Below are 139,542 nucleotides of genomic sequence, written 5' to 3'. Positions count from 1 at the left end.
GAGGGGAATGCCACCAAAATCATAGGGAATAAAGATGAGTCACACATCTGGTACAAAGTTAACCAACACAAACGGTTTCCATTATTCTCATGACTCCCTCTTGTTTAGAGCCTGCTAACAGGGTGATGCTTGAAATAATAGTGAACAAAAACAGTTCAGGGAGAGGTGCGATGTTGAACTTGGCCAGAACCTCCCAGAGGTTCTAAATCACCTGAAAATTCTTGTAAGAAAAACAGATTATAAGGGCAATTATTAACAGTTATTGTCCTAGGTTACAATGTGAAGATATGCCCAAAAATATGTATTCTATCACCATCTGCTGAAACCTGTGGGGCAGTGTTCCTTGTCTCTGTGGGAGATATCCTCTGCTAATGGGCCATCTGTTAAAAAAGAGGTGGGGTTGTGCTCTTTAGCTTTTCCATGACCCATCCTTCCTCCAGGAGATATCTTCTGTTAATGGGCCATCGAGTCCCACTGCATGACTGATAAAATTACATCATCCCATTGGGTGATGCTCCACCCAGGGGGAGGAGCCAAGCTTTTCCTATCTGGATAAAAACTGATATTTGGAACACCAAGGCAGCCCTGACCCACTGGATTCCAGAGGACAAGAGCTACCAGACCTTTCTACAGGTTCACTACTTCAATAAGACCACTTCATCTGGACTGATACCACCACCCTAACTAGTGGGGCATCAGGTTGTATTCTGGCTCTGTCAGTGGTTTTTCTTTTGTACTACTGCATGTATTTTATTTTATTTTTTTTAATTTTTCCTATTAAATTGTATTTCTGTTTTGGAATCTCTCACTGGTTTTGCTTTAAAACTAGTATCCTTATTAATTATCATTATTATCACTTTAAATTCTGCTTTCCAGGCACATGAAATAGCAAGATCCCAAGGTCAGAGCAAAAGAGAGCTGCACACCACATGCAGCAGTGGAACTTTATCCTTTCTGCAGGGTGAGCTGTAATTTGGACTTTGTACCACCTCAGACAATATTTCTGGTTGCAAGTTGCTTATAAGACTGACAGTTGAGTTTTAAAGCAAGCAGACAATTTATCAGCCCAGTACAAAACCCCTGAGATTTAATTCTGAGACGTTCTCAAAAGCAATGCAAAATAACAGTGTTCTTAGCAAATTAATATCTTGCTGTGGGAGCTGACCTGGACTTAGCTCCTTGAATATAGGACAATTTTATTCTCACCTTTCAGGCATTACTAGCAGAATAATGTATTTTGTATGGTGTTTCCTTTGTTTGTTGTTTTGCTTTATTTTCCTTCCACATCAGAAATCCATAGAATTGAAACCAAAAGTAAAACTGTTTGGCAAATGAGGAGCTACATGTACCTATTTTTGACTCATGATCATGGGCTCAGTGTGGGCTGCATTCTGGAACTCAGTGCCTGGACCTGAGGATTACTGGAGACCCTGTCTGAGAAGTGCTCCAATCCCACATTGCAATTGCCTCTGGCTGCAAAATAAAATAACAAAATCTTTTAAAAATGCTTTTTTTGACTCATTGACCAGAAATACTTTATCTTCTGTAGGAATGCTGATGTCAAACTGAATGGCTTTTTTCTCTGGCTCTTCCTCTTGAGCACTGCACAAGATCTTACAGGTGAAAATCAGATTATTTGGTCCCAGGCACCACGGTGGCGAGTGCACTGACAACATGAGAAGTGAAAGTTTGCAAAGCCCAGAGCTCCTTTCTCCTCTGTGTTGTCTCCTGTCAGAGAACAGGATCTGGATCAGCTCCCCAGGTTCTGTGAGATCTCGTGGGCCTAAAGTTCAGGATGGTGGGAAGAGTCAGCTCCTCCCCTGGAGATAACCAACACGTGGATGGATGATGCCTCTACTTGGACGTTGTGCCTGTCAAAAGTCTTCTGAGAACTCCTGAAATAAAAGCCAGGTATGACTGCACAGCAGCAGCAGGGTGATCTTCCCATGAACCTGCCATTCCCTTGGGCCTAGCAGAGCTCAGGAGGGAGGCTTTTCCTTCCCAAAAGCTGCCATTATCTTGGTAAGAACAGCACTGGAGGGCAGCTGGTTGTTCTCTGGTGAAACCTCTCAATCCCTCTCCCCAAGACCTCCATAGGAACCCCTCCAGGTGAACATGTGGCTGGATGTAGCCCATATCCCTTCTGAGGAGGAGCAAACCTGTCACTTAGAGAAATTCAGTGGAAAGTCTCTTCAAGGATCAACTGCAGTGGGCAGCTAGGACTTACAGCTCTGCAGAACAAAGGCAGGCTGGAGAAAGCAAGGGAGATGTGGATCCTGCAGCTTGGTGGGTATTAAGATATTGCTACACAGCTGCTTTACTTCATGCAGGGGCTGCAGATCATTTTGCAGAAGAAAATGAGACAACATAAATGAGAATTAGTCCCCAAGTTTTGTTTCTGAGTTAGTGTCACCCAAAAAACTAGGCTGGATTCTTCTTGGCTGACCCTTAAAGCTGAAGAGGGACATTTTGCAAAGGCACGCAGTGATGGGACAAGGAAGGATGGCTTTAAACTGATAAATATGTTTGAATTGGATATTAGGAATAAATTCTTCACTCTGAGGGCATGGGTTGCCCAGAGAAGCTGTGGCTGCCCCAACCCTGGAAGTGTCCAAGGCCAGGTTGGACAGTGCTTGGAGCAACCTGGTTCAGTGGAAGGTGTCCCTGGCAGAGGTTTGGAACAAGATCATCTTTAAAGGTTCCTTTCCAACAAAACCATTCTGTGGTTCCATAATGACATTTCTGTCACATGAATTCTTTGGGGACCAGGTTGCCACTAAAGCAGCTGACAAGGATAACGTGGTGCAAGACAAGCGACAAGACTAATTTTCTCACGTTCTTGTGAGCTGTTTCTGCCCAAAAGGAGAAGGACGCACTACCATCTCCAGCTGCAGCCCCAGCCTTTGGGAGGCCTGGGAGGAGGTGTCCATAATTAGGCTGGTGACTCATGCCTTGCTCTAACTCCGCTAATTAGCGCACACTTCCTGATCAATGGCGGGGTAATTACGAGATTAGGGTTAATGGGTCAGACTCATTGAAGGCTCCCTCCTCTATGTCAGATTACTCCTGCTGTCATTAGCTTTACCTTTCCAGGCTGCTGGATACAGACAGAAGAAACACTCACAGGGACAGCGATGAGGCTCCAGGGACCAAAACACGGTCAAGGGAGTTTTGCTTCCATGATTGTGCCAAAACCCAAACTCTAAACGTACTGAGGTCTTCCAAGTGATGCTTTTCATACATTCACAGCATCCTTTGCTTCTCTACTAGAAGGCAGGCAAAAATGTTTCCTCTGCAGGATTATTCCATTAAAGTGATGTGAGAGGAAGTCTTTTGCTTCAACAGGCTCAAGTAGCAGCTTGTCTGAGAAAGAGATTATTCACCACATAAGCTGGTAGTGTTCACATTTCCCTTGCAACCGGGTCTGAACCAAATCTTGACATTGCACTGACAGTTTCAGTCATTTGAAGTAATTTTCCCTGTAGTTAAGGTTTAGAGTTATTTGATGCTGTGATATCATGTGATATCATAGTATCATTAAGGTTGGAAAAGTTCTCCAAGCTTATAAAGTCCAACCTTCCACCAAATTCCACCATGCTCACTAAACCATATTGAGAAGTGCCACATCTACAAAGTTTTTGAATACTGACAGTGATGGTGACTCCAGTTCCCTAGGTAGCCTGTTCCAGATTCCTTTTCACACTTCCCCAAGATTTTTTTCCCCCCGCACCATTTAAATTCCAAGATGATTCAGTTGCCTTTAATATCTCAGATTTTTTTTTTCATGTTTCCAGGAATCACAGCCGTGTTGTAGCCTCTCCTCTGGGATATTTGCAGCCAAACACTAAAGCAATCAATATACCTGGCAGCAAAATCTGAGGTCTGCCCATGAGGATGTACAACATAAATATGACAGCTTTTAGGGACACAGAGTTTCTTATCCAGCACATCAAACATCTCAATTAACTCTTTGCTTCCCATGCAACAGGAGTATCCTTCACAGAGTTATTCCAGTAGCACACAGCTTAGTCAAAATCCTATTTATTTGATAGTAGAGGTCCCATTAGACATCCCCAAATAACCCAAATCTGACAATGGAAGAGGAACAGTGGTAGGATCTGAGGCTTTTCTGTGCTGTCTGCTCCCCTTGTTTCCCTGGGACCTTCACCCCTATCCTGGTGCTGCTCTCAGAGCTGCAGCACCTTCACCTAAGTCTTTTTAAAGCACAGGAAATGAAAAAGCAAACCTTTGTGTATCCACAGATGTTCTTCATTGCCAGGGACATGTTTTCCATCACCAAATATGCCATGGACAGAGTCCTGCTGCTTTCAGGGTTTTGAAAGTTATTTGCACCAATTCACTGGGACAGCATTCAGGAAAAATGTGACTATGTGTTTATCTTGTCATGTTTTCCCTTAAATTACTGCTGTGAACCAAAATACTGGGCTAGATGGCCCTTGACTAATCATTTTTATGTTGTTTTCTATAAATAAGTACAAGACTTATGTTTGTGCTCTCTGGTTCCAGCCCACAGTGTACAGGATGAGCACAAGAGTGGGATGAGAGAGGATCAGGCTCATGTCATCCTTGAAATGAAAGGAAACAAACATGTAAGAACAGGATGAGCATGAGAGCAGCTGTGCAGGATCACACTGATGGTCCCCATGAAACACTGCCAGCTGTGACTGAGCAGAATATGGGAGCTTTCTCCTAGGACAGCCTTCCAGTGACCTGTGGCTGTGAGTCACAATACACATGGGAGGGGCTGAGGATGGAGGGAAAGTTTTGGTCTAAGCAGCTTGGAAAGTGAGGTTCATCAAATCTGGACATAGCTGCTGGCTGTTCTGAATCCTGTTTTTCCACACTGGGTCTCAGTGGTTCAGTGTAAAGTATTGACCTTAAACATTAAGGAAAATGTGCAGAAATTCATGGGGTCCTGTGGGATTGTGAGCAACAGGTGTGGAGGTGGTTGTGTCCACAACAGACACTGGAGAGAATAAATTGGGAGAGCTGAGAGGGCTTAAGGCAGAGGACTTAAGAGGAGGTAGAGGATCACTTCTGCAAGCGCTGAAGAGGTGTTTTGTCATCTTCAAGTTGAGACCCAGAAATATGGGAAGCATCTGAGGGAGGTACTTCAATCTGCATCCATGACAGATGGGCAGAGGTGCTGCTGACTCATTTTTGTCATACCTGGCCAATAAACCACCAGCCCTGGAGGAAAAACCAGCCCAAAATCCCTGCCCTGAAGCTTTGGTATTTGCCAAAATCTCCCCTTCAAACACTAGGCAGGATTTCCCTACCTGGACACGTCTGCTCTGATCCTTCAATTCCAAATCCCCCAAATAGTTTAGCCATTAAAAAAATGCCTGTTTGCATTTGCTTAGAACATTATTTCTACCTTTTATGAGCAGGGTGGTAGTTTTCATGGAGAAATAATTCCAGACAGAGTTATTAAAAGATTAAAAAACACACCCAAAAAGGAAAAAGAAAAAAAAAAAAAGAAGAAGAAATCCAGGCTGAAAAAACAAATATCTCTACCAGAATGTCAGGGCGTCTCTCATAACATCTTGCTTATGTTATGAAGTCTGATTTTTTTTTTTTTTTTTACGGGGTGAGTTAGATCTAATTACTTGTCTGAAATTCATACAACCAGCTGATAAACCAGATTAAAAGTCACCTGTTGCAGCCTGGAAGTGCTGCAAGAACCTCCCCAGCTCCGTAATCTGGTTGGCTCCTGTGCTGACAGGAGATGCCCGGCTCACATTTCCATCAGGTTCACGCCTTGCTCTTGTGACAGCTCAGAACTCACCCTTGTGTGGGCACGTGTTACCTGTGGCCTGGCAGGTCCCTGGGGCTCGTGACTCCTGGCAGAACTGTCACACCCCCAGGTAGTGCTTGCAGGTGTGTCACCTTGTCCTGGAAAGAAAAGGTGATGTGGTTGCAAGTGGCTCTGTTTAAACTCTGGCCGAAGATTTGAGATATCAGGGAAGTGAACCTGAAAACCATGCAAAGAAAAAAGATACACAAAAACAACATTTAAAAAAAATACAGAAAAGTTGTGGTTTCAAGTAAATCTCGGTACAAACTCAGAATATACAAAATGATGAAGGATTTTAGGGGACTTGTGTTTAAACTGGTGCAAAATTTACTGTGCTGAAAATCGCTATAAACAGTATCAATACCACAATTTTCCATGGAATTCTTCAAGGCCAGGAGGGATGGGGTCCTGGGAAAGCTTATCTAGCAGGTAGCATCCATGGCGAGGGGTTGCAACTGGGTGATCTTCAGGGTCCTTCCCAACCCAAACATTTCTATGATTCTCTGACATTCACTGCTGCCCCAGCACTGCTTCACCTTGCCCATGTAAGACACGATATTTGCTTCTTTTTAAAATAAAAAGTGAATGTACAACATCAAGCAGGGAAAGCAGAGGTAGAGTTACTGATGTTAGCTTGAGCCAGCAGATACTGGGCATGTCTGAAATGTCTTCACTGTTTTGTTTTGTTTGTTTCATTTTTCTTTTTTAAGTCACCAAGTCTCCTGGAGATGAAGTCACTCTCAGAGGTGACTTCAGGACACGGAGATCACCTCAAAGCTCTGCTGGACTTTTGCCTTATGTCTCTAGCAGGTGTTCTGCAACAGTTTACTTTACACATACTTCTGTCTCTTGAGACACCCAGGACTCAAACAAAGCCCTGTGATCCCCTTTCTGTCCTTTGGTCATTAAAATCACAGTGATTTCTTACAGCAGGTGTGCTGCAGCATAGGTCTAAATATGGCTTTAGAGGAAACTCAACATCCTCACTCAAAAAAAAGCCAAACAAACCTCTCCCCCTGCCTCCCCCATAATTACAGTTAGACATAACGAGTGGTGTTTATGAACTTCAGCTCTCAGAGCTGATGTCACTGCTGAGTCGGGGTCCGGGAAGTCTCTGAGTCATGTGGAAGGTGCAGGGCCAGGAAATGTCAGCAGAAAGAAAACGAGTAAATATTAAGGTGGGAGATGTGAGAAGCTGGTGGCAGCTTCCTGTAGGAAGCTGTGGGAAGCTGGACAGTGCTCGGAGCAAATTGTGGCTTTGGGTTAGATGTCAATATTCAGCTTGGTTGACAAATTAAGGCAGAATGTTTCCCTGTGATGGCTCCCTAAGAATTTAAAGGAAAAGGGAGGCAACATTCTCATATATGACCCAAGGTCCTGTATTGTAAACTGTCTTTTTTCTTCACCACTTCAGATAATTGAGAAAGCAGTCAGTGCCTCTGTGGGGGGATGGGGAACCCATTTCCACCTCTGTTCATTTTCCTAGCAGACCCAGCCTTGCAATATGTGGATTAGGACTGGGCTTTGGTGTCCCAGTGACTTTAAAGGCTCAGTACTTGGGCTGAGAGAGTGGTCTTGGTGTCAATCTGAGCTTCAAATGGGCAGAAGCTAGCTGTGGATTCTGCATGAATTCATCAAATGATCACAGGTGAAGAAAGATTTTGGAAACATAATTTATTTTTAAATCTGGGGTGCAGACATCTTTTAATAGTCACTGCCTGATAATACCCATGCAGCTTTAATTTTTCTTCCTCATTTTTACCCTCTGTATTGGTAGGAGTGTTTTGTCACTAGATGAGTAGGAGAAAGGGCACAATCTTAGGGTGAGAAAAGAAACCAAGGACCCATGAGACCCTGATGGTCTGCACTGAATATAAATTCAGACTGAGCTGCCCCTGTTGCAGGTGGCTTGGTGCAGTGTCTGAAAACACACAGGACTGAGGCAGACTGTGGCTTCTGAAAAAGGCTGAAAACCCACAGAACCACATAATGAACAAAACCCCAAGGCTATTTTTAAAAAACTTATCTCTTATTTGAAATTCCAGTTTTCCCTCATGAGATCATCTTAGTTACAGGGGTGCAGGACTTTGTATAGACAAGCAGAGGACCAGAGATCTGTCCTCTCCTGCATCAGTAAAGAGAAAATGTCTGCCTGATGATTTCAGGTGAAGCTGGTGTGTTTCTGCTTGATCTGGTGAAGAAATTCAAGTTTCACTTCACTGTGGGAACTTTGCCTGTGGTCTGAGTTTGCCGTCACTTGCAGCATCATGTATTTTTTGAAATAAAGCTTTCGTTCACCTGTGTTGAAGCACGGCACAATTTAATCTGATTTCACTTCTGCAACTGCAGCCCTGACTGGGGAAGTGGAGTGTGAGCACAGGGAGAGCCCAGGACTTTGGTTCCAACACTGGATGTGCCTGGCCATGGAGCAGAAAGACCACATGCACACTTCTCTCTAAACCCCTTGTGTGTGGCAGCACATTGCAGCCTGCAACGAGGAGGAGGCTGCTGGTTTAAATTTCCTTTCAGATGTGTCCTTTCACAGCATGACTCATTTTGTGCCCATCTTTGCCATGTAATTTTAACAGCTATTTATCTAAAATAAAAACCCCTTTAGCCAGGAAGAACAGGGATGTGTGTGTGCAGTATGGAGGTGAGGGATGTCCCAATGAGATTGGCCTGCACCACAAATCATGAACCTTTTCTCTAATTTCTCAAAGTTACTGAGAGAAGCTTTTTATAATCTCCAGCCTCTCAGAAATCCCAAAGATGTTGCCGTATCTTGGATGCATCTCTTCCAAACTGAACCCTCCGGATGTAAATGGGTTGAGGCAGATGGGAATTGCAGGGGCTGTTATCAGCTTCCCCTGCTCTCCTGCTGCCCTCCCTCCATCACATGTGGCTCCATCCCTCACTGAGTGCTGCAGCTGCACAGTCTAGACAACCTGCCCTTCCACAAGGTTCAGAGCGAGTGGATACAGCTGCACTTCATGTGCCTTTCTGCTCAGCCTCATGCATTTGCATTTTTTTATCGTGGATACTTCTTGCCTTTTGTCCTCATTCTGCTCTTTTGAACTCTTTCTGACCTCCTGCAAGGCTTATCTCTGCCTCACACCAACTTGTGATATACTCTGGGAAGCTGGAACAGCTGACTCTGGATAAGGCGCTGAAGGCTGGCATAATCTCTTGTAAGTATGTCTGGAAATAAAAACTTTGAATAAAATCAGGAGAATTTAGGTGTTTGCAATTTCCCATTTTTTGGCTAACTGAAGAAATCTTCGTCCTGTTTTAAAGCACAGTGAAAATGATGGGAGGTGCTGGTTCTCTTCAATTCATCATATTTGATAAAATGAAAGTGATTTTTAAATTACTCCCAAAGGGTTTTATACCCCAAAAAGGCTGGGATCAAAGCCTTTTGCAGAGTAATTCCTTCGAAACTCAGATTAATGCTATTTCCAAGATGATTAATGATTAAAAGAGAAGTTTAGCATTAAGTTCTGTGGTGCATTAATGCCACGTGTCTTCATGTTGCTCCAATACTTTGGCCACCGTGCAATCCCAGTTTTATCTCTCATTGCTATAACCCAGTGGAAAACAAAGAGCCACGAGTGACATCAGCAGCATTTCTGGTTGTTCTCTGTCTAGTAAAGAGCCTAAAAATGTGGCACACCCTGTATTGATACATGGTGGAAAGGTGAAATCAGGACCTGACTGATCACAGCTGCTCATCTGCCCTACTGAAAGGATCAGCCACACACAAGGGGCTTCTCAGTGCTTTTATTTCACCTGCAGGACACACATATTTCTTAGCATGTGATTTTTGAAGTAAAATAAGCACGCATAAAATCATGATCTCTGCAAAAACAGAGAGAAAGAAAACAACCCACTGGACTCTCTTCCAGCCCCACCAGGTCTTCAGGTCTTTAAGTGGTGACACATTGTGCACCAATCCAAATTTAGTTTCTGTTGAACTTTTTCCCCTTGTTTGTTTCCATTATGGGATATGTAATCCTAAAACTGACACTCCAGTGTCTGTTTTAAGGAGGTGTTTGAGTGAAGACCTGCCAGGCAGGGAACAGGGTGTCCTGGAGGAGGAACTGGGATGTGGATGGAGGCATGGAGTAGCTTTATTCCTGCAGAAAAGCCTGTGTGGTTGAGGAAGGGTAAGAAATGAGAGCAGCTGTGTAACCCTGTCCTGATTGGAAGGGATATGTGAATGTGATTCAAAAGGTGAATGAAAGCTTAGAAGTGGATACCAGCTGATGTGTTTTGGGTGGAGAAGTCTGGGAAACAGGCAGGAAGAGCAATAGGGATTCTCACTATTTCAATTCTAATATCTAGGACTTACGTGTCTACTATAGAAACATTTGTGTATTTTAGGGTAGTATTCTGAACTTTTACAGATCTTGGCTCCCAAGTGGGACTTTCCACTTTCTTGATCTGCTCCTGACCTCCCACAGATGATGTATCACATCTGCAAGTCTTGCAGATGTTTCTGTGTCTCAAATGGCCCTGGGTGCCTTGTACTATTGGAACAACCAACTGCATCAAGCTCCTGGATTTGGTCCCAGCCAACTCCACAAAGCAGAAGGGACCATAAGTGGGATTTTTGTGTCTGCTTGGAGGAGCTGATTAGTTGGATCTGGATGTGTCAAGACAGGGAGCCTTAAGGCAGTGAGGCCACACAGCTATGGATGAGAGCAAAAATAAAGTGCAGGAGGGAGGTGCTCTGGCAGTTAAAACAGTTCTCTACATTTGTTCTGTGATTCCTTCCTCATTTCTCCTGTTTCAAGCACTAGTGCTGATACCAACATGGGCCATGGAGAAAACTGTGTGTATTTGGGCATAATGTTTGTGTTGGAATGACTGACTTCCTTCCTGCCAATCTATGAAGAAGTCAAAGGAGGACATAGTGCAGAAAACACCATGAATGGACACCTTCCCCACTTTAAAGTCATTCCTGCTATTTAGTGGTTCTATAATACCCTGGAGGCTTGCACTAAAGTGCAAATTATAGCTGTGACACTTAGAGATAGACATGTTGCACTGTGGCTGTTGTTTGAAGGCTGAGAAATGGAGCCTGCGGGGCAGAAAAGTTGAAATCTCACATTTGGAGGGCACAGCAAGATGAAGATGAGTCACTCAGACATGAGCCTGAGTCAGTTTGTAGCTTATTCCTGTTCTGGCTGGGAATTGGGCTTTTCCATCACTGAGATGCATGATGAAGAATTAAAACTAAATTAATATCACATCTTTTTGAGGACCTGCAGGTGAAGATGCCAGCATGGCTTGTGGGGATTGCTGCTGGCAAGGCTTTTACCTTACTTTTGCACTCACCAACTCCAGGTGAATTGCCCAGTTGTTTAGGGATGGAGTTGGCAATAATCTCACCCCACTTGAGGACCTTGATTCATGAGCTCAAACTCACCCCAGATCTGAGACATCCATGTGGAGCTGGCAGATATGACCCAGGATCTACAGGACCACAGGGCTGCCTTTGGAGTTGGCAGCTGGAAGCCAGCCAGGTCATGTTGGTTGACACTGAGTGTCCACTTCAAGGGACTTCCTCACAAAAAGGGTGGTAAGAGTGGAATTCGAAGGGCTGGATCCACAGGGATAATGAGGTGTGGTACTTCCTTTAGCACTCAGCCACCCACAGGTTTTATGGAGGCTTTATTTGCGCTCATCTGCACTCAGGGAAAGTGGCTGCTCCAGCTAAAGCTGAGAGAATCTGTCAGAAAATTCTTAGGAAGCCGTCCTGGAAGCTCCAGGGATGTCTGGCACATTAGGAGCACAATGTGAAAAGGCAACCTCTGCTCTGAACTGCTGTGTGTGGGGCTTGAACATTGTTTTTGAAGAACAAGGCTCTTGACCTTTGTCTCAACCATCCTACGAATTAAAAAAAAAAAAAAAAAGGAAAGCTACAGTTGTAATTTAATAAAATAAAGTTCCTTTATTTCCTCTTCCCCCCCCCAGCTAAATTGCTTTCCTTATCAATCTCAATTTTCTCAGACTTTTCAAAAGAGTAGTTTTCATACTGAACCATTTCTACTGACACGACATTTCTTCCAGTAAAGTCACAGCACATTCTCTTTGTTTTCAGACTCATAGACAATCACATTTATCTGCTCACTGCCCTTCAATAGCAAGCAGCTTCTAATGGATTTCTGCATGAGGACTGTACCCCCTCCCCACTAATTGAAATTCAGTGCACAGAGTCACATCAGTGCACTGGGGTGGTGGGGAATATCAATGCACTCAGCCAGGAGGAGGAATGGGCAGAGGGAATTTTCAAATTTTCAGTGCCCACCAGCAAATGGGAGTGGGAATTCTGGGTGCATCAAAGCAGTGGGATATAGTAATGTGCTGCAAACCTTCCTCTGAGCATCCCAAAATATAAATGGGATGGAAATCTGTCCAGTCACTTCAGGAGTGAGGCTTAGAGGTTTAGATAAAATGAATGCTGGAAACTTCACTACTTTTCAGCCTCTGGTTACAGGGAAAAAAGAAGCCTTCAGCCAGCAGCTGGAGTGCACTGACTCCTGTGCTGGATCTGAGGATCAGAGGCAGGGATGTGGAGCTACAGCTCGTGGTTCGAGGCCCTGGATTGATGGTCAAGAGAACTGGGCTTTGTTCCCAGCTCTGCCTTCTGGATGACCACAGGCATCTCAGCTTCCCTCTCTGTGCCACACTTCCCTCACCCATGAAACAGATCCTTTTCCTGTGGAAAGTCATTTGGGATGCTGCTGGAAAACAGGCACAAGAACAGATGAGCTCATAAGAAAGATGAGAGATTTTTAAGACCCAACAGGGAGGGATGCACTGGATGGAAGGGATTTCTCTCAGAGGATGTGGTCACATTTCAGCTTCCCAACAGAAGAGTCCTGTGCCATATATGAGGACCTCCCACCTTCCAGCTGTCACTCCAAAAGGGAAAACTTTTCTTGGAGGTCTTAAGTCTTTTGTGTTTGTGCTGCTTAGATGTTTCAGGAAAGCCAGTACATCTCACCTGACTCTTGGCAGCTCCAAGGGCTTGGTGAAGCCCTCTCTGTTGGCTGCAACAGGAGCTTGGGAGACGCCTGCACACAGAGAAGGATCTGCTGCTTAAACAGAGATTTCTGTTGTCACTTAAGATGTCCTCACATGGGGCAGGCAGATATGACAGAGGTCTGTGAGGTATCCATGTCTTGAGGAGGAATAGTTGGAGAGCTGCTGGGAAAATGTGGTGTGGAAAGGATGACACACAGTGCTTATATTTACTCAGTTGTGTCCTGTCCCTGTGTCACCTTAGGCGCTGTAGGTCTCCTGTACACCCCAATACTCTGGTGGCCCTAGAAAACAGATGCCTATTTTAAAGTAGTCCCTGAAAACACCAGCTGGGCTATGATTAGCATGGAATCCCCGAGGAGACCAGCACAACCAGATTCCCTTAGTGAGACTCTTTGGAAGCTTGACTTTAAGAGTTGGGTTCTCCTGGGTCAGGTGGTCCAGGCAGTGACACCTGTAATCAAAACCACCTGTGACCAAACTCCAGTTTAGAAGAAACCAGGTTTCTGCTCCTCTGAACTAGAAAGGCTGAGCTTAGGGAGATCTTCTGGTAGCTTTTGGGGTGACTTGTTTCATCTCCCTGTGCCTCAGAAGGAGATGGTGGATGGTGGTACTTCACTCTTTCTTGTCTACTAGGAGATAAAACTCCTTGATAAGAGGAGCTATCTCTCAGAGAGATGATTTGGGCTGCACTTATCAGAAATCTCTTGCATATCCTGAAGTCCCCTCTCCTTGTGCACACAGGGCAACTTTGCTGTTACCGAAAAGGAATATTTTTCAACATCTTTGTTTATTTTTGCCCTGGGAGAAGGGACGGTTTCTCACAATATTTTCAGACAGGCCTTGCTAAAAGGAGATCTGATCTCAAGCACGGTCTCCAACCAGAACTATAATTCGAGTGGTGATAACAATAATAATAACAAACACAGCAATAATCATGCCCAAATATAGCACTTGGCACCACTTTTCCTGTTCAAACCCCAGTTCCTGTGACTCTCATTCTTTGCACGCTTCTAAATGCTGGCATTTGGAAATGGCAGCCGCTTCCAACAACGCCTTTTTGTCCCAGAAAGATTATTTCCAGTTGAGTGCACTGCAAAGTGCAATGCTGCACTTCATCCCTCCAAGGTAGGGATGGGGACAGCGTGTGACTCATGCCTCTCATATGATCCTGGAAAGGGAATTGTGGATGCAGGTTTCAGCTGGGCACTTTAATTTCAACTTGTGCCTTCTCCATTTAGACAAAGACAAGTCCACTCTCACGATTTCCTCTTTTGGCTCTACAAGCTCTCCACAGATCCTCTTTCCCTGTTTTTCTTGTGCTTTCCTCAAACTTGCTCCACTTTTTCTTGCATCCACCAGGACAGGAGCCAACCTCCAGAGGGCCTGGGCAAACTGTATTTCTCATGAAAGATGTGGGTTGCCCAGTTGCCAGAAGGTCTGGAGATGCTGGATGTGAGGCTGCATTATAGGCAGTTGAAACAAGAGCTGTGGGCCCAGAAAAATGCCATTATTTTCTTCCCAAGTTAGTTAAAACCTGTCTGAAATATTTCCAGAACAGCTGTCCCCCCCTTTAAACATGTATCTGTGAAAACCTTATTTTGGTATCTCTAGTCCAAAGGAAACATTTTCAAATTCCTGGATTTAATAATGTTTCTGTTTGCTTGGGTTGGGTTCGTTTTTTGATTTCTTTTTTTAATCTTTATTTTTTGTTGTGGGTTGTTGTTATTTTTTTGTGGAATATTTTTCCATAACAGTTAACCTGAATCTTTCTGAGCTGTCAGACGCCATCTGTGTTTGGGTTAAATGATATCAGGCTCCCCAGCCAAGCACTGCATTCCCCTCTTTTACTGGATGAACATGGACACTGTGCAAAATCAAGATCTAGGGCATACCAAGGAAAATGCTCTACATCTTGGAATGTTGCCTCCCAGCTGAAGAAAAAAGTCTAAGACACTGGAAAACACTTTTATGAAAGTCCCTGTATAATGAAAATAGACAGAACATGAGGTCAGCATGACCCAAGCAAAATGCTTCCTTTCTGCTTAGCAAAACAAAACAAATGGATTCAAGTGATTTTAAGCAGAAATGAAGTGGTTTGTTTTCATTTTGCCCAAGGGAAAAGAGTAAAACTGAGTACATGTGGGAATTCAAATTTGCAGGCAAATCATATGAACCTCCAGCTATACAGAGATTGCATTTTCCATTAACCTAATGAATAGAAATGGATAGAAAATCCTCAGGCTGATGGAGTGATGGGATTTCTCAGACATGCATTAATTTCATGAGCATTCAGAGAAATTAATGAAGATTAAAAAAATTAAAAAGCCTGTTTAACCAGGAAGAAGAGTAAATTTCCAGCCTCCCTCACAACCTGGAGAAATAAATCAGGAGAAATAAAATTATATCAACAACAACCTCCTAGATAGGTGGGAATGTGGAGGTCCAAGCAGTGAAGAGAGAGAGGAGAGTCTAAGAGGTTGAAGGAAGAAATGGGAGGGAATGGACCCAAAGCCAAACCAACTTCTCTCCCTACACTGTTTTGGGTAGAATTTACTGGACAGATGAGGTGGGGTGGACAATGCTAATGGAATTTTCATCACTTCTGCCCCACTGTGACTGGTGTAGCTAACACTGACAGCATAGCATGATCACACAGACCCTGGTCTGGGCTGGATGGAGGGGACAGATGCCTTCCCAGGACACACAGACATGGACTCCCTGTGGTGTTGTGGCACTGGAGTGCCTCAGCCTTGCTATGAGGCAAACAGAATTACGGAATCACAGAATGGTTTGGGTTGAAAGTGACCTCAAAAATCATTTAGCTCCAACTCCCTGCCATGGGCAGGGACACTTTCCACTATCCCAAGTTGCTCCAAGTCCCATCCAGCCTGGTCCTGGACACTTCCAGGGTTGAAGTAACCACAGGTTCTTTGGAAAACCCATGCCAGGGGCTCACACCCTCACATTGTAGAATTTCTTCCTAATACCTAATCCAAACCTGCCCTCTATCAGATTATTGGCCACATCCAACACACTTGTGACTGCCAGGATTTATTGCCTGCCTTCTCAATCCAAGCATTTTCAGTGTCTAAAACCATTGTGCAGGGTCTGGCATGATGCTGTGATTGCAGTCACCTCCCTTAGATCAAGTGAAAGCAATAGTTTAGTTTTTGTTGCTATAACTGATATTCTGGATGTCAGGTGAAATAGCACAGGCTCAGACACGTCTTTGCACTTCAGCACAGAAAGACCAGCCTGTCAGTGTGGGCTCTCTGACCTCTTTTGGAATGCTTTTTAATGGTTTTTAAATAATCATAACTTTGTTAGCCAGAAAGGAGCATCATGATAATCTAATCTGGCCTTCATACCTGTCAAGACAAGTCTTGTGTTCCTGGAATCCACAGGATTCCATCTTGTGTTTTCAGTCCTGCAGCATGGTCTTAGATCAGCATTCCTTGGCATTGCAGTCGAACCTGGCCAAGAAGAGGAAAGTTCTCTCTCACCAGGCGTGGAAAGACCAGAGAAGAAACTTGAAGGCTTCTCTTGACCTCTATCCTGGTATATTCCCCTTCCCAGCAGGTGAGAAGGAATTTGGGACCACATAAGCTGAAGTAAAGAGGCAGAGGTTTTATTTTCATTCTCTCCCAGTCCCACTGCATCTGCATGGTTCCTGCATCTGCATCCCAAGAAGAGGGATACCAGTGAGAAGCCAATGCTAACCACACTTGTTGATTTTACTCACATTGGGAAAGCTGTGTCCTTACATGCTGTCTTGAGTGAGGAAAGCCAAGAAATGTGGGGACCTGGCTGGAGGCAAGGACAGGTTGGACCTGCTTTCCAAAATCTGTGGATCTGTGGGAATCCAACAGGACAGTGCTTGAAATGAATCCCTGAACGACATCAGGCACTTGGAAGTGTGATTCATTTGGCCTATTGAGGTTAAATAATCCTCAATCCAGACAGTTTCTCTTTATTGACATTGGAAACAACTGGCTCAGATGTTGATAGATCTGATGGTGTTTGAGCTGTTGAGTCCCATCCCTACACCATAAAACAAGCAGGATATTTTCCTATGGAGCGTCCAGCTCTATCAGGACAGCAAAGCTGAGTCACTCTTGGGCTGATGAGATGGTCACAATGACCCCCTTCAGGCACCAACCTTTGTGTCTGTGAATAATCACTGCTGAGTGGCAAACTCAGGGTTTTAATGAGATCCAGGGTTGCTTTCTTTGGCTTTCAAAGGTCAGTTGTCGTCCTGCATCTCATCCACCCTGAGTCCAAGTTACATTCAATAATTGCAGCACAGAGTGATCAGACCAGCAGTGGCAAGATCCCTCCCCTGCTCTGTTAGATTTATTGTACGTATTTATAAAGGGTGGGGGGAGAACCCCAAATTCTAAGACTTTTACCTTTTTGTGTGTGTGCGCACTTTTATGTGGTTATTTTATTCTTGTTGTAAGTTTTTCTGCATTAGGAAATTCCTTTTAAAAAACCTCTTTTTCTTGTCTTATCTGCACTGTGGGGTGTTTGATGGTACTGACTGTCTATAACCACCATCAGTGCAGGCCCCATCAAAGGCTGCTGGCTTTATCTTCCTCTTGCATCATGTCCTGGATCTGACAGTGCCTGATTTTATATACTCTAGCATAAGGTCAAACCAAAACCTGTCATCTCCTTTCCTCACTCATCCCTCACTCCCCCCTTTTCCTGGCCACTCCAGCTGGATTTAGCTCCACGCTTTGGCACAGGTATGACTCAGTGCAAGCAGACTTCTCGCCTTGCCTTTCATTCTCCCAGTCAAACACAAAATTTTAAATCATCACAGCTCAAAATTGTTTATCACTGCTGCTGACAAGTTTCCAGTTACCACAAACTGTGATTCTCATATATTTGTTTTTTCCACAACAACCCAATAAGATGAGGATGGTTATTGCTCTGCATAAGAAGGCAGTGTCAGGAGTAACAGGGAAACTCAAGGGGTACTCAGGTGGATTGTTTTCCTGGGTTTAGTGAGGAAATCTGGAAGTTCTTCATGGGAGCTAGAAGAAATTCTGGATGACTTGTTTGTTGAGGCTTAAAAAAAATCTTAGGGCAAGGAGTGGAGTGCTTACAGTGACAGAAGATAAGACAATGATAGAGGAAATGACATTAAGAGTGGCAGGAAAGATAAACAAGTTTTTTTCTTGCTACTTTTATTTTCCAGGTTGCTAAAGCTCCACTTTAAATTAAGCTTAACCTTTACTTTCAGAGACAGCTGAGGAAATGTATTTTCAGCTGAAAAACAGGCGGCTGCTCTCTGAGACAGGCTTCCCCTTTGGGGCTGCCAAATCTCAATGCAGCTCTCAGCACTGTCCTCACTTAACCTCTCCCAGGGCCAGAAAATATCCAAATAACTGTCTGCCTCCTGCCTTGGCCATTAACGCAGCTCACACCTATCAGACAAATTAATTCCAGTGCTTTAAACAAAACCCTCCTGTGGCTTTCAGACAGCCAGTGGAATCTCCCAGTTTTACTGGAAAGAAAGTGGGAAAGGTAAATAATTCCAATCAAAAGTCCTCTCCAAGTGTGTGAGTGTGGCTGTCCTGGGAGTCCTCTGGAGGTGGAGATCCCACAGGCAGGGATGACTTTGCTGTCCCTTGAGGGACACATCCATGCTGACCTTTCCCGTGCCAAAAAGAAAAGGACACACCTGGATTTCTGTGATATAGCCAGGGGTTCTCTCTTGGGGTCACAGAATCACTAAGGGTGGAAAAGACCTCCAGGAGCATCAAGTCTTCTTATTATTGCAGTTATCAATATTAATACACAGAGACCACAGTGTGAGCTTTTCAGAAAATTGCTTTCCAGCATATGACATCTCCTAAGTAGAGATACAAGTCCTAAAACCCACTTGTTTTGTATCTACGTGTTGTGCAGGAATGGGAAGATGAAAGTTGAAATCCCATAAAAGCTTCTAGGCAAAGTGTTAGGATAAACCCCAGTTAGAATCTCCTTGATATAAATAAGTCAAATCTCCTGAGAAACAGTGAGATGTCCATGAGCATACACATATATACAGACAGACATAGATATATAAATAGCTAGACAGATATTTACATATACACACTCTGAATGGGTGTATAAATATAAATACATCTGATTGTGGTTAAATATCTGGTAATATATTTCATTTCTGATCAATCTATAAAGTCAGAATAATATATTAAGCCCTCGAAGCAGTAGATTTAATTTAAAGCTCTGGACTCCTAATGAAACTTGTGTTTTATACAAGTGGTTCCTGCAGACTGATGTCTGGTGTGATGCAGAAAGAAGCATCCGTCTATCTCATCTCATCTCATCTCATCTCATCTCATCTCATCTCATCTCATCTCATCTCATCCTTTTTAAGGAAGAGGAAGCACTGCACTGAAACTTAAAATGAGGACCTGCCCCAGAGGAACATCAGTTCTACAGCTTTCAGCAGATGCAGCAATATGGACGATATGGACAACCTTTCCTCAGCAATGTGGACAAAGTACAGAAGGGCTTGTGTGCACTCTCAGTGGCCCTAATGGCAAGGAGCTACTACGGACATAATAAAATGGGAGAGATAAACTATAACCAACAGAGATAAGGTGGGAGAACATTCCCATGCCCTTGGCACTGCTCAGGCCAATAGCCATGTGCAAACTTGGGTTTGGGATACCTCATAATGACGGAGGGAAACAGGCACTGTGTTCCCCAAGGATCTGTTGTCCTCCAACATCTCACTGTGATTGCATTGGCCAACCCCACCACATTTCTGTGGTTTTGCTTGCTTTGCTGTGTGCTCAGAGGTCACCACCTGCCCGTGGGACAGAAATCCTGGCAGGACTGAGCAAGCTGCTGCCCCAGTCCAGCATCCCTTGGCAAAAGGAAGCTGTGGAGTGGCACGGTGCTATCTGCAGCAGATGGGCACAAATACGTTGTCACCCCTGATGCAGACCCATGTCCCTCCCAGGAGAGCTCTGTGGGACTGTCTGGCTTTGTCTGGGTTGTTACCTTCTGTCCACCCATGTGCTGGTTCTGCACTCACATAGTTATCCCAGCTCAGAACAAACTGTGCTGTGTTTTGTCTTCCTGAGAGCCAATTTTTACTTCCCCAGTCAAATTTTACTTCAGATTTTTACTTCCATTTACTTCCTCTGTAGAGGAAGTTAAATGTTCAAGCAGATCTTCCCTCAGCTCTGCTCCGATTTAATTTCCTACTCTCCTCCAACCCTTCTGACTCACTGATGTCACCTGCAGCTGGGCCTACCCTGGATCACAGTTTCTGTAGCAATCATGGCTTGGAGAAAAGAAGCAACATGGAACTTTAGTCCCAGTGTTATCCCAGGTGCTCTTTTATCCATAAGAACTTAGGGCCAAGGACATGTCCTATTCACCAGGACAGGGGGTTCTGTGACATCTTCTCAGCTAGCCTGGGGACTGGAAGAATTGATCCTGGCACACACTGACTTTTAAAAAGGTGCTGTAGAAACTTAAGGTGGGGTTGGATAATGGGATGACTATGAGATGGACCCTGGAACTCTTTTGTGGCTTCATGTTTCTAGAGACATTGAACTGGGTGTTTAATTGAGCCAAGGCAAGAACCGAGCGGGTGCCAATCAGGAAAACTGGTTGTTTGGGAATGCTGAATAGGTTAAATTTGTCCAGCAGGAACTGGTGGTTACTGGAAGTCTTTGATTCTCTTTTCCAGCTGCTTTCATAAAGGGTTTGTTGGTGTCTGAATCTGCCCCAGCCTGACTGTCTGCAGCAAAGTCAACAATCCCAAGTGTGCTCCAGCAGGAGCGTCTCCGCTCGTGCTGGGTGGTGGCTCAGCAATGTCAGCCATGGGCTACACGGGATGAAATCCTCTCCTGCCTTTGTCCTGCAGCTCTGCACTCTGGCACTGATCTGGAGTGGCTATCACACAGCTGTGCTGAAGTTCCTTGGCCGGGTCAGGCTGTAGTGATACATTTTTTTAAGTGAATGAGGGTGCTATGAATGATCTCACACTGTTTTGTTAATTTATTCCCTTTCTTGCAGGCTCATAATACACAAACACACACAGACAAAAAGGGATGAATTGTGTATTGTTGCCTAATTCTGAATAAAACCACTGCAAATTTCATGAAATGTGCATAGCATAGACTCAAGGGGTCCTTCCTAGCAGATGCCTGAAGCCAAAAGCAGATAAAAAAATTTAGCAAGGTCTAATTCATGGTTTGGTTTGACAAATATTCATATGGGTGTGAAAAAGCTTCTGAAGAAGTGCCATGGAGAATTGCATCCCCTGTCATATTCCTTGCTGCCTGCTCCCCCTCAAATTAGATTTTGTAATTCAAGTGGTTTAAGCTTCAGGCTGATTTTTCTTGCTTCGGTTAAATCTCAGGTTTCAAGCTGATGATATTTCACACATGGCAGATTGACACCTGTTATCTAAAGGTCCAGCAATGCTGACCGTGATTGAGTTTGGCCCAGACAACACACTGGAATAAATCAACACGATGGGTTGGAAGGGTTGTTGCTGGGCTTTTTTTACACCAGACTGGTTTTACTCTCAGCACGATTAATAACGGGCAATTCTCTAATGAGCCCACAAAGTTCTGCCTTGGTGTAACACAAGGTCTTTGCCCTTTGCTTTCTCAAAATCCTGCAGCACGGTTCTGTGGCTCCAAATGCCACGGGTGACAGAAGACAATCTCAGTTTAATTGCCCAGTTGTGCAGGCAGAAGCTGCATGCCCAGCACAGGCAGCCAAGGACGTGGCAAGAGGAGAAGGCAAAGGAAATGTGTGGTTATAAAGCAATAGAAAGAAAGTAATGCAAAGATAAACATTTCATGCACACACAAGGCACCTTTGCTGCCTTGAGTAATATCCAAAAAGATGTTAGTTATTTCTGAGTATTTTCTGGAGTGTTTTCCTTTTTTTCTTTCTGGCCTGAAACAACTGGAAAATCTATTTCATTATGTTTTGAAACAAAAACAAGGCAGCTCTCACAGTCTCTCACGCACTGCATAGAGTTCTTTTCCAACCTTAAGGATTCCATGATTCTCTAACAGCAGCAATAGTGGCTGATGTTTCCCCAAGAGAAACACCTGAAATTTGTGTAGCAGGTGGAAATTAGAAAAAGCAAAACTTGCCCAACAGCTTGTTTTCCTTGTGTGACTAATTCTGTGTCTGTTTACAGACTGTTTTCCTGAAGAGCTGGGGAATGACTTAAAATTATGTCTTTGCAGAACCAAAGACATTGGTTTCCCTTGTTTGATTAGGTAAATAATAATGTCAAGGTTTTATGCAGAATTTTCAGCCCCTGAGCTCAAAGTTCTTTATAAAGCAAAGGGGAATAACCAGATCCTCATTTGACAGAGGGTAAAACAGAAGCATAGAGAAGTAAAGTCTTCTCAACTTTACCCTGAAGGTTTGCTTCAGCTGATGCTCTGGCTGTGCTGCTTCTAGCAAAGACCTATTTCTTCAAACCCTGAAGAGAAGAGGCTATCCAAATCTCCCTGACCTAACTGAACTCCTTGAATCTGTCTTCCAGCCTAAATATCTGAGTTTATTTATGTGAGAAAAAGAAATTTATTCCTACTTTAGGAGCAAAAACCCAATGAAAGACATAGACTAATTTGAAAGTCTCATCTTAAAGCCATTTAGTGACACACATATTTTATCAGAAATGTTTAATGAAGTCTTTCAGATGGACAATTGCCCTGAGCATGTGACAGCTCACACTGAGTTGCTTTTGGAAATGAATAAAACCAACAAGCCAAGACAGGCAGTCTGCAAGAGGCAGGGCCAAGAGTGGGTCACTGGGACACCCGGAGCTGGAGCACAAAATGGGTCTATAAAAATCAGCTCAGGACTTGCAGGACGATGTGTGGATATAGTCTCTCTCTTTAACCATACTGTCCGTGTCCTACCTAAGAGGATCGAGAGAAACTCACTCCCAAAGAGCCTCAGACTACAAAAACGTTCACAGGAGCCACTGTCACTGATTTTTGTCTCTGTTTGGCTGTATTACAACTTTGCTCAAATTTCTGAGAAATACTGTCTCTGTTTGAGTTTGACTCCAGGCACAGTTACCAACACCCTTTGTGGTTTGGGGTAGGAAATCTTTAAAATTGTTGAACATCAACAGTGGCTTCCTGTGGAAGCATCCCTGTTTTTGAAAACCTGACTTTGTCAAATGTATCTGTTGGATACAGGAAACAAGGAAATCAGGATTAAAAAAAAAGGAGAAATAACTGGCAGATGTGCAGCCAGGATACCCCTCATGCATTTTCCCCCACTGATATTTTGTCCCATGCCTGCTGAATCAGCATTTTGCTTCTGCTAGCCTGTAAACAAGAAAATAAAGAGGCTAGTGACCTTGGCCAAACAACCCCATTCCATTCTCCTGGAAGTCTTGGATCAAGGAGAAAATCTTTGTCCATCTCAGGGCAAAAAGCCCAGCCAGCCCTCTTGGAGAGCCCAGCTATTGGTGAAATGCTTTCCAAGCATGCAGAGCTAAGACCTTTGAATCCCTCAAGAAGGGGACTAAAGCCAAAATTTCAACAGAAGCTCCCATCCTCAGCTGTCATTGATACAATAAAGATTTTGTCTCAATACAAAAGAGAAAAAAAAAAAAAAAACCAGGAGAAAAAAAAAGGGTGTTTCAAGGCAAGAGAAGGTCTTGGAGGAGAAGTTGCTTCTAAGTTCACCCCAAAGTAAAATGTAACCTTGCAGAACTGAGACTCCTTGGTGCTTTGCCATGTAGGGATGAAAAAAGCTTTTTCTTTGATTTCAGATGCTAAGTAGACCGAGAGCTGCTCAGTGCTTGCACATGAAGACACTACAAGCATAACTGAAGCAGTCAGGGTCAGGTGCCCTGCTCTGGAAAATGCTGAGATAAAAAACCCCCAAATCCACCCAAGAACAGCAGCAACAGCAGCAGCAGCAACAACAACATCGTCTTCCCATCAGCTTTGGGCTGGCAGAGAGAGAATGAGAACTTTGCCATGCTGACTCACAGGGCACAGCCTGCGTGTCGTTGACTTTGCTCTCTGGCTCCAGGGATTTCCCTTCTACCAGCAAAGGAGCAACTGGTCCTTAGCAAAAAGGAGAAACTGATATTTTGGTCACATGTTGGTGGCAAAGACAGGCTTGACAATGAGCTATTTTCTTCTTGCATTGAACAAGGAGCCTCAGTTGCAGGGAGAAAACAGTATCATCTGAAAAACTCTCTGTTTTCTCAGCTGGCAGAGGCTATCAAGGGTCAGGCTGGCTGGGAAGTGTCTGGACAGAATTATTTGCAACTTCCAGATCTCAGATCAAGTGCTTCTAAACTGTGGTGATCATGAGGTACTGGAGGATGAAAAGGGATGTGGATGTATTGTAACCTCTGTGTGACATATAATCTTCCCATATACCACTAAATTCCCATAGGTTTTCAAAGTGAATGGCAGGGATTCTCTACCTCAGAGCAGAAGGAAAACCTGCTGGACCAGTGTCAGTCAGCAGGGACACAAGAAATGATGGGGACCTTTCTATTTTGGGGGTGAGAAGAGCCCTATCAGGAGATAGGCTGGATGTGCAGTCTCCCATCCAAGGGCTCCTGGAAAAACTGCTATGAGCATCCTTGAGAACACAAGGATGGAAGCTGCTCTCCACTGTTTTGCCTCATCCTTGGGTCAAGAAGCCAAGTGGTTCTCAGTTTCACTGGCTTATTCATCATCTGAAGGATGGGTACGAAGTGGCGCCTGCTCAAGGAGCCTTTCCATGGATTTATCATCAGGATTGTTCATTAGCCAAATCTCCTTCCCTCATAGAACTTCTTAATTGATGACACATCATTAGTAGGAACTGTTTAGGCCTCTTTATGCTTCTGCAAAGCTGGGCAGACAAACAGGGCTTAACATTCCCAGAAGGGTAAAAAATCCCCCCTCCCTCCACGGCTCCTTTTGGAGGAGGGAATATATCTGTGAGTGTATGAACTGCAGTTCACCAAAGATTTGCTCAGGCTCCAGGGCTGATGTGTTTGGCAGCCTCTTGAACTTGGTCCTTCACCAGGAGAACACATCAGATGTGTTGGCATCGGGAGTTTTCACAAGCTCAGATCCCTCCAGGCTCCATGAAAGCAGCTCTGCACAGTCAGAGCCAATTTGTGGGACACCTTGTCAAAAGCAGGCAGCAGAGAGCACCCACAGGCTTTCCAGTGATGGTCTGCAAGAGCTGAGGTCTGCAGAGAAGAGGGCAGGCACCTTTTTTGTAGAGTGAGGGAGAATAGGCTGGCTGGAAGTGTTGAACAAAGAAATCTTTTTGAGTAGGTTCTGAGACCAATGTCCTGTGGCTCCATAAAGATCTCGAGTGGAGGCCACATGGGATGTCCAGCTGCTGTCCATGGCCCAAAAAGCTCCCCAAAGCCACAACACAGTCAGGTATTATTACTCCAGAGGAGGTTCTGTGAGTGGATGCATGCAGGGCTCACTCGGGTGAATTTGGTGGAGAGCAGATCCACTTCCCTGGAGAATCCTGGTCCTTGCCAAGGGGCAGGGAAGGTCAGTGATGTGTCACCTCTGATGTGTTCATGCTCTGGGGTCCAGCTGGGGCCCTATGGACGTGTGTGTTCGTGCCCCCATCTAGTGGCTATCCCCAAGGCTGCACTGTCCTCTCCTCTTCCTCAGGTGACATGGAGCTCTGAGGGGAGCACTCTGACTTTGCTAGTGATGTTTTTGGGGTTCTGACTGGGCCCTTCTGCACCCAGGCTCTATGGCACATTCCCTCGTGGTAAATTACTCGTGCACAAAATTCCTCGGGGATTAAAAAAATTCAATTTCTGATAAGATGAAATGCTTGTAAGTGAAACAGGGTTGTGTTTCTTGCTCCCTTCCATGTTCCCAACACATGATCTGGCATTGACAAATGTATCCTTGAATGAAGCCCATCATCTCAGCTAGAGCTTGGAGGGGAAGAAAGTATTTTGGTGTTGGTAAATCAGATTTTCCCTCACCCTCATGCACATGACTTGCTTTTGTGTAAGCAAAATTCACTTTGCAATGTGGTTACCTAAAAGAAAAAATAACAAAATAGTTGAATAGTTTGGGCTGTAAGAGACCTTAAAGACCATCTAGTTCCAAGCCTCCTGCTATGGCCAGATTGCTCCAGACCCCATTCATCCAGCCTTGGACACTTCCAGGGATGAGGCAGCCACAGCTTCTCTGGGCAACCTGTGTCAGGGCCCCACCACCCTCCCAGGGAACAATTTCTTTGTAATTTCTAACCTAAATCTCTTCTCTTTTAGTTTAGAATTTTTCCCCTCTATCATATCACTGCCTGTATAAGAAAACTCTTTCTCTCTTTTTAATAAACTGTCAAAAACCACCACCAGCAACAAAACAAAGGATTGTGTGTTCAGATGTGAGCTGCTTCCCCAGGCACCGGGTGAACTTTCAGACAACGTCTGAAGTGAAAGTGGAAGTTGTGTGTAAACACTTGGCTTCTCTGCCAGAAGCTGGGAACCAACACAATCTGATTTTAGTGCTGAGTGTAACTGGAATCCCCCAGTGAGCCCAGACACTCCAGCAGCCATGTGCATTTTCACATATCTTCTCTAGTGGTGATATAAAGGGATCTCTGTTTTCTGTAGGTCTTTTTACAGCTCCTGTTACAGCATTACCTCAGCTCTTTACAGCCTTTAATGTATCTCCCCCAACTCTTCAGGCAGGTAGGGAGAGTTTTTGCTGAGAATGTTGAAGTGCACAGAGAGATGTAATGAAGATCCCAGAGGAAATAACCACCAAAGAATATAGGGAATTGAACTCAGATCTCCGCCTACCACTGCGCTGCCTTATCTTAAACAAACCCTAAACAAAAGCCACAGAACCTCTGAAGCATGAGCAGGTTCATGTAGATTTTTAATTTGTGAATAGATGTCCTTTAGGTGAATCCTTAGGGCTCTCTTGTTTTTTCATAGCGTGCCTTGGCTGCTCTTGCAGGCATAAAATAATTTTCAACAGGAGAAAACCATTATCTTTCACCTATGCCTGCTTGAATTAGCAAGTGCAATCCCTTGTGAAGAAAATCCACTTGTCAGGACACATGAATTGGGGACTGCCAGCTCTGTCAGAGTGGCACAGCCAAGGCTCAGGAGCTGGAGGTAGGGTTGGTGTTCCCTCTGAGTTTTAATCTTTCAGGGCACTCATGACCTTCCAGGCATTTTGTTCCACTCACAACACCTCATTTCTAGCTGAAATGCTTTATTTCTTGAAATGCAAAGTCAGATCTGTATCCCAAGCCTCCTACAGCTCCTCTCTGTATCTCTTCCAGTTTTGCTTGTCTTTTTTGGAGAGGAAGAACTGTGCCTCATATTCCATATATGGAGAAGGGTCTGGATATCTGGGATGCCCTGATCTTTCCAGTTACATGCTGGATTTCATTCCCATTCTTCCAATGTACTTCTTCAACACCCACACCTTGAGCTGTCCCCAAACTTCTTCCTTATCCCTCTGGGTTCTCACATGACAAAGGGGAGAGGGGAGTAGTTTCTGATGTAGAACCTTCTCAGGCCTTTTTCTGCCCAAAAGGACAGCAGCACTGAGTAAAGTCTTCCAGAATTAAATTATTCAGTCAACACCTTCCTGGAGACATGGAGGGGAGCAGGATGATCTCATGAATCTGTTTTTCTTGCTCCCAACCAAAAGTTACTGACTGGGGAGCTGTCTTGGTGAAAACTGTCCAATCTAAGGGCTAATAAACAAGCCCTCTTGGATGCAGTAGGGTTTACAGTTGGGCTGGAAGAAAGAGGAAGAAAGTTTTCTTTTCAGGCCCTGCAATGATCCCAGATTTGATAAACCCACTCTTTTCCTTCCCTCTTATTCCCTCACCTCCCAGGGGTACAGCTCCAGCATTTATGAATGCAAATGCTTCTTGGGTCAAAAGAAGGTCAGAAAGATGCTGTACAAGCAGGGTAACACATCCTCTGTTCCACCAGGGCACATGCTGCAACACAGAAAATGCTGCCTATGCCTCTTAAGTGCTCTGTTCTCACTCTCCTGCCTTGTCCTACCCTGTGGAGACTTTGGCTTTCTGAATTCATGAAGGCTGAAAAAATCAATATTAGCCTGATCTGCTGAGCCCTGGGTTGTTTCTAAAAATCGATGAGGTTATATAATTTTTTGGTGGGGAGGGGAGTACAGGATGGAAAATCACCATCAAAAGCTAAGGCTGTTCTCATCGGCTGCAGGTCACTGCAAAGGCAGAGAGGTTTCTCAGCAGATACACCAACTCAAGACCTCTGTGGCAACAAGCACTAAGTGCCCATGGATTTTGGAAGAGAAAGCATGATCCTTGGCCTCCCAAGGCATAGTGTCTGTGCAGACTGTGGGCCAGGTTGGGCTCTTTGGCACGTTGTTCACCTGCCTAAAATCCTCCTGAAGCCACTAGGGAGAGTTTTGACTTTTATTCCCTGCCTTTGCCAACTGAATGTAGAGAACAAGGTCTGCTCCTTGGCAGGGAGCAGGGGTGGCCTGAGTCTCCCCTTTCATCCTTCTTGATCTCCTCAGCTGTGTCAGTCATTCAAGCAGGTTCCTGTGCTGTGCAAATGGTGCTGTGAACTCTAGAAGACACTTTAGTTTGGCTTTCACCGAAGCATGAACCTAGAGAAAACCTTCCAGATCCGTGCCAGTATTCCAGCCTCCACAGACAGTGCATCCCTGTGTCATTCATGTTTCTGCTTGCCTGGGGACATTGGCATCTTATTAAGTAATGGGTCCTCATGACAGTCCTGTGCTGCATCTGTCCCAGGTCAAGGGAAGGGGAAAGCTGATTTCTTGTTCCCATCATTGCCTGGGGAACTGATGGGGAGCACAGATCCACCCTGCCCAGCCAGCAAATGCCCAGCCCTCTCCTGTCTGCCCGTGGTACCTTCAGAGATCCCCTGATGCTCTTAACAAGGTCTTTTATGAATGCTTGTTGTGCTCAGCCCCCTGCACAAGAAATACAGGCAGAATCTGAGCATGACCACAGTATATTTATACACTAGTTATTCTCTTAACCTTGGTCACCATCTGTAAGTTCTGATCCTATTTATACACTGGCTGCCATGCTAAGCAGCGTTGTTCTGACCCAGCTGACCTCCTTCCTGCAGATAACGATGAGATAATCTAACTTACCATCCTGATTCCTGCTTGGAGGACTAAGAAACATATTAAACACTGGCAGCTGGGAGGGTAGGATTAATTGTCACACTCACTGGTGCTTTAAGAACCAGCTTGTAGATAACCCAAGAAATCTAAACCATCCCTTCCCTATTTGTTTTCTGCTGAGCAATAGCTGACACAGGTCATGCTGTTCAGTGAACAATGGAGGGATGAACACTGCAGTTCAGTGGAGCAGAGGGATGACTCCCAAGATTGTAAAGTCACCTCTGGACTGAATTCAACTCTTGATGTCAGCAGAAAAGCATTTCCAGCCTGGGCTGCACATGACACTACCCTGCTTGAAAGTGATCTGTGTGTAAATGAGCCTGGAACTGCTTAGAAAAAGGTGATATGGAAATAATACATAAGACTTTGTAGAACTGGTTAGATCATCCTCCTCAAAGGTAAGGCTAGCAGGGGAAGGCCACCCTTCAAAGAAAGCAGTTGTTCCTATCACTTTTACCTCATTCCAGTTCTTCCCTCTCTAGCAGAACACTGACCCATCTTTGGAGAGTTCTCATCCTGTGCATGGAGGAGAAAGACTTTTTGGGGGAGAAGAAGTTGGAGACATAATCCTAGTGTGTGAGGAGGCCAAATTACAGTTTCCCAAGCATCAATCATCTGTCAGCTTCCAACAGTTTGCCATCACAGCTTGACAGCTCACTTATCAGATGGAACATATCAGAATGTAATCCACAGTTGCGCAGACACAGATTAACTTCACTAAGAACACACATGGCCTTTACAAAGAAAAGGACAGCCAAACGAAATTCAGTGGATGTATTTTTGCTAAAACCCATGTGCCTGCAACTGTCTGGGTTAGAGCACACACAGCCCAGCTGCAATTCCCCTCCAAATGAGGTCATTTGAAACAGTACAGCAAGCATTGCTAATGCTGCTGCATCATGCTGGGCTGTCAGACAGATCCCAGGGCTTTAATGCAATGCTATATGTATATATTTATATAGTTGCCCATACTTATTTAATTAGGAGATGCAGACGCTGGTGAGAGACAAAGCAGAAAATGCCAACAAAGACAGACCATGCTTCCGCTGGCATGGAGGCGTTCACTGCTGCATCAGCGGCTTCTTTCAGGGCTGTATCTGCCTCTGTTAAACCCTATTGATTAGCAGTAAATAGTCTGGAGTGATGTCATTTTCCAGGGGAGGCAGAGGGGTAAGATAGAAGGGTAGGGCTGTTCCTAAGCTGACAGCTCTGTGGGGGGATGTACTCATAGAATCAGAGTTAATTATGGTTAGAGAAGTCCTCTTGTATCATTGAGTCCAACCATTAACCCAACACTAAAGCACACCCCAAAGTGCCACATCTATACACCTTTTAAATCCCCTAGGGATGGTGACTCTACCACTTCTCTGGAAAACATGTTCGAATGCTTGATAACCCTTTGGTGAAGAAGTTTTCCCTAATATCCAGTATAAGCCCTGCCTGTAACAACTTGAAGTATTTTCCTCCCGACCGATCATTTGTTATTTGTGGAAAAAGCCTGATCCCCCCGGAGGTTGTCTATAACCTCTTTTCAGGGAGTTGTAGAGTGATAAGATCTCCCCGGAGTCTCCTTTTCTCCAGACTAAACAACTCCAGTTCCCTCAGCTTCTTCTCATAAGACTTGTACTCCAGACCTTCAAGGAATGAGACAACAACGCCTGGGATGGGAAGGCTCATGATCTCAGAAAAACCTTGGGAAAGGCTGCCTGGCACAGGACAGCATGGAGGTGACTATCCCTCCTTGGTCTGGTCCAAAATTTCCTGGTGCTGCAGCTGTGGGTGGGTAGGGGCATGAAGGGGACGAATGTAGTGTCCTTTGCAAAGCACAGAGTGGATGTGTGGGATGGGGCTGCAAGAAACAGCTTGGATGAAATAAGCTTCAGAATAGCTGACCCTGATCCTAGAATCATAGAATCACAGATTGGTTTGGGATGGAAAGGATCTTAAAGATCATCTAGCTCCAACCCCCTGCCATGGGCAGGAACACCTTCCTCTAGACCAGGTTGCTCCCTGTCTTCTCTTGGCTGGGTGGACCAATCATCTGCAACATGTAGTGGTAGGAAATGTCCAAAATTTGGATGAAGAGGGATTGATATTTTTGCTGTTTGCTGTGAAAATGGGAAAGAAAAGGAGAACTCAACTGCAAAACCTTGTCAGGTCGTTCAGACACCATCACCCATCATGTTCCATAGCAGATTATGTCTGTCCCAGTCCAAACTCAGACCAAACTCACCACTCCCAGCAGTGGTGTAGAGACAGATCCTCCAGGTACACTGTCCAGATGTGCAATAGTGACCTGGTAGACAAGATGGAGCTTGATACAAGACAACCTGATTAACCTTTAGGACATTCCCAGCACTCCCATTTGCCATAGATTTTCTCAGAAAATTGCATTCATGCCATTAGGAGCAGAGTATAGGAGGGTGGGACTGGCTGCAAGGCTGTGTACAGACTTCAGACTATGGAACAGAGATCCCTTTAAGACCCCTTCCAACCCAGGGCACCTTGTGATTCTATGAATTTCACTATAGATAAAAAAGCAAACCCAACGTGGAACCAACCTGAAAGCTCTAGATAAGTTTATTTTCATCCTGAACAAAAACAAACACATTGCCTGTCATGATACTCATTTGGGTCTGAAGTGGGATCTGGAGCGAGACTTTCAAATTGAAAATATCACCCCTCTATCTGTTGATCTTGAAGGTTAACCTGTCCCACAGCCGTAGGATGCACATACTCTCCTGAATGGCACAGCTCAAAGTGGAAAGACTAAGTACTCATGATTCTACTTTCTCAGGGACATATCTTCATGATATTTAGAATAAATGTTATTGACCATATACAGAACTGTTTTGTATACCAAAATCAGTATGGCTGCAGCAGAATGACATTTCAACTAGAATTCTAGTGTAAGTGACATGTCCTTGGTCCGGAGGCTTAAACTAGGATTCAACTCTGGTTGAGTTTACAGCCAGCCTTTTTACTCCTTTGTTTTTCTTGCAAAATGTGTGAACCCTGAGGTTTATGTGTTTGATTCTCCAATCTCAGTGAACTTGGTGTTATTCTTTTGAAACTGTCAGACCCTGAAGTGTTCATGTGTACTAAATCCCAGAGAGTTTTACTTTGAAGCAATAGTGCTGGGATAATATTTGGTACCCAAGAGAAGATTAGAAGACGCATTCCTCTGTCAAAATTAAAGTTTATCAGAATTGCCACAACACAGAACAGAGTGAAACTTTTTGAAAGACTTTCTTAGCTTTGGCGTTGGCAAACCCTGCTGTTTTGAGCTGCCTCCTATTCCCCAAAGAATCCTGAAAGTAAAAGAGAAAATTGTTTCCAAATAAGAATAATTAAAGCTTGCATAACACTTGCATTCAATTACAAAGTCAAAGAAATCAATCAGGGCATCTCGCTTGTACAAACAATGTCTTAAATTGCATGGAGGAATGTTTCATGATACCCCCCAATTTCAAAAAATGTCCGGCTACACTTTGTTCTAAATTTGAAAGTTCAAAAGATTCACAAAACCTAAACAATCCTCATACTTTTCTCCACTCCCTCTTGCTAAAGACCTGTCCTGAAAAACCAATTCCCAAAGTTCTGGGTTGAGAAAAAACAGGTAAACCCATCAGTTTTGCCCTTGAAATTCTCTTGCCCCAAGGTCTTTAAAACCTAAATAATTTTGTGCTCTTACACACTGGTCTCTTTTCTTTCTTTATTTATTTCTTCCTTCCTTTTCAGGCTATACATGCTTTAGGTGATGGATATCTGTGTTTCAAGTGTTTTCTTTCTAGTTGGCTAGCATGGGAGACAGGGATCTCTGACAGCAATACTCTCAATAAACAAATCATGAACAATTCAGTGGTGGTTAGTTCTTTGGGGCAGGACTCTGTAATGCAGCCCACCCTAAATAACTCTGTCTAGACATGTTTTGGGAATAGGGGCTGATAGAATAATTCTGGGGAATTTTTTTAATGAAAGCAAAGGCATGCAGAGCAATGCCCTCCTCTTCTTAAGAGCATCTGCCAACACCCTGGGATGCTGCACGGTCATGGCAATTATTGAAAAGATGGAGTAGGTTGGCAGTAGTGCCAGCAAATTCCATCGTGTTGAGAAGGAGGGGTTGCAGTCTTGGTAAGAGCTGGATCAGATAAACAGAAGGGCTGCTTTTCAGTAGTTGGTGCCCAAGGGCTGATGCACTGTAACTCTGCCACTAGAACATATCGAAACACAGCAGCCCACAAATATTTTTCTGGTGAAGGAGATCAGCCCAGGACAGGGTGTGCAGCTAGGAATGAAATATGTGTTCTTTTTCTTCAGATACAAGTTATGGTGTGATGAGCCAGCAGATCTGACAGCAATTTCCATGATTTTACACAATCTGGGACACCTGGAACACCTCCCTGGTCCTCATTGCCTGTTCAGAAACCAAATAACCATTTCCAACTTATTGGATGTCCCTTGGGAGAAGTGTAGCTCTGTTCTCGGGCACAGGGTGTCGTTCTTGGGGTCATCCTGTGCAGGGACAGACTCAATGATCCTTGTGGGTCCCTTCCAACTCAGGACATTCAGTGATTCTGTGTAGTTTCACCTCTCCAGACTTCACCTCCACCCATTTCCAAGCAAGAGAATATCAAGGTATTTTTCCTTCCAATTTCAAGGAAGGAAATGGCTACTTGCAGAGTCATGTTGGAATAGTGTATCACAATCTACCATAAAGGTAATCTAATCTGGTCTAAAAACAGCATCTGTTTTTGCAATGGTGATGAACCCACCTGTTGTGTCCACAGACAAATGAGGGACCTGCAAATCCCAGAGCCAATGGTAAGGCAGGAGAAATTTCCATTTACCATTCCCCCTCCATTTTGGTAGGGATCAGAGACCACAGGGGTGTTCCATGCTGTTCTTTCCATCTCACAAAAAAACCAACACAGGGAGCAGATCATTCTTACTGATACAGGCACCCAGTTCATGCATCCAGAGGTGTCTCCTTGTGATTTAGGTTGCCCAATGGAGATTTAGTTAAAATAGCCAACAGAATTTGGGCAAGGATCCAACCAGTCACATGCAGGTGCCTGACACCGAGTGAGTTATGTCACTGCCCAGATTATCGACGGCGATGTTCGATTCACTTTTCCAAACACAGATGTGTAGCAGATAAATTGTGTGCTAAAAAGTGTTCCCTGGCTGTGGAGGGAGTCCAACCCTGGCGGCTTTTTTGCAGAAGACATCTGCAAGACATTGGTTTGATGAGCTCATCACAGTAAGGAGGTGACAGGAGGAAACAACCTCCATTGCATTACTTTGAAAAATGTACAGGACTGACAGATGCTTGTCCCTCTCTTCAGATTATGACAGCAAGAGGTTCATCTTCATTCTGCTGCTTAGATAATTAGGGATAAGTGTTTCCAGTTCTCTTGCCTGTTCCCCCTTCCTCTAAATCAAAGGGAAAAAAATGGATTTTGAATATCCACAGGGAATATTTTCAAAAGACAAAGTGAGTGGGGAAATCTTCTCTTCCAGTGCTCCATTTTCAAATAGTTTTATGAATTTCTGTGGTTTGTGTTTATTTCCAGAAGATATTAAGCCACTGACCTGATCCAACATGAGTAAGACCCATGTCCTGTAGACACAGGATGGTGTTCAGTACCATTCATGATTTACTTGAAACCCAGGTCACTGCCAACACACCTTTGTTTCTTGTTGGGACATGAGGTTCAGTGTGACACCAAGAGCATGTCACCCTGGCCTGGGCAACAGGGGAACCAGGACTGTGGGGCACACAGCTCATCCCTACAGCCAGGGATCCTTCCCAGTCCTTCTCATGGCCTTCTTAAACTATCCAGAATCCTTCCAGGACAGAGGGACCTTTGTGGGCACAAGCTGGAAACCCCAAAGGGGGAGCTGAATGTAAGACAAGAGCATGAACCCTATTGAAATCCCTCCTAAGGGCAGGAGAAACCCTCTGCAACATCCAGGAGTGCCAATAATGAGGGACAAGCCCTTGTCCATCGTTTTCCATCAACATTTCCCATATGGGAAGCATTTTACACTGAAGGTTTCCTTAGCTGCAATGTACTCTGTGTTCAGAGCCAAACATGGGAACTTATTTTGCTTTGGGGCCATGGCTCAGCTTGAGAATAAATTGCCTTTGGGTGGACACAGGAAGGGAGCAGGGTACATCGTGTCCTCCTGAGCTCCCTCTCGCCTTCCAGGCCAGGCTTAGGCAAGAACAATAAACAAGATCCATCCCTAGTGCCCCTCCTGCCTGGATTCCCATGGCACGCATTGCTCTCACGTGGCTCCTACCTGAGACTGAGGAGCTCCGGAGCGGGTTACAATAGTTCCAGTCAGTGCCTCCCCTCTGCCCCTGCACCCTGTGATCTTATCTGAGTGCATGAGCCACAACTGAGAGCTCTTTCTTGCAGAGGGGAAAACATCAGAGATGTTATGAAATGTGTTCCTGGTGCTGCCTCGCTCCCTCGCAGTGGGTGGAACGATTGAAACACACCAACGCTTTCCCTCTCTTACCTGGCTTCTCTCTCCACCAGCATCCAAAACCTCGCTGGAGAGCATTGAAAAGCCTCCAAGCTGGAAATGCCTGAATGTTTCAGAAGCTTATAGCTCCTTCAAAATTTCTCCATGCTTGGGGCCTGGCCCTGTTCATCTGCCAACAGGGCAAAGCACAGCTTCCCCCACGAGCGCAGCGAAGCTCTGTTCCCTCTGCCTGGTCCCAACATGTTTCAGGTCAGATTAAAAGCTACAGAAGCCTGATGCTGCCTTTTTAATGCAGCAATGTGGGTTGATTACCAGGGAGTGGTCACTTCACTCCAGCTTTCTTGGCAGGGGCAAAAGAAGACAGGGAGGAATGCACCAGAGAAAGGCAATTGGCTCTGCCAGCGTCTCCCTGTCCACAAATCAGAAACATCTCAGGTATGCAAGGTGAAGCAGACACTCGGGCAACAGTTGCAGCTCTTATCCCAGGAAATCTAATTTTTTCCCCTGGAATTTGTGAGGCCAGTGACACTGACACATTCATGGGAATTTCCTCATTTTTGAAGCATGTCAAAATTCCATGTTTTTCCAGCCTTATCCCCAGCTTCCAGCTGTGAGGATGCTGAGGTGAGTCCTTCCATCCCAACAGCTTGGGGATGCTGCAGACTGTTTAAACCAAACCTGGCAGAGATAAAAAGGCTGCAAAAGTACTGGTTCCAGGAGCTTAATGAAAGTAGGCAGCCCAAAGGGAGACAGAGAATATAGGAATTCCTCCACTGCAGGAAGGTCTATGCTATGAAATCATTCCTTACAAGGCACCAAAGAATTAAAATTAAAACCTGAGGTAGAGGGAAAGCCCCACTGGAAGCTCACAGGCATTGAAAATCCAACCACGAGCTTCCAAACAACAAATCCAGGCAGGCTCTGCCATCCAGGAACAGCTTGTTTAGCCCTGGTTAGAATAAAATGGATTTAGAAATAACAAATAAACTTTCCCTCCTGCCCCACCCAACTTAGGCTCTTCTAGAGCCTGAGATGATTTTATATTTTCATGGATGGTTATTATTTCACAATAACCTGAAGGCTCTGGGCTGCAGCTGCTCAGTCTCGCGGAAGCGTTGCCGAGGTTCTTGTGACGATAAACACGGTATTATTAAAACATCTTTCTGTGATTTGCCTTCCCATAAATAACAAGGTGTTGTTGTACTTTCACAGTGATTCACTTTTTGACCACTTCAAGGAAACAGTATTCAAAATTATGGCTTCTGTCAGTTTGGGGGAGAAGAAGGAGTGTCTCTCTGTTCTTCTTTTGGAGAGAATACATGAAAACGTGGAAGGAGCAGGTCTGAAGGAAAACGTTGAAGGAATTGATGAAGTCCTGAAGATGAGGCATGAATGCATGCCAGAGGAAGTTTATAATAAACTTATAAATTTAAATTTATAAGTTTATATATAAATTTAAAAGATCTGCAGGACTTAAACTGTTGCATGGGAAAGGAGAAGAAGCCAAAAGCTAAGGGTCCCTGGCAGGAGATGGAGGGTCTTCCAGATCTGGAAGAGAGAGGCTAATAAAATAATTTAAGGCATTTAAATGATTAATTTCTGGCATTTAATAAAGAACCCAAACTTCCATCGAACAGGAGAGAGTAAAACAACTCTAGGAGAAGAGTGATGGTCTGAAGGTTGACTGCAGCCAGACTCCAGGCTGTGGAGAAATTCAAACACTTGGATGTGCAACAAACAAGTTATTTGGCCTTTTTTGTTTCTTTTATTTTCTTTTTTTTTTTTTGGTGGTTATTATTATTATTATTATTATTATTATTATTATTATTATTATTATTATTATTATTAATTTGCCTCTCTCCCCGATTTGTGAACTCTTCTAATATTTATCAAGGACTAATAAATATCAGCGATGTTATTAAAGACACACAGACACTGAGAGCAGAGAAATTTTCAGCTGTCCAAGAGAAAGATGTAACTCAGGGGATTTTCTTTTACACACATTACAGTGGAAGGAAGGGTTACAGATCCCATTGTAAATGTCTGGTAAATAAAGCCCTTGAAGAAGTAGGTAATGATCCCAGTCCTGGAAATTTCTTCATTCTTTCCACCCCTGCTTATTCATCTCCTTTGTCCACCCAGTCCCTTTCTGGATGAAGTTTTGGGAGAAGCGATCAGCACAGCTCATTTTCTGAGATGTCCTGGCTGGAAAAGAACATTACTGAGGATGTAGCCCCATCTGCTGCCCTAAAGGGAAATGGCAGTCCTCCACCAGCGCCTGTCTTGGGCCTTTCTGCCAGTGCATAAAACAAAGTGAACGCAGCATAAAAATGCCCTATTTAGCCTCTATTTTTCTTCCAAATAAAAGTAACCTAAACCAATAAGAAGCAAACTGTCATTTCTCAACATTCAAAATTCCAATGAAAACAATTATTTTAAAGTAGAAAATAGCAATATGCAGACTTCTTTTTGGTGCCTAGACCTATAAAACACCTACAAAAGCTTTTACCTGCAATAATTATACAGAATTGAACAAAGCTCTGAAACATTTGACCTGAAACACTGTGGCTAAACCTTGTGTTTGCCATGGTCAGTGTGTTGGGTTTGCTCTCTGTGGGTCAGTTTCCCTCTGGGTTCTGTCAGTGAAAAGTGCAAGGACTTAGTATAAAATGCTGGTTTGGTTTTCCTTATGATCAATATGGAGAAGGGGACAATCCCAGAGGGCAACTCATCATCCTCTTGGATGCCTGGCTCAGGATTTCATGGCTTTATTTTTTAATTATTATTTTTCCCCCCCAAATCTGAGAATAATTCCAATCTTTAGGAAGGACCAAATAATACCAGCAATGTTATTAATGACAAAAAGACAGTGAGAACAGAGGAGATTCCAGTAGTCCAGGAGGAGCTTTGCTCAAGGATATAACCCAGGGGTTTTGCTTCTAAACACATTCTTGGATGGTTTCAAACAATTAACTGATATTTATTTGCCTGATCTCCCATTTGCCAGCTCAGTTTTTTGCATCAGAAAAGTTCTTGCTATACCCAGATAGAGATTTCACATCACACCAGAAGAGCTTCTAGGAAATGTAAGGCTTCCGGAAAGGATTATGTGGGAGTAGGACAAAGGAGTACATGATGTAAGAAGACCTTCTGGGAATAAAAGGCTCCTAAAATATTAAAAAAACTGCTGAAAATTCAAGCCTTTATCCTCCATTCTCTGAAATATTCAGAAAAAGGCTACCATGGATTTCAGACTCCTGAGGGACACATGCCACAGCCCCACTTGGATTCAGCAGTGGCCACTGGTAATTCTTGTATTGATTTCAACAAAACAGGAGCCAGTCTCGTTTTGCAGAATCCAGGGACAGTGCATTGGTCACTGGAGACAATGGCAGCCTTTCTACTGGCTTCACTGGGCTCAGGCTGGGGCTGTGAAAGCTGGTCTTGTGTTGCACAGAAAGGGAATGGCTTTGGGACTGTATAGCTCCAGGGATTAGTAACAAACAAAGAGCCTTTAACTTCTAGGTCAGTGCTCTGAAGCCCTGCCAAGCTTCTGGCCAGTGAATGCTGCTGCCCTTTATACAGAGGCAGCTGATGAATGAGTTTGACAGTTCTTGGCATGGTCCTGAACAGAAAATGTCCATATCATTGCAAGGCCAGCATTCTGTGCCCTCCTTTAGGAATTGAGGGGACTTGTGAGGTGCATCATTTTGCTGCTGGCAGTATTCCCAAGCGTGTGGTACCTGCTGACAAGGAGCTCAGAAGTGCTTGGCCTTTGAGGAAAGGCCACTTATTTGTCTTACCACTGATGTGGTCTGGACAATGTATTCCTGCTTAGCTTCTGTGATAAACAGAATGAATGAGCAGCTGTAAGGACCTGAATTCCTGACCAATCCATGTCAACAACTGTGTCTCCTCCTGGACAATCCCTGCTGCTGTCTGCCTCCACTCCAACAGGTAGAACCTGTGTGTACATCCTTGCAGCTCTAGGTGTGTACTGGATCCCTGAGCTGATGCTCTTTGAGCTGATACTCACTTTTCCCTGCTCAGACATGTTGTGAACTTTGCTGATCTAGCTCTTTTTCATATAATCATTGGATAATTCTATTGGGCTTGTAGCCTGCTCATCCTCCTCACGGGGAAGGGCTGGACACAGTGGTAGGACATGATGTACAATTGTGGTGTTGACAGGAATCACATCCAGGCTGTTTGCCTGGAATTGCTTATTGGCACTTGAAAGTTCACATGAGTATTTTTCCTACTTGTTTTTCACTGGTTTCCATCCCATCCAGTATTTACCCTTGCTGGCATCATCTATCTGTCTCAAAAACAATCCAGAGTTTTGGACTAGTGAGCTGTGTGAGAGTCTGCCTGTGAGTGACTTTCTCCACCACATGCCCATGCATACCTCATTTATTTTAAAAGTACAGAATGTCACAGAAATAGGGACCTTTCCAGGAGGGGCAGGCCTCTCCACACAAATGATCCTGAGATAAATCAGCACAAAGAAATGGATTGGTTACTACAAAGATCAAGGTAATTGCGGGGAAGGGATGGCTAAGTGGGGATCTAAAGAAGGATGAGGATTTGATCACAGGATTCAATGCCCACCCACCGAATTGGTGAACATCTGAGCCATCCTGCAATTTTCTACTACTTGGTTTATTCACCCAGCTATCAATGCTGTCAAATTGCAGGCAAATCTCAGAGCCCAGACTGAAAAATTACAGGCTGAATATTTACAGGCACTCCAAAGGGAGAATTGTTTTTTGGTAATGTGAGTCTATACCTTGGAGAAGGAAATCTGGAGTGGAGACCTCTAGGAATGGCTTCAAGCCAGTTTAAGGGTCTGAGAGGAGAAGGTTGGTTTAGTTTAGGGTTAGAAATACCAATAATGTCTTGTGGGTTTTCCCTGTGTCACTGAAACCCACATGAGCTGCAATTTGGAAGATACCAGGATGGCAACTCAAGATGCCTCCACAGGAGCTGATGATCCTTGTGGGTCCTTTCCACCTCAGGATATTCAGAATATTCCAGGATCCAGTGGCATGGTTGTGTGAGGGGGAAAAAATTCAGATTTTGATGGGAAATCAAAACCACCTGAGAAAATGTTAAATCCACATCTGTACAAACCCGTAGCCCTTAGTCCTGCCACAGCACCATGAAGATGGGAAAGACAGAGATCTAAATGATCTACTCTGGACTGGCAAGCCAAGAAATAAGGGATGGGGACAGGGCTAAATGCAGTATGAGTCACTCAGAGTCCAAAACCACAGAGCAGCTCTGTCCCTTCTCATAGAAAGAACATCTGCATTATGTTTTTAATGTGTGGGAAAGTCTCCCCAGCAAGGAAAGAAATCTCCCTTTAGCCTCGTTTGCTTTGGAAAGAGACTTAGTGCACCAAGAACCATTGAACCACTTGGCTGGTTCACATCACAGTCAGGAGGGAGGGAGATGTCTTCCAGGAACTGACATTCCCATAGATTTTGCAAGCATGGGGCTGGGTGGAAAGAAGAATCTCTGTGAGAGCCTCCAATGAAGGGGAGACAAAGTCACTGGGCACAGAAAGCCCTGTGCAAGAGCAATGAACATAAATGTGATTCATAAATATCTCAGTCAGGTGCCTACAGGGCTCAGCCACAGAAGCCAAGAGAGGAGGCATTTTGATTTTATGAGGATTTGGTTTTCTCATTTTCATTAAAATTTGCTAGTCTGCCACATCTTTTTTGGAGTGAGTCTCACATAATCACACGACTCTGGGAGCAGTGTGTTGCCATCTGTTCCATCTCCCTGGTAGCTGATGCTTCTTTTCCTCAAGTTCTTTTTGATGTTGGCTCAGTCTTGTCCAGTGGCTCAAGTCTCACACAGATCAGTCAGAGCTTTTCCTTAGGGGCAAGGAGCTGGGAATTTACATTGCATCCACAGTGGACTGAAAAGTCTTCCCCAAATGCTGACTGGGGTGGGAACACTGCAGACACAGCAGCTCTGAATTTGGTTACAGTATAATCCTGGACAGTGCATTTTTTGTTGCTAGTTTTTGCTCAGCTTGTGTTGCATTTGCCATCTGGCACTTTCTGCCTGGACTAATGAGGATTTTCATAGAATCAGAGCAACATTTAGTTTAGGAAAGATCTCTAATGTAATTGAATCCAACCATTAATCCAGCACTGCCAAGTCTGACAATAATCCACGTCCCTAAGTGCTACATCTACACATCTTTTAAATCCTTCAGGGATGGTGATTCCAGCACTGCCCTGAGTGACCCATCCCAATGCTTGGCAAGCCTTTCAGTGAAGGAATTTTTTCTAATTTTCAGTCTTAACCTCTGGTGCAATTTGAGCCATGTGCTGGGTTTAGATGTACTTAATTTGGGTTATTGATCCCACCGTATTTGTGAGGTAGAAGCCTTAATTTCTACATGACCATGCTCAAGTGTTTCTAATAACTCACTTTAAACATCCCGAGAATTAGAAGCAGTGTAAGGTTACAAGCAAGGCTGGCAGTTGGTGGATGGCAGCACCATCTTGTGTTCACTTCTGGAGAAAGGACAGAGGCTTTTTTCTTCAATGAATGGGCTACAGATTCTCAATCTCTTTGGCAGCTTTCCTGAGAAAAATAATAACTATTGGCATACACTGGATCAAGACAAGACAGAGGAGTAAAGTCTAGTCCAGGCTCCATCTCCATCCCACCCAGGGTCTCCAGGTAGTACTTTTATATTTTTTGCACATCACACTTGATTAAAGGTGTGTGCCACTCATATCCCAGGAGGTCCTTCAGCTTTGTGCTCATTCCTATTATAAATGGTCTGGCAAATCACCACAACCACCCTTTAAAACCAGGCATCTGGTTATTTTTCCCACCCTGTAAAGTTTCAGTGCATGGAGACTTTGCATTATCTGGTCTGACGGGCTGTATCTGGACTTGATTACCATGTTATTAAATCCAACCAGCAATTCCCTCCCAGAAAAAGCTCTTGAAAGTATTGGCCTCTTTTCAAAAAGTGGGACACTGCCAGATTAAATCTTGCCCAGTCAACCTACATGTACAAAAAAGTTGCTCACAGCAACATTTGTATTTGTCATTCTGTCTAATTTCTACTGTGCTGTCACCTCAGTGCCCAGTTTTTGACCTAGACCTGCACTAGACATTTGCAAGAGGAACCGGGTGACATTTGGCCAGATTTGAAGCAGGGACAGATTTGCTGCTGCTTGCAAAATATGCGTGTCATAACTGCTCTTTGGGAAAACTGTGAGATCAGAGACCGTGGCTTTAAAGAAGGGATGATGCTGACCAACATTTACTCATTTATGTGACCTGCTTTGAGGGATAGTTAGGAATTCTGTCTGTGGACCGTGTCTCCCTGGGCACAAGCACACCAGTACAGGTATATACCCCGTGTATAATTATGCAGATAAAACTGGTCAAAGGTACTGGAAACATTATTGGCCACTGCCAATGTTTGTGAAATATAAGAACATTCTCTGGCACAAATTTGGCTTATTTCTACTAAGTTACCTCCAAACTATTCCCACATTTGGCAATTAGTCCAGGCCAGGGACCATTCTCAGCTGGCAGTTTGATCACAGCCTTGCTCTGGCTGCTGGGTCAGTGTCACAGAGTCAAGCCATGACATTCAAGGTGGCCCCAGTACATGGAAGCATCCCCTGGCATATTTATTTCACTCATTAGCATGAATGGTTTTAACCCCAGTGCACTGGAAAGATGGGAAGTTTTATAATCCAGGTGGAAAACGGGAGAGGATAGATTGATGCACGGACAGGAAAAATGCAAACAAATGCCATGAGTGGGAAGAAGAAGGTTTTGTACTGGCATTTCCTGCCCTGCTGCCCACCAAGCCATACCAGTGTGGGAAAAGATATTACAGCTGGAGAACTTTTGGAAAATTCTCCTCTTTCCTTTCCAGCCACAGGGTTTGGGCACTGTGTTTAGTGACATGGGTGCCTGAAAGAGAGGGCTAAAGAGTTTGGGAAGATATAAGATGTGATATAAATTGTCCTATTTCCCAACCATGCAGATCTTGCACAGGCAGCACACAGGAGGTTCAGAGAGAAAAAAGTCAATTGTGGCCTTCCCTGAGTACAACATCATAGAATCATAACATCAATTAGGCTGAACAAGACCTCATTGAGTCCAATCACTTAACCATAAAACAGTTCAGGGGCGAGTGAGTGCTCTGTTCTATTGCCCTGAGCAGGGGTGGCAGCTTTTGCTCCCATTGAGCTCAGAGGGGCCCTGGGATGGTGCACGATTCCCACCCTGCAGATCTGAGATGAGACCAACCTTGCTCATCCACCCTGAGGGTTCTCTGCAGGGTTGTAAGGGTTGGGAATTATTGGTGAGGCCTCTCAGCAGCAGGAAATGAGCTATGATTGCCAGCTGATTTTATTGTTACCAACAAATGGCTGTCAGATAAAAATGACTTCCTTTCATACCCAACCTCAACTGGATGCAGCAGCTGTGTAAGTGAAGTGGATGTATAGCAAAGACTCAGACAACTTCAGTACTCAGGAAGCATGGTTCCAGGCATAAAAATGCCCCAGTTTTAATCCATCATAGCAATTACTGTCAAATCAGTGCAGTGGATATTCACTCTAATTTCTAGACATGCTCACAACTGGTAGATATTCTTCTGCATTTAACTTCTCTGCATATTTCAGCAAATGAGTTTGCTGGCAGAAAACTCCACTCAAATAGCTAATTAAAGCAACTCATTTGGAGAGCAGATTTCAAATTTACAAGAATCAAACAGGCACACTGGAAATGTGCTCTAAGTGCAAAAATCACCCAGGTGGGCACAATAAAAACGCTGTGAGCGACCTTGATGGGGCTCACAGTCTTACAAAGGTGGACACAAATCAGCAGGCTTGGTCACCCAGAGCTACAAAATATCTTCTTTAATTCCATGTTTTCTCAGGAAAAATCTTTGCTAAAAGGCTCCAGCAGAAGGTCATGGTCTTAGAGGTATTTTCAACTCAAGGGCATCAGATCCCAATTAATGTGGTCCGTACTTAGAGTCAGACTGAGTTTGTGACAGGGAAGTGTTTCTTGTGGAAGAATTACAAATAATTCAAGGGCAATTGGGCAATGCCTGACCATCAGCAGGAATTTGAGTCTGAAGAAAAATCCCCATCTGCTGATACCAAGAACAAGGGAAAAGAGGGAAAGAAGCTATTTTAAATTATTGGCCATGTGTTCTCTGTGTAGCTCGTCCTGTCCTCCACTTCAAAGCAGTTTGGAAAGGATCAGCTTCTTTCAGAGAAGCTCTTCTCTTCCCCCTTCAGGATTCTGTGAACCTTTGAGGCTCTGATGGATCAAAAGCAGAGATGTGGAGTAATCTGGCAGTACAAGACGGTTCTTGGCTTGCCATGAGCAGGCACATTTTAATTGCATCTGTCTGGTTGTGTCCATAGCAAGAAATTGCACAAGACCTGGACTGCAATGGTGCAGTTACTAAAAGGATGAAAAAAAAAAACCCAAAAAACTAAACTCTCACTGGCTGGTGCTCTTCCAGAGAACTTCTACCATCCAAAACTTAGCATGGGTCAAAGGGCAATTCAAAAGTCAGTTTTGATGTGACCTTTCTTGAAGGTTAAAGAGTTTCACTTGATGAAGATGAACAAGTTGTTGTCTGGGACATCAGGGCCACAGGAAGAGCCCTGACTATGGTGACTTTCCTTGTAGGAACTCTCCTTTTCCTGCTCATTAATTTTGCTTTCAGTAGATCCAGAAGCTGAATGGAGAACAACAAAAAAATGATAAGCAAAGAAGAAATCAGAGAACAGGATTAAGTCTTGCTTAACTAGAAAAGGAGGAGCAAAATGAAGACTGAAATATTTTCTTTACTGAAATTGGTTTCAATGCAGTGTCTGGGGCGGTATTTTTAGGAGTGCACTGCATTACATAAAGTCTGCTTCTTAAGTCTGGGTTATGTCCTAAATTCAGCTCAGGTGCTTGAACTTTAATTGCTTTTTCCTTTTGACTCTACAGGATGATAGAATATGTTAGACTTGTGTTTTAGGTGGCCATAATCACTTACTGGAGGTATTTAGTAGCCATGTTGACTGAGGTAGTGCTTAACTTCAGGAGAAAGGTAATTATCCAGGTGATTGCAGTTAGGCTGCTATCCTGAACTGGAGTCAGAGTTCCTGGCTGTTCTCTGTTATTCCTTCTTTCCTTTGTCAGGAAACCATTGACAGAAGAGTATTTTGAGGAGAAAAAGGTGACTACAAATGGGTATTGCTGGATCTGTCTTTTTCTATGACAAGGGTTTAAGGAGAAAACAATTTAGAGTCAGTACAGTAGCACCAAATATGGTTGAGTAGTCCCGTTGAAATCTTTCTCTGAAATGTGACTGGAAATTGGTTGATTATGAGCCAGCTCTGTCTTGGAGAGCCTTCTTTCATGCCATTGTTTGGGTTTGGACTTGTCTGTTATATATTTTTGAATCTGACTCAAGCACACACAAGGGTGATCAACTTGCAATGTGGTTTTCTGTTTCAGAGAAAAAAAAATTCTGTGAACTATGAAAAAAAAAAGAAAAGGCAAGTGCCATTGACATGGGAATAAGTTGTAGTTACAAGGAAGAGGGATTCTGAGAGAATAGAACATTTCTCTGGCACACAAGAACTAAAAAGTTCATAAGAAGTTTTCTGCAAGATCTTCCTTTTCCAACAAGCTGACTGGCAAATCTCTGCAATTTTAGCTTGTTTTATCCTTTAAAAAATGTATTTCACCCTGTTCTTAATCTGAGGAGAACCAATTCAGGAGAGACAAAATCCACAGATCAAAGTACCAAGCCTAAATCACTCTCCACCAGGAGAAGCTTACAGTGGACATGAGTCTTGGATTTAGATTTATCTCTGTGCTCAGGTGGGGCTGCAAATATAACCCAAGGGCTTTAGTAACTAAACACCAGGAATTCATTGGATGGAAACAAAGCATTCCTGTAGTAGTATAGTAGTAGTAGTTATTCCTGGAAAATAGAGTGGTTTCCCTTTAACCAGAAGAGATGTTAGTTCCAGGTTTTGGCTAAATAGGGCTGCCTAAAATTGAAGTGTTTTGGACCCAGAACCAGGAAACAAAGGGAAAATTTAGAGTGAGACCATCACCCAACCAGGCTAATTAAATGCAAATAAAGACAGATGTTGCAAAAGAGTAAGCTATAAAGATCAGTGATGAGATGGCTGCTCAAAGCACTCCTCAAATGACTGTGACTAACAAATGAGTTGGTGAAAAATAAAAGTCTGTGCACAGACAATTCTTAATCAGAAGATGCTGTGATTTTTTTTTTTTTCCTTTCCACTGTTTTGATTTTTAGCAGGCTCCAGAGCTCCAGCATCCAGATGCTGGATGTACAGCTCTGGAGATTCTGTCTTTGCATATATTAATTATTATGTATAGAAAAGTGAAAAACATTACTTCTTAAGTTCCAGTTATGTCTAGAGAATCCATCCAAGTTTGTCCTGGGTTTTCATAGATGGACAGAGAGGGAGAGAGTAGATCTGTGCCAGAGAGCTTGGTGTAATTACATTCTGCCATGTCATCTACAGTGACTTCAGGTGTCCAGTTTCTTAAAGGAAGTTAAGCATCTCAATATTCTGAAAATATAAAGCAGTTAGTTACAGCTGATAATTAAATGATACCTAATTACATGAAACCAGTCTTTCTAAGTAGGCAGCATCTCTGAAGGCTTTGAAACTCCACTGGGAAACACAGAACATGGATTTAGGAGAACTTGGAGTGTCTGAGCCTGAGTAAATCACATCCTGAGTAAATCTGATCCTATTTTACCTGGGGGCTTGAATATCTACAGGGTTCAGTGATGGATTTTGCAGATCACAGGCCCTTCCATTATTTAAGCACTTCTGGAAACACATCTGCAACAAGCCATCTATGCAAGGGGAAAGCAAGGCACGTATGAGAAGGGTTGAAGTCAGATGGCATTTTGAGCTCACGTGTGATTCCTTCATTGAGCTAAAATCTGGCTGGACTCCTTGTGCACCCAAAAATTATCAATTCTATCTCTTTTTTATCACTGCACATGCTTTTTTTTAGTCTGATTTTTCTCTGCATCTTCAGAATTTGTTTACAGACATCCAAATTTAACGAGAGTAAAAGGAAATACTGAATAATTCATTCAAACGAAGAATTGAACTGCAGTGACCTTTATGTTAATAAAAGTGTCCCTTTCCTCTGTGAAAACACTTTAGCCTTTGCAAAGCAGGGAATTCACTGCATCTGTTGAATTCACAAGTGGCCTTTTTTTGTTTCTGTTTGTTTTGTTTTAAATAACTGCCTAATAGCTGGAACCAGCATTGTGTTCCTCCTGCTGACTCACTGGTTTGCAAAAGCTCTGCGATGAGTGTGACATCTTTGAACACCACAGAATATACTGTTTCCTTTCAGCCAGGCATAATCTGCAACGATTCAACTCCTGTAAAAGAACCATGTGTGGAAAAGTATCCCAGCTGAATACGTCACCCTCCATACCTCCAGCCTCTGTACCTTGCACCCGACTGCTGCTGTGCCATTCAAATGCTACTCACTATGGCAGTCCATGAAAGGATTCTGCCTTTGTTTCAAAAATCGTGCAATGGACGCGGAATTTGGCTGGGGCAAAAGAGCCCATGCTCATTAAAGTGGATAATTCCAGTTCTCGCCTCTGCTAGGGTGTGGAGCGTACTGGCTCTGACTACAAAGTGCTTATATAGGGGATGTGATCCAGAGGGACCGGGACAGGCTGGGGAGCTGGGTCTCTGCAAACTTGGTGAAGTTCAAAAAGGCCAAGTGCAAGGTCCTGCACCTGGGCTGAGGCAATCCCAAGCACAAACGCAGGCTGGGGGGAGAAGAGATTGAGAGCAGCCCTGAGCAGAAGGACTTGGGATGTTGGCGGCTGAGAGGCTCAGAATGTGTGGGCAATGTGCACTGAAAGTTCAGCCACATCCTGGGCTGTATCTCAAGTGTGACCAGCAGGGAGTGGAAGGGGATTCTGCCCCTCTGCTCTGCCCTGGTGAGACTCCACCTTCAGTGCTGCTTCCAGCTCTGGAGCCCACAGCACAGGAAGGACGTGGAGCTGCTGGAGAGAGTCCAGAGGAGGTCATGGAGATGCTCCAGGGGCTGCAGCCCATCTGAAGCCAGGCTGGGAGATCTGGGGGTGCTCATCTGGAGAAGAGAAGGCTCCAGACAGACCTCAAAGCCCCTTCCAGTGCCTAAAGGGGCTCCAGGAGAGCTGGAGAGTGACTGGGAACAAGGCATGGAGTGACAGGACAAGGGGGATTTGCTTTCGACTAAAAGACAGTAGGTTTACATCAGATATTAGAAAGAAAATTCTTCACTATGAGGACGGTGAGGCCCTGGGACAGGGTGCCCAGAGAAAGCTGTGGCTGCCCCTGGATCCCTGGAAGTGTCCAAGGCCAGGATGGATGGGACTTGGAGCACCCTGGGATTGTGGAAGGTGTCCCTGCCCATGGCAGGGGGTGGAACAAAATGGTCTTCAAGGTCCTTTTCAGCGTGACCCTAAGATTTTACATAGGGGACCCCTTAGATGGTAGTTCATTGTTTGGAGTTATCAAAGAGTGAAAGGCCAAAAATCCACACACTAAAAAAATCCCTAAATCATTGCCTGGCAAAAAGCATCTAGATCTAAACCTTGTGCAAGGTTGGGTATTCAAGGAGAGCAGAGGCTAAATTTGTGGGTTTTTTCTATTTGCTCTCTAATTTAGGCGAAATCTCCTCTGTGGTCAGCATCAGCTCCATGTCTGCAAAATGAGAACAGTATTGGATACTTTTTTTTTTTTGTCCAGTTAGACCAAACTCTCCACTGAGAAGGCAATTCCTCATCTGTGCCTCTACAGAACTGAACACAAGAGGGCTTTTCTTCTGGGTGAGATTTCAAGATACCGCTGCAAAATAAAGGATCTCTGGGTTCTTTTTTGTGTTTATGTGCAAAACTTTTTGTTTGCTTTTTGGAGACTGTTTGAATGTTTACTTGTAAGAATGTCTGCAGAAAGTTAAGTTGTCAGGAGAATTGGTGAAAATAAATATTCATGAGAATACTCTTGTTTCAAACACTTTTCCGGCCATCTGTAAAAGCTTTTTTTATTATTATTCAAACAACGCTGAGCTTTTTGCAGATAATTTGCCAAAAAAAAAAGAAGACTTTTTTCCCCATTTTCTTTTTTTTTTTTTAAATTTTATTTTTGAGAAGCAGCTGATGCTGTAGTGGCAAAATCATAATTTCTGATGTGTGATTAAATATCCAACAGTGACACAAATAGCCAGGAAGGAGTAATGAGAACACTACTGATGTGCTATTAGAGAGATAAAAATATATTTAAACCAACTATTTTGTACAGAGAACAAATTAGTAAAAATACCACCTGTTTGTGAATAATTAAGGCAAACAAAACATTCCCAATATATCAAATAATTTGTTTATAGCAGCAATTCTCTTTAATGTTGCTGTGTTGCCTTAGTGTTGTTACACATGAACCTTCTGTTCATAAGAAAAATTCTTCACTGTGAGAATTTTCTTCTTTTTTTCATGTGAATCAGGAGTAACACAGCTTAAACAATGTTTCCTTTATTGGTCTTTTTATCTGTGTTTTTCACAATCACATCAGCAGATAATCTCCAAAGTACTCTGACTCTACGTCGCCACACCTGCTTTTTAAGGAATTCTTCCTTTCCATAGGAAAGGAAGTGTGCAGAGGAAATATTTGCCCTTTGCTAAAGGTAAATCTGGAAAATGGGATTATGCCCAAATTTATTCTGTATTGCCACTGCCACAAAATTATATTTTCTGTTGATATTCTATTCCTTTTTTACATCAAGTTTGGAGCTGAAAGAGAGGGAAAATTAGGAGGATCCTCTTTTCCTTAGATTTTCTCTGCACAAGGACTTGTCTCCATGTTGGGGAGCTGATTGTGGACCATGAGTTCCAGTGATCTGACCCAGCTGTGAGTTTTCTCTTTTCATTCCTTCCCTATTCCACAAGTTTTTGTTCAAGATTACTAAAACATTTGATGTGCTGTTAAACTCTACACTATTCTTCAGCAGTGATTTACACAAGTTAATTATTCATTGCATGTAGCTGTTTCAAAATCCTTAATTGATTTGTCTTTTTGGTTATGAGGCTGTGTAAGAAATTTGCTTCCCTGCAGTGCTGTGTATTCCAGTGTGCCCATATCTCAAATTCCTAGGCTGCCACTTCTGCTGAAAGTCCTGGGGCCAGATATTTAATTTATCTCTACACAGAGAGGTGGAATCTGCTTTAAAACTCATCACGATCTCTCATTTTTCTTTTAATGGGGATTTTTCCAAAGCACCTTGAATCTGCAAGAAATTTCACCCGAAAACATCCCAATGGAATCTTTTCATGGCATTTCAATTTTTCTGAAATCAGCCACTGAAAACCTTGAGCAAGCCATAGGTGCAAAGGAGAAAATTTCCTCCTGGCCCATTGCACCAGGGTGGTAAGAAAGCAGGAACCCACTTCATGGTGCCCAACTCCACACGGTGGGTGAAATTCAGGGCTCAGAGGATGAAGACAGTGAGATTCCAACATTTCCTTCTGTAGCAGCACTGATGAACACTTGAGGTAAGCAATGTCCTTCCAGAGGAGCCATCTCCAGCATTCCAGGGGCCAGGACCAGCCCTGCCATCAGTGTGGGTGCACCACGTCCTGGTGCACCTTTTTGGGTGAAATAGGTCAATGTGACAGCAAGAGTGAATGGGCCCACAGGAAAATTCTCTTTTCTTCCTAACAAATAACTTTCAAGAATTTTTTCTCCTTCCCCCCCCCCCCCCTTTTTTTTAACATTCTGTCCCTCAACTTGAGCTATTATTATAATTTTGAACACTTCTCCTGAAGTGCAGTCTCTGCTGCAGACTTTGTCCTGATTCTGATTGATCAACAGAGACATGGATCAGGAAAACACAGTATTTATGTATGAGGGAGAATAGCAGCCGAAGCTCAAAATGAATTTTCTTTCTCTAGATTTCTCTTTGATACATAAGCTTAGAATTTTAATCTGACTTTTGTATCTACCATGATAATTGGGAATCACAACCAGCTGGGTACCGTGTAGTTTGTGGAGGGAGGAATGGATGAATTTTAAGCACGGACTTCACAAAGCTCTCAATTCTGAAGGACTTTGTACAGATCAAACCTGAACCAAAATCAATAAGGATACATCTCATCCATGTCTTTATACCATGCCCTGCCTTAGACCCCAATTTGGATGGCACACACAGCAGTGAGTTTGGGCCCAGACTCTGAATTTATGTTGAAAAATAAATTTTCCTCCCCACTCTTAACAAAACTGACTCACACTCTGCAGCTCCTGTCCTCCTGCTCTCCCTCATCAATTCTCTTTTCCCTTTCACACATCAGCTGCAAACATCTCATTTGGCTGGGATGCTGAAGGCAGGCTCATCTCTGGCAGTTCCAGACTGTTGATTCAATCAGCTCTTACATCAGCACTAACACAAGTAAGTGAAAAAGACTTGAATTTCATCACCTTGCTAAAAAAGTCAGATGGATTTCTGGAAGGATTATTCGATTTGCTTCACTAGGTTTTATAAAGGTTTGTACACAGCATTTAAACTACTATTATTTACTTTTAACAAGCTATTTATGTCCTACTCTCAACTGCCTAATCAATACTGCTCTCCCATCTGTTCCAAGATCCTGACATCAGCAAATTTCAGTTCTCTGCTGAGTGAGTAAAAAGGAAGGAATAATTTAAACACAGTGAGTGAATGAGAGAAAAAGAGCCCGATAGAGACAGAGATGAGCTAAATCTCCATGTCCAAAGATGGCTAGACATGCAGGAATTGTGGATTCAAGTCCTCAACTTGCTAAGGACATTGCTGAGAGCATTGAAGGAAGATGATAGGATTCAGAGTACATAAAAGTGGTTTCTTTCCCTAGCAGGAAGAATACTTTAATAAATTTTATTTCAAGTTAATTTATTGTAGCTTCTGGATTTTTCTTTACTTTGCCCTGGAACAGACCCAGAGGCTTCACCCAGGCATTTCCAAGTGCACAACTGGCACAAAGTAACTTCTGAAATAAGTCTGGAGAGATGAAATCCCCACTCTGTGAGCTGAAAGATGAGACAAGGATGAACATCTGCATGTGCAGAGGGGTGTAGAAGAGCAGAGGGTTGATCCAAAGGGAAGAGACCTCAGCACATTGCTGCCCTGCTATTGTCAAGGGCTCAGGAGATACCTGGAATGTTTTACAGTGGTGCAAATCTGGAATAATAACACGGAATTTTTTGGATGAGGTCACTTCAGCATGGGCTGATTTCTCCTTATTTGGAGATGGAAGGCCTAGAAAGAGGGGGATCAGAGCAGTATCTTCAGCCTGTTGGCATTATCACCAGGAACTTGGTCAGGATATCACAGAGATCACACCTGGGTTTACTTCACAGCATTTTTGGCGCTTGCTATCAAGGTAATGAACACTTAGCACTCCAGGGGTAGGCTGTAAGAGGATTATGAGTTTCTGTGACAGTAGTAATTAGTCCTTCGTGACTGTAGAGGGAGCTGAGGTTGTGCTTAGTCAGGTACAAACACCTACACTATACACACTCCAGAGGAGGTATAAATCACAGACCTGATTTCTGCAGCACTGTAATGTTACCTGGGCTGCAAATGTGTCACAGACACAATATTAACTCAGTCTGGTGTCGGTCTTACAGGCTGCTGGAGAGTGTTTCACTGGACTTGTTTGTTGATCCCCTGTTTGAGATGGGATCAACCTTCCTCTCCATGTGCCTCTGCTGATCATGTGAGATCCCTGTCTTATTGAGCTGGACCCTTGGAGTACCTGCCAGTGTTGGATTAATGGCTGGAATCCATGGCATTAGAGGTCTTTTTCAATCTAAATAATCCTATGATCCAATGATCCATATAGCTAAACTCAGATGAAAAAATAAGGTTTGTCCTTATTGGTAAAGAGATTCCAAATTTAAAATCCATCTCAGGTCTACAGACTGTGGAGAAGAAAGATCCTTACCACATCAAGCAAGATTTATGTCATTTGCAGAGCCAGGCTCGAAGATAAACACTTTCCAGACCTCTCCTCTGCAGCAGCAGAAGAAGCACAAGGTTAATCCAAAATCTCTAACCAAATGAACAGGCAGATATTTTGGGCTGATTCCCTGGTATAAATCAGGCATTGTGCTGGGGACACTGAACCACACCTGTGGTAAGTCATGCTGGAAAGCTGCCTCCTCTGGAGTGCTGAGTTATTCTTCTGAAAATGAAGAGCTTGGTCATAGTTCCACCACTCTTCAGTGTCAGTGACTGGCTGAGCATTGATGGTGAGGATGAAATGTGCATTTCAGAGAATGACTCCACAGAGACCAGTCTTTATTATTTCTTCATACCAAGAAAAATATTGTACATTTTCTCCAGCAGTGGCCCTCTGCAGCCCCAGGCTTGAATTTTCCTTGTTGCCATCACAGCTATGTCTAGACATAAAATTTTGGAAGACTTTGGAAGCACAAGATCTTAATGTCCCATATGCTCCTGTGCTGGCAAAGAACCGCATCACAGACCTCCAGATCTCCATTGGAGACCCTCCATTTGGAACATGGGAAGTGCTGTAAGGTGGTTGCTGCTGCTAAAAGCAGTGATTTGAGCTATAAGAGCTGTCTTTCTTCAGTGGTTATTCCACATAGGTCTGTGAAAGTGTTGCTGATTCTCAACAAGGTATTTAATTGAAATATTAAGGCACTTAGTCCTCATTTTAGAAGGTTCAAGCCCTGCTTTTGGCTGTTTTTCAGCCAAAGCTGCTGTGGTCTTTTGGGGAGGCTTTCAATTTATTCCTTTCTTTTCAGTACACCCAAAGAAAAAGAAGCAAGTCTGTGATTTGGTGTAGAGACAGATGAGCACAAAGGAAAACTAGCATTCCTCTTCCCATCTGATTTCCAGTGTCACTGGATCTCCTGAAGAGCCAAACCACATTATTAAGCTTTAACATCTTTATGAGAAAGGTCTCTCGGTGTCACTGCTGACCTCTACCTCACTATCTCAAAAATGCCACTGTGCCCAGGGATTTATTATCCCTATGATGATTGTGTGCTTCATTTCCCCCATTTTTTCAGTTTTTTTCACTCTTTTCATTCTGCCCAGGATGACCAGAACTGAGTTGATTTGCTGGGTGGATTATTGTTCCTTTTCAATGAGCATTGCTATTTTGTCCCTTTTTCTCCACTGCTTTGGCCCCATGACATTTTTTGGGCAGGAAGAGGGGAGGCAATGAGAGGTTATATCTTGAACAATTTCACCCTGGTGGAAAATACCAATAACTTAAAATAAATATGCTCACTGAGATATCACATTATCCTGCTGAGCTCATGTATAGCAGAGATAAAATGGCTTTTTTAGAAGTGATTTTTCTTTCTCCACCAGCTGAATGGAATATCAAAATACACAATTTAAAGTAACTGTTAGAAAAAAGGTTACACACGATGCTATCAACAGAAGGGAGCTGAAAATTAAATGGAAATGATTACCAAAGAACTCATTTCCTTTGCTACTAGGAGGCTAACAACAATAATGAAATAGAATTTAGAAGTGAAAGCTGAGATTCTTCCTTTGATGTCTGAATATTTTCATTTTATGTTCCTTTAAAATAAAAGGCCACATCATAAATTAAATGTGATACTTAATTTTTATTTTGTCTCCACTCAAGCACCATGTTTTCCTCTAGGTGTTTATTAAAATAATGATTCACCTTCCCAGCTGCTGTGCACTGGCAGGTTTTTGTTTAGGCAGAGGAGCAGCATGAGCTGGGTGATTGCTGGGTCCCAGACAGGTAGAATCCAGTTGACTCTTGGAACAGAGATTAAGGTTTGTTTTTTTTTTAATTCAACATGTGAAAATGCAGAATGGGAAAGAGCTGATGCTCTTGAGCTTATTAGCAATTGAGCATCTCCTACGATGTATCTCCTGTGATTGAATCACAGAATGGTTTGGGTTGGAAAGGACCTTAAAGCCCATTTCATTCCACCCCCTGCCATGGGCAGGGACACCTTCCACTATCCCAGGGTGCTCCAACCCCTGCCCAACCTGACCTTGGACACTTCCAGGGATCCAGGGACAGCCACAGCTACTCTGTGCCAGGGCCTCACTACTGTCTGAGTAAACAAAATAAATAAAAATTTCTTAACTTATGATCTAAAACTACTTTCTTTTAGCTTAAAGGTGTTTCCCTTCAATTCTCAAAACACCATAACTACTGAGCTTGGTGTCTCTCTTATTATCACTGCTTTAGTATGGGAGAAAGGAATATGGGAATGCAGTGCCTGCCCTCTGGTCACCCTTAATGAGGATGCATCAGGAGGATGGAGGATTTCCTTAATGGAGTTTCTTCAGCAACTGCAGGAAACATGTTGATAACTAATTTTTGATGTTTCTTCTTGCAAGACTTGACTTCTTGAGTGCAAGTGCCTGCTGGAGGGAGAATTCCAGGCCTGATTCCACTGCTTACAGAGAGGTATCCATGGCTGTTGGGGGTATTCTGGGGAAATAGAGCTGTGGGATAAGTCACAGATTGTAGGACATATCCATATTTACCTGAAGTCCTCCAGGATAACCCAAGGTGTCTCAGAGATGCTACCTGACTAAAAGCAAGCAGTTGAACTTCATTCTTCTGCTGTAGACTTAAAAATTAAACTTAAAATACTTGAATTAGGACCTGAATCCAGATTCAAAGCAGACTATTTGGATTTCTAGGGGAGATGTCAGAGCAGGAGTGGCAGCTCTGTGCTACCTGGGAGGCCAGACCAGAGCCATTCTGGTCTCAGGCTGTCCCATCCTCTGAAATCTCCAAAAGTTCTGTGCTTTGGCTACAAAAGCAGCTCTAGGATGGTACTGATGGCTTTGAAGGAAAACAGCAGAGCTCTAATTGAAACCAAAGGATGAAGGGAAGTGTTACATAGCATTACACCAACCTGTATCCCTCTTTTCTTCCTTACTTGCCTTTTCTGCCCTTGCTTCACCTTCCACAACTCAATGCTGTTTTTTCATTTGTTTCACATCTCATCTATTTTTCAGTTTTATGTTTGTGCACATAAACACTGAGGTGATGTAGAAGATAAAGGACTCCAAAGTGCCTTTTACCAACAGTGGAATGGACCCCACTACAGCAGGTATAGTCACTGGGCTGCACCCAGTGCCTGTTACAGAAGAGCTAAAAATACACTTATTTCCTGTATTTCACCAGCTCTGCATGTGCTGTGATGTACCAGAGATAAAATTTCTGTGTAAGAAAGGAAGGTAGAAAAGCTTCCTGAGCTCTGCACTGAGACCTCTTCTGGCTTCACACCACAAGACATATTTTGAGCCACACGCTGATGATGATCTGGTAGCTGCAGGTGATGTGGCATCCCTGGAATGAGGGAGCAGTTAGGAGCCAGCTGGGATCTCTAATGTGGGTTTTAGATGTCTAAGGTATAAATATAATTAAAAAGGGAGGAGTCAGGACAACTGACTGCAGGACTCACTCTTTGGAGTTGTGTTGTCAGACAGGGATTTTGGTGACACCTCTGTACTGCAAGAGTGCCTTGTAACAACTGGGCAAAGTTGTCTTTCCTTTCAGCACAGGCTGCAAAGAACATGATGGGGTGCAGGACAGAACTTGGTTTTCTTTTCTGAATGCTGAGGAGATGTGAGACCAACCCACCTCCTCTTGGAAGTCTTTGCAGGAGTGCTGAAATCAGGGCTGTCATTTACAAGTGACTCCCACTCATCCTGATTTGGTGGATGCCAACAAGTAGGAATGCATACATCCATCAAGTGAGGCAGCAAGACCCAGGAAGGAGCACTTGGGTGCTGGGGACTCCCAAAACTTGAGTTGAAGCAGGTGGTGCTAGAGGTCAGACCCTGATGTTTGATGTTCCTGCAGTAGTGCTGTGATCCCATGGGGCTTCAGAACGGGATTGAGCCTTCAGCAAAAAAATAAACAAACCTGTCAAGCCCCATCTCCTATGCCATAAAATGAACATTGCGTGAGGGAGGGGAGAGAGAGATAGGGCAATGGGGGTGCCAGGTTCGGCTAAGGCAAAGGAGCATCTCTGTGGTACCTGATCATTTCAGTGTGGGTGTTTGGCTTTCAGCCCTCCCTGGCTGTTATCTCTCAATCACTGTCACCACAGGAAAGCATTTGCTGCTTCCCACGTCACTCTTCACACCCCACAGGCACAGCTGGGACACACAGCGAGCATGTTTGTGGTGGCTGGTACCCACCTACCCCCATCTCCCTGCCCCCAGCCTCAATGGGTTTATTGGGTTTTCAAGCTGAAGATGCCTTGCAGAGAGAAGCAGGTGCTTCTTGTGGTTTGCATCAAAAGCTTCACTCTAATCCTAATGCTGTGCCTGCTCCAGCAGTTACTCAGAGTTCCTCCACAAGTCATGCTTATGGGACCACAGTTGGAGTGCAGAGAGCCCTCCTTCTGATCAGAGAGGTGTTAAAAGCTTTTTCTCTTCAGTGACTTAACCACAAGAGGTGAACCAGTACCCTCCTTCCTTAGTCTATGCTCTTGGGTTGTCCCTGCATTGGTGTCAAGACCAAACTGCTGTGCCAAGAGAACATCCCTAGCAGTCCTTCAGGGATACTGCCAGTCCCCAAACACTTAGAAATACAGTCTCTGGATGGAGAATGGATCAGGCTGGCCAGACTCTGTCAGAGTCATGGACACACTCAGGCCCTCACAGGACTTGGCTGACCCAGCCTCAGTCAGGTGTCAAAGGACGATGTCCTAAGTCACCCTCTTTCAATAACAACCTCTGCACATGTCCTCTGCAACCCCTCTGAGATACCAGACCCCATTCAGAGCTGTGTCACCTTCTGGTAGTAAAAAGGAGCATTTCATTCTCTTCCTGGATACCTTTGCACAGCACCAAATCCTTGGTTTAGATATTGCCCTGTGGAGCAGTTACAGTTGTTCAAGTGCTTGCTGCTGCTGTGTATTTATGGGTGGAAATTCCTGTGGGGAACATTCCCCAGACAGCAGAGAGCCATTTTAATGACTTTTCTAAGCACCTCTGTTCTTTGTCCATATTTAATCACTTCAATGCCTATTTCCCAATTATACACAACATTTTATTAAACTGTACAAACAGCACTGGCATTTAAAAAATTCATGTTAACCATTCTAATTAAACATGATGACTAGCTCCACAAAGTGTGAGTACAGATCTGCCCCTGCCCCCTCCCCCCCCCCCCCCCCCCGAATTTCAATTTCATACAGATCAAACCAGGATTTCATCAGAATCACTGGACTGACAACTGTTCTCAGGGTGTTCTGCTCTTCTTGTTGACTTCAGGCACTTCAGCCCTTGCTCCTGCTGGGTTCTGTGTCTGCAGTCACTGCCAGTGACATCCCAGCACTGCCTGCGAGGCTGTATTCATCCTATTGGGAGGTCCAAATTGACAGCTTGGACCAGCAGAACCAGGAAGGCACCTCTGAAGGGAACCTGATTTTGGGATAACTCACCTTCTACAGCTTTCTTCTCCATGGACTAGAGGTTGATGCAACAAAGCTCCAAATGTATGTTCTCCAAACAGATCCCAACACCAGACTGACTGCCTAATCCTAAGTTGTTAAAAAGTCTTCTTTTTAGGCTCTGACTTGATTTTGACCCAGTTTTTCATGTGTATCTCAGTGACAAGAAGTAACTGGGTGGTTTCACAGATCTCCAACCTCAGAAAACAGTGCTCCTTTATTTAAAAGGATCCCATGATGAAAGGATCCCAGAAAATACATTTTTTTTTAACCCACCACAGACTGCAAAGGGATAAAACACACAGCAGAATGTCACAAGGTGGGAGGTGAGGGCCACCTTCACCTGATGTGCCTCCTGCCCTGTGACCATTGTGTGTAGCTGTGCCAAAGAGCTGGGACACCATTTAGAGAAGTACAAAGTAAATCAGTCTTGCAGGACCAAGTATTTCAAGTGAAATACCCAATTCTGTGACTGGAAAGCCACTTTTACAATGCTTAAACAGTGGTTTGAGGAAACATGTTGCATTTTTCTCATGTAGTTTTAGGTTAAAATGTCAGCAAGCCCCATTGAGACCTTGCCCCGAGTCTGGTGTGAGAAGACACTTTAGAACAGGGTTCTCAAAGCATTCTGCAACTTCCAATCCTTCCTGCTCAGGCACTAAGTGTAAACCTCTGGTTTTCTGTACCGATCTTGGCACTTCCTTTGGTAATGATCCATTGAGATGTGCAGATGGTGGATTGGGCACCTGAAAAAAAAGTCTCTGTCCTATGGAGAAAAATTGAGTCCTAACACCTGTGAGCAATATTTTTAAAGGGTGTAGGGAGCAAATTTCTTCTTCAAAGCTGCATACACTTAGGCAATTCTGCACATGTAGAAGTGGAGGTTACCAAAGCATCCAACCTAAGTCTTCCCTGATACTCTCAGGCCTTGAGCAAACCACTTTTCCTTCAGAAGAAGGTGGGTCTGGCTCAGAGTTGCAGAAACAGGCACTGACATCACCAGAAACTCAAATATACTTATTTTTCCTTACAGAGAAACCTGTTGACTGTGTGTACAAGTAGTGGGGAACAGATTTTGGCACCTCCTCATTTTCAGATGCTCTCAACTTCAAGAACATTGGGAAGAGAGACAAGAGAGACTAAAAAATACCACAAAAAAAATTCATCATCAATGAAGAGTGGGCTGGCATCTGCTGTGGACTGGAATAAGTCAGAAGCCTCCAGGCATGGTACAAACTTTCACTGAGGTGCTTTGTTTCTGGAGGGTTCTTGATAAAAATAACCATGCACAGTCTTCAGTGGACAAAGTGCTACTCAAATCATTACAGAGAATTCCTTCAGTAAGGCAGATCTCAGGAAAATATTTTCTCCATTTTAGGGTTCACGAAAGAGAAGTTGCTGAACATATTTTGGTCCATGCTGTTAATCAGTGCTCTGTCAGCACAGGACAGTCTGGGTTTTTCATTTAGGAATTCCTTGTCGAAGTTGCTACAGTCACTTGGAGATTTCTTCAAGAAAAGGAAAAAAAATTGATGTCAAACCACAAATAATCAGATCTTTATTACCGTGGTACTGGCCCTATCAATCTGCTTCCTATAGGCTCAGCTCAGCCTTTAGTTGGGAGCCAGTAAATATAAATATTATAAAGGAGCCACTTAGACTATGAGCCAGGTATTCTGCCAGGCAGGGATGTTACAGATCTGTAACATAGCAGACTGAACTCACCAATTGAATAACAGTTGTGGAAGACTGTAAAATGAAAGTATGATGTTCTTGTCAAATTAAGTTCTATTATTGTTATTGATAGGACTTTAATAATTTAATGAGACTGTTATTAATAGTCAGAATTATTCTAATTTTGCCAAACACCTGGTTCCTGAACAGTTTCACCTTCTGCAATGCAATGAAAGATAATCCCTTCAGAATGGGCTGCAGTTATGTGGTGAAGGGAAGGTGTTACCCTGCTGCAGCAACTGAAAAAGCAATGAATTTATGATTTCTCAGGTGTGGGCGTGCCAGACCCAGGCTTGTAGCCACCACAAAGCAGTATTGTGAGGCTCAGGTCAGGCAACCAGTCAAAATGCAGAGTTTAGAAGACAAGGGATGGTGAAACTGAAAGAAGATCCATCCTTACCACTCTTGGTTTGAAGGGAGGCTCCATCCTTCTCTCTTCTAAAGCTTCCCAGTTGATTTCCTGGAAAAAGGCATGCTGGCGGATGTTCCCTCTCGCTCCCAGTCTCCTCTCAGGCTCTCTTACAAAAAGCTGGAATATTGATTCCACAGGTTAAATTCTCTGATGATAATACAGGCATAAAGCAGGGTGGAATGTATAATTATCCAGAGTCAGTGCAATGAGAAGAGGCCATAATGGAGAAAATGTTGGGATTTTTTTGCCTAAAGAAGGAAGTTTACTGAATGGTATAAAGATGATTACTGCCTCCAATCCTGACAGAAGTACAGGCTGTTTGGGCAGAAAGATGGCATGTGCCCCAGAAAGAGATGTTCAACATCTCAGTCTGGTGTAACCCTTAGTTTGAAGTATTTTTTCCAGGAGTTAACAAGCCTTGCACCTTAGGAACTGCTCTGCAAATAAACTGATTTTTTAAACTCTCAAATAATGATCCCTGCTGGTGTCTGTGAGGAGCCAACATCACAGATCAGGAGAAGGAAGACACACAGATCTCCTCAGGGGAGAGGTGTGCTTTGATGCCTATAGGAAAGACAGTGACTAAACTAAATCTGTTCCTCTCTATAACAGCTGAAGACAAACAAATTGAAGACAGTAAGTCTGGCAGAAAGACTTTCATTTGAGGGGTGATAATTCTTACCTTCACCAAAATGTCCTTTGCATCCTTGTCCAGCCAGCGAGGGTAAAAGGGGTTATCCATACGGATGGACTGGAAGAGCTCCTCTTCATCTTGGCCGTGGAAAGGGGATTGGCCAATGAGCATCTCATACAGGAGGACACCAAAGGACCACCAGTCAACTGAGGTGTTGTACTTCTGCCCCAGCAGTATCTGCCCAGAAAGAGAAGCCACAAAGGCAGAAGTAATATGTCTGACACGAGTTTTTCAACTCCAGGAGGGTGGACAGATCATGGCCTTGCAACTGCAACTCTGCTCTGCAGAGTAGGCGATCAGAGGTGCTTCCCCCTGCCTGCAGCAGGATCCAGAAATCTGCCAGTGGTGCAGAGCCTGTGGCTGCTGGAGCAACGAGGCACAGCCACACCCCAGTGCCAAAACAGTCCCTGGCACTACAGACAACAAGCTGCATGTAACTCTTAAGTTAATTGAACAAATCCTTGGCAACCAGAGAGATCTCAAACATAAAAATGAGACAGGTCATCTTTAGCCTGCTCTTCAAGGGTTCAGATCAGGCTTGTGAAGCTCAAGAAGACAAATGGTCACGTATTAGCCTTTTGGGATTGATTCCAGTGACACTAGCTGAGTTTTAGAATTACAAATGTGGCAGCATGAAGGTACTTTAGGACTATCAGTCACTTAAAATGTGTGACTCAACCCCAGCAAAATCTTCCCCAGGAAATACATGAAAGGAGTTGTTGATCTGTCCTCTTGAGACCAAGTGGGTTTTAGATGGAGGAATGGGAATTTGTCCTCACTCAGTCCCTTGGTTTGTGCCTTTCATTGTCACCTATAAAGTAACATCCAGCTGGAGTGACGAAGTCCCCAGGGTCTAAAGTGCCATCACCAAGTTCTCAAACTTCCTCTCTGGAGAAGCAAAATTAATTTCACCTGCCTTTAGAAATCTGTTGTGGAGCTATCTAGAGCTGAACCAGTTCTCACTAGCTCCTTTTATAGTCAAGGAAGGGAATTCACCCAGTTTTAAACATTCAGATAAATATATACCTGCTGTAATATACAACCTCTCTTTGTCTCCTTTGGTTCTCAAAGAGCCTCAAAAACTTGCTCATATATAGATTTTTACATGATGACTGTGGTCTGTAGGATTCTTAACAAAATTTTAGAGATGTAGAGGGGAAAATTTAATTTTGAGGCCAAATCTTTACTCCCAAGCCCATATTTTGGTTGCAATACTCTATACTACATCTGTCTCCAAAAAAAAGAGATGCCAAAAGGACAAAAAAGAGATTTGGCTATATGATGTAATATAGACAATTACTTCCACTCAGAACAAAACAAAACAAAACAAAACAAAACAAAACAAAACAAACAAAACAAAACAAAACAAACAAAACAAAACAAAAAGCAACATCCTTTAATATATTTTTTCTGGATCACTTACAAACAAAATCATCCCAACCTTTCCTTCTGAAAAGAGAAACTATTTTTATAAGGCTTTATCTTTTTAAAAAACATCTGGAAATTGAAGTGGTTTATGATAGTCAGAAAGAAAAAGGTTTATTTTGTTTCAAATTCTCTGGGAAAAAGATAAATTCGGCAATTTAATTTCAGGCTGTCTTTTTTTTGTTTTTTTTTGTAATGTATTTGTTGAAATGAAAAAAAAAAATCCTTGTCTACTGACTCAAACCCCCTTTATTTGCATGGCTGTAGCCAATTTGCTGGGTCTGTAACAAATTACAGTGGTAGCAGCTGCAGTGCAATACAGAATCCAGTGCTCCTGCCTGTGGCAGGAGAGATGATCCATAAACTCTAGAAGTGCTTTCAGTTTGGAGGTAAAATGTTTTATATACACTTGCTGAATGCCTAAAATAAATATTGTGCAGAAATAAAACTCTGAGCTGTTTCAGTTTTTCTCTTTTCTAGAAAATAAAATCACAGATAATGGATTAACATTTGGGTATTTTTTTAGGAGCAAAATATAACTTTTTTTTTTCTTAAATAAAAGCAAACTGAAGTGGAATAAAAGACAACTGCAGCTTGATTGCAGGGCATACTTACACCCATTCTTAGGCAATAGAAAACCAATTGATTTGAAGAGACCCTTAAGCCAGCAGTGGTGTAACCTTGGACAGAATCGAGCCCTTGTGCACAGTGAAGGGTCAATGAATTATAGCAGAGGGAAAAAACCCTAAAGGCTTTGACAATTCTTTGGAAAGTACCAATATCCATCATAAAAACACTAAAATTATGAAGTGGAATCTTGAAATGCAAATAAATGGATTTCAGACCAATATCAGACATGATGCATGGATGACTTGTCAGTTTTTTCTCTGAGCTAAAAAAATATTTTTTTTGGCCACCTAATTAGTCAAAACCTCTCCATAGTAAGATCTGTCCTTGTGTGAAGTCATCAGGTTAAGGAAACTTTTCCTTTTCTGGAGGGATCTAGTTCAAAACACCAAAATTTTCTAGGGATAAAAAAATGTTTCTGTCTGGTTAAAAATGGAAAGAAATAAGGGAAAGGGCACAGTCAGCATTCCTCATGTTGTGTCTGTCCCTCAACTGCAGGACTTCTTGGAGTTTCTACTGCCATGGTCCCAAAAGAATTTCCATTGAGCATTCTTTCTTGGTTTAAGGCAAGTTCCACTTTCACCAAAAAATTAATTAGCCTCAAAAATAAGCAATGGCAAACAACAACACAGACTCCGAGCCATGCTGAAATCCAGTTTCTGGCCTGGAACTGCTCCAAACCAGGTTGTAACTCTTTGCAACCTCCACCACTGCACAAGAGTCATTTCTGAAGACATGATTCCTGTCCCACAGCACTTGCTGACCTCCCTGTGCCCCACACCTACCTCAGGGGCAATATAGTCAGGAGTTCCACAGAAAGTGCTTGTCTTTGCATCTCCAAACATGTTCTCCTTGCACATCCCAAAGTCAGCAATCTTGATGTGCCCCTCATTGTCCAGGAGGACGTTGTCCAGCTTCAAGTCTCTGTGGAGGAAGAGAAGAAAACCCCATTCTTCAAAGCACACAAGTTAATTTACCAGGTTACGCTTATTGCACTTGTTCTCTGCCTCTGTGTAGTGCCCACATGCTGGAAATACAAAGGAAGGCTGAGGGTTAAATGAGGAACTGCTCTCTTGTGCTTCAGCATCCCTCTTCTGCATTTCTCTTGTCCCAGCACTGATTTATCTGCTGGAGAAGACACAGAATCACGGAATCACAGAATGGTTTGACTTGGAAGGGACCTTAAAGATCACCCAGTTCCAATCCCCTCCCACGGGCAGGGACAAGTCTGACTAGACCAGATTGCTCCAAGCCACATCCAGCCTGGCCTTGAACACTTCAGGGATCACGCAAGACATCTTCTAAAAAGCTGTTTCCTTCAAGGATGCAGAATAGTGAAGCTAAGAAGGGCTTTGTGCCAACTGGTTCTTCTGCCCTAACACAGCCCAGAGAACAAGACCAGGTAATTCTTTCTAATTCCCTGGGAATCTCAATATTCTCTCTGAAGCTGCTGCCAAATCTCCCTCGTGGTGCAGGCTCTACAAATGTCACACGAGGTGAGGACCCACATGGCCCGCAGAGCATCAGAATAATCCCAGACATGAGCAGAGCCCCCACCACTGCTGGGCTGCACCACTGAACCCCAAGATTTACAAAGCCTTTCACACTCAGCAGCCAGGTTGCTGTCTGAGTTTTCAGGCTCTGATCTTCTCTGGGAAATAAAGTTCCTAGAGAGAGGAAGAAAACAGAAATGCACAAAGAAGGAAATAAAAGCAAATGAACTGCTGAACCGTGACCATTGGTGGAGAACAAAGAGGTCCTCAAGTGAGAATAAACTCTGAAAGGAGAGAAAACCTTGTAAAGGAGGAAAAAAAGGCAGAAAGAAGGGAAGGCTGGCATGGTTTGTATGTTAGTTTACTTAAATATTACCTAAAAGTTACGTTTTTATTTGAGATAATGACCCAGGTAAAATATTTCAATCAGTGATGCTGCACTTTACTGGGGATGTGGGTAGAATTTGGATCACCTGGTCTAGGAGCACATGCATTCCTGCACTGCTTGGTTTGTGCTGTCAATCACTGCTCCTTCTCAGGACTCCCAAAGCACCCAGACACATTTGCTTGTACCCACAGATGAGGGTGTAACTTATTTTTCACTCTAATTCACAGCACACACGTATTTTGGCCAAAAGGTGAAGCTGGATGGGGCCTGATCCAGTGGTTGGCTTCCCTGCCCATGGCAAGGGGGCAGGAACTGGGTGATCTTCAAGGCTCCTTCCAACCTAAACCAGTCTGTGAGTCTGTGATTCTGTGATTTTCCACATCTCAGGCAAGAGTTCTAACAACTTGTCTTGGGTTGCAATACAGGATGTGACCAGGGGTGTATATTCTATCTGCTAAAACCAGCTGGGGCAGTGTTCTTTATCTTTTCCACAACCCATGCTTCCTCCAGGAGATATCTTCTGTTAATGGGCCATTGAGTCCCATTGCATGACTGATAAAATTACATCATCCCATTGGGAAATGCTCCACCCAGGGGGAGGAGCCAAGCCTTTTCTACCTAGATAAAAACTGAGATTTGGAACATTAGAGCAGCCTTTACCCACTGGATTTCAGAGAAAACGCCAGACCCTCCTACATCATCACTGGACCTCTGGAGGAAAACTGCACCCTTCTACAGGATCACTGCTTGAACAGAACCACATCTGTCACTGCAGGAGGACTGCAGCCACCATTTAATGGCACTGCTACCAACACCCTGACCTGATGGGGTGTCAGGTTGCATTCTGACTCTGTCAGTGTTTTGGGTGTTTTTTTTTCTAATACTGTATTTCTGTTTTAATTTTTCCTAGTAAAGAACTGTTATTCCTATTCCCATATCTTTGCCTTACAGTTCCTTAATTTCAAAATTATAATAATTTGGAGGGAGGGGGTTTACATTTTCCACTTCAAGAGATGCTCCTGCCTTTCTTAGCAGACAACTGTCTTTCAAACCTAGACACCACAAGGCTATTGCACAGACACTCTCCTGCTGACAACAGCTTTACAATGGGTTTTTTTTTGGGGAAATGTTTGTCAAAGAAGGTAATTTCTAATGCTTGATGTTCCTGGGATGATGGCCAGCAATTGCAGGGAAGATGATTCTTCAGCCTTCCTCTGTGCAAAGCTCCTTGTCTTGTTTGGGCCAAGTCATCATCAGGGTGGGGCACATTGTGGTGTTTACACACTAAATTGTTGCTACAGGGCAATTGTTCACTGCTGCAAGAATATGGCCCAAGGCAAAATGGGAGTCATCAATCAAAGAGAAATACAGAGAAAACTGAGACATTTGCCTTCCAAGTGGCAGACACTCATATTGTCACAATTTCCAGCCAGAATGGCTTATTTTAGATACAACATTGAGATCAATCTCGGACTGCCAGCACTGCTTTTATTCATCTGGTAGATCGAAGCAAAACAAAAAAACCCATCACCTACAATTCACTTTCATTATTTTGATGAGTCTCAAACTCATTGGCTCCAGGGACTGGAGTTTCTGCCAAGAAAAAATGAGCCTTGGCTCATTTGTTAAAATTTAAGCCTATGTTTCCAAACGTGGATGCAAGAGACGGAACAGCTGGATTCATTATTCTTACGACATCGCAAGAGATGTAGTTTCAGAAGTTATTTCTATTCACTTTCCTAAGTGCTTAGTTTGATCTGACAGAGATACTGATGACTCTGTTCTCAGCTGACCTCGTTGTCATTGTCTTCAGTGAAAAAGAGAAAAAAGGGTAGGATTGGTTAAACCTTTTCTCTCAATGCTTGATACCCAATGCAATATCACCAACTCCTGGGAATGAGGTATGTCTTCCTATCCACATGCTACCAGTGCCCAGATGTCCCAATTTTCCCTCAATTCCCAAGGCTCCAGACTTTAAACACCCCTCTCCTTTCAGGAGGAAATGGGTCCCAAACCCCAACACAGCACTGGCACATTGATTCCAAGTAAAAATGTGCATTACAAATAACATGTCAGCATTAGCAATCCTGCCATAAAGTCACCATGTCCTGCAGATATTTTTAATCAGATTTTCTGAGAAGACTTGACTAAAAATAACAGACACGGCCAAGTGATTTGGGCACTTCAGAAAATTTTTCCCTTCACTCATGGAGAATAATAATTAGAGCCAGACAAGTTGCTGAGGTCCCAGAGATCATCATAGTTTAATGCCACTGATATTGATCTCATGCTTATGCAATCACCATCATCAGTCAATAAAAACTATAAATGGCTCCCACATGAGTACTAAGAAGAATCAAAGCCCATGTTTTAAAGGGAGAATGGATTGTGAGCAAGTCATCCACTTCCAGCATTTGCTCTAATGTTCACACTACATGATAAACACTGAAATAAGCTCACTTTCAGCAAACGTTGCTGTAGGGAGCTTTCTCATCTATTTGTGACAAATTATTTGTTTTCTGATTTTAAAGAAGGCTGCAATGTAGTAACTGAATTTTGCTGTGAAGCTTAACCAGAGCTCCCCAAAATTTCAGTTCCTCCTTCTGGCCATGGGAAATCAGACTGTGGCCTAATTTCTGGTAGAACTAGGCACTTCCCATATACATTTTAACACAGGCTTGATTAACCTAAAAATGCTCTCTGCTTACTACAAGAAGAACTTAACAGTAAACTCAGATTCATGATTGTGAGATGAATCCCATCTCCCCATTGTGCACAAAATTAATCCAAAATTAAAATACATCACTGTCTCCCTGCTTTTGTTGCTTGAGTTGAGTTTGTCACCACTGTCCCAAGGTAATCAGCACAGCAGATTTACCAAATTTCTTGTGTCTGACTTGACCTTAATGTACCTTGATAGCTTAAACAAGGTGCCTGTACTGGGTGCTCTGTGAATGACTCTGTGTAAATGCATCCAAGGGTTTGTTTTAATGGTAACTGAAATAGGATTGGGTTCTGAAAGAAGGATCAAAACTGCATTTTCTACATTCTCTCTTCAAAATAAAACACCCAAACTCTGTTAAAGGGAAATCTGCAGAGAAATGCAATACCAGTAAGTACAGCCAAGAAACAGCCTCTCTGTTGGCATTTGTGCTTGCAGAGAAAAGCAGAAAAGCATTTAGCATATTAATTACACTAGGGAGTAAAATTACCTGTATATTATGCCCTTGGAATGGAGGAACTGGAGCCCACAAATGATTTCAGCAGCATAAAACCTGAATGACAGAAGACACAGGTTAGAACAGGACCTTCCCAAAGGTTTTTTCAGCTAGACCCAAAAAGATGGAAACCTTGTCTCCACAAGAGCAAAAATTTCCTTGGTTTCCCAGAAGGTTTGGAGTGTCTCCAGAAGGCTTGGGGTGACTGTGTTTTACTGATGGGTGATGGGAGATTCCCAAAAGCAGGTGGAGGTCTGGGATGGGTAGCACAGACAGACTCCCTGTCCTCTTCCCCGCCCAGATTTATGGCCTGCTTTTCAAAGAACCCTGGAATTCTGGAATTATTTAGGCTGAGAAACCTCTCTAGCATTGAGTCCACCCATTAACCCAACACTGCTGAAACTACCACTAAACCACGCCCCCATGTGCCACATCCACATTTCTTGAACACTTACAGGGACAGTGATTCCACCACTTCCCTGGACAGCCTGTTCCAATGACTGATCACACTTTCAGTGAAGAAATTTTTTTCTGATTTTGAAAGCCTATCCATAATATGGGCTATCCAGCAGGCAGGTGGCCTTTCTTTGGAGTTTTTTGAGCTTGAAGTCATTGTTCTCAGCACATTTTTACCCAAAGGACACCACCAAATCCTGCTGCTCACATTCTTCATTGTGAAGAATGAAAATCCTGTCCCAAAAGTGAATCAGAAAATGCTGATGGCAGAAGATCATATACCCCTCCAGTGTGGCACAGCTCTGCTCCCTCAGTCTTCAATGCATTGGCACTTAATTCTGGACATTCAAATGCATTTGAAAAAAAAATCATCAAACATTGATTTAAATGACAGTGTGGATTTTTTATTATTAAATTATTAAATAAAAGCAATTCCTGTAGTGGTTTCAATATTTACTTTCAAAATACCTTTTGCTTGTAGAAGGATCAAAAGCACCTTTCATTTATTCTAATTCCTCTATTTACTTTAATCAAAGCTAAATACATTTTTAATTCTCTGCTGGTTTATTAATTTTTTGTTTAAATTTACCTTTTGTGCTTTTGATAGGTTTTCATCCCACCCCCCTTGAACTTTAAGGGGAAAAAAGGGAAGATCCCATTACTTCTACCAAACAACAGCTTCACCTCTGACCACTGGGCTTGCAACCTCAGCTTAAGCAGGTCCTGCAGGTTGGCTACAGAGTTTTGTAAAGAACCAAGGTCATGTCTGAGTGAAACCAACGGTGGATGGAGTCTAAAAGTCTTCTGTGGGAGGGGAAAGAGGATGGGAAATGACTCACTCCAAGCCCTTCACTGAGCTGGGAGGATGGACTGTATGTTTTTGTTGAGTTTGGAGACAGCTCGGATAGAGAGGGACTCAGCTTCCAGCACAAGCATCATCCTCACTTTGCAGCTGGGCAAGGTGAAGAGAGGTCAAATAATCTGCCCAAGATTTTCGCTACAGGGCTGGGAATAAAATCAAATGCCCAGTTTGCCCTTCTCTCATGTGCACCCTGCAGGCCCAAAGGCAATGTGAAACATCTTACGTTGCTCTGGGAAGGTCGAATTTATGGCAGCTCTGGATATGGAACATGAGGTCTCCTCCATTGAGGTATTCCATCACAAAAAAGAGGTTTTCCTAGAGAAGTAGACAAGGTGAATAAATAAGGAGTGGTGCAGAGGAAAGTAAAAGTTTAAATATTAAAAAAAAAAAGTCAAACTGCTCCAAAAGCACTCAAAAATAGAAAGGAAATTATTACTGTGTGGGTTCTGGAAAGAAAGCAGCTTCCTTTTTAGATTCCTCATTTCTCCTTTTGGCTCCCTAAGGCCATACTCACACTGCCTGCTCTGATTTCTGTAAACACCATTAGCAAACACTGCAAAATCACTTCATAACCAGCTGGGGCAGTGGATTTTTACCAGCAGAGCTTCAGGCTCACAGAAAGGGGTCAGTAACTTTACAGTGCCTCTACAGCAGGACACATGGATAAGCTTCTCAGGGGACTAGAGGAAAAGGCAAAAATCACTCCCAGGTCTCCTCTGGCCCATCCCAGTACAGTATCCACCCAGTGGTGTGACTTCAAGTTGGTGTCACCTGCATTCCTGCACAGCATCTGTGGAGGCATCTGGGTCTGACTTCTTCAAGTTATCAGAGACACTGACCAGACACAGCAATTTGTTTTAAGCATACAATTGATTTTAAGCCTGAAAGTCTCTCTGTGTAACTTGCTGGTGGGGAAAGTAATGAATTAATCATATTTCTAGATACCCACTGAGAACTTGCATGTCAGAGAAGCCTGGAAAAAGTTGAATTCTTGTCCCCGGTTGAATGCAACCATCAGTTGTTTGACCAGGGCAGTGAAAAACTCTCCTCCTGGTATATAGAAATGATGGAATCCCCCTCTCTCTATGATGAGCAGAGCTGATCACTGAGGTTTCTTTTCCAATTCTTGATACAGAATCATGGAATCACAGAATGGTTTGGGTTAGAAGAAACCTTAAAGACCCCTAAAGCTCCAACCCCCTGCCATGGGCTGGAACACCTCCCACTGGACCAGGTTGCTCATGTACACGACACTGATCCTCTCACACCTTCATCAGCCAAAACTTCACCACCAGAACCCTGCAGAAGCTCGTTTAGATTGATCCCTTCCATGCTGAATTGTCTTTACAAAGCAGAAAGGACACCTTTTTCTGGAGGAAAAGGATCTACACACTAAATTATGGTTCCTGTTTAAACTTATGTTTTTGGAATCTCCCTTTTTGTGCATAAATGCAGGAATAAAACAAAATGGATGCAGTATTGTTTTCCTGTCAAAAGTTTACAGTATTGTTTTCCTGACACACCTGAAGTCAGCCATCTCTAGGCTATGTTATAAAGTTTATGAGTATATTCCTTGTGTTACCTATTGCACATTACATTTTTTTGTGGGGGGAGGGGGGAAGGGGAATAGAGTAATTTTCACTTATATTTTTAACAGTTGAAGGCTTTTATCCATAAGAGCTAATGTATCTGGCAGCAAGCCAAGAGCTGGCTATGTTAAAAAACACAAAAGTGCTTGTTCCTTTCAAACAACAGCTGTCTGCTCTAATTTGTGCAATTTCTTTAGCCAGATCCTCTTAATTACAGCACTCTTGTTTAAATGGACTCACTGGAAACCCCACCTGTCATCCAACAAGCTCAAAACCACATCTGGCCTCCTGGGGAAAGAATACAAATTCCATCACTAAACCAAATGGGTGCAGGTTTTCAGTGTTTCTTGCATCTGCAGGGGGCTGTGCATGTAAATGAGTTCCAGCAAGTAAAAAGTCCAAAGGAAGGTGGGAAATTTAGTGAAGAAATATATAACTATGGGAAGCAACATGAGCTCAGGAGTCCATTCAGGAAAATACTTGGACAGATGCTCTTTGGGCAGATACACAGAGAGGTTTTAGCCAACAACACACCAGTGATCACATGTGTCCTGCTGGGACTGAAGAAATCTCTTGGGTCTTGAAAAGGGCCAGACCCAGCTTTAGTGGGCTGGGAAGGAGAAAGCCCCTCAGTTCCCCTTGGCTATACCTTACCACACATCTCTAACTGTAATTTGAAATCCATATTCATCCAGTAGAATGAGCAGTCACTCTCTGCTTGTCCATGGTTTTGAGCAAACATCTGATGCACCTGTTTAATTGAACCCAGGGACTCTGACTTGAACCTGGGGACTCTGGCAGCATCCTTGAGGGAAGAAAAGGTGGAGCAACCCCTCGGATTAATTTACATCCATGTATACAAACCCTGTTGCTCAAATGCCTTAAGCTATGAAGCTCAAGAATACAAACTTTACTTAGGAATGTTTAGGAATGAAGATGATGATATATCAGGTGCTGTAGAGTGGTACATAAACCCTGTTGAAAAGACAGACAGGATCACTCTGTCTTTCCTGTTCTGGGGCTTGAAAGTCCCTCTTTCTTCTTGGGAAGTGCAGATGTCTGGAACAGCTCGTGGAGGAGAACTGGTTGAGATCAGCCCTACGTCATTATGACTGGTGAGGTGTAACCAAGAAGGGCAAAAGTGCAACAACTTACTGGGGTCAGCTTCCTAGGTCTGAGATCTGCAGAGCCACAGAACACATTAAATAAGGGAAGTGGCAAACCCCATTCTTGAAACCTCTGAAAATTCAAGAGGGTGCTGGAGGTTAAAGGGCCAGAGTGGTGCAGAGGATGTTCTTGCAGACAGGCTCCAGCTTCATTTCCTCTTGTCCTGGGAAAGTTAGCTGATGGCTCCTGCCTGCTGCTGAGAGGCTCTGGAGTCTGTCAGCACGTGGAGCAGACAAGGGAGGTTAAGGGGGTATTATCTGGTTGAAAATGTTCCTGCTCACTGCAGGGCAGTTGGACTAGATGACCTCTAAAAGTCCTTTCTACCCCAAACCATTCTCTGATTCTAAGGCTCTACCATCCCCTTGTCTCCTGCAATGGTCCTGCCTGTGGATATTGTTCCTCAGTGGTGAGACCCACACAGCGCTGCAGGAGGCTTGGAAAGAGTGCCCTGACAACTTGCTGATCACCTGTGGGTGCTACCCATCCCTGAGTAGAAAATGCTCAAGCCAAACTTTTGGTCATGGTTCTGGTTCTAGACTCACACAACAGAAAAAGTCAAGTCTCATGGCAGACTTCAGGACCATCTTTTACAACCACAGAGCTCAAGGAGGACTCTATGGGACCTTCTGCACTCACAGATGGACACTAAAATTGTAGAAATTCTGAGGTGGAAAGGAACAACAAGGATCATCAAAGTCCAACTCCTGGCCCTGCACTGGACACCCCTGAGAATCACACCATCTGCGTGAGAGCGTTGTCCAAACACTTCCTCATGTATTTGACACCAGTTGTCTTAAGAATATCCACGTATCAGCTACATTCCCTACTTCTAGACCATCTTCCAGGGGCTTCCTCCACTACAGCACTGGGAACAGGACAAACCCTTTTGTGGGAGGGTGAAGTGCTTCTCTTAAAGCAGGCAGAGCCCTACAATACGAGGTTGTACAACACAAAGACATGACAGCTGTGTCCTGCACAAAATAACACAATTCCTGCACACAAAATAACACTGTTCCCCAGCTGACCCAGTCCTGCCAGGTGCTGAAAGCCTGGATTACTACAAGAACTCCATTTCCTGCCCTTTGAATTCCTCAGTGCCTGTGCTGAGCTCCTCCCCACAGAGCCACCTGCTCCCTCTTCCTCTCCAGGACATGGCAGGGATGGAGTTAAACCAACCTGTTCCTTCTCTGCTGTGACTGCTGGGAGAATGAATAGTCACTATCAGAGATGCTTTCAACTTTATAAACAATGAGTATAAAGCAGGCAGCATTTAAATTGATCTTCTGAAGGTACATTCTTTAACAGGCTTTTAAAATCCTTTAACCAGCTGGAAGCCCTCCAGAGCACTTTTCTGCAGAGATTTTCAGATTTTCTTTTCTTTGCATTTTGAAAATGCTTGCACACATATAAATACACAATTTAATACCATTTACTGAGGAGCAAAAATTCTTTTTTCCAGGGCTTCAAGGAGGATGAATGTCAGAATAATTAACACTGCAGGACAGTGTGATTTTACCTGTGTTTAGAGAAGTTACCCTAACAAATGTCTCCATGTGGAGACAGCTGCAGATTAAGTGACCTAATCCTGCTGCACTCCCATTGAATTAGGCTGTCCCTGGCCAAGAGAAAGGCTGGACATGATGCAATTCCTGCAGCTGATTCTGGTCTCACCTTTCCATGCAACTTAGCACAGTCTGGGTGCTGATCCACACTTTGGATCTATTTTATTTCATGGGATAGTTGGCAGCCAAAAGCTTCTCAGCATTTTCCACCACATCAATGTGCTGTAATCCCATCAGAGCATCCCATCCAGTGGGAAAGAGGGCAATGCAATCCTCACTGTGTCTACTGTCACAAGGAACAGCTAACGCACACCTGCATTGGAATTTGCACCACAGCAATCCAAGCTTTAATTCTATTCTCTGGTTTAAAATACCTTTTCCCCCTCCTCTTGTGTAATGTCAGGCTATCTTCTGGAGATGGCAGCATTTCTTACAGCTGCCCAATAATCCAGCCCAGCCCCTGCTCTCACTGTTTATTCCTTGTTCTAATCCTTGCACTGTCAGCATTTCAAGGTGCATGTTATGCTGCTCATTTGGGATGCTCAGCATGGTGTGCCCATTGGTACAAAGCATAGGAATATATTTATACACATAAATAAAATACATTTGTAGAGATAAAGGTGCAGACTTGGCTTCCACTTGAGCTCTGAGATCCCAAGACCTTCACTCACACTCAGAGCAGAGTCCATCACTGGCTGATAAACTGAGGCACTATCAGCCCATGTCTTCCAAGAGGAAGTGGTTTTCCCTATCAGTGTCCAACAGAATCTTGGGGAGAGACTAATTTTCTCAAGGCTAGAGAAAGATTTGTCTGAAGTTTTGCGGATTAAAAAAAAAAATAAAAATCAGTAGACCAAAAACTAAACAAAAAGTAGCCAAATCCATGAAACATAAATATTTTAGCAGCTGGAAACCAGAAAAAAAAATAATTTCATGTTTTTATTTTAGGAAGTTGGTTTTATTTCAGGATGAAATGCAGCTAGAGTGCAGATTTTTAGAAATCTCAGGCAAAGCTGAATGCATTTTGGGCTGATTTTCCTCAGGCTGGACAATGGGAAGGCAATGACAATATGTGTATTGAATATGGCAATAATGTGTCACCTAAAAAACCCCACTTGTGAGCTCTCCTCCTCTTTTCCTGGCCAGTGCCTTCCCTCTGTTCACACCACATGGGCTGACACCACCTAAAAGTGTCTTACAAAAGCTTCATATACTTGAGGTTATAATTACAGCTGCTCACACCCTCTCTGGCACAACCCTGTAGAAATCCCAAGGCTCTGCTGAGATGCTGCTATTTCTGCTAAACAATGTTGAATTTTTGGCCATGACTGAATGACACCTTGCCAGTTTTCCTGCCTGTTGGTTGCAGGAGGCAAAATCCTCAAAGATTTCCTAAATTTTCCCATCAGCTGCTTCAAATTTGGCCTTGAATCAGACTTTTTTCCAAGCTCAAAGTACTCAAAACACTATGAGGATGGACAGATTTTTCCACGCTCATGTATCGCTCCAAGGAAAAGTAGGAGGATGGAGCTAGGGCTGTTCAGGAGGTCCATGGCATGACCAGGCAGTGGAGCTGAACATCCAAAAGGTGTGAAATGTCCATATGCCAACCCCATGCTCTGATCCAGGGCACAGAAATCAGCCCCTGCCCCTCAACAGCCAGACAGAGAGAGAAGAAAACTGAAATTGTGCTCAGGAAAATAAAAAAAAAAAAATAATCAGGAATTGAATTAACCTCTGAGGAGATATTTTAATGAGAAATTTGAAAAATACTCATGGAAAACAGAACCTAAGAATTTTCAAATTAGGACCACAGTGCTGTTTTACAATTCTTTTCTCCTTCCTGTCAGTATACAAGATTTTTCAGTCAGTATTAAGCACATGAAGGCAACAGAGCATGTGAAAAAGGCTCACCACCAGGAGAAAACATATAATACAACAGTTAAGCATAAAAAACCCATTTCTGTAATATTTTCCTTTACATTGCAGTAAAGATTACTTCTCTTTTGGATTGAAATAATCTTCACTGTTGCTATTTTGTGCTGCAAGTCAAACTGCCTCAAGATTTGATTTGCATTTAGGTAAAGGGTGTTAATAAAACTTGGTCAATGAAGTAAAGAAACAGAAATAAAAGTGACTTTCAAAAAGGGAAAGCCTATTTTTATGGCAGAAGATCAGTGAAATGCAAAAAAGAATAAAACAAGCTCTGGGATGCTAGTCACTGTTTTTGCATTACTGATTTTGGGATTTCACAGAATTATAAGCATGTTTTTCCTCCTCTTTAACATAACAGCATCTCTTTGAATATAATACAGCAGAATAGCAGAATAGTAGAATAGCTCTCTGAACTTATTGCTTAAATTCACACTGTGTAATTATGTCAGCTGAATATCTGGATACAAAGATGACTGCAGTAAAATAAAAGAGAAAAATTCAAAAAGAGATTGGACCAAAAAGCCTAAACACTTGCATTTATTCTCATGCAATAAACCAAGAAAAGTATTCTGAGTTTTGAAAGCACTGATCATTCAGACTCCACTGGAATAGAGAGGGGCATTAAGTGCCTGGTGCCATTTAAGACCTGTCTGAAGAGCTATCCAGCTTTATATAATTGAGCAGTCATTCATCACCTAGGTGGAGGTGAAGAATAAACTCATCCCAGAACTCAAAGAACAGTCAACAGATTAAAGGAACTTTTTTATTCCCCCCACCCTTGAAACATGTGGACTACTGAGGTCCTTGTTTTGGTGCAGGAATATTTCTCTTTTTACTGTTCTTTGCAGAGACACTCAGCACCTGGAGCAGCTCAGGTAACCCAAAACATGAGGGATTCAGAAAGCCATTGACACATATGTTTCTATTTGAAACTACTTATCTATCCAGTGAAACTTCAAAAAACAAAAAAAGCCATATTTTCAATGTTAAAATCCATAGAGGGACTCTACACAGCGGTGCCATGGCGTCTACCCATAGCAGGGGGATTGGAAATAGGTGATCTTTAAGGTCCCCTCTAACCCAAACCATTCCATGATCCTAAAATGATTGCCAAAAAAAGCATTCTGACAACCACACTGTCCTTTGAGCCATGAAAGACCATCCAAGATTGTCACAGCTGCCCCGCTCTGGGTGACTTCCCTGCACTGAGTGATCACTGCTGGCTTGCAAAGGTCAGAGAAGAAAAAGCAGGAGCTGAAAATCAATCAGAGCCCAGAGCAGCTTTGGCCTGGGCAGCCCCATTCCAGTTTCTCTCTCTGTGAAGCCAAGATGAGGAGATCCCACAGCTCTAAAGTGGCAGTGATGGCTTGGGATGAGATCGATGGGGATTCTTTCTCCATGACAGGAGGGCAATTCTGTGCTGCTGCCCAGAAGTGTAGAAAAAAAAATCATCTGGGTTTTTGAGCCTGACACTCATGAATTTTTCAGGCACTCATTGCTTTTCCATCCTTCAGGTTTTCCATGGCTGGAAGCACCCCCTTAAACAGACAGTAAATCCCGCTTGGATCCTGCCATGACTCCATTTGCTCTCTCCTCTATTTGCCGTGGTCTCATGAGGGAAGGGGACACTTGCATGCCTGTCCTGCCTGAACCCAGAGCTGCAGACTGTCCCTTCTGTGTCATCCTGTACCTGAACTACAGCTTCCAGACCAGGCTGGAGCACAGACAGCATGGTCCTGCTGCTGGCTTCAGACAGCATCCCTCTGGAGATGCAGACAGAATTCCCTGGAGTAAAAGCTCCCTCACAGAGCTGTGGCTGTTGTGAATGTTTTGTCTCTTCAATTAAATATTGATTTTCTTTGCTTTTGGAGTTGTGGCATTTATATTTTCCTCTGAAAACCAGCCCCCCTCAAGGAGGAAGTTAATTCCTTTCCTTGCCAGGCAAGGACCCATTCCCTGGACACATTATCCTCACTGTCAGTCCCAAAGGGGTTAAACATGAATGCCTGGGCTCAGTTTCACATACCCTACAGAAGTTCCCAGATGTTCCCTGTTATAAATGTAACCTGTCTTTAAACAGGTGCCACATCCCACAGATGACTGGGATGTACCACAGAAGTTATATTTGCTTCTCCCGACCCTGCAGAAGAACCTCCCAGTGAGCATATCCTAATCTTACACTGAACCTTGTGTCACTAAATCCTAGGGCTGATCAGGGACTGGGAAAATCCTAACAAAACCCTGAACAAGCAGCCATGAGACAGTACTGCTCTGAACTTTAGCTAAGAGACAGCAATCATCTCTCAGGAGTAGTTTGAGTAGGCTGGACAGAGAAGACAAACTCTGAAACTTCCATTGTTTCTTTCTATGCCTTGTGTGTGCTTTGTTGTTAAGGTTATTGGTGGTGGCTCAGGGAAGCTAAGGAGCTGGTGGTTGTTGGCATGTAGGGCCATGAAGATACACATATTATTTAAATGTCACTTCAGTTTTGGTTTGGACTCACAAGTGAGATATAAAGTGGTGCTCTGTGCTGCCCCTCTGAACTGCAGAACCACCAGTGTCTGATGCTACTGAACAGTAGGCAAAGGGGGCAAAGAAGTGAATGACAGCATGCTTATCCTCCAAAACCAGGGTTTCTTGAGTTGGCTTTGATCCAGGCTAGCTGCAGCACAATGTTTCATGGTCCAAGAGGTTCAGATAACAAATCAGTGTGGGCACATCCCTACTATGGCTGTGGGTGTGGCCTTTGCACATCCTTGGCCCAGGGTACCAGGATGCAGATTTTAACAGCAGATTTTACCTCAATGAGTCTTGGATTCTATAATCCTCAAATACATCCCGTCCCCAGACTAATGTGGGGAAAGTAGATTAAATTTCTGGAGCTATTTCCCAAGTGTTTAATCTGAAGATCCTTTCCCTCAGCACCACTTCATGTCCCAAGTGGATCCTAGCAGGCTGAAGCCCTTTGCCAAGCATTTGTATTTCAGTAAAGCATTCTCAGCCTGTGGAAGAAAGTGGCAGATCCTTGTCTTACCTTGGTCTGGAACGTGCAGAAGACATGAGTAAGGAATGGGTGCTCCCAAGCCAAGGAGAGGACTCTTTTCTCCACCATCGTACACTCAACATCATCATCCATCAGCACCACGTCCTTCTTCAGGGCTTTCACAGCAAAGTACTGGTCTGTGCTCTTCAGCTCAGCCAGGAACACCTAAAATGGAAAGAGCTTCTCAGAAAGAGGGAATATCTCCTTTCAGAACAGCCATGTGAGGGTGGGACCTGAGCTCTTGGGAATTCATTGGTGGACACCTTAAAAACCTTGAAGCTTAAAGCCCCATTCTACCATTAAAGACTTTGAGTTTGCTCCCCACACCCAGAATCGTTTTATGAAGTTGAGCCATGAAGAAGGATGAGAAGTTCTTGGCAATTACAGGAGTAGGGTCCTACATGCCTGGATGGACAGGACATGCCAGAGAGCCAAACACCTATGGTAACAGAAACCATCCTCATGCAAATGCTCCTGAGATACATTTCCTGTTTTCTGACTTCAAATAACAAAACGTAGAATATTGCTTTGTCAGCATTTGAAATGCAAATACCCTGCACCAGATCTTCAGCAGGTGGAAAATTATGTCCACCAGTAGTTAGACAGGTTTTATATCAGATGTCTTTCTCTGCTTCCACCCAGTGTTCAGGTCTGAGCACAAAGGCTGGGTCCCTCAAGCTTCTTCAGGAGTTCTCTGAGAATGGGAAAACGCATCCTAGAGGAGTTACGACCTCTGTCGTCTGTTTTTATAGGCAGGGGAAATGAGACCTGGAGCAGCAGAGAAGGGTTTTCTAGAGACCACAGAGCAATGAAGTCTCTGCTGGAAGGCAGTGACAGTCCTGATTTTCACACTAACAGCCTGCTGACCCTGTTTTTATAGACTGAATAAATGTGTAAGATTCATCAAAGAGGTCTTTGAAGTTCTCTACCAGACACTATTTACTGAGTAAGTTCAGACATGTTTTAGCCCTGACAAAAGTTTTATTTACCCTTTTGGCTGCTGCTGCATTTCACTTTGTAGCACCAGACAGAGAGTAGAGCCTAGAGACTCCCTCTGTCTTTGCACTGAATGACCAGAAATGCTCACAGTGCTGATGCTGCAGGCACCCTTTTTACCCTCCTGTTTGTGCTGGGCACTGCTTTCCTGGGGAAGCTGGGCTGCATTTGTGACCTGCGCTGTGACTTCCAAGGACCAGGTGGGCAATGCCAGACCACATACAGAGGTGGGGGTGGGAGATATCCTCATGGATCTGCCCCTCAACCTCCCATGATCATGCAGAGCTGGGGAGACCCCTCAGGCACTGAGATCTGCACACCCTGTTCACTGCAGGGGGAAGTGACTCTTGCTCCAAGCAAACGAGGGCATCAGGAACAACACCAGCACAGGAAACTTCTGGGTGAGTTTTTGTTGCAGAAGGGCAGAAATGGCCCATCCCCTCCATACCCACAATGTGCACTTCAGAGAGATGCAGAAGCTTGCAGAGGCTTGGAGAGTCCATGTCAACATGAGGGCTAAAACAAGGTACAGAATGTGCTTCAAGGGAGGCATTCAAGACTGAAATAAATGAACACCTGAGCAACCTCATCACATTAGACCTGTTTTGAGGAATGGTTTAGATTAGAAGACCTCCAGAGATCCTTTCCTTCCAATAAAAATGCTTCTATTATATCCATGCTCTTGATTTCAGGTTAGTCTGGAATGTGGGTTTGGGATATTCTGGTTTAGCTGTGAGATGCCTCAGCTCTGCTTCCCATTCCAATTGTGGATATGACAAGTAAACACAACACTTTCTAGTGGAAAATTTCCCAGTCCATTGAGTTGGAACTAGATAGTCTTTTAAGGTCCCTTTCAACCCAAACCATTCTATGACCCTATTACTTTCAAGTATGAAAGGCCAACACAGGAAATATTTCACCAGTTCAAGAACTGGCTGCAAAAAATTGTTCCAGATCATTTATCAGGCAAAAAATAGCCCTTTGTCAAAGCACAGTTTCCCCCTTGGAAAGATGTGGGATGTGAGCAATATGATCCATCCTCCTTCTCCTTGTTGGCTGTGAAAATGCAATGGGGAGTCCCCCAGAACCTGCCTCTAACAGCTTTATGCTGGCACTGAGTATCCCCTCCCAGGGGATAGCTGCAATGGGGAAGAACAATCCATAATTCATCAGGATTAATGAATCCACTGAAAACAGGTGGTTCTTGTTTCAAAAGCACAAATTCTTGGCTGTTGCAAAATCTGCTTTAGGCTCCGGCACAGATCAGAGCTGGGAAAGAGCAGTTCCTGCTCCCAGCTGGGGACCTGCTGCTCTGGAGAGCAGAGATGATCCACACTCAGCTGCTCAGCTCATGCTTCCACCTCCCTATGAAGAGGGACAGCACAGAGACCTTTCCCACCAGCTCTCTGGGAACACCTAGGATCCATCAACCTGCACAGAAGGGGAAGCAGAAGCCCTGCCTGGGGCATTCCTGGTCTGTCATGGGCAGGCATGAGAGAGCAACAAATGGGACAGGGAGAAGATGGAGATCAGGATCCAGCCATGCCAGAGCAAGGATTCTTTGAAAACTTGGAGATTTATCAGCCATTGTGTGGCAGCAGGACCAGGGCAGTGACCTGTACTGGGAACTGATGAGGCCACACCTCAGATCCTGTATTCAGATTTGGGTCCTTCACTACAAGAAAGACTCTGAGGTGCTGGAGCAGGGAAGAAAGATGGGGAAGGGGCTGGAGCACCAGAAGGGGCTGAGAGAGCTGGGAAAGGGGCTCAGCCTGGAGAAAAGGAGGCTCACAGGTGACCTTGTGGCTCTGCAAAACTCCCTGACAGGAGGGGACAGGTGTGGGGGTCAGGCTCTGCTCCCAGGGAACAGGGACAGGAGGAGAGGGAACGGCCTCAAGTTGTTCCAGGGGAGGTTGAGATGGGATATTAGTAAAAATTTCTTCACTGGAAGAGTGGTCAGCCATTGGAAGAGACTGCCCAGGGAAGTGGTGGTGTCACTATCCCTGAAAGTGTTCAAAAAAACCACGTGGATGTGGCACTTGGGAACACAGTTTAGTGGTGGACTTGGCAGTGCTGGGTTAGCAGTTGGATGTAATAACCTTAGAGGTCTTTTCCAACCTAAATGATTCCATGTTTTTTCCTAAGTGTCCCTTCAAAGCAGATGTTATTTATTGCCACACAAAGCTACATGCAAATGCACAGAGTGGTGTCCCAGTCCCAATGCTTACCTTGCCAAAACTGCCCTTCCCCAGCATCTTGTGCAAGACAAAATCTTCAATGGTCAGTTTTAACTGCATTTGGTGCTCCTGCTGTTCCTGGGACTGTTCTCCCAAGTCTGACTCTATGAGAGACTCCTCCTTCACTGTGCCCTCCACTGGAGTCTCCCAGGAGATGCCTTGTGGCTCTGCAACACACATCAAAGCACTCAAATAAACTCTTGGACGGGAGCAGAAAATCCCCAGAACACTCACAGGTGTTCTGTTTAGTGGTTTAAAAGATATTTCAAATAAATGGAAGTGTGGTGGCCATCTCTAAATAGATTGGCTCTGCTCCCACACTGCTTTCTCTCCAGAGGAAACTTTACTCCAGTGGAAACTGCATCTTCTTCAGTAGCTTTTTTAAAAAAACCAAACCACTTTACAAACTCCTTCATCTGTTTTTCTGTTTTGTGGCACCAAATCCTTAATTTCTGGCCACCTGTCTTCTCTAGTCCTTCTTGCTGCTTGTCATTATGATGTGGTTCCATTTTTCCAATGTCTTTTCAAAACTCTAGGCTAAGCTAGATGAAAAGGTGGGATGGCATTTTCATAGTGTGTTCCTGCTCTGGACGTGAAGCATTCCAGATCAACTATTCCAGCTGGCCTGGAGTGGGATCACTCAGGGCTTTTTCAATACTCCACTAACTTGGATTTACAAGAACTTATAAGAGATTTTGTCCCTCACTGGATTTAGGACAGTTGCTGTAACTGTCCTAAAAAGCTGAACACTACTCAGCAGCCAAACAGACCCACATGTGAAACAGATGTGAAACCACCTGAGGCTTTACTGTTTCACCAGTTCATAGCCAGTTCTACTTTTAGAACAGAACAGAGATAAACACAGATGAGGACATCGTTTATTTCTCCTTGGAGTCCAAAGGGCACAGTCTCTCATTTACCTTCCTAAACATGAGTTCTTGTAGCATACAGGGCTGTGACACCTAGATCACCTCCTGGGTGAGTGAAGTGGAGGTCTATCAGTGGTTTTCAAAGGTACCAGAAGTCAACCTCCACCCAAAAATATGAAATCAGAGAAAATTTGCCATGGTGATCAGAAGGATTCCAAATATGTTGTTTAGAGCTTGGTAATAAATTCCCCGCTTGTGTCACCTCCAACTAACCACCTACAAACCAAACAACAACAAAGCTGCTGCCCTGTATCACCAGGAGAAATTACCTTTTTTTCCTGTTGTAGATGCTGGCAAGGCCTGAAGTGGTGTCACATCCTTCACAGGAACAGGGAAGCCGATTTCCAGAGGTCCATCCCTGGAGATCTGTTCACTGTCACGCTGGCAGCGAGCCTGGGCCACAGAAAACAGCAAATTTTTGAGCCAAAAGTCACATGCCGAGCTTATGAAAACACAGTGACTTCTTGAGTGTGACTCACAAAAGCCAAGATCTAGAAGAGGTCTTTGCTTATGAAAAATGCTTTAATTATTTACCTGCTGAGTGCTCTCTATCATTGCCAGAGCTTCAGCCATTAGTTTCTGGTTCACTCCACAAAGATTTGCTACTTTTGTCTGGCACTTATGGTGGACATTCATGCCACAGGCTGAAAGAAAGAACATGAGCTGTTAGGACAACGAAGGCTGTAAAGGGTTGGGCAGGAGCAAGTGCTGCTGTTGGCCAGGGGAAGAGACCAGCCACCTAAAGAGCTCTTGAGACAGCACTCAGGTAGCTTTTTTGCTCCCTGTGAAGACTACTTTTGTATTTTCTTCTGGCCAGAGACTACCTGGCCAGAATTAATTTCCACATCCATCAGCCCTTGGAGATACAGGCTACTAAAATCACAAGGCATTATCTCAGAGATAAACTGCAATCACTGAAGAGGATCCTCCCATCAGTTGAGGGTTATGAAGACAGTGAAATGTCTTGGGTCTGACAGCAGAAATAAAGCTTGCAAGTTCATACTGGGGGTGATTTGGGAAGATCGACAGCATCACTGTGATGCTCTTTGTCTCTTTGGGAAGCAACTCATCATCCTTCTGGATCAAATATCTCTCAGTATATGGACAGCTGTCCTCATTCTTGAAGAATGATCCTCTTTGGAGGACAATCCTGTAGACCACTCCTTCACCCTCCTGGGTGCCACCTCATACTGGTTTTGCAGAGAAGGGCGATAAATGAGATCTGGATTTTCAGACTGCCACCCTCTAAAGACAACGACCCCTCCCATGCTCAGCTGGTGCCACCTTTGCCAGGGACTCACCGTCACACTTCAGCCCCTGCCGTGCCAGGCCCCAGAGGAGGGTGCCACAGTGCTCACAGAAGGTGGGGCTCTTGTAGTTGTAGACTTTGAAGCGGTGGGGCATGTCAATCTTGAACCTCTCCTTGTGGAACTGCAAGACAAATGCCAGGCTCAAAACCCACTCCTCATTTCCACCTCACCAAACTGTGTACCATGGAAGTTGGCTTGTCTACTGCCCTCTTATCCTTGGGTATGACTGCCAAGCAGAAACTGTCTATCAGCCACGCAAACCCAAATTTTTATACAAAACTGCAATTCAGAAGGAATTGGGTCATTTCATCCCTGGCTTTGACCAAAGGATTGCTTGTGCCTCATTTACATACCCAAGCTCCCCTAATGCTCAGTGGGAAAACACTGCTACTTTTCAAAATTATTCACCTCATCCTGCAGTGGATGTCTACATTTGTTGTCATGAATTGTGGAGAACATAACAGAAGAATAGTTGCGTTGCAAAGGCCACGATACAATCAGGCTAGTCAAAGTGTAGCCATGGCCTATGTGACTGCCTGCAAGGACACAGTATCCTTGAGCACAGATATCATACAACAACAAGGGTGTTGAAAGCAGAAGGAATGCAGAAAAGTAAATAAAATAGAGGAACTGGCAACTGCGAAGATCATATGCGTCATGAACAGTATAACCAATGAAGAGCTATAAGTTTGCAATATGCATGAGCTAATTATTGCATGTATAAAAGTAATCATCTAGCGCATAATAAACGAGACTTGTTGATCATGATAGCTTGAGACTCGTCTCCCGTGTTTCTTCCGACAATGAATCACTCCTTGGAAGAGCCTGTTGTAATTCTTTTAGCATGAAAGGTGAGGACAAAGTTGGTTACAGCTACCCTGAAGATGTCAGAAGAGAAGTAAGAACAACCTCATCTATAAATAAAAATTGCAGAAGCAGAGCAGGAGCCAGGATGGGACTGAGCGTAAACTGAAGCTGTAGGACACAAGGTAAAGGGAACAGTACTATCAGGAGTTTAAGATCTGTTTTTGCCTACCAAAAAGAAAAGTTTAGAATAAACTAACATGAGAAAAACAAAGCAAGCAATAGCAGAGATATAAGATCTCCCACTGACTGTTTCAGATAACACAAAATGGCATGCTTGAGCACAAATCTGAAAATTCAGCCTGATGTCCAGCCTAACACTGGATAGTGAAGATTTTTCTCCAGTAAATCTCCAGCTCGTGTTCATGACTTCCCTGTGAGTTATACTTTATGCATTAGAAAAATGTCAGTTCTGATTCAGCAACTGCTTATTCTGCAGCTGCATTTGAGTAAATCTTAAGTAGGAGATAATGAAATCACCAGGAACATAAAAAGCAAAGGGCACAGATCAAATCACAGAGTCCTTAGCTCAGCAGGACCTTTTGCTTCATCAGAAGTTGCTTTGCAGTGATGTAGGAGAGATCTGAACGACACCCAAGTTTTTTTAAAAAGAATCACAATAATAAATAAAATAAAATTTTAAAAATATATAAAACAAAACAACAACAGTAACAATAATATTAATAATAGTAATACCACCTACCATTGTTTCTCTGCTATTGATTGCTGATCCTGTACACTTGGCTATTACTTTATCAATGCACTTCTTATGAATGGCAGCATTACATTCTGCAATAGCAAGTGTGTTATGGTGTTAATGAAGAAATTCCTCAAGACAAGATTAAGTAAATAACGACAATAAGAAAACAAAACAAAAAGTTTCTTACGTCTGCATTGATATCCTTGTTTGTTCAGACCCCTGAAATGAACAGAGCAGTGGTTAATTCTGACTTGTCTGAAAGCCTCAGCAGAAGAAAGGAGATCAATAATTACCAAAGAAAGAGAATAAAATTGCTTTGCTTTTTATCACTCTTTGTAGGGATTATTTAATTTCATTATCTTCATTTAATCTAATGGTGGAGTGATTCTGTGTGGTTCTCACAGCCTTTTCAGCACACATTCACATCCTGAATTTCATGATATCCAAACAGCAAACTGGACCAACGAGAAATGCCAGTGCATTTTGCCAAACCCAAGAATATTTGTAAACAACAAATTAAAAAGTGAGTGGAATTTCACAGTTGGAATTACAACTGCAAACCACATCCTTAGAGTGATGTAATAGCTCCATATGTAAGATGCCAAGGGTCTTATAGGAGGAGCACAGATATTCATCAGGGAATCACAGAATTGTTTAGGTTGGAAAAGACCTTTAAAATCACCGAGTCAAATCATTAACCCAGATCTGCCACGTCCAACACTAAACCATGTTCCCAAATGACACCAGAACCAGTTCCTGGGTTAAACGGAGAAGAAGCACAGATCCTTTTCCATTTACCATACAAACTCGTGGCACACAGAGCAGAAGGTGGGCTGTGGAAAGAAAGTAGCTGTGAACTCATGACACTTGACGTTGTGGATTTTGGCCTGTTTGATGGCTCCCCTGCGCTGGTGCAAGGAAAAGAAGCCTTCAGTCTCACAGTCCGCCAGGTCCTTTGCATCTGGGAGGAGAAGAAAGATACTTATGTGTATCCTGTCCTGATCAGGCACTTTGAGAAAATGCAGTTGCCCAAATACTATGTGACTGAAGCTGATGATTCAGTTATGGTAATGAACTCAAAGAAATAACAGTTTATGAAACCCACAAAAGTCTCATTTGGATGTTTTTTATCCACCATTCCTACACTAAAATGACTTCAGACTTGAGAGTCTGAGCTCCCTTGGCTATTCATAGTGCTGCTTTTGAAGCGTAGAACAAAAATTTCTCAGGGATAGGTAATTTATACATAAAACTCTTAACTCTGTATGGCATTGAAGAAGTGCACCCTAAAAAGGATTAAATTACATAAAAATTAATAATTACTGATATACGGACACAAACACACATGTATATGCGTGTGTATATATGTGTATATATATATATATGTATTTTTAAAAGGATCCTTTCTGTGTGCATATACATGTGTCAGTAAGCAGATATTTATGTCCCTAGGGTATTCTTTGTCATTTTTCCATGCCAACACTTGTTTTGCTGTTTGCTGTACCTTTGCTGTTATTCACAGTTATTTAAACTTTTTGGGACAGCAAACAAACCAATTCTGACTTCACATGCACTTCTACAGGCACTTGTGCCTACAAATCTGATGTTCACACAGGAGATCAATCTCTGATTTGTTCCACTCCGGCAATGCACGGTGAGTCACACAGGTAACCTGTGGGAACTGGCCCCCTGTGTGACCTGATGCTTGATATTTCTAATAGAAGCACAACTTGCATTTTCCATGCTTTGGCCTCCCTAACACTCTATAACACACAAACAGCAGTCCAATCTGTATTAAAGGTAGGGATGGTTAAGAAAATATCAGCGTGGCCATGGCCATGGCTGCTTTCAGTGCTTCTCTGTTTCTATAAAAGGAAGAGCCTTCCAGATATCTGCACCTCACAGCTTCACCCTATACCTGAGAATATGAGAATTTTGGTAACAAAGATGGGAGAATAAGACCAAATGTTTTAATTAAACCCATTTTCTTGAACAAAGCAGAATGCAGCTCTTTCGATGAGAAATTTTCCCTAATATCTACCCCGAGGCTCCCTTGGCCCAGCCTGAGTCGGTTCCCTCTCATCCTGTCCCTGTTCCCTGGAAGCAGATCCTGACCCCCCGGCTGTCCCCTCCTGTCAGGGAGTTTTGCAGAGCCACAGGGTCCCTGCTGAGCCTCCTCTTCTCCAGGCTGAGCCCCTTTTCCAGCTCCCTCAGCTGCTCCTGGGGCTCCAGACCCTTCCGCAGCTCCATTCCCTGCTCCAGATATGGTCCAGCCCCTCCATGTATTCCTCGCAGCACATAAAACAGAATGATTTCAAAGGGACCTGGCTCCTTATATATCTGTTCTGTCTTGTTTAGCATAATGGGAATATCTGCCATTTAGTGGTAGACCAACCAAAAAAATCTGCCTTGCAAATCATGGAAGAATAGTCACTACACAATAAAAATTTCTTTTCTGGAGTTTTCATTTCAAATAGTTATGTTTGTTGTTATGGATCAGTAGTAACATAGACACTGCTTTTAGTGAAGACACCATGTCTGCCCCACAGCCCAGAAATCACAACTATAAATTAACAAACAGAATCACTTGCCACTTATTTCCAGGAAGTATCTTGCATTCATCAGCATTCGCCCTTGAGGCTTCAGTTCTAGCTGGTTGAGATAAGTGAAAAAAAAAGAAAAAAGAAAGAAGTCCATTAACCAATCATTCAAAGAAGGAAAAATAATTTCAGATGACTTTCAAGCGATCTCTTTTTCCCAGTGGGAACTGATGAATAGCAATGAACGCTAATTTTCAGGTTGCTCATACCCAAGGCAACAAGGCAGGGTAAGAGCGACTACAGAGAGAGGAGGGTTGATCACTTCATATCAAACCCTAAGAGCAGCGTGATAGGAGAGATAAATGTGATTAAACCACAGAAGATGTAGGCAGCTTTTTTGACACCAAATTTGGATCAGTACTATCTATAGAGAAAACTTGTTCCAAATGGATCCTGCAAGGGGAAAGTGGGAGCAGTTAAAAAACCCAGCCAGCTTCTGACAGGTGAGGCTGAAATCTTTTAGGCACTCAGTTCTTCTTTACAGTCAGCCTGAGGGATGCTACAAGCTTATTCAGACATTTTTTGGGGCCTTCCCACAGGACTTGGTAATTCCCATCCACTTGACTTATCATCCGTAAGAGCCTTTGGAAATCTGAATCCACTGGACTATGTATGCCCTGGATACTACATTGTAAAGATTTTTGCCAAGATCTTTCTTGCTTGGACTACCAGGGAACACAACCTTACATTTAGCATTCTTGTGAAGACTGTTCAAATTTATGCCACAGTAACTTCAGTGATTTTTAAGGAGTTGCTCTGACATAACTCTGAACTCAGGCAGCTGTGAATCAGCTACTTGATATTAGATAAAATTTTTAAAGCTGTTTCCCCAGAGAGCATAAAATAACTCATGTTCAGCCAGTCATACTAGCATTTGTTCCCAGCGGGTTTCCTCGACAAGGATTAATACACGTGTACAGCTCACCTGAAGCAGGATCCTCACTAGCACAGGGCAGGTTTCAATTAAAATAAAAGTGCCAAACTCTTCTCTTCTGATAAGTCTCTCCCTCAAGTCACACCCAAGTAGTCTCAAAACATTATTCCAGCCAGTTCCCACTGTGCTGCTGGTGACATCCACAGCCTGGCATGGACACAAGGACGTCCCCTTACCCTGCAGCAGCTCCCCAACACATTCTGCAGGACAAGAGAGTGATGCTCACCCATATCTCTGTCTTCCCATTGCTCTTTTTGCACCTCTCTGCCAGCACCTTGAGCTCCACTGTGGTCTCTGAGACCATTTCTGCACTTTTGTCCTTGACCACAATGTGCATGACCCGGCCATTGTTGATATGGGCATCAAAAGTGCTGTTCCAGGGTGGGTACATGGTAGGCTTCTTCTGCACATACACTTGCCCATTCTCTGTTGAGAGGGAGAATACAAATCCATGCAGTGAGGACAGTTCATGAGACCAAATACAGACACCTACCCTAAAAAAGGTAATTTCCACTCTTAACTCCATCAGTTCTGTTGAGGAGATCTCTAACGCTGACTCCAGCACCATAAATACCCACTTCTAATCAGGTGAATCCCATCGCAGACAACTGCCTTGTTCATCATCTGTCCCAAGGCATAGCAAAATGAGACAGCTTTGCTTCAAGTCCCCCAAAAGCTGGGTGCACTTTGGGATTAATGTCCAGCCCAGTAGCTAACTAAGGGATGTTAAACCGTGAATGGTCTTGCAGACCTGTAATCATCCTACAAGGATGTAGAGTTTTCAATGAGGCAAACTCTCACTAATGCTTTAATTCCTCTTCCTTCACAGCATCTTAATATGGTGATGGGTAAAAAAATTGGTATCTCTGAGGTTTGCAGAGGGTTCTCTCTAACTGGGTCTCTCTGAAAAGAGTCTCAGCCAAATTTATTTACCTCACAGAGCCAGTTTTACTTCATACAGCCCTGTAAAAGTCTTGGATATTATAATGGATACTTACTGAAGGTAAATTCTATATCACAGTTACCCTCTGCACATGTTCAACGCATCAAATGCTGAAGCTGAAGGAATAAGAGAAAAAAGCAGCAGACCTGTGACTCCTGTTTAAAGACCCTGCTCTTATTTCCAATAATCCCAGACAGAAAAGGACATGCAGCTGATAGCCTGGAAGATGCTGAAGAAATTCTTTCCCTAAATGAGAGGACTAATTCACAAAAAATCAGAGACAAAAATTAGTCATAAACTTTCCAGCATCCTGGAAAACAGAAATCTCAGTAAAGGACCTTTATTTCTTTGCTGCATCAGTGAAAAAGCCACAAATGTGAAACACGGCAGTTGCAAAACAAGTGCTTTCATTTGTGTTGCACTCCAGGACACTGGGCTTAAATAAACAAACCCTGGAATGTGAATGAACTGCCCAATATATGGGATCAGACAGTCACCCCTGATGTGTCCCCGCTGACGGCTGTGGAATTCTGCCAGGGATTTATCTAACCCCAGGTTCCTGAAAAATGAAAAAGCAACTGTCTTTCCCGGGGAGAATCTTCCACTGTAGCTGGGAGAGCTTTTCCTGGAGACTTTGCTGGGTTCAAACATGGATCAGGATCCTTCATGAAGCAAATGTCACCAAGGCAGGTGGCGAAATGGCACCCGGCCACGTGGCTTGTGAAGGCAGAAGCCATTTTTAAAGGGCAGACTCTTTTTATATCTCAGAGGCACGTATAATTTCTGAAATATTTTGTCAATTATAAATTGCTGTAACACCTCCAACTGTATAGGCGTGGTTTGTTTTTCGGGTATTTTTTGGTTTGTTTGGTTTTTTTTTTTCCAGATTGCATTATAATGTGATGGGGTCTCTTTTACAAAATAAGCAAGTGGAAAAATGTAAAAGGCTGCCCAAGATCTACCCAGAATTTCTGAAATTCTTCACTGTGGTCCTGCTGTGACATCCCTATGTCCACAGAGGATGTTCATCACTCCCAGATCCCTGGGGACCTCTGTGCCAATGACCTTTTCATTATGGCTGGTTGACCAGGGACAGCCTTTGAGATGAACCCAAAGTCAAATTCCCTGTTTTTGGAAACCAAACACATTTGTCATCTAACACTGTTCTGTTTGCAAAAACCCAACAACCAAACAAAAACAAAACCAAAAACCTCACACTTTGCCAGTGCTAAACATAGAAACACAGAATGGTTTAAGTTGGAAGGAACTTTAAAAACCCTCCAGTTCCATTCCCCTGCCATGGGCAGGGACAACTTCCACTATCCCAGGTTGCCTTGTCCAGCCTGGCCTTGAACACTTCGGCATGTCCTGCCCTGCTCAGCAATCATTTCCACCCTGAAAAACTTCATGGCCAAGCATCAGAGCACAAATCTGGTGGTCAGGATGATTTGCATCTCTCACCAGCTGTGCAGCTGGTCCACTCCTACTCCTTGGTCATAATTTGGCCAAAATTTGTATATCAGGGAAATACAGATTTTTTTTTAAAAATCCCATTACAACTGAGTAGCAAGTGCTTCATCAAATCAGGAAGCTTGAGGGCAAATTTCGACCAAAAGAAAAACAATCATGAAGCAAGGATAAGACATTTATGGCAGAGTTGGATTAACAGCTGGACTTGACGTTCTTGGAGATCTTTCCCAATCTTAATGATTCCATGATTCTAACACAAATGCATTTAGTTAATGTTTGTCTGGAGACCTTTTGTCCTCTTGAAGCCTGTTAGAACAAGACAGCACCTTGGGATGGCCACGCTGAGAGCATTCCTGGCATTTAGAGTCAGGCTCATCTCCCTGCACATCAGACATAGACCTCTGAGTGGTCTGTCTGGTCAGGGGAGAGCACGGGGCTTTTCCAGGCTGTGATTCACCACACTTATCAGGGATGTGTTCCTCAGGCTGGAATTGCTCACACATCAGCATCGGGGAATTACAGGGCGGATGGATTTCTGGGTGGTCTCACTTTTCTCAGTCCCCTTAAGGTAAAGCTGGCCATGCACACATTTAAACACCCTGCAGCAGCAGCAGGTTAACAATCCCACGGGTGCTTCAGCCCACCCTAGGAGGGGAGTAGGAGGTGAATCAGTCCCAGGAGGTTCACTGATGAATCCCTCTGGCTGTCCCATCATGCTCTGAGCCATCACCAGATGAAATTACATCTACTCTCAGCCCTCACTAATGCAGAAAAGTTCCCTCCAACACAATTTTTTATTTCTTGATGGCAGAGGATTTATTATAATAAAAATTAAAATAATTATAATTATTACAGTAATAATTATAATTACTATAATTATTATAATAATTATGATTATTGAATCTGAGGAGCACAAAAATTATATCCCTTAGAAAATACTTTTGTGTTTGTTGGATACCAGAAAACACTTTCAGCTCTGTGTCAGACAAATAAATATAGGTCTGCTCTGACCAAATTGATTTTATTCACTTTTGAACTGACACAGATTTCAATTTGAGTTATAGCTTTCAAAAGCCTCATTAGAGAAAAACAGCCAAGCTCTGCAGAGCTAAAATAGAATGTATTTTCTGATAAAAGTGAGATCTTGGGGATATCCTGTCATGCAGTATTTTCTTTCCTTTTGAATTTACTATTCACCACATCTTCCATTATTATTTAAAGTATCATTTAAGGCAAGACAAAGTTCAATGTGATAAATTCTGACTTAAACAAAAAATGAACCCCAGTGAAATACCAAACTATTTTAAAATTCTAATTTTTTAAAACTACTTTAACATCCTCTAGAGATTACAGTCATGGGGATTCTCAATAAATAGGGATTTCTGAGTGGATTTTATTTTTCAAAGAATCACAGCAGTCATATTAGAAATTTATCAAAGATTTAAGCTAAATATCAGCCAATATGGGTAATTCCCTAACATGAAGGTCTTGCTCTTCATGATTCTTCAAAAGCACAGCTGGAGAACTTTTCATCCTTTCACTGGAATTATTTTCATGCATAAGACACATAATAAATGTTTTCCGAAGGAGGACTCATCAGTGTTGTTCAATCAGGATAAATGTGCAACAATCCATAGATCCAGACACAGCAAACAGCTTCTCAGGAGGTTTCATTTTCGAACATTTTACACAGCACAGCAATTACACAGAGAAATTAACTCTCTCTGCAGAGACTGGGCTGTTTGAGTGCCTTTTTAAAAATTTAAATTATGGAAGTGGCTGAGTCTGTCAGTTTCCCCCAAAAAAGCGATTAACAAAGATGTCTCTGCCAGAATATTTTAGCGCACTGAGATTTCACCTATCTGGAGTCCCACTGACAAACCAACAGCTGCTCGTGGAAGGGTGAAACCAAATACAGCTCAGCTCATCTGCTCTGTCACATGCTGGGTCTTGTAATGCAGCTGATAATATCCTCAAATTGAAGGCACAGATTTGTTTGGCAGCGTCTTAAAATCAGATTGCTTTGCAGACCACACCAAACCCAAACTTGCACTGCACTGGGACACACAAAGGGCTTCACAAATCTTTATAAAGTGGGGTTGGAAATGAATGATCTTTGAGGTCTCTTCCAAGCTATTTTATGGTTCATTCTATGATTTACCAGCATGTTACCTACACACAGGAAATGACACAGAAAAGCGCAGACATGACTTATAAATCCCCCACCCACACTTAACCCCTCCCCACTTACCTGACTCCACAGCTTCTTTAACCATCACGGCGCAGTAGGGGTTAATCACCTCTCCCTGGGATGGCAGGTAAGGGCCACTGTCATAGTTGGACAAACCAATACGCAGGAAGGGAGACATGACAAGTCCTGTGCCAAACAAAAGACAGGCGACACTTGGGAGAGAGTCTAAAAATTCCCCTGGTTTTAACCAGCCCCTTATCTCCGTCGGACAGCGGGACACCAGCCACTAGTTATCCATCCAGCTGGAGCCTCTCTGACTTCCTTCCACGGACTGACACAGCACTGCTGGACGTGCCCAAGGTACTGAAACTCAGCTGTCGGCTTAACCACGGAACTGAACTCATCCCAGGGCTGGAAAAACCCACAAGAGCAGCTCTGAGCCCTGATGACTTCACGCTGACCGTCGGGAAGGAGGACGATAATGCACAGGAGTCAGAAATCAGATCTTTCCTGGCTTGGGATAAACTTCTGCTGTAATTTACGTTGAATCACATCAATAACCTGAATGCTATGGGAAAAGAAAGGGGTTTGGGAACACTGTTGGAAGCCTGCAAGCTGAACATGGAACTGCGAAATAACAGTGCACTATTTATATACGGCATGGAAAGGAGATCAGGCTTTCCTGGGTGCTGAACCATATTCACAAGTGAAGCTATAAAGAGAAAGTTCAGCTCATATGAACCACACTGTATAGACAGTGAAACAAAATACCCCACCAGAAAAAAACAGCACATTGGGATTTATTTTAAGCAGCTGAAAACTGAAACAAATAAAATCAAGATGCCAGGAAACACTACAAAACCTTTGGGTTGAAACACCACAAAACTTTCTCTGCAAGGTCTTTCAAAGCCTTCAGAAAGAAGATTTAATGAAACCAGAAATTATTAACTGCTGTAGCTAGTGCCCATCCTTGTACCATCTGGGACCAAAACGGATTTACCACCCAACTTTTGTCTCATCATCTGAGCTTGTCAGTCTTGGCTTCTCTTCCAGTCAATGGGGAGCAAGAGGCACTTTGAACTCAGCTGCAGATGTCTGTCTTGGACCACCAGAGTTAAAAGACATCAGTGCTACCACCAGCTGTTATGTGTCAAATATATTGACAATGATACCTTGTTCATGCACAACAGCAAAAGGAGGAATGACTCGTGGTGTGGGATGCAGCCAAGACTCTTTTGCATTTTGCACATAAAAGTGATCTCTCTGAAGGGAAGCTTCTCTAGCCTCACATGGAAGAAGTTCCAGGTTCTTTGCTGGGAATAGCATTTTCTTACTTGTAAATGGTATTTTCCTGACAGTTAAGTTCCATCTCTGAGAGGGGCTCCTCATTTCATCACTGTTGTGGACAACATGGAAAGGTTTTTCTCACCTGAAAGAATAACTGCTCCTCAGGCCAGGCTGACTTCAAAACCTGCCTCTCTGTTCAAGGACACAGGAGGCAAGACCATCAAGGAGAGAGGAAAACTTGAGGAACCAAGATGCAGCCCTTTGCTTGAGTGTCTTCTCTCTTCCCCCGCAGGCTGGAGTGATGAGTTCCATCAGCCCCTTGCACAAAAGTCTGGGGCTGCTACAAAACCCAGAACAACTTTTGTCAGTGCGTGGCCAGGTTGCAGCAGGTTGTTGTTCCACTTGTATCCTGGGTCTGATAAGATTTTCTCCTTCCTCCTGTTTTATAAACAAGGACAAACAGCTGCAGTTATTGCTGGGACTGGAACACCAAATCTTCTGGCTGAGTATTCACAAGCACAGAGCACTCATATTCCAATATTTTCCGACACAGATGGCTCACGAAGCCAACTGTCCATGTTTTCTGACAAAGAATTTGCCTTCCCAGAAGGTTTCCCTAAATTTACTGCTCTACATCAGGCCAATTTATACAATAAACAGCATCTGAAGACTCTTGTTCCCATTTGAGCTCCTGGGCGTGTTAGCCAACAGCCAGGCTGAGTTTTCAGGAAAACAGCAAAAAGTTACCAATTCACTTGGATACTGCACTTAGAAGAAAACCATCAGGTTTCTGGGGAAGAGAGGATGGGGCACAGAAAGAGAAAAACATCCTGTGAGTCATATCTGTTATGTATCTCTAGGAATGCAAATGTTATGGATCTGTGCAAATAGCATGGCCAGGAAAACATCAGGGCTTCTGCAAAATCCCAGAAGCCGGCGGGAAAGGCAAAGAACCAGGTGGGGCTGGATATTGGCAATCAGGACAATCCTGTTCTCTGGAAGAGGGCAGCATCTCTGAAGGATGTTTTACATTAGCCAAGTGCCTGATGAAGCTGCTTTGGAGAGCCACTTGCATTTAGACAAATCCTCAAGTACAGATAGACCTGTGGCACTGCAGAGAAGTACAGTGAGTGGTTTGTGAGTGCTCCGTGGCAAGAAAAGGCTAAAAGTTCTGCCTCAACTGTCCTAAGCAGAGAAACCTGATCAAATTAAGAAGGAAATAATCTCTTCAGTAGATATATATAAATATATATATATATTCCCTCTCTGTGGGATGCAGACATTTGTTATTACTTAGACATTTCCTTTGTTTCAAAGAACAAGAAGTCTATGAAGTCTAAAGACAAAAGGGAAAACAAATCAAAGGGCCTCGACCAGCAGAAGAGAAATTCAAGGAGCTGCGTTTTCTGTAGCATCAGTGTGAAAAAGATGGCCAAAAACTAAAACCAACAACCAAAACATCTTCTTTGAACCTCTCTGTGTGAACAGAAATATCCTCTCTGCTTCTACCATACTCCACCAATTCTGGTCACTGCTGGGCAAGAGAAAAATATGATCCTCTTCCAAATCCCTAATTCCTACACCTATGGCTTTAGGAACCTGTTGTTCTACAGGTAGGAGTTGGAGGAAGTGCAAGAGGTTAAGCACTCCCTTACCAGGACTTTCCAAATTCACCTTTAAAAGCTCAGAGTGCCAGTCAGAATTATTAGTCAACTTGTTGGCAGTAATAAAATGTGGTGACACTGTTGACTCAGGTACTAAAGAAATAAAATTAGGATTAAATGTTTGAAATTCATCACACGTCAATTAAATCAATGTATTCACAACATAAGCAGAACTGTGAAAGAAAGCATCTTGTCCTGCTAAACATACCTATCACTGTTCCAAAAATCACTGCTTGGGTATGCTACAAGACACCTGTTCAGGTCTGTGGATCAGCTCCCTGAGCAGTGACATTTAAAACTTTTCCTTCATGTTAAATACTGGATGTTCCCTCCCTCCCCTCCAGTGCAACACTTCATTTTGGCTCTGTGCAATCAAGCACTTCCTGATCAGGTATCCCAGAGATGTGGAATTTTCACTATTGAAATACTCAAAAGCCATCTGTGCACGATCCAGGGCAGTTCCTGGCGTCCCTGCTTGGATAGGAGAGGGGAAGAAGAAGAGGTCACTTCAAAGCTCAAGCAGCCTGTGGCTCTGTGAAGACAGAGTGGGATGGATCTCACCAAGACCCAGATGTCTGCAGCATCTGCATCCCCATTTCAGGCAGTCACCTGGGCTCCTGAGAGAGGCACGGAGAGAAATTGGCACCCTCAGATCCTGAGCTGGAACCACCAATGTGAGATTCCCCCCTTCTGAGAGCCAATGGGAATACCTGCGGATGATCTGCTCACGTGAAGAACCTTCACTGCAAGATCTGGTTTTGATCATATTATTCCAACCATTAAAATTTCAATGGATCCCTCAGTGTATCAAATCTAAAAGACTTCACACAAACCAGTTTATGGCAGGAGACGCTGTGCAGCCTCCAGCAAACAGGTGAGAATTTTCCACCAGCTGCAAAGCACATGGATTTGGCACAGTAAGAGTCAGCACTGATAAACCAACAGCTGCCCTTCTAAGCCTTGCAAGGGCTGGCTCAAGCTTGCTAAAACCAGAGTTTACTGCTGTACCAGCCTCATGTGAGCACTCTGCTCTGGGGTGGATTTCTTTACCTTGCCCAATAAATCAGACAGATAACTGGTTTCCTGCTTCTCTCCACTGTCTTTCCTGAAACCACCTTGGCTTTGGCCCAAACATCTGTTTTCCAGGTCAGATTTCCAGTGTTTTCCACTACAGGACTGCTACTTGGCTGGCATCCATGGCCATAACCAATTAAGCAACAATGCAACTCAGCTCCAGCATGGCTCGCTGTAATAGCAGCAGTTTAATTTAACACCAGAAACAGCTGCACTGGATATGGAGAGTGTCTGCTTAATTTCCCAGTGGAAAGGATACTGTGAGCTATCTGAAAAACCAAGGATGAAATGCAGCTTTCTGTAAGAGGCCACCTGCAACCTCTCCTACAGTGAAACATTAAATACGCTGTAATTGGGGTTCAGCAATGCTGCACCCCACCTTGCTGGCACTGGGGAGCTCTGCCCATTCTGGAGAATAATGCAACATATGGAAGCCATTCCCAGATGATATTAGGAAGTAAAAAACTCCTTAACATCCTTAACCAAATGCGGTTAAGTAGAGAATAAGAAATGAGCTCCTGCTCCCAGTCAGCAGAAGATCTGGATGGAGTACAGCTGCCTGTGATGGGTTTTGTGCTTTTGCCTTTCACTGACTGAAAACAGATGCATGTATGACAGAGTAAAGATGGAAATTTACTGAACAAGGGCCAACTGAAAAAGGAAATATTTCTGGATTTGAGATGTTGCTTTCCTAATGTCATCACTGTCATTTCCTTGAGGTCAGAGGGAACATTTCCTGCTTTCTCTTTTTATTTTTTTTTTAGGCAAATCTGCTTGCAAAATGAGTTCATAATCTCCAGATCAGCATCATTAAGAGGGAAAGGATCCAGGAGTTATAGCTGGAGGGTATAAACTTTCTTTCACCCCCTTTCCAAGGCATGTCCCAGCAAAAAAGGCAGGTCCTGACCCTGCAGAGATCTGTTTGTAAGGCTGGTGGAGACCTGCATGTGAGCATTGTACACTTCAAGGCCTTCCTGCAGATTTCAAGAGCAACACTTAACACCAGCAGTGATGGCTGAAGTCCCTTTCTCCATCCTCTGACTCCTCATATCTCACAGACCAAACAAGAGTGAAGGGGAATCTGAATAACTCCCCTGAGGGACTCATTTTGGGCGTCCATATAAGCTGTTATTTCAAAGGAGATCAAACCAGCATGCTCACGAAGGAGCAAATTCAGAACCCCTGTGGGTGCCATCCAACATTTCTCACACTTTCCTTTGACAAGGATGTGGATCAGAGGTGAAAAAGGAGGGGAATTTGGAGCTCTTTAATATTTCCCCCTCTCCGTAGTCAGCCACCCCTTCCACAACATCTCACAAAGGCAGAGCAGGGAGAGAGTGAGACGAGTCAGGACCAGCAGTCGCTGATGGGATTGGTACAATACCAGACTCCATGCAACCGAAGAACCTCTAAAAACTTCCTGGAACCACTTGATTTCAAAACAGAGGTGATGCTCCCCACACAAACCCTTTCCCATCACTTGCAGATGTAGAAGAAATGGGCAAAGCATTTCTTTCCCCTTTGGAAATGACGCTTGCAGGCATTTCTAGGACCAGTGTCAGGCACAGGGATGGGCATTTTTCTTTAAAACCCTCTGGGATGTCTTGTGAGGCTCTGTTTGGGGCGAGTGGGGTGTATGGGTAACAGGACCTATCTGCTATATATACCCTACAAACTCTGTCTGGACTCTGCTGAGCTCTGGGGTTTTCTTTTTGCTGCATTTGTGGTGCACAAGGCAAAACCAGAGCCTCAGGTCTATTTTCAGATCTTAAACATGATTAAGGCACAGTGGAGTTAGCACAGGTGAACAGATTTACAGCTGTGGAAGGGTTGGTGTCCGTCCCACTGGGGGAATTGCAGTAAAGAGCTGCTGAGAATGCCAGTGGTCACTACATTCATCCATGGACTCTAGGATGGAATCCTCAGCCTTTCTAGACACATGTATAGCTGGGCCTTAAAAACAGGGAATTTGTGCTCTGCTATCCCCTTGGGTCTCCACAAAACAATTCCTTCAACCTGACCCAAACACAAGCTGTGCCCAGGGATTATGTTCAGCTTTTCATGCCCTGTCATGCTGCAGCTTCCCAATCTCCTCCAGCACAGGCTGATGTCTCTTTAGAGCAGATTTCTCTCAAAGCAACCTCTCTTTTCTCTGCAGTTTTCAGCTGCACCCATCCCCTGTTCTGACTGACCCAGCAGGGATGTGGGGCCTGTCCTAAGCACGAGTGATGATGGTGATGATGGTGATGATGATGGTGATGATGATGATGTGTGGGAGTGGTGTGCAGCAGCTGCCTTTTGGATGGGATAAAGAGGCTGGGAAATCATAGCCTGTGAAGAATTAAGGGTGGATTCACACGAATATACAGAGACAACTGTACTGCACAGATGGGCTGCCCCAGAGCACCCACTACAGAGATATAAACATTTGTAGGGGTGCATCTTCCCATCCTAAAGAGGGTATTTCAAATAAAGCCAAACCCATCCTGGAACTGCTGTTTCTGCCCCATGATTACACAAAGATGGCCGAAGTCAGTCCTAGCACTGATGTTCAGCTGTCCAATGAAAAGAACACAGATTTTAGGGTTTCATCCACAAGATGCATTTGTGTCTAACAGTGATGACAGCTTGGAGAGACAGTAAAAAACATCTGGGTGAGGACCCCACGCCAAAACCATCCCATCACAGGGACACCCCTGAAGCATATCTGAATTTGCTCATCAAGGAGACAAATTCTTACACCAAAAGAATCTTTCTCAGACATGCCTTTTGTTTTCCAGCAGACAATGTGAATTTATCTACCTTGGCAGGGCTTTTAATGCTGAAGCACTTGTAATTTGTGCAAACTGAAAAGAGAAGCAGAGCAGATCCACCATATCTTTATTTGGATGAAACCCCTCCAGGTCCTGTCCCTGAAGCTAGGCCAGATTCCTTTTTTTCCTCACATTTAATGAATTTTTGTCATCTGTAGTCCTGAAACAAAGCAATCTTTCTCACTTGTACTGTTGGAAAAATGCCCAGCTATTCAGTTTATTCTCCTTTGTAATTTTTTTTCTCTTTTTTTTGTGCATTTTTGGGGTTCAATGTATCAAGAGCAACTTGTCAATTTTGCTTCCTTATTTTCCTGGAAAACTTCTGGGTAATTTGTTTTCCTGTCTCACTTCATTTCTGTAACACCTGGACCACACAAGCTCAAAAGAAATGTTTTCAAAGTAATTATCCCTATTGTACTTACCTATAATTTTTAATACTATATTTTCAGGTTTTAATTGTCTGCTAACAAACACAGACCAAACTAGAAGAGGCAGAACACTGTTTAACAAACACTGAACACAAAATTCTTTCAAGAGCTTTGAAATGCAATGAGGAAAATAAAAATATTTTGAACTGAGATGTAGCTACAATACGTCCTTTTCTTTTGCCTCCTGTTCATTAGCACAGCAATTTCTGTATTTCTGCATAATTTTGGCACTGGTTCACAGATTTCTTGCTCTGGCCTTCTGGGTGTTTTTGGTGCTTTTTTAAATGTCAGATGTGGAGTGTTCCTTAAATACTTCACCATCTTGTACCAGGACTTTTTTTATGCGTGGACTTCCTACCAGTGCCAGCATCTGCACCTACTTTTTATTTTCTTTCTCTTAAAAAGAAAGAAAAAACCCAAAGAGGGGTACAACCTTATGAACATCCTTCCTTGTGCAGTCACAGTTTCATGCTGTGATGAACCTAATTCAGCAGTGGAGGTATTTAAGGAGGTTTGTTCAATCCAGAAATATGCTCAGGGTATTTGGACCCTGGATTGCAGAAATGTTGGGCTGGAAAAGAGCATTTCACTCACCCCTCTGCCACTCAGCAGACTGTGTCTACCTCATCCTTGATGTATCTGTCTGGCCATCTGTCAGCAGTGAAGCTTCTTCTGTGCTTGGTGTTACCACTCAGTCCTCAAAAAAAGTGGGCAAGTTTGTCATAGGAGACTCAGATCATAACTGAAATGAGAAATAACTGGAAATGCACACCTGATTTCTGTGTGACAAAACAGGCTCTCAAGATGTAGGCCAGGCTGGATGGGGCTTGGAGCACCCTGGGATAGTGGAACGTGTCCCTGCCCATGGCAGGGGCTTGGAATGAGATGATCTTTAAGGTCCCTTCCAATCCAAACTATTCTATAATTCTACGTATTTTAGGAAACTAATTTTAATCTAGATTGTCCCATGTTTCTCCAGAAGTTGCACCATTATTTAAAGAAAATCACTGTTTTCTCTTCACTCCTCTGCAACACTGGATGCTTTCTTTATCAGGCTCAGCAGATAGGAACTGCTAAAAGATGTCTGACCATACAGATAATTCATTTTAGGCACCCCAACACCACGAGCCCAGCTGTGGTCCACAGCCTTCAGCTGCCTCCTCCTTGCCTGAAATCCTCCCAGGAAGTCTGCAGTAATCTCTGCTCCTGTGACACCTGGCCCAGCTCACATTTTACAACAAACAGCACCAGGGATATCTTAGGTAATTCAGCCCTTTCCACACCTTTGCAGCTTCATGTTAATTCTGCTGAATATAATTACATAAATATATATTAGAATAAGAAATATTTCTTCTGCATAGCAGATGCTGGCAGACCTACAGTTTCTGCCTTCATTCTCTGCTCCATCAATTTGTGCTGCCATGGCTTCACCACAATCACCCCCAATTTGTTGTTGTTGTTTCCATCAATTTTAGGTGCCACATCTGTGCCATCTCTTGCCAACACCATCCCAATTCCACCTTCTATGTCTTTCCCACTCCCAATGCCCCTGGACTCCAGCCACATCCTTAAATAAACTCAGATAGATCATTTCCTCTTCTTCAGTCATATTCAATTTAAAACTGCACTTAAATAAAGAAGCTCTGGCTCCAGTTATGCTATAAGTCTTCTTACCATTTATAGTCTGGTGCCCTATTCTCAGTGTCAGAGCTCTAGATGAGTTCCTGGGAGACTTTCCACCTCTCCATATCTTCCCACCCCACTCACCATTTAACTCACATCAACTTTATCATTTATCCGCCAGTTTCTTTCTGTGCTTCTGCCCTTAGTTATCTCCCTGCCTGGGAGGGATATAGGACACACAGTAGGATGAAGAATTAAATATAAAACACAGAGAAAATTAATTTTAGACCAAAGTGGTGAGCATCAGGTTTTTGGGATGTTTTGTTGTTGTTTTAGTTTCTAATTTAGTTTCTGGGATTTTGGGTTGTTTTCTTTTTTTTAATAGTACCATATGCCTGCTTAAGCAAATCTTCATGAGTTCATCTTCATGCTGTCAGAAAAGCTAAATCATGAACATGCAGACAATATCTGCTTCAGCTCAGCATCACTGTTCCAGCTCAGCTACGCAGGGCAGAGCACAGGGAAAGTGCTGTTTTCCTCACAGACCACTGGCCAGACAAAAGCTCAGCCATACACCCAGATGTCCAGGTACACTCCCAAAATCCTAAACCAGGACATACTGAAGGCCCCTTGCCTCTCCTCTTCACCCGAATAAACTAATTCCTGACACACAGTTTTAGAAATTCACTCTCCTACCTCTGTGGGAAATAGAAAAGGTATAAAACTCTCAGAAAGCTGTGTGAAGTCAAATCTCAGGATGGAGAAAAGCAAGAATGCTGAAGATGCAAGGACAAGAAACTATAGGGCTATGAGCTGTGTAGAGACAGACCTTAGGAAAATGTTAAACAAGATAGCAGAAATATGTAAGCTTAATAATGAAGCTTTATCCATCGTTTTAAGCTATTGCAAGCAAGCATTGTTCAAAGCAAGATGTACATGTAGCTTTAATAATTGGCCTGAGCAAACATTTGTCAGCTTTTAATATTATATTATGCCATTGGCTAGAAAGTTGTTAAAAGACTGTAACAAAGAAAACTTTGGCTGCTGTTGTTAGCAGCTGAAGCTGTTCCATCTCCCTTGCTTGATTCTGTAAAATGAGACTGATTGTGATGGAATAAACCTTTGAGTCGGCTGCTCAAGCAGTCCCATCCTGTTCATTGTATATATATATGTATATCTGTAAATATAAGAAAAAAAATATCCCAGAACCAACATACCTCCTCCATACACATTTGCATGTGGACTATTCACCCCAAGCCCTTTCACAAACAGCAGAAAGAATGAGATCTGCTGGGTTTTCAATTTCCATTATCTCCATGTCACTGTCTGAAATGGGTCAAATGCCTGGTGACCTGAAATGCCTCCTTCCCCCACGGCTGAGGGAAGCCTGGCTCAGGTGCTGCTGTGTGTCTGGCACCCCAGCTTTGGAACAAGAGGGGGTGGCTCCCACATAGGTGGTCTCACCTGCCAGAAGCTGAGTTAATTCAGAGATCAGCCTATGGGTGTTTTTTTCTGCATTGAAAAAAACCCCCATGAACTGACACAGGTATTGCAGACAGAGACAAGCAAGCTGAGGACAGGATGGTTTACAGCTCTCCCTAAGTATAACAGACTGAATCAAAATGCACTGAAACTTTTATTTACCTTCCATGGGGTTTGGTCTGGTCTATAAATAAGGCAGAATGACAATGCTAATGACTAGGAATTGGGAAAACTGATAGAAGCTGTATAATTGAATTTTCTAATGCAGATATTTGGAAAAGCACCATCCTTTCCAATTTCACTACAAAATACATTACAGAGAATCACCTTGCTTTGATGGGGAGAAAACGAGCTGTTTTCAGGAGTTTTTATTTACTTAAACAATGTTTTAATTGTTTTAATAACAATGTCTGTCTGTAGTTGTCCTGATACCCTCCCCTGGCACAAGGGGGAGGAGGGATAGGGGAGCTGAAAACGAAAGCTGGAGGATGAACAATATTTTACTATTTCACCCATGTTATAAATCAAAACATAAATAGCAAATGTTACTGTAAGGGTGGGAGGGGAAAACCTGGGTAAATTCAGCCCTCAGCACATGCACAGTCCTTCAGGACCAGCAACAATGACTCCCACAACTGCACTTGTCTCTGTTTTCTGCGGAAAAGCAGGGCACGACCTTGTTCAAATCCCATCCACAAGTCGGAGCAGATCTCCATAAGTCTCAGATGCTCTTCCTCTTCTTTCTGTTCTTGACTTATCAGCCCCAAAATGCCTCTCCTCTCACTCAGGCTCTCCTCCCACCTCAGCTGTCCCTGACTTTTGCTGCTGATTTAGGTGAGAAAGAGGAACAGCCTCACCCGCACACAAAAACTACACAGCAAAGTGAAACGACCACATTAAAAACCTCCCCCAAAGAAAACACTCGGATCCAAGTGAAAAATTAATCATATATAAGTTTAGATTTGAAACAAAATACAAGTTAAGCTTCTGCTCCCACCACAATCCGGAGTCAGGTTCCTGGGCATTTATGGCACCAGGTGATCCCAAACCTTGTTCCCTGTGGGACTGAGACAGTCATCCTGCTGCTGGCTTTGGTGTCCCTGGCTGTCCCTGGGGATTGTTACCTGCTATTTATAAAGTCATAGGGTCAATAAAAGACCAAGCTGAATCAGGGCTTCACTTGTACCAAGGCAAAGCTCTGACACACCTACATGGTTCAGGAAAGTCACTCCAGCTTTATGTGACTGTGTGTGATCTCCTTCCCCATCCCTGGAAGTGTTCCAGGTCAGGATCTGTGTGATCTGGTCTAATGGAATGTGTCCTTGACCATGGCAGGGGGGTTGGAGCAATCTTTATGAAGCCTTCCAACCCATTCCAAACCGTTCTGTGATTCAATGATTCCATGACAATTCTGTTGCCACCCTCTAGCAATTCTCTCTCTTTTACTTTTTCAGGGAGGGTTTTAGGTTTAAAAATAAAATTAAGGCCACATATCTGGGCAGTTTACATAGATCAGGGGTTAAATCTGGCCTCTTCAACAGTTATTCAACCCAAATGAGGCAAATGCAGCAGTTGTGTGTTTGATCCCAAGGAAATAACTGTGTACAAAGTGGTGAGCTACTGCATCAATGAGAACAGAGAGAAAATATTCCCCTACTAAACCCAAGGAAAACCTTGTTGTCAGTCCAGAGTTAGGAGTACATTTGTCAGAAGGGTTTCTTACTCACAAAAAACCTAGAGTAATTTCACAAAACAACTCAGCCAAAGCCCTACAACCAGTCTGCTTTGAGAATCCTCTTTCATGCTCAATCTCTGCATCCCTGAGATGAGCTACTCTAAATCCACACTCTCAGCACATGGGTGCATTTACAGTGGTGTGACAGTCCTTCTGCATGTTGGGATGGACTAGGTTTATTTGCTTCTCCAGAAACATGTGGTGCAATGATATTTGAGGCAGGAATTGCACTTCCTGGCTTGGGTGGGAGGTTGCTCTGCAATAAAATATCCCAGTGTGATGACAAAGGAGGATCTTTGCTTGATCAATCTGTGCTTGACTTAGAGCTATTCTTCAGGGTTTAAGCTGTCTGCTGAACTCTTTCGGATTTTCCAAATGTCTCATACTTCACAGAATGATAGAATGGTTTGGGTTGGAAAAGATCTTGAAGATCATTTGCCATGACCAGGTTGCTGCTGTACATTGCACTGATCCCCTACTGCTTCATCAGCCATAACTTGACCACCAAAGCCCTTCAGTAACATACCCCAGACCTAAACACAGCTGAATCTAATCTTAAACCTTCCTCCTTCTGCAGGAGGGAGGCCTGTACGAGCTGTGCCCAGCCCCACACACCCCTCTCACCACAAACTTATCTTATACCCACCTCCTTACCATCACCTTTTTTCTCAGGGTGTTTTTCCATTCAGGTGTTTTCCTGCCTCAGATTGCAGTCCTGATGAGTCTGAGGTCTAGCCCACCTTCTCAGCTCAGGGGTCCACATCTGCAGGCACACTCACACCCTCTCCCACGTTACTACCAGTGTCTGGGATCACCTTTTCAAACATAATTTTCCTACCTTTCTAAATGATGAAACCCATGGGGAGCAGGTGGTGAGAAGTGCTTTTTGTTCCTATAGAAAATTCTAGTAAACATAAAAAGAACCACTGTCTTTCAACCAAAAAAATATGGTTATTTTCTGAAGCAAAGTGATGAGTGTAGAGTCTGAAATGTTTTGATAAATCTGACCAATCACAATGACTTATCCGTAAAGTTCCCACGTATCCTCATTCTTTCTGCCAACCAGATTTATCCACAGATCCACCTCTTCCCTGATCACTATTGCCATGGACACTGGAGATGGAACCAATACCTTTCTGCACCACATGAAGGTGTCATATTGCACTGTGGAAGCCCCAGGAAACAACTGAACGGAAATACACAGATCAGCTTTAACTAAATTCCTACAAGACACAATAACAGTGCTCAGAATCAAAACATCTTTGTTATGGACCAAAATACTTTCCATAAAAGAACTTAAAAAACCCTGATCATCTTCTGTATTTTGGAAAGGAAAACACCTTAATTTCTCTTGTCCTCTGAAGCCACCTGAGTCTGTAAACCCTGATGCTTCCAGCTTAGATCCTGCTGTTGTAACACCTACCAGGGAACAGGTCAGTGTGCCCAGGAAGGGCTGGAATCTTGCTACACATAAGGCTGCAACACCTCCTCCTTCTTTCCACCTCCTTCTTTCATCTTTTCTATTTCCATATGTACCATTATCTTTGTTAAGTTTGCTTTCACTTATATACATTGTAGATAAGAAAGTATGCATATATAGAATTAACTTATTTTTATGGCATCATGCGCTGTCTCATTCCCTGCTCCTATCAGGGCAGTTTTAATTATGGAAACAGTCCTCCACTGACATGTCTGCGGATAATTATCATGTATAAGTACAAAAGCTTTTTAATGCCATTTTTGGATTTCCTTAAGTATCATGGAAGATGTTTTACCTTTCTCCTCTAGACATCACATCATATACTTTAACTGTCTGCCCATGGTCTGCTAACCCTGAATGAAAACTGATGTTTTTCATCACTGTGGGTGCCCTGTCTATGTCAGGAGATGCTATTTTGGTAAATGAATGCAGATTTCTCATTAAAAGACCCTGGAAATGTCTAAGGACAGGTTGGACAGGGTTTGGAGCAACCTGGTATAGCTTCACCATGGCAGGAGGTGAAGCTGGATGATCTTTAAGGCCCCTTCTGACCCAACCATTCTGTGATTCTCTAAGAGAATCACACTGAATCTGATATGTGGATGGCCCCAAGATTCATCACCTCCTTGTCCTCACTTGTTTATCAACCAGAAATTAATTTTTGTCTTTTAGCATTGGTATTTCCTATGCAAACTCTCTGAATATTTTGTATTTCCTGAAGATAAGTGGGATGATCAGGAAAAAAGGACACACTGCTTCACAGTGAATGCCAGGCAAATTAAATGCCGTAACAATTGAGACAGTTGATTACTGAGAAGCAACCCAGCCCAAAATGGGTCAAATGTGAGGCGGAAATGACCATTTAATAAAGGAACAAACTGAAAGATGTCATGTTGAGCCTGTCCCCTGTGCATCTCATGGGTCTTTATGGCTCAGAAAAATATAAAGAAATTCACTTGGGTGATAACTGAGCCCTACATCCTCACTACATGTGTCACTGTGGTGACAGAGATGGGACACAGTTTAGTGAAAGCCGCGCCAGTTTCTTTTCATCTCACCCTGGGTATATCCTTTAAAACTCTTCACTTATTCCACTCAGCATTTCTGCCCCAAAGGAGTATGCATATGTGGAAATAAAAATAACCCTTAAAGGGATGTCACCACTCTGCCCCAGAGTTGCTCCAAAGCAACAGTGTTACTAAAAGGTACAATAAAAACCAGAGAAATTATCCATTGCTAAAACAGTTGGGTGTGATTTGAAAAGTAATTTGGGTCCCTTACACTCTCACCATCACAGTTAAAAAATATTATCACTGCTGCTGGATGTGATCTGGCTGTTGGTGAGAGATGAAAAATCTCCAACAGGCTCAATAATATAACAATATTAACACAAAGAAGCAAAGATGCAGATAAATCACAAAATTGACAGAAACGAGCCATGATACAATAAAACCACTATGTAACTGGCTACAGAGAAGAGCTTGCAGTTTGGGCTGCTTTTGCCAATGTTTTCCTCCCAACCAGGAGCTGGATGCAAGGCAAGGAGGCAAACAGAGAACAACAGCATGCGATGGAAGCAAACTGGCAGTGAGTGTTTGCAGGCTGCTTCCCATGGCAATTACCAGCATGATCCTGGGAATGTTTGTGTGTGAGAACAGGCACGTGAGCAACCCTGGGAGGGAACTGTGCAAAGCTCCTGGTACCTGTGACTACAGGCTCAGTCAAGGCTCTGATTAATCCTTTCAATGGTTTCACACACACAGGTTTTGGATGTTCATGCTCCTGTATTGACTTGCTCTTCCTTTGCTATTTTAAGAATCACTTTCTTGAAGCTTAGGCGAAGAACAGCACTCTGTTTTCACAAATCCTGGCTTCAGCAAAATGGGAAGCAACAGCAGAACATGCAGCCAAGTGTTTTAACTTGGATCCACCAACATAGGCATTAACAAAGCCAAGAGAAGAACAGCCCTCCTGGCAAAGCCCTGGCAGGTGCTTCATATTTCACCCCCTCCCAGGCTGCTGCAGAGTTCTTTGCAATTAAACTCAGATAACAAGAGAATAAACCAAAAAAGTTGCCATTAGAAGTTGTATTCACCATGTCACTTCCTTCAGAACAAAGTGGAAGGATAAACAGCCTGGAAAATATCCCAAGGAAGAAAAATAAAAACTTGGCATGCTGAGAAAGCTAAGCTGATTCTCTTGTTCCCTTCTTCCTTGTCTCTCCCTCTTTCCTTTGAGCTCTCCACCTCTGATGGGATACTGAGCCACATGCTGCTTCTGTGAGAAGCTCCGAGAATCAACCAAGTGACTTTCTTTGAAAGAAAACATGCTTGAGGCAGGGGGAAAAAAAAAAAAAAAGAAAAAAGAAAAAAAAGCTTAGTTAGCCCCACCCTGGCAGCGTAACAATCCTCACAGCTCTCCTCGGGGTGGAAAAAAAATGAAAAGGTTTCCCCAGTGTAGCAGCATGAGAACAAAACCAGCCTGGGCTCAGTGGGCTGCTGAGCTGTAGTGTAGAGGTTCAGGAGGGAGATCTGAATCTTAAATAGGGCCTTAAAAATCAAATAATAAAATACATGTAAAAGTGAGGGGAAAGTCTAACTAAACTCTGCATTGCCTGTACCAGTGTAACTGTGGCATCATCTTAAGGCAGGGAGTCCTTCCAGGCCAAAACCTCTGCACAGGCTGAGCATCACTTGCCCAGTTCACCTCATGTCCACACTGGGCTTGGCTCAAGAGTCATGTGAGGAAACTGAGGGGTCCAGCAGGGCTCAGGGAGCCTTGGCAAGTAAAGGCTGGCAGACACCAAAGTTTCATGTCCAGCCAAGACAGCAAAAAAGAGATAGAGGCAACAACACTGGGATTCAGATTCAGCTCTGATGTCAGGAGATTTGGCAAGGGCAGCTCCATGGTGAACTCCAGGAAAGCAGCATCTTAGGAGGCCATCTGATACTTCCAGCTGAATGCAGTCCTGATCCACCACAACCAGGTGGGACAAGAACCTCCTTGGAGCAGGTCCATCAAATCCCCTCCTAAAGCTCATTCCCCAGAAACTCACAATGCCTGGTGACCTCAACAGGGATGTGAAGTCCTTTGGACAAGTAAAAAGAAGGATTAAAAGAGAAACACTAAGAAACCAGGTGTGCAGGGCCTCAAGTACCTGGCTGTTCAAGAATACAAAAGTTTGAACATTGCCCTTTTCACTGCAAATAGTTCTGCTGATTCCCCCCCCCTCCCCCATTTTTTTTTAATAACAAGTTCAGTGAAACTTTCTTTCTTCCTGCCCTAGTAACCCTACTAAATAATCTGCTGTTAGCATGACTCAATTGAGTGGCTTTCAGCTGCTGAAGTTGGTTTTGTGCTGCTGTTCTTTCATCGGTGCAAATTTAAAAAAAAAAAAAAAAGAAGAAAAAACAAAAGAAAAAGAAAAATCTTTCCCCCGCTGAAAGGTATCACACTCCTGAAGACTGAAGTACAGCCGAGAAGTTGGTTACTTGCCTTGTAGTTGCAATTACAAAGGATCCGATTACAGCCAAGAGTTTAACTCCATTCGCTTTCAATGGGCACGCAGGGAGCTCAGCCAGGCTGGGGCTTCCAGTCCCCTCCTCCGAAAGGAAATGCAGCTCAAACACTGCGGACTGGAGGAGGGATGGAGGCCGTTCATGCCTCTTTAATTGCCCAAATCTGCTCTCAGACTTAGCAGCTCTTTTTTCCAGAACATTACAAACTCGACCCCAAAGTGATGTACCCAGCCGCTGAAATGCAACAGCGCGTCTGGAGCTACTCTTCCGTCTGGCTGTCTTATCACATACTGCTGGAACCATGAAACACCTACAAATCATCACTGAGCCCAGCAGGAGAAAGGGTTTTCCTTCCATGTTTTCACCAGTTTGCTCACCCTGTTGACTAAAACTGTTTGTAGTCGGTTTTCATTGTGTTTCTCACTTTCCCCTTTTCTCTGTTATATGAAGATACACGGGAGAAAACAACGCTCTTTTTAAAAGGCAGGAAAATGTGATGGCGAAACCACAAACACGGGTGTAGAAGCTGAAAGCTATTTATACTCTTATTTAAGGGGAAAAGATAAAATAATAAAACACGACTCTCTGGACAGGTGTCAAGTTGTCACCTTTAAAATCCCGTTAGAGCAGCGCCGATGGCTGCAGCGGAGCGTCCCGGGACAGTGAAACACCGACAGCACCAAGCAGTGCCCTCAACTTGCCCGGTGCTGCTGCACAGGTTCTCCCTCCGGAGGTCCAACTCGCTCCCGGCACATCTCCCTGCAGCGGGATACCCTGCCCGGCCGGCCCTGCCCGCGCATCCCCCGCGCATCCCGCTCCGCTCCGCCGGTGGTACCTGGTGCCCGCGCAGCGCGGCTCGGTTCGGAGCAGTCCGGTTCGGCTCGGTTCAGCTCGGCTTGAGCAGTCTTGCCCGGCACAGTGCGGCTCGGCTCTGCCTGCGTGGACTAAACCCGGCACAGCCCAGCCCGGCTCGGCTCTGCTGAGCTCCGCCCGGCACGGCACAGCCCGGCCCGGCCCGGCCCGGCGCTCCCGCCGCCCCCGCAGGGAAGCAGCGCACTCCGCAGCCACCGCCGGGGCTGCCCTGGCTGCCTCTTCCTCCTCGCCCTCGGCACCACCCCGCTCCCCGCCCCCGGGTGTCCTCTGGTTTTGCCCCCACACATCCCCGCTGCCGGGGATCGGCTGTGCTGGGAGCTGAGCATCGTGTCCGTCCTGCACAGGACCCTGCCTTGGGGCTGGCGCACGGGGTCCCGCTGCCGACGGGGAAACAGTGCCTGGCAGTGGAACTCTCTCCCAGAATAATGAAATAGGACAACCTGGTTTGCTTTTCCAGGCTGCAAAGCATCGTTGTCGTGCCTGGGGAAGGGGTGCAGAGGGAATGTCTGCAGAGAAGTCCTTTCCTCATTCATCTGTCCCACTGTGTTATGTTCTTGGACACAGGTTAGAAACCTCAGACCAGGTTGTTGTGTGGAAGAAGGATGGGTGGTACCTGTTTGGTGCACCCCTTTCAGGGGCTGAGGGTGTCAAAAGTGAGTTTTACTCAGGGTATTCCCTAGGAGACCTTCTCAGCTCCACAGGAATCGTGGTTACCTCCTGTGCTGTCAGAAAAGGTGTGATGCTGGTAGTCATGGCTGGGTGGGTCTGCAGCAGGAAACTGGCCCAGGAACATGGGAGAGGAATCACAAAAAAGAGAGGAAACCCCAGAAATGTGGTGGCAAAAGATTCTGGAGAAGACAGTGGAAAATCCCCCAATCCTCCAGAGCCAAACCAGCTCTGTAAGACTCATGGGCTTTGCTGACAAATATGATCACAGCTGTAGCAAGGAGACCTAAGGATGTCCTTCACCCCTCTGGTGTACCCACAGAAGCCATACTTAGCCACCTTCTGTGGCTCCAAATGCTCCAGTGAAGAATTTCAAATAGTGTTTCTCTAAAAGGTCAAAGTACAGAGCAGGGCACCTGCCAGTTCTGTGAAAGATGTCTTGTTTGAGATCACCCAAATGAGGTGTTCAGGAATTTTAGGGCCTGTAAGTGTTCACTTTGAGCTGGCTAGGATGGCCCTTTGAATATTATGGTGATTATTTTGTCCTTGATGCTGATCTCTAAAATGTAAATTATGCATTAAAATAAAGAAAAGGAAGGAAAGGCAAGGGAAAGGCTGCTGGGATTTTGGAATTTGAGGGAAATGAAACGCTTTCAAAGAGTGGTTATTTCCTATTTTTTGGGACAATTAGAGCTGACTGTAATACCTATTCCTGTCACTGGCAGGATAGAAAAAGACATTTCATGAGGCAGATGATTTTGCATTTTACTCACATAATTTGCATAATTACTCACACCCCGTTAGTTTACACATCCATCTTTCCTATCTGCTCAGAGTCCATTACATAGGGCTGTTGGTACCAAAAGTATACAGAATAGGTTCTTTCACCACAGCTGAGGGCAAGCGGTAGGTAATTAAAACTCTCTGTATTCCCACACCAATCTTAAGTATTCAGCTCTTACTGGTTGCTGATGCTGTTGCTGAAATTTGCACAGGAACCTGATGTTCAGAGGACCATAGCCAGCTGCACTTAGGCTGGGTGCAAGCTTTGGGCAGTGTGCTGGCACATCCCCAGCTGGGATGCAGTCCCATGGTCTGTCCCCCATTCCCTGACCCCATTGCTTCACTCACACAGGTCAAATCCCGTCCCTGGAAGTGTTGAAGACCAGGTTGGATGGGGCTCTGAGTAACATAGTCGAGTGGAAGGTTCCCCTGACCATGGCAGGGGGTTGAAATGTGATGATCTTTAAGGTCCTTTCCAACCCAAACCATCCTAGGATTCTAGGGGACAGAGCATGACACAGCAGGATGATCACTTTGCCTCTAGGAACTTGGCAGATGTGCAAATATTTAGACTCAGGATTAGTGTCCATGCATCACACACAAAACAGTGCACCCGGCCACTTACCTCCAACCTAGCAGAAGAAGGTTGGAGCCTGCATCCTCCCCCAGCAAAACACTCGACTGGGCAGCAACAAGATCTCAGATCAGGGAAAACTGTTGGCAAGACAAGCCAAGGATTCCACAGCTTGCTGTAAGGGAGAATAAATCAACAGGAGTGCTTTCTGGAGGGGCATTTGTCCTGTTTGTCACTCCAGACCTCCGGTGACAGTTCCACACCTGCCTGCCACAGCCTGTCCCAAAGTTGTCCTTCACTGCCCTTCCTGTACACCTAAACCTTCTTTGCTGGGATTAAAGCCCATTTCTTGTTACGGGATGGTTTGGCTTGGAAAGGAACTTTAAAGGCCATCGAATCCACATCCCTGCAATGAGCAGGGACATCTTCAACTCCATCCTGTCAATCAGGGATTCAGAGAACAGATTTTCCACATTTTTTTTTCCCCCACAGCAGTTTTTTATCACATTTAAAAGCTGTGGTCTGGGAGGCAGATGCCATATTAATTACCCAGACTCAGGATAATTACCTAGCTGACACAGAGCTTCCACTAAAACACACAACGACTACTGTGCATTGTTATTGTCATTTAATTTTACTCATGCAACAAATCAGGCGTCGCCTTCTACAACAGATGAGGCCACTCCTGTGGGTGGAGGTATCTGGAAACCAAAAGCCCTTAAAGCTGCATCTTTCTCATGGAAAATATCACCACAAGCCATCGTGTTTTCTTTCCTGTATTTGAAAACCACCCACATTTTCAGTAAGAAAAAAATAAAAGAATCCAAAACTGATTGAGCGTTTCACCTGGGAAGTGGGCCTTTCTGAAGAGTTCCATTCTCAAAATATTTGTTTTTTCTAAGAGTAGTTGTTTGTAATTTATTGTTAATTTAGAGGAGGAGGTGGGGGAAATAACAAAGGAACATATTTAATAACTGCTGTGAAAGCACATATAATATTCCTCTTGGTCTGTGCTTTGAATTCATTGAAATGAATGAATTCATGTGTTTGGAAAATAAAAAATTAAATAAAGCAGGTCAAGTGATTTTCATAGCTTTTTGTACTTTTGCTTTTTTCTTTTCACCTTCAAAGGTTTTTATTTTCTTTCACAAGTGTGCACTGCATGTTACCATGAGGTTTATTTTATATTTCAGTCTCTTCTAGCAGTGACTAAAAAAAAGGGCTTGGAAAGGAGCAGAGAGGTCACTTCATCCCTTTTACCATCCAGTGGGTCCAGCACTTCCCAAACCCCCTCTTCCCATGAGATGTCTGCCCAGCTGGAGGTTACACAATTCCAGCTTGGGGGTTCCCAGGCCTGCTCAGAAGAGGACAGGAAATGCAGTGAGCAAATCAAACCCCTTGCAAAACGCTGTGTGATGATGCCCATCTCCTAGACTTCACCAGAAAATATTGAGTAAATCTTCCTACAGGGTCCAGCCTGACTTTACTTCATTGGAACTCTTTGACTGGAGATATGTGTTGTCCCTTTCAAGCTATAAAGAGAAATAAATCAACTGGTGGTGTTAAAAAATTCTTCAGGTTGTTAGCCTCATGCCAAGGATCAACTGAGCATATGCTGCTAAATGTGTTCCCCGCCCACAAACTTTGCTCATCTGTGATTTTATAAAGTTTCAAAGCTTTTTATCTGTCATTCTGTGCTCAGTACTGTGGTTTGTCAGCAGAACTCAAAATAATCCATTTAAGCAGGTGTATAAAATGCATCTCAGGGCACAGGTTAAGGGGGGCAAATCCTCTGCCTGCCTTCACCTGCTGGTTTCCACACTCTGCCTCTCTCCTGCCTGCCTCCTTCCTTCCCACTCCAGGCTATGGCTTCTTCACTTTGCTGACTCAACCCATCACCTTACTGTGCTCTCAGCCAGAGCAGCAAAACAGCCTGGATGTAAGAAACACAAGCAAAGCAAAACTGAAAAAGAAAAAAAAAACACAAAAAACCACCAAAAACAAACCTAAAAACAAAAACAAAGGAAAAAGGGGTTGCCCTTTGCCTGTAAGAGGCACCATTTTCACAGGAAATGGCCACATGAAGGGCTGAGTGAGCAGAGTGATGGGGGGGAAGAGGTGGAGTGTTGGGAGTAGGTGAAAACGTCCACATTTCCCAAAGGTCCATGGTGTGTGAGCATAACACTCCAGGTGATGCTGTATGAGAGGTGAGCTTCTTTGAAACTCCTGGAGAAATGCAAAGTCACTTGTGATTGAAAGCTCCTCTCCTGTCCTGGAGAACAGTCTTCCATTGCTTGTCTGAAAACAATGTCCTCCCTCTGACTTCTGCAGAGACACCAGCCCTAATAATTCTCCCTGAAATGGGGATCATGGAAAGCCACTCCAAGCTTGGACTGCACATCACTCTTGACCACACCTGGAGACAAAGTGGCTGGTCTGAGGGCTGCAGGACATTTATACTCTTCTGATGACATGACATTCACTAATAACACAGGAAAATCTGAAGCAAAATCAACAGACCAAACCAGCTTAGAAATCACAGAGTCACAGAATGGCTGAGCTTGGAAGGGACCTCTGGAAGTCACCTTGTTCAACCTCTGTGCTCAAGCAGAGTCATGGAGACCTGACTACCTAGGACCGTGTCCAGGCAGCCTCTGAATGTCTCCAAGGATGGAGAGTCCATCTGAATGACTGGGGTCTTTTTGCTGTGTATTTATACATCCCGTGTCTTGCTAATTAAAAGACCTTTTAGTTTAATTTGGAATCAGTAGAAGGCATTGCCCAGGAAGGTCACAGAGGTTAAAAGATCAGCAAGATTTCCAGTATGCTTACATTTATCTTTGTTATCCTTTTTAGCCCTCTAGAGGGTACTCTAAAGGCAAGATGACTGTGAGGCTGACTTTTTTTTAAATTTTCAGTTTTAGATTTGGATGTCTGAATTGTGTTCTTTTCTGCCAACAACTCCCACCATGGTGTCCTCCCCTGATGGAGGTCTGTAGCAAAATTGAATCTGCAGCACAACTGGAATCTGAAATGAACATAATGGCTGGAAGATGCTGCTGATGCTTGCAGAGGTGGGACAGAGGTTCTTGGAGTCACCTCCTTCAAACTAAATGCTGGTAAGGGCTCTTGCATTTGATGTAGTGAGTGTGCACTCACAGCAGGTTTGAAAACTCCTCCCAGGAATAAAAAAAAAAATTGTTTAATATGTACAATTTCAGCAGACATACAGTTGAAATAGTTTTCCAGAAAGAGCAATAAGACACCAAATTTGGATCTTAGATGCCTGCCCATCTCATGTAATGGTGAGGAGGTGGGAGGTTCTGCCTGATAACTTTGATTCTGGGCTATACACTGCAGTAAATCAAAGCAATTTATCACTCAAAATTGAGAAGCAATTGTGTCCAATACAGAATCCCCTTGTGCTGGATCCTAAAAGGGACCGACTTCTAACAGCAAATAATCTGGATGGGGAAAGACAGAGAGAACAAGATGTTTAAGAGAGGACCAAAGGTTTTCACACCCACTATATTAATATCTCCTAGTTTTTAATGCATTTATCCTTACTAATTTTGAAAAGGATCAGCTTTCCCTCTTTTATAGACAAGGTATCAAAACCTCAGGACATGCAAGGGCAGTGTCTGGCTCTTGGGTAATCAGGCACACATCTCCACCTTGTTAACCTGGGGACATTTTATTTCCAGGTGTGTTTTGCACTTGGACACATCTGCAAGGTATGTGGTGAGAACTGGCAGGTCAGGCCTGATGGGAGAAAGGTGGAAACTTGTCCCACTGGAGAGTCTTTCCTGAGATATGGCATAAGTTAATGACAGAACCCCAGAATGGTTTAGGTTGGAAAAAGATCTTTCCAACCCCTCTGCCATGGACAGGGACACCTTCAACTATCCCAGGTTGCTCCAAGCCCTGTCCAACCTGGCCTTGGACACTGCCAGGGATGGGGCAGCCACAGCTTCTCTGGGGGACCTGTGCCAGGGCCTCACCACCCTCTGCATAAAGAAGGAGGGAAACTGCTGCAGATGGTGAAGATTTAAGCAAAGGAAGAGGTGATTTAGCAAGGGGAAAGCTTCAGGAGATGTAGAAGGAGCTGGTAGATGTGCACAAAGCACTGATGAAGAAGTAATCACCAAACTGACCCCTTCACCAAAATGATACCAGGTGCCCATTAGAGGCTTTCACACTCTCAGCAGTGCTTTTTCCAAGGAAGGCTTTGAGACAAGTCATCAGTAGTTTAGGAAATGGGTCTGTGAAACTGAGACAGAGTTTGGAAGGTGCTAACCCTGACTCAGCCCATTCTGCCTCCCCCAGCCCAGAACAGGGTGCTGAGCAGCCGCTTGCTCCACTCCCATCCTGCTACCCCTCTGTGTGCTGAGACCATGCTGGCACCTTCTTGGGGCTGCAAAATGAGCTTTGATCTGCCCCCTCTGGAGCACTGGCCTGCTTTGTCAGTGCCACCCCTCGGCTAGGACCAGCCACCCAAACCCCATCCCTTTCTGTGAGTTTTATCTCTCCTCTGTAACCCGCCATGGGCAGCTGAGAGCCAAAGATGATCTGTGAAGGTGCTTGTTTTATTTCTCTGAATTCTCTCTGTGTTTCTCACATGAGCTCACTTATTAATTCTTTTGAAATGCCCTGTTCACAAGAAACAAAGGCACTTCCAGACAGTGTTGTTTCCAAGTTAAATTTTGCTAATAATGAGTTATTCAGCTGGGTACTGTGGTCTGCAGGCTCCTTTAAGTTTCCCAGAAATCATCCCTCTCTGCTGCAGAGTTAATGTAAGTCAGGGTGAGCAGAGGCTGCTGACGGTAACATTTCAGACCTGACCTCTGTGTGGTGAGTGTTTTGGGTGGGGAGTGGGTTTGCTGGCTTGCTTTCTCTTAGTGGTTAAGGTGAAAAGTCAAAGCGTTTTCTCGGTGCTATGAAAATGTCTGATGTGAGTGCATTTACCATCAGGGCTGGGTGGTGGAAACATATCAGGGTCTGGTTAAGGGAACCATTGTCACATCATTGCCACACATTTGAATCGATTCTGTGATTCTGCATTAATTGATTCTGTGATTCTGTGCTGACAAGGTGCTGACTGGTCATAGGTTGGACTTGATGATCTCAGAGGTCTTTTACTACATAATTGGTTCTGTAATTCTGTGATCCTTTCTATTATGGCCATAAAATTCTCCAAATGATGACTTGCCACAGTAAACTCAGTTCCATGAAAGACACTGAGTGTCCAGGATTCTTTTTCCATCAATGACCTGAGCACTGGGACACACAGAAAGAAACAAAACAGACTCAATTTTCAGCAGCATGGAAAGGAACAAACTAAGATGGTGTCAAGTGTGTCACCTTCCCTCTGAAAACCAAGTGTCCTCAGGCCAGCTCTGGCATCCAGGAGAGCTGGCCCTCAGAGGCAGATGCTCCAGAGTTCTCAGCTAGGCTCAGGAGGAGATACTTGGGCCAATGTCCTGAGCAATTCCAGCTTTAGGAAGGTACTTGAAGTTAAAGTAAGCAATGATCCTCTCTGTCACTCTCTACAGTCAACTGATTATAACCTACCTAGGCACCCAAATGTCTGCAGCATTGCTGGCTGGAGTAGAAATGCACTTTCAGCAAAGGTAAAAATAAATAGGAGATTTCCAGGCATTTAATGGCTGTGGTGCTCACTGTTCATTACTATTTTCCTACTAATGGCTGAAGGCCACTCCATCAACCCCTTTGAAACATAGCTTGATGTGACACTCTCTTCCACTGTGACCAAGGGGTTTTGCAGTGTGGATAGAAACACTGAAAACTCCACAGTTCTGTTAGGAGACCAGGGGGAGAAAAAAGGGAAAGAAAATAAGGAAAGATTATTGCTGTAGGTGACCTTCAGTGCCCTGCCTAATCTATGGGAAGAGCAGAGGGCTGCGAGGGAGGCCCAGGAAGAGCTCCTGTCAGGACATGAGGGTTTGGGGCAGCACACGGCAGGGACACTGCCTTGGGCAGGTGTGACTACAGAGGATGTCACCTCGCTCGGGCTGCTTTTGGGGATGCCAGTGCTGCTGCTGCTGCTGCCGCTGCTGCTGCCCTCAGTGCAGTGCAGAAATACCTGAGCTCAGCTGAAATGAGCTCTTGTAGCTGCTCAGGGGAGTTGCTCTGTGACAGTACAGATGTGGAGGAAGAGCTGGCTGATCATCGATATCTGTGCATTGGATCACAATCTTTGTATATTGTCCTTGTCAGTACAGTAATGAAAATGCAGCTTTGGATAACCTAACAATTGGCTGCAAGTACTCTGGACCCCTGGCATAAAAAAAACCCCAAAACATTGAAAGTTGGACATGATGGTCTTGGTGGCACTTTCCAGCCTTAATGTTTCTCTGTCCTTCAGTGCTCTTGTTGTATGTTGGTAGCAAATGAAAGCCATGGTATTGCTGCATTATCTTCTCTTTCTGGAGAAGGTCAGGACCTGAAGGGTGAAAATATCCCAGAGCATCCTTCCTGTAGGATATCTCCTAGCTGTGCTCTAGCAGCCTCACATGTTTACCCCAAACACACAGTCCTGAAGCTTTCATTTATTATTAGAAGTGGGTCATCACAGTGTCAGCTCAGGCTGTTTTGTCTCTAGTGGATTTGAACATTATGCTTTCCAGACAATGACAAACACGTCTGTGTATGAATAATTTTTTACCTCCAGCTTTGTCTGGTTCTTAGAGAGAGCTCTCAGAGAGTATTAGGTGGCTGGAAGCCTGCTTGGCTTGCTTGCTAATGAGAGGAGAAACAAAAGATGGAGAGGAAAAACAAAACTACAATCTGTTTCTTGCTTTCTGATCCCAAGTGGTTGATCCTATGATTTCCTTCAAGATACATAAGAAAAAGCTCAAACAAGCCCTGAAATTAAATGACTGTATTATAGAGGGTCACCCACACAGGAGTTGAGTGCAGAACTCCAGTTGTACCTGAAATCTATTTTGAAGGCTCAAGTGGGACTTTGGTGATAGGAAGCCTTTGTGTTTTATCTTCCAGTACAGCCTTGCAGATTTGGACTTAATCTGGGTGTTGTGTAAGGCATCAAGGTGCTGAAACACTAAATGTAACAATTGAAACCAGCAATTCTTTACACTGGTGCCTCTGCTTTGCACTCAAATGCTCTTTTAATTTGTGAGCACTCTTCTGTGCACAGTAACGTTTGTCAAAAGTCCTTTTCCAGGTGAGAGAATGCAGGGCTCCATTTATTAACAACGAAAGAGGCTTAATTCTCTTGAAGTCCCAGAGTGTATAAGGCTGCAGAACCAGGGGAACAGGGGAATAGTGCAGCAACAAAAATGATTTTGAAAGGTCACCGCGCATAACTGAGAAAGTCAGGTCTCACCCACCAACCCTAGGAAAGGCAGGGGCTTGTTTAATATTCATTGTGGGATTTCCCTAAAAGTCAGTGAATGTTTAAAAATGTCACTGCGCAAACTCCTAATTAATGTTATTTCTTATGCCCTTGCACGTTCAGTAATGGGGAATTAGCACTGTATTGCAATTGGAGGGTCATGAGGTGCACACTGCCTTGACTTTTTGTAATGTCACTACACTTAGCACTGGATATGAAGACTATGCATCTCCTTTTGTAATTTCATTCCAGTGGTGTGCATTTCTTCCCCTAGTTCTTTTGACTTGGATCTTTGAGCTCTTTGGGGCGGCAATTTTTACTTCCTCGGGTCTGGACACGTCCTAGCATGAGGGGTTTTAACCAAGGTGCTGGTGAAATAGGAATCCTAAATAATAACTGTGATGCTGAGGCAGTATATATTCCCTTTAGGAATTACATCTTTTCCTTCTGAAATTTGTGTAGAATTTCACTTCCATGAAGAACTGCCAGTCAGATTCAGATCCATCTTGTCAAGAAGGTGAAGTCAAAGATGCAACTCCTTGTAGATCAGAAAAAGTTCATTGACTTGAGGAAGTTTGTGCTCATTTAAACCCCAGCAGGAACATTTCCAATCATTTTAGAAGTCTGGATCAAGAGGAACACTTGTATGAGTTTAGTTCAGTGTTAGTGGGAGGGGTATTTTTTGTTTGTTTGAGTCTGGGAACAGAAGGAATGTAGTAGAACAGAAAGTTACATGGACTGGTTTGTATCTGGGGTTTGCTGGGAAAATTAAGAGCTTAATTTAAGAATTAAGGTCAAGAGCTAATTTAAGAGGATAAAACATGCATTTTAAGAACCAGAAAACTGAATGTTGAAACCACTGCGCATTAATCTAGAGGCATACAAGTAACAAACCCCAAGGTATTTATGAATGCAAATCCATATTCACACATAGAGTCACTTAGATTGGAGAAACACTTTATAAATCATCGAGCCCAACTGTAAACCTAATACTGCCAAGCCATATCCATATGCACTCTGCACAAATGTTTAGATGCAGGGATGTAGCAGGGGCATAATCTACACAGGGTATCAGAAGATCCTACAAATATTCATCCCCAGACATCCCAGGGTATGACCACAGGTGCCTGCATCTAAAACCAAGGAGAGACCCTCATCACCTGCAGCAGCAGGGCAAGCACGAGGTGACTGTAAGTTAGAGATATAAAAAAGAGATGTCCAGATGATAGAAGGGAATTGCAGGAACGGAACAGTCTTGTGTCCCATCTCTCCATGTGAGTATTTATGCGTGTGTTTATTTGTATTCTCCACCACTCACTGCTAATTTTGTAAATGTTCTCAATGCACTTGTCCAAATACTGGAAGCCAGGGGGGACATGCTGTGCCATGCCAGTGACACAGAGCCAGAGAAGCTGTTCCAGGCTTTAATTCCTGTTCAGACATTTCCCCCTCTCTAATATGAAAGAATTGTGGAAGTGTATGGGCTGACTCTTCCCTACAGTGTGTAAGTCAGCTGAGGAGACTGATGGGCACAAGGGAAAATGAGAGAAAATGCAGAGATGGACACAGCCATGTGCTGCTAGAGGTGATGTAGGAGACATTTCAGAAGGTGAGAGTCTGCTTTTGATGAGATGATCTAGAAGATGTAGAGCAGGAGATGGAGAGGACCAACAGCTATAACTCTGTTGCAGGTTGGAGTTGCACAGCTATTCTCTTCCCACTTGAACAGAATTGATGTAATTTTGCTTTTGCTGTTCCTGTTGAGGTCTGTGGGGCTGTGAAGGAAGTGGCTGCTCCTGTCTAACCAGCCCAAGTGTCCCCAGACAGAACAGTTTGTGTTGGAAGGGTCCTTAAACACCATTCTGTTCCAACCCTCTGCCATGGGCAAGGACACCTTCCACTATCCTAGGTTACTCAAAGCCCTGTTCAGCCTGGCCTTGGACACTTCCAGGGATCCAGGGGCATCCACATCTTCTCTGGGCACCCTGTGCCAGGGCCTCACCACCCTCACAGTAAAGGATTTCTTCCTAATATCTGATCTAAATATCTCATTTTTCAGTGTGAAGCCATTGTCCCTTGTTCTACCACTTGTAAAACCCTTGTAAAAAATGCCTCTCCAGCTGTCTTTCACACTCTGTTCTCCAGGTTCCTTGCAGCAGAGATGGTACTGTCTCTCCAGCTGACTAAAGAGAGGGCTGTCACCTCCACGCTGGGGGAGTTGTGCCACTGACTTTCACTGCCACACCTTTCAGCAGCCACAGCCTGGATGTGACCTCCCTCCTCCAGACTAAACCCTGTGGCATCACTTTGATTATTGCACAGGTTTGTTTGCCTGCTTTTCATCAGGCTGCTGTACTGAGTCCACTGGCAAGAGCTTTTACCCCTTGCCCAAATAAAATGCAACCTCCCTGTGAGCAGTTTGTCCTCCCTGGGCAGGGTCTGGCTTTCTCTTTGCGTGGGATCTGCAGTGCAAGGGGAGAAAGGGGAACTGATCACTTGTGACAGAGCACTGGGCACTATAATAAGCAGAAAGTGATGACACATGCGAGGCTGAAGGGAAGGCAGGAAGTGCTTGTTTGGAGATGAGTAGGTTTGATTCTAATTCATGTGACCTATGACCACATTGGCCTGAGGGCAAGCAGTGATATCCTAGGGCAGTGAGCACCCTGAAAACCACAGCAGAACAGTGAGGGATAACCGGGATATCTCTGCCCAACCTGCCAGGGGTGCACTCTGTGCCAATCAATCTTCCAAAGCAGTTCAGTGATCAAGCTGCAGACCACAGGAAGGCCAAAGGGATCATTTTAATATGTGTGTATGTGTGTGACTTTCACTTTGAATCCTTCTGCTCTCAATTTGGCAGAAAGAGAAGAACAGAGGAGCCTCTGCTCAACCCAGCGGGGCAGATTAAGTGAAAATTCAAGGTCATCAACTGCAAATTAAGAGAGATTTAATGTCTGCCTCCTGGTGGAGAGTGTGTAAGCCATTACATTACTATTTTTGGAGTACCAGCCAACAACATAATCACAGAATCACAGAATGTTTTGGGTTTGAAGGGACCTTAAAGATCATCTAGTTCCAGCTTTCTGCTTTGGGCAGGGACACCTTCCACTAGAGCAGGTGGCTCAGGACCCCATCCAACCAACAAGCATCTGGAACACACTTGCTTCTGGTAGGTGCCTCAGAGTTCATAATAATTCAGGCAACATCCTTGATATTAGTCAGAAGTAGTTACCATGCAGGGAGTTTCAGTTTCACTGTGATCACTTTATCTGAATACAAATCCGAACCCTCCGTACATCCTCAGGACACAAAAATATCTTACCACCGAATCATTTTTTCCTCAGATGGATTTTTTTTCACTGTCAGGCTGTTGGTTTATTGCTTCCTAGGGTAGAAGAAGAGTGATTTGGGTTTGCCCTTTGCTGTCATGGATTTGAGGGTCAACATTGTCATCAGGGTTACTGCAACATGTGAATAGTCCCCAGCTCCAAGGGGGAATCTCATCCTAAAAGAGCTTTTTTACAGGCTGCATCACTAACTAGAAAGCTGGCAGCTGCTGAAGCTGGACCTGCAAACCCACAAATTTCCTGGAAGTAGAGTGGATCTAGAACTATTCCTGGGATCACAGCAGTATTAGCCTGGGTTTGATCACTCCCAGGAGAAGATCATCCCCAAATTCTTTCTGGTGTGCATAGTATCACATGAACAGTGTAGGAATTCGCTATTACAGATGAAGTTAGGCTCCAGTACAGAGTGACATCCCAGAAGGTGCATAGGTGAAGCTCAAGGATTCAGATTTCATCACTAATGGAAAATTAGTTGAAAAATGCTATCAAATCCTTGCTAAAATCCTCAGACTCCCAGCCCTGAAAACACTGAGCAAATGAATGATCTGTCTCCCCTCTGAGCATGGAAAACTTTTCCAGTGGCAATTTGTCATTGGAGTTTGTGGGCAGTTTCTTTGTTTTTATTCACCCAGATGGGAAAAAAAGTAACAGAAGAAAGGGATTGACTTTTAAAGTAATCCCTTCTGTCAATACAAGCCAAGCAGGTTTTGACTTCAAACAATTTTTAGAGCTTTGCACACCTCATTTCAAGTATCATGCCATGATCCTACCTCCACACTGCAAATTATTTAATTAGACACATTAGTCCACTATGTGATGGGCAAAATGTTTAGTAATGATGTCTAACCAAGGCATTTCAAGGGAATTTTGTTGTTTAATTAGGAGATAATTAATGATAGTGCAAAGAGTACCTGGTTACAAAAGGCTCCTGCATGTCAATTGAGCTTGTGCTGAACTCAATACAATGGCTGTTAAATGGCCCGTTCATATTCATTGCCATTATTACTGTACATAGATTTAAGAGTGGTCATTATTCACAAAAAAAAAAAAAAAAAAAAAAAAAAGCGCTTCTTTAGATCTGGCTGATTAGATGTAGGGATAATGAAATGCATCTGGAAAGAGTGGAAAGGTGGTGAATTAACCAGCTGGTGTGGAATTAGCCACAGTGATAGCACTGACTGAGGAGTCAGCTCCATGAGGGACCTTGGACATGGAACTGTTGAGGCTTCACCTTTGTGCTGCTGTGAATGCAGCCCTGATTCAGGAACCTGAATACCTGAATGTGGATCGTGTGGATGTGGAATCCAAGTCAGTCCTTGGTGCTGATCTCCATGGATGTGTCATGGCTGAGATGGTGGTGCCTGTCAAAGCCAAGGTCATCATCGAGTCATTTCCACCATGGAAATAATTTTGGGTGAGCTGAACCCGCCCGAAGTCATTGCCCGCCCTTTTAAGGGAAGCTCAGCTGTTGATCCTTCAAGGCTGGAGATTTGGGAAAGGAAGGAGAATCCTGGTGTGCAGAGCCACAGCACTGGACTCTCAATGGGAAAAAACACCTGTTATAGGCTGTGCTAAGAACAAGGAACTCAAGTGATTTCATCTTTTTTTTTTGCCACAGTTCAGTTTCTTGGCTTCACTTCCACTCCATGACCTGGTGAAGCTCAGGCCCTGTTTTATGCTGCCCTACACAATTTGCAAAGTCAAAGTATATGGGAGTTGAACTGGTGCTGTGAGCCTGGCATCAAAGAGCACACAGGAAAAGCAAGTGTTTGTAGCAATAGCTCAAATCATTGTCATGGCACTTTTGTAGCTTCCAATAATTCTACAGATTTGCTGAAGATAAAAGTTTGCTTTGCCTGGACTTAAATGGGTGGTACTTTTCTCCTGTAAGTTTAGTTATCTTTCTGTAGGTAAGGCTGCTGGAGCTTCATGGTTGTTACTGAAGACCCAGTCAATAGCCAGTGGAATTTAAAGTACAATTTAATTGACTGAATGTGGACATTTACTTCAGAATGGGATAAACTGCATCATGAACAGCATTGATTGTCTGCCTTCTTGACACATGCAATCAAGCTTCTCCTCCTACCATACAGTCTATTTCACCACCTTGTTCCCTTTACTATCAGAAAGATAATTTATCATTAACATGCAATCCAAATCCATCATGATAAGCCTCTGACTTCTAATCCTCTAAAAACCACGAGTGCCATTGAGACAACGCATTAAGATGATTGACCACAGTCTTTTCTATCACAAGAACACCAAGTTACCATCAAATTATATGAAAGATATAGGTTCAGACAAATGTGCAGATGCAGTTCTTGCAGCGTGCAAGGCTTGTGATTAAGTTATGAAACTTCTCACTGGAGGATGTTGTGACCATTGAGAGCTTAGGAAGGTTCAAAAAGCACTTAGACAAATGCACAGATAAAAATTCAGTGAGGGTTATTGAATTCCAGTGGACTCTCTCTAGTTTAGAAAATCCGGGGAATACAAGCTCCAGGAGGTGGAAAATATCTAAGGCAATGTGTGTGTTTGGCTTATTATAATTTTTCTTAGTTCTTTGAATATTAGTAACTCTTAGAGGCTGGACACTATCTTACCTGCACTGAATTTGCCTTCTCTTAACACTAAATTGCTCCAACTCAATCTACTTTCTCTTGTAGGTGATGCTTTCTTAGTCTCTGAGGTGTTTTTGCAACCTTTCCTTTTCCATACCTTTCTCAAAAAGCAGGCTCCAGGCTGGGCCTCACCCTCCATGGGTACCAAGAAAGAACCACAAACAAGAGGTTTATCTCACCTTCTGATTTTTTTTTAAGCTGATGGAGAAACGAGAGGGATTTGGAGTCCTGTGAATTTACCAGGTATTCACCTTCCATTCCTGTGAAGGAAACCACCTCTAGTTGTCCTCACCACATATCATCTCATGTCTGGTAAATCTGGAAAGAAATGTCACTTATGTGGTGAAAAACCCAGTAGAGGGGTACAGCATATCTGCAATTAATTCCTGCAGCTCAGAAAGGCTTGATGAATGAACTCCTGACCACCGAATTTAACTGGGACCTGTGACTCCATACCTGCCTGGCTTCTGGGCTCAGCAGAGACCTTGGGTCCTGGGACCTCTGTGTTAATATTATTTCTATTTCTTTTCTTCTTTTATTCATCAAGACCCCAGGCCTGGAGCTCTTGACAGTTCATGAGGTGTAAGATGTAGATCCAGACTCAAATTTTTAAGGGTGGAGCCATTTTCTAGGAAGGAGACAGATGTTATTTGCATATACTATCTTGTTTAAAAACAGTATGATCCTCTGAATTAGCATAGGTCTAATGAGGAACATCTATTTCAGGATACTATTTAATAATTCCCAGCTACATTTTATAGGAGATATTATGTTCCAACAAATACCCTCTGTAGAAGCATTGCCTTCCCGTGCTTCTGAAATCCTGTAGTGGGTGGAATCTGATTATCAGGAAAAAATATGTAGAATATGCAAAGGTTAAAGCAGACAGTTGTTTTGAGGTATTTTCAGATCTGAACATCTTGATCTTTGTGATAATTTGCATTCAGACATGCTATGTTTACTAAAGGAAAGCTTAAAATAAAAGCTAGTAAAATACTTTGCTTTAGGGATTTGCTGGCTGGCTGTGAAGTGCCAGACTGCTCTTTAACTTTCCTTGGCATTTAGAGGCCCAGCACTTGCTGCACTGCACTGAAATGTCACATCCTCAGCAGAAGCTGGAGATGATTTTGTGGGGCCTGGATTCTGAGGGTGCCAGACTGTTGTTCTGTTTAGGTGTCTGGTAAAATTTTAGATCTACCTGAGCACCACATGTCCAGAAAGGCACAGATACTACATAGCCAGCCCCACCTGAATGTCTAAGGGATCCTCAGATGGTTCCAGGCATCTAAGTTTAGGTCAGTGAAAGAAGCCCTGCCTCTTTCTCATGAGAATTCAATTTGTTAATGATTGCTTTAGGAGCATTCCACTGAAATATAGAAATAAACCAGGCAATTAAGCATGATCCGTGTTCTTCCTTGAAATTATAATCTCCAGATGTTTCCCCAGACTTTTTGATTCTAGCCTGGCATCACTAATCTTCAGAGAGTCTTGGAAGGGAAAGACACAAACTCCCTCTCACAAAGGCTCCCTGATGCTCCATGAATATGCAGGATATCACTTGGGTTCCTATGTCCCTCACACCTCACAGTTAGAAATTTTCCTGGAAGGCAAAAAAAAAAAAAAAATGATTGACCAATTCTTTGACATCCAACAGAGCCGTTACCCATGTCTGGTGAAGATACCATCCTGAGGAAGGTACCTTCCAGAGGAAGGATCCCTGCCTCAGTTTCCTCATTTCCCATTTACCCCTTTCCCACAGAAGCAGAATGCATTGCTGGGCTGGGTTATTTCAAAGTTGACAATTTAAGGAGGAAAGAAGTCATTCCATGAATTATCTGTGTGTTTTGCTGCAGGGAATTTGTTTCTTTCACCCACTTGCAAGGTGCACGGAGCAAACAGAGGGTTTTGCCTATGTGGATTCTCTGAGGTCTGATAAAGGTTGTGTTTGCAACCACAACCTTTCTAGGTGGGGATGGTTCCCCATCTTCCATATTTCTGTGAAATGTGAAATTCTTAGAGCCCTCAGGCTGATCTTCAAACTGACCCAAAGGTTTGGAGCAAGGGATACACACAAGATATGGCTCCACGAGCCCCATTTTTATATGGAATGAGGCTGAGGTGTGGCTCCAGGCATGTGCTCCAGAGAAATTATTGCCCTGTAAGTCAGGGACACAGGAAAGAAGCATTCCTTAGCAATGTCAAACACTGAAATAACTCCCAGGGGTAACTTCGCAGGCCAGGAAAAATCAGATTAAACTGAGAAATGAAACACTGATTTAATTGTGATAATGAATTGTTTCCACTGCTGCAGTATTACAGGTCCCCTTGTGAGGGTAAAATAAAAGCCAGATGCCCAGGACCATGGGTCTGTCTCAAATGCAGAGGAAGCAAAATGTCTGCATGGTCAAAATGTAGCACACATAGAAGTGGCTGGAAACACAGGAGATCAACATTAAAAGTTAGCAGTGGCTTGGAAGAAAGAGCTGGGAGTCAACTTCAGCACCTAACAGAGTCTTCAGACCAGTTGTAGGGGAATTAGACATATTTTCTTCTGTAGAGTGGCCTCACTATTTTTTTTTTTTTTTGACCAGAATCTGTTTTCTCCCAGACAGCAACTGATGTTCTGGCTCTATGGAGAAACACCTAAAAACGTTTGTTAATACCTAACTAAACCAACCACTGTTTGCCTGTCCTGGGAATGTTCCTGGTAATGTCCACACTACATTGCACTTGGGCCTGGCTCTTCTCCAAGACCTGTCTTATGTTCCTTTCTGAGATGTCCCTTTAGGGTCTTGTTTTCAGGCTGAGGTCACGACAACAAGGCTGCAGTGGAGTCTGAAACACTTGTGCTCCACAGCAGGAACCTGTCAATAGGTGTTTTGTCCCTTGGGATGTAGCGTGAGGATATATTGGTGGGTGTGAAGATGGCAAGTAGCACCCCATTCTTGAGCTCATTCCCCATCCCTCTTTCATTTTTCCAGCACCTGCAGGGCCAGGAGAGATGCTGTGGGAGCTCTGCTTGCAGTGTATCAGTCTGATGTCAAACAAAGGAAAAACATTTATGGGAGGGATAGAAGTGTGACAGACCCTTCTTGTACTCCTCAGCCACCTCCTCAGTCTGGAAGTGAGTCCAAGGTTATTTTATTATCTTTGTCATCTTTCTCTGCACCTTTCTTGAGCTGTAAAACAAAGCTCTCTCTTTCATGTTTTTTTTTGCAAGTGAGTAAACAGAAGACCTGAAAGACATATTTACAGAGAAATTCTCCTTAATGTATTATTCATTTGACTTTTTACTAGAAGTGTGTCTGTAGCCCTGATGTCCTGAGGATATCACTAACACGAGGTTTGTAGAGAGAGGTAATGTTTTTATTAGAGCAATGGATAGATTTAAGGAGGTAAAAACCCCCACTGAGTTGTGGATGTGTTTCTTGGATTTGGGTGGGATAGAGTTATTTTTCTTTGTAGTAGCTGGTACAGGGCTGAATTTCAGATTTAGGATGAGATGAGTTAATAACATTCTGATGTTTTTGTTGTTGCTGAGCAGTGCTTCCACTAAGTCAAGGACTTTTCAGCTTCTCATACTGTCCTGGCAGTGAGGAGCCTGGGGGACACAAGGAAGTGGGAGAGGACACAGCCAGAACAGGAGACCCAAACTGGCCAAATGGATATTCCAGACCATACAGCATCTCTGTGAACAGAAAAACAGAATGGGGGGAATTGTCCAGGGGGTGGCAGCTGCTGCTCCAACATTTGCTGGGCCTTGATCAGTAAGAGGTGACAATTGCAATGTGCATTACTTGTTTTGTTCTTATTCTTATTCTTATTCTTATTCTTATTCTTATTCTTATTCTTATTCTTATTCTTATTCTTTTATTCTTATTCTTTTCCTCCCTTTTCTGTGCTATTAATGATGTATTTTGGGTTGCCATTAACCTCTTCTCAAGGATTTACTTTGCCAGAGAAGATTACCTACATCAAAATAAGTGTCCATTTCAAAATTTGTACTGATTTTATTCTGTTGATTCCACTTTGCATTTTCAACAGTGTCATAGTGGAATCTTCATGCTGACTAATTTGGACCTGTGGATCTTCACTGTTCATATTAAGTGGTGATGAGGTAAATGCATGTCATGCTCTAAGCATGTCATGTCAGAAGATAAGCAAATAAAATTAATGGTATTTTAAAATACAGTAAATAAAGATGAAAAGATCCACAATGTAGGAATCTCCTTAAAGTGCACATTCCTTGGTAATGAAATTTCACTTTGGCTTTTTTTTTCCTGATGTTTAGGATGAATTATTATCATATGCTATATCAAAACAACTTGAAGCAACCTGATCTAGTGGGAGGTGTCCCTTCCCATGGCAGGGGCTTGGAGTTAGATGGCCTTTAAGGACTCAAAAACTTCTGTGATTCTGTGATTATTAACCTTTCAAAGGTTAAAAATCCCATCTGGTTTTACCACCCTACCCCACTGCTTTCACTATAAAGATTTTTAGAAGAGATGACATCACTGCAGTGTGATTTCAAAGGATAAGGAGTTGTCCTGCTATTCATTCCACCAACTCTGCTCCAGGGATGGGAATATCTGTTGGAAACAGAGCAACAAGCAGGAAGAGAGGGCAAGATCTGGAATACAGCACAACACTCAGCTTGGTGCTCTGTGCTGCTTCCAGAGCTGCTGCAACAAATCAGTCTTCATGGCTAGAATTCCCTTGGGCTCCTGTGAATTCCTGAAACATCCTGAGATATTAAATTAAGCAAAATAAACAAGGGGGTCAAGAACAGAAGAGGAAAGCGAAATATTAGGGAAATACTTTCAACCAAAGCTTAGTTTGTGGCTTGAACAGTAAAAATCCAGCTGGTTGTAATGGACAAATACCACTGAAACAGGCTCCCTGGAAAGGAAAATCTGCTGTTTTAGTGCAGACTGGGAAATTTGTATTAAAAGGCTGGACCTTCTTCTGTCATCTTCTCTTTGACTGCAGTGAGTACCAGGTGGGCTCCAGTGTGTTTTTTGAGGAAGCCAGAGGATGGTAACAGGGATTAGGGTGTAGGGAACATGTCCATGGAAATAGATGAAAACCATTGAGCATGTTCAGGTCAAGAGAAGTGAGCAGCAAAACATAATACACCAATTTCTTTCAAATTAGTCAATAGAAGCAAAGAATGAGATGTATCTCCTTTCTCTGTCTGCTTAGGACAAGACATTTTGGCCTGAAATTGCAGGAACAGCCTTCAACAATGCTGGGGTGTGAGTGGAGGAAGGTGACATGGGTAATTTTTGGGATTTGCTAATGAACCAGGTAGGTTCAGCAGGGTGCTGAGTGAGCTCAACTCTGGATATCTGCACTCGGTGCATTGGATCCAAATGGGATAAATCAGACCTGGGCTTAGGCAAAAGCCATGTAGATATTGCTCCCAGATCTTGCAGGATGTGGGGCCATCAAGTCCTTAAAACTGACCCAATGGGCAAAAAGCCAAATGCAAATTCTTCCCTTTAATTTATTTGTTTTTCATGCCTCAGGTCATAGGATTAGGTCAATGTTGCTTATATTTCGTGTCCTACAAAATGCAATCAAGATGAAGCCAATCTTGAATCAATCCTTCTTATGTGGAGTCTTTGAGGGACACATTTTCCATGAGAGAATCAAAGGTTACAGATGCTACAAAGAAAGAAGAAAGAGTATTTAAAAGAATAAAGGAGTTTCTACAGCAGCCTCAAGTTACACCATATGAAGTTAAAAAAGCCCCAACACTCCCAGCTGAAAAGCCTGGGAATAAATGAAACTAAAACAAACCTCTTCAGTTTCATGCACAGAGGATTATTATTCTTTTCTCCATTGCTATGCTTTCATGTCAGTGTAACTCAAAATAATTCATTTGTGTTACTTCTGTTTTGCCAGATTTGGGGAGAAGAGATTTAGACCCAAGCACTGGGTTGATGATTGACTCATCTTTTCCCATACAAAGAGAAAAACAGTGAATTGAGATTTTATGGCTAATCTGGATTTCAAACTGCATAAATTAAATATATATATGTACATTTATATGTATATACATATATATGTGTGTTTGCATTTGTATGGATGTGTACTTTCTTTTGAATTTCAGTAAAACACATTGAATCCTGGGTTTTTTTGACAGACTCCTGAAATGCACCACTTTAAGAGGATTTATGTTAGAGGTAAATCTCAAATGTGAAATGTTGAAGATTGTTTGACAGCATGACATGCCAAAATAAAACAGATGATGCAAGCTCTAAAACTGACTGGATAATGACACATCCTGGTAACCTATGATTCATGTAAGGTTTTGTAAAAATATGTATATTCTTCTCCTTTTTAAATTTTATTTTTTTAATGCAATAATTTAAGGAAAGGCTGTTTTCCATCACATTTCTACAGCAATATGAGGATAAATTCAGACTTCAGCTCTTTGGACTTATAAATCAGGCCTGAAGCCCATGAACGGAATATAATCTTAAAAAAAAATGGAAGAATGATGTTCCTTTGAATGAGTGTTGCCAATATTTATGTGTCCACAAGCTTCCTGGAATAAAATTGTACAAATATTTGCAGGATGGAGCTATTAATTAAATAAGAAGTCATATGGGGTAATGTATGACACACCACCCTGCTGTCAGAGTATCACTTTCTGCCTCTCCTTGACAGCAAGTGCTTAAGAGGAAGAAAAATGGTGCCTTATTAAATATTCTTCCTTTTTAAGAAAGGATTCCAAATAAGGCAATTATTGCCCTAAAACACCAAAGGGCATTAGCTGTGAGGTGCATTCACTGGCTCATTCACACTGACAGGAACAGGACTGACTGTAATGGGTTAAAACTCCAGCAAGGGGGAATTAGGACATACATTGGGGCTGTTTCATCAGAGGTGACTAAGACAATCTGACCAGGTTTGTTGGAGATGCTCCATCACCTGAGGTTTGAAGAACAAGTCAGGTGAACCTGGACATGTGCAAAAACTTGTGGGAAAGGTCAATGAGGAATGAAGCAGGGTCAGGCAGTGATAGGACAAGGGAAGGTGGCTTCAAACTGGAAAAAGGGAGATTTAGATAGGACATTATGGAGAAATCCTTTGTTGAGAGGGTGAGGTGAGGCCCTGGCACAGGTTGCCCAGAGAAGCTGTGGCTGTCCCTGGATCCCTGGAAGTGTCCAGTCCAGGTTGGATGGGGTTTTGAGCACTCTGGGATGGTGGAAGGTGTCCCTGCCCATGGCAGGGGGTGGAACTGGATGATCTTTAAGGTCCCTTCCAACTGAACCCATTTTGTGATTCCGTGCTCTAGAGAACTGAAATAGGTAGGGCTGATCCCACTCTGAAACAGATGATGGAAGAGATGATCTCTTAAGATCTTAATTTACTGTGATTGTATGGTTTCTCTGAACACACACCACCTCTGAGTTTGGATTTATATTTTTCTGTAAATATTTGTGTACAGCACAAATAAGAGCAATTACTGTTGATGGGAACCTCAGTGGGTTTCAGTGGTAAGGTTCCAACCCACGTCACATTTAATGGAAATTATGTATCCATGTTACAGACCAAACAACACCACAGAAAATAAAAGATGTTTGCAGACTCTCTGTACATCTGGATTTTGAATTAAAAAAAGTTTTAATTATGATTAATGCACCAAAATTTTGCTGTTAGCCTGTGAATGGTAAATCCTGAGTTCAAAATCCTAAAACTGGTAATATTTAATTTATTTAAAGTTGAATGGGACAGAGGAGCACTGCATAAAAAAAATTACTGGAGTATGTAAATGACTCATTTACTTTCTGAACTTCACAAAGTTTCTCTCCTGACAATGAGGGAGAGTTTCTCCTTTTTGATCTTCTTATGTTGAGTGATGTTCTGTTTCAGAAAGATGGGCACTAGAGAGCAAATGGCCAGCATTAAACAGACATGTTCAGCAGCACTGAGGTCACACTGAAATTGTCATTGAAGTAGATCGACCATGAAATGTCAGAGACTTGTTCACTTGAGTCAAACTCATTCTTGATGAACGTGTCTGGAGAGCCAGAGTCCCAATCCTGGAAGTCAAAGCAAAAAGTAGGAACCTGAGCAGTCATCTTAGGACAGGACTTTCAGCTACTTTTGTAGCTGCTGGTGGATTTTTGTGTATATGATAGGGATAAACTTCAAAAAAGGCTGAGTGTCAATCCCTGAAAATGCGGCTTTCCTTAAAATTCTTTGCTGAAGACCTAAAAATGAAGTTTCCTTAAGCACTGGCAGCTTATCAGATCTTGGGAGATGTGTTGGAGGAGAATACTTGTGAAGGTTAACTCTGCTGGAACTGAGGAACTGGGAATGAAGGACTGAAACTCTCCTCAGCTTTTCAAATTTTTGAGATATCTTCTGGCCTTGATTTATTGTCTGGCAGGGCCGGCAGGCAGCTCAAACATTATTCCAGCAGCAGTATCATGCACATGTGTACTGAACACAGCAGCAGAAGTCAGGTCATGAATCTCATTTCACAAGACAGTAATGAGCCAATCAATACACCAAGCGAGTTTTACCTGTTTTTCCCAACAATGAGCGCCTTTATCCAGGAATCAATATTCTAGGATGAACACGGAGATGTAGCCACATCACAGTTATTGAAAACCACCAGGTGTGAGCAAGATGCCTCAGTGGTTCTAAATAAAGGAAACAAAGAGCCTTGCATTTGGAACTCTCTGGTTTGGCAAGTTCCCATGGACTGGAAAACATGGAAACACAAGCAATCGATCAGAAGCAGCTGATGCATGGGAACAGGACAGTGCACAGCAATCCTCATGTGTGAAAACATCCTGGTTCCACAGGGAGAAATAACTGAAACTCAGACCCTGGAGAAAGCAGGGCCCTGGCACAGCCATTGAGAGCAATTAGTGAACATTTAATGGTGTCAGGAGTAAACTAAAGTCATGTAAAGGAATAATGCAATACCTGGAAGATGAGCCTGGATATAAGCACTAAATGAACTGCATCTTTAGGGAGAGAGTGACTGCTTCATTTTGTATCACCCAGATAAGCATGCCTTGGAAGGAAAAAATTTCTGACAGCAGCTGGCTGTGAAACACTGCATTCTTTTAATACTTTTCAGCTAACTCAGGCAGAGGAAGTTAACAACAAAAGTGTGCAGCAGGGGTGGAAGGAGTACTGCACTCCACACCAAGATGTGTGAGAGTGATCTGTTAAACTGGCTATTATCAAAAGAAGCTGAAAGCACGGAAGACTTTATGAATGATCTAAGATTGAAGAGAAATTCTTGCTTTGTGGGAGGCTAGATCCCTTGATAGGAGCTCAGAGTGTGGTGGTAATCAGGAACTGAAACATCAGAAAGAGAAAAATATTGGCAGATTGAGAATTAAACCTTGACAGTGTGGTTGGACACATTAAGGAAAAACTGGAAGATACAGCCAGAACGGTGACGCCTGAACTTGACATCATAGATCCCCATGGCCAGCTGAGGTAATTTCAAGTTCTGCTTTCTGTTGGTACTGACTATAGGTACTCTTGTCATTCTTCTGTTGGTATTATGGATGTATGGGCCTGGGGAAGGAATATGTTCAGAGCTGTGTTTTGAAGAGGTGCAGAAGGGCTTTGACTTCCCAGCTGCCCCTCCAGCAGCAAAGAAAAGAAGTTCAAGTTAAGTTAAGAAGTGGACAGAACCAGAGCACTCATAAACTTCTGGGCTCAGTAGATGAAACCAATAAAATAAAAATACAGGCGGGGAGTGAGAGATGATTTCATAGAAGGAAGGTGTTGAGGGGAGTTCTTTGGAAATCAACAAAGCCGCCCAGAGAAGGTTTCTTTAAGTCAGGTTGAAATGTTTTGTTCCTTGCCAGGCTCGGTGGTTTCTTTTATTTCCCCTGTATTTAACCCCCTGTCTGTGTTCACAGTTAACTCCACTTCTCAGAGCAAACAGGTTGCTCAGAGTCCAAACATTTCATTTTTAGAGAAGCAGAAATACAAAATCGTAACAATTTTACTCCTCTTTTTTAGAGGTGAGTTTCTTTGTTGAATTCTGCCCAGGTTGCTGTGCACTTTTGGCCACCCCAATTTTTCCTTTTGTTATCTTCCTCACACACTCCCACACATCAGCCAGAGCCCATTTCCATGTCTTTTGCTAACCCACCCCACCATCTTGTCCCACCCATCATGAATCGGAACCGGTACCACCTGGCTTGGAGGGACCTGGTCCAGGGACCAGGAATCAGTGCCTCTCCTGAGATGATGAACTCTCTATTCTTTGCTCTTCAAAACTTCCTTGGGAGTATAATTCCCATAGCCCAGTGAATATCCTGTGGATCCCTTCAAAATCCCTTCAAAATTCTGAGAAGATGTGATCTGATTTTTTTGAAGGTACCATGCAAGAGCTGGTGGCACGGTATGACCACAGCAAATTTGGGCATGGAGTCTCTGAGTCACAGACTTTCCACAGGGTTCAAACCCTCTGACCAGGCCTCCACGAGGGTGGTTCCTGTTTAACTTCCTCATAAACAAGGACCATAATATTTGACTTTCCTTCTAGGAAAAGCAGAAGATCATGAATCACAAAGGGCCTTTGTTATGAGAGCAGCTCTGCTTTCACTCCGCCTCCCCAGAGCAGCCCTTTGATGCCTATTTCCTGTGGCAAGTTAAGAAAAAAAAAAAAAAAAGAAAAAAGTATGGGAACACATTTTTATTGTTTTTCTTTGACCCTGTTTATGATGATTCAGTAGTACCTATCAGACCCTAACATCCTCTCCTGCACTGAACTACTCTTCCCTGGGAGGAAGGCGTAAGGGGGAAGATAGAAACCAGCACGGATTCACTGGGGTTTTGGACCTGGGAGAACAGCAGAGTACCATGGATTTGCCCAGAATTTAGCTGGGACTGAATTGGGATGGGTGACCACAAGCTAACTGCCCCTGAGCTTTCCTCTTGAGTTTATTTTCCTCTTGCTCAGGTGTCTCTGAGGATGGATGATTCAGGGGACTTGAGGGAACAGTGAGAAACTCTCCAGCCTCTGCCTCCCCACGGAGCCCAGAGGAAGGAGATATTGTCTCTGTGGTTACAAAACCAGACATGTGTCAACTGTTTGCCTTCGAATCTTCAGTAGAAAAAATTGTCACATGAGCTGCACTACAGCTTGCGGTGGAGGTTTATCTGCTTGGCCCACCAAGGGCTGGTTTGAGGTGGAAAAATGTAACACCCAAATGCAGCTGTTTGCCTCCTGAAGAAGGATACTTGCTAACTTTCCCACCTTTGGGGGTTTCAGGTATCTCTCCTCCTTGATGTGCAGCCCATGGTGCTGGAGGAGCAGAACAGGCAGA

At 43.5% G+C, this 139,542-nt stretch overlaps 1 protein-coding gene across 3 annotated transcripts; it reads right to left on the bottom strand.

Annotated features, from left to right (window-relative positions):
* Positions 1-58,858: 58,858 nt before the first annotated feature.
* Positions 58,859-112,940, bottom strand: PRKCQ (protein kinase C theta). 3 transcript variants are annotated; one of them, XM_062491722.1, is made up of 20 exons: positions 112,815-112,897; positions 102,736-102,838; positions 96,305-96,600; positions 94,936-95,061; positions 90,498-90,697; positions 89,329-89,389; positions 87,536-87,698; positions 86,925-86,956; positions 86,741-86,826; positions 85,165-85,294; positions 84,398-84,507; positions 84,133-84,256; positions 82,926-83,101; positions 79,693-79,866; positions 70,629-70,720; positions 69,082-69,144; positions 64,774-64,912; positions 61,925-62,113; positions 61,231-61,359; positions 58,859-60,604 (listed from the first exon to the last, which is right to left on the bottom strand). In XM_062491722.1, exons 4-20 carry the CDS (start codon positions 95,051-95,053, stop codon positions 60,449-60,451), a joined length of 2,142 nt encoding a protein of 713 aa, XP_062347706.1. In that variant the 5' UTR covers positions 95,054-95,061; positions 96,305-96,600; positions 102,736-102,838; positions 112,815-112,897; the 3' UTR covers positions 58,859-60,448. The 3 variants fall into 3 exon arrangements, with proteins under 3 accessions (XP_062347706.1, XP_062347707.1, XP_062347708.1); XM_062491723.1 differs by lacking the exon at positions 102,736-102,838 and having other exon boundaries at positions 112,815-112,940; XM_062491724.1 differs by lacking the exons at positions 94,936-95,061; positions 96,305-96,600; positions 102,736-102,838; positions 112,815-112,897 and having other exon boundaries at positions 89,329-89,385; positions 90,498-90,629.
* Between the last annotated feature and the right edge of the window lie 26,602 nt (positions 112,941-139,542).

Source organism: Cinclus cinclus, chromosome 4 (assembly GCF_963662255.1).
Source record: "Cinclus cinclus chromosome 4, bCinCin1.1, whole genome shotgun sequence".
In the NCBI taxonomy this organism is placed as follows: Eukaryota; Metazoa; Chordata; class Aves; order Passeriformes; family Cinclidae; genus Cinclus; species Cinclus cinclus.
This window is presented reverse-complemented; position numbering and strand designations above follow the sequence as displayed.

What these genes read in the sequence shown, in the direction of transcription:
- PRKCQ (XM_062491723.1), bottom strand. Translation starts at nt 95,053, where the DNA reads ATGTCTCCCTTCCTGCGTATTGGTTTGTCCAACTATGACAGTGGCCCT. An exon ending in TAAAGAAGCTGTGGAGTCAG is followed by an intron (nt 90,698 to 94,935) that starts GTAAGTGGGGAG and finishes CCCTCTCAACAG; the next exon opens with AGAATGGGCAAGTGTATGTG. An exon ending in GGAAGGGCAGTTTTGGCAAG is followed by an intron (nt 79,867 to 82,925) that starts GTAAGCATTGGG and finishes TTTCCATTTTAG; the next exon opens with GTGTTCCTGGCTGAGCTGAA.